The sequence below is a fragment of the Esox lucius genome, chromosome 14, assembly GCF_011004845.1.
Source record: "Esox lucius isolate fEsoLuc1 chromosome 14, fEsoLuc1.pri, whole genome shotgun sequence".
In the NCBI taxonomy this organism is placed as follows: Eukaryota; Metazoa; Chordata; class Actinopteri; order Esociformes; family Esocidae; genus Esox; species Esox lucius.
Genome location: NC_047582.1, coordinates 13,068,259 through 13,190,251, shown reverse-complemented (window position 1 = coordinate 13,190,251; position 121,993 = coordinate 13,068,259). Strand labels below are relative to the sequence as shown.

At 41.7% G+C, this 121,993-nt stretch overlaps 6 protein-coding genes and 1 long non-coding RNA gene across 15 annotated transcripts; 2 read left to right on the top strand and 5 right to left on the bottom strand.

Moving 5' to 3' along the window:
- The first annotated feature begins 5,057 nt into the window (after window positions 1-5,057).
- On the top strand, window positions 5,058-6,834 carry LOC105014875. Its single transcript, XR_828344.4, has 3 exons — window positions 5,058-5,189; window positions 5,371-5,413; window positions 6,305-6,834. It is a non-coding gene; the product is annotated as an uncharacterized LOC105014875 (long non-coding RNA).
- Window positions 6,835-23,365: 16,531 nt separating this feature from the next.
- prlhr2b (prolactin releasing hormone receptor 2b) lies at window positions 23,366-33,173 on the top strand. Of its 3 annotated transcripts, none has more exons than XR_004576787.1 (4): window positions 23,366-23,433; window positions 30,524-31,011; window positions 31,154-31,843; window positions 32,176-33,173. XR_004576787.1 is itself a non-coding variant. In XM_010877536.3 (3 exons), exons 2-3 carry the CDS (start codon window positions 30,560-30,562, stop codon window positions 31,788-31,790), a joined length of 1,089 nt encoding a protein of 362 aa, XP_010875838.2. In that variant the 5' UTR covers window positions 23,366-23,433; window positions 30,524-30,559; the 3' UTR covers window positions 31,791-33,173. The 3 variants fall into 3 exon arrangements, 1 of the variants encoding a protein (XP_010875838.2); XR_004576786.1 differs by having other exon boundaries at window positions 32,137-33,173; XM_010877536.3 differs by having other exon boundaries at window positions 31,154-33,173.
- Window positions 33,174-33,750: 577 nt separating this feature from the next.
- On the bottom strand, window positions 33,751-37,257 carry brf2 (BRF2 RNA polymerase III transcription initiation factor subunit). The gene is made up of 4 exons (XM_010877537.4): window positions 36,948-37,257; window positions 36,588-36,647; window positions 36,124-36,445; window positions 33,751-35,134 (listed from the first exon to the last, which is right to left on the bottom strand). Exons 1-4 carry the CDS (start codon window positions 37,102-37,104, stop codon window positions 34,327-34,329), a joined length of 1,347 nt encoding a protein of 448 aa, XP_010875839.1. The 5' UTR covers window positions 37,105-37,257; the 3' UTR covers window positions 33,751-34,326.
- A 2,065-nt stretch (window positions 37,258-39,322) lies between these two features.
- rab11fip1b (RAB11 family interacting protein 1 (class I) b) lies at window positions 39,323-56,027 on the bottom strand. Of its 2 annotated transcripts, XM_010877538.5 has the most exons (6): window positions 55,460-56,027; window positions 49,632-50,077; window positions 47,767-49,528; window positions 44,129-45,703; window positions 43,138-43,252; window positions 39,323-39,600 (listed from the first exon to the last, which is right to left on the bottom strand). In XM_010877538.5, the coding sequence occupies exons 1-6, from the start codon at window positions 55,807-55,809 to the stop codon at window positions 39,418-39,420; spliced, it is 4,431 nt and encodes a 1,476-aa protein (XP_010875840.4). In that variant the 5' UTR covers window positions 55,810-56,027; the 3' UTR covers window positions 39,323-39,417. The 2 variants fall into 2 exon arrangements, with proteins under 2 accessions (XP_010875840.4, XP_010875841.4); XM_010877539.5 differs by lacking the exon at window positions 44,129-45,703 and having other exon boundaries at window positions 55,460-55,809.
- A 4,616-nt stretch (window positions 56,028-60,643) lies between these two features.
- LOC105014917 (E3 ubiquitin-protein ligase NEURL3-like) lies at window positions 60,644-75,457 on the bottom strand. 2 transcript variants are annotated; one of them, XM_020053696.3, is made up of 4 exons: window positions 75,249-75,457; window positions 61,714-62,223; window positions 61,419-61,598; window positions 60,644-61,138 (listed from the first exon to the last, which is right to left on the bottom strand). In XM_020053696.3, the coding sequence occupies exons 2-4, from the start codon at window positions 62,156-62,158 to the stop codon at window positions 60,978-60,980; spliced, it is 786 nt and encodes a 261-aa protein (XP_019909255.3). In that variant the 5' UTR covers window positions 62,159-62,223; window positions 75,249-75,457; the 3' UTR covers window positions 60,644-60,977. The 2 variants fall into 2 exon arrangements, with proteins under 2 accessions (XP_019909255.3, XP_010875933.4); XM_010877631.5 differs by lacking the exon at window positions 75,249-75,457 and adding an exon at window positions 62,655-64,574.
- Window positions 74,497-88,516, bottom strand: gpat4 (glycerol-3-phosphate acyltransferase 4). Its single transcript, XM_010877540.3, has 14 exons — window positions 88,464-88,516; window positions 87,037-87,478; window positions 82,628-82,697; window positions 82,227-82,521; window positions 82,021-82,095; window positions 81,838-81,927; window positions 80,557-80,650; window positions 79,591-79,706; window positions 79,386-79,441; window positions 79,197-79,282; window positions 78,973-79,101; window positions 78,798-78,877; window positions 78,273-78,657; window positions 74,497-75,308 (listed from the first exon to the last, which is right to left on the bottom strand). The coding sequence occupies exons 2-13, from the start codon at window positions 87,199-87,201 to the stop codon at window positions 78,306-78,308; spliced, it is 1,608 nt and encodes a 535-aa protein (XP_010875842.2). The 5' UTR covers window positions 87,202-87,478; window positions 88,464-88,516; the 3' UTR covers window positions 74,497-75,308; window positions 78,273-78,305.
- Window positions 88,517-90,263: 1,747 nt separating this feature from the next.
- On the bottom strand, window positions 90,264-113,057 carry cabp1b (calcium binding protein 1b). 5 transcript variants are annotated; one of them, XM_034297120.1, is made up of 9 exons: window positions 104,910-105,181; window positions 101,732-101,890; window positions 101,548-101,553; window positions 100,919-100,949; window positions 100,409-100,552; window positions 99,839-99,948; window positions 99,475-99,549; window positions 96,005-96,077; window positions 90,264-92,044 (listed from the first exon to the last, which is right to left on the bottom strand). In XM_034297120.1, the coding sequence occupies exons 1-9, from the start codon at window positions 104,994-104,996 to the stop codon at window positions 92,019-92,021; spliced, it is 711 nt and encodes a 236-aa protein (XP_034153011.1). In that variant the 5' UTR covers window positions 104,997-105,181; the 3' UTR covers window positions 90,264-92,018. The 5 variants fall into 5 exon arrangements, with proteins under 5 accessions (XP_034153011.1, XP_019908576.2, XP_034153010.1 ...); XM_020053017.3 differs by lacking the exon at window positions 104,910-105,181 and adding an exon at window positions 104,424-104,899; XM_034297119.1 differs by lacking the exon at window positions 104,910-105,181 and having other exon boundaries at window positions 101,732-104,404.
- Window positions 113,058-121,993: the final 8,936 nt, after the last annotated feature.

Here is a 121,993-nt window from a genome sequence, read left to right as displayed (position 1 = left end):
GTAACATCACCTGACCCCAACTAGTGTTTATGGCACACTTAAGGTGATATAGCACACTGCAAATAATTATTGGCACAAACATTGACACTGAAGGTGTACAACTGTGGTTTACTCATCACGACAAACAAAGGTTTGGTAACACTACTAAAGGAAGGACCCTCGATGTGTACAAATAGCATATACAATAAAACCCCAAAGTTGATGTACCCTCAACTTTGTACTGCAAAGTGTGCTAATTGCACTCCACCTGTCTTCTTGAAGGCCAGAGTAGGCCTTGGTCGCAAGCCCAATTGGGGCTAGCTGATATGTGGTTAACAAGTACATGTAAAAGCATACTTCAATAGATTATCACCATAGCTAGCAACAAAACTTACAGTTTACCAAGCTAGGTAGTGTAATGGGTTTCAATAGCCAAGACAATGGAATGCTGTATTCTGCGGCCTTGGCCAAGCTTGCTGTCTTGCTCAGGGAATCCCCACTAACGTGGTGGTCAGATACCAAAATAATGACTTTACATACTCAAAAAGCATAGAACTTCTGACCAAAATAGATAATTTGGCCATACACTCTCAGTACAAAATGTACCCAGAATTTACAGATATATGATTCATGAATTTACTATAAACTGATCAGAGTGAGACCTACAGAACATCCACAAACCTCAAAACTCTGTTTCAGCACAACACTAGAGGGATAGAAATTGGGATACGGTGGATTTCAATGAACTGGTATCTGGGTAAACTTCCGTAAACCACAGACAACACATCAACACATCATAACTCACAGTAGGAACATCCATAATGGTGACTACCTTACGTAATGTAATGTAGCGATCAAATCCAAGTATTATTTTTAGGACCATTTTCACTCTCTGTGAGGCCATTTGGAAACAATTTCACACTGCTGCAGTTGCAACACTGCACAACATTTTGAATGAACAAGGCAAAGCCCCAAAAGTGGAATTATTTTGCTTTTATACTCTGACAAAACAGATATATTAGTTCAAGGTCGGAAAAGGAAAAACTCCCTAAGAAGGCCGAATTTTAGGAAGAAACCTAGAGAGGACCCAGGCTCAGAGGGGTGACCAGTCCTCTTCTGGCTGGGCCGGGTGAGATATTAAGAGTCCAATTGGAATAATTAATAAATGCATGTGGGCTAAATCCAGAGTCTATTTAAATTTAGACTAGGTTAGAAGTATGACCAGATGGATAAGGACAGGGACAGCAACGGGCCCCCCAAACCAGGTACTCCGCAGGTGTGGACCAGGACCTCATGTCCTCCTAAAGTTTAAAACGAGAGGAGACTGGGAAAATTCAGAATATGCATTCCTCATATCAACAACGATTTATAGTGGAGAAGGAGAACTTAGTGGGGAAGGAGAACTGACCCAATCCCCCAGCACTATAGTATAGCAGCGTAAGACCGTGGAACTGAGACAGGGGGGTCCGGCGATAATGTGGCCCTACCCAGGGGAGGCCCCAGAACAGGGCCCAACTGGCAGGAAGTCAATCCACCCACATTGCCAGGCATCAAACAAAGGGACACCCACCAACCGCAACCACCCTGAATGAGGGCCAAGTATTGCCAGCAGAGTACAGCCCAATTGCACAAGTGCGCAACAGAGAGACAACAACAAGCCAATGACACTTCCCCCGAAAGGCATTGGAGGGAGGGCATCACAGTGGCGACGAGAGCCCACCTGGCAAGACAGCAAGGGTGGACAGTATCAAGCCTTCTGGTCACCTTCACGCCCCTGGGCCAGGCTACACCTAATCATAATCCGTGCTGTAGAGATGAGTTTTTAGTAGACACTTGAAAGTTTGCACTGAGTTTGCATTTCTAACCTTAATTGGCAGATCATTCCACAGTAGTGGAGCTCCATTAGAAAAGGACCTGCTGGCTGTTTCCGGCTGTTTGTTTAGAAATTCTAGGTACAATTAAAAGGCCTGCATCTTGCGATCGTAGGTTCCGTGTAGGTATGTATGGCTGGATCATTTCAGTGAGGTAAGTAGGAGCATGTCAATGTATTGATTTATAGGTTAAGAGTAAAACCTTAAAATCAGCCCTAACCCTGATAGGGTTATCTGGTTTGTTCTTGGCATGAAGGAGTTTTAACTAGCATTTTTGGATACAGCGATGTACTGTGTTCACAGACAATGGTTTTCAGAAGTGTTCCTGAGCTCATGCAGTGATGTCCACTGCAAAATCGTGTCTGTTCTTAAAATGCAGTGCCGCCTGAGGGCCTGAAGATCACAGTTTGTTTTCAGCTTTGTCCCTTGCATACAGGGATTTCTCCAGATTATCTGAATCTTTTAACATTATTATGTACTGTAGATGATGAGATCCACAAACTCTGCAGTTTTATATTGAGAAATTGTATTCTTAAATTGTTGCACTATTTGCCTGCATAGTCTTTCACAGAGTGGTGAACCCCTCCCCATCCTCCCCATCCTCCCCATCCTCCCCATTCCCCAGGTTTAGTTTTTTAGCATAACACAACAATTCCAGTGTTTTGTTGCCTCTGTCAAAAGTGGGCAGATTTTTCTCAGTTTCAACATTTGATATGTTGTCTTTGTACTATTTTCTATTGAATATAGGGTTCAAATGATATGCACATCATTGCATTCTGTTTTTATTTTGTCAAGGGAGGAAGTGAGGGAGGACTCAAAACCAGAAAACAAACCATTGAGGTAGGGCACCATCCTAGTGGATGTTTCATGGGTATTGACTTTGGCAGCCGAAGTTTCAGAGGGTTTCCCCTCTCGTTCCCCATACTGTCTTAATCCCTCCTGGGCAGATATAAAGTAGAATGTTTTGATACAAAAAAATAAAACATTTCTCTTTGAAATGAAACCATCAAGTAAGCTAATAGATATTTTCGCGGCCTTTACCTCTGGGATCACCCGATCAACATACCTCCTGTTATTTATCAAAAATCAGTTTTAATCAGGTGACGGCGCCAAGTGTCTTTGGTAATTTCACACTTTCCCTGGGATCTTTTAATTTTAATTTTACATCTTTGGAGGGAACACCAAACACAGTTTACCAGGCACTGGAATGTAGCGTAAGGCGTAAATTGACCCACTGCAAGGTCAGTTAACTTCCCCCCTGGCTTATGACACGCGTCCTATGTCTAGAACGGTCCTATTGATCAATCATCTGACGGAGGAACTTTTTATGTTGCCACCCGGTATTTATAGTTGTGCTTATTTAGAAGCGGTTCACTCACTGAGCCTGAGGTACTGAGAGTCACCCCTATCGTACTTGCGCTGGCTTTATATAGCCTTTAGGTCTCCTTGTGGTCCATTTAAACTATTTTCTGGTTTTCTCCAAGGTATTGGGTGGGTATTTCCCAGCTATAACTCACAACTCGCAAAACAGTACCAAACACCCTCTCACCGACGATCGCGTCTACCCTTTTCTCTCAGTGGCCTGCAAGGGACCTGGACGGGAACTGATATTATCTCTAGGTCTAAGTTATGATTTATGGAGTATGCAGAATCTCATTGACTACTATCTCTAGTAAAAACAGGGCTGCGGCTCAGAGGCAGGGGAATTATGATCAAGCATTTGACAATCACACACCCACACAGAGACCAAGAGGGAAACTCTTACATGTTCCTACCTTTATTTAGTCAATAACTAGTACAGACAATGCTGGGTTCCGGGAGGGTCCAATAACCAAGAGTCAGATCAACTCTTCTCGAGTCTTTTCTCAAAAAGCAAAAAAGAACCATTATCTGACTCTCCAGGCCCTTTTATAAAGTTTTTTATTCATGAGGTTCATGAGGGAGGTACACATTTTACGTAACTATACATTGATTGGTTTACCATAATATCATATTTCAGTTCCCTCCCTTTGGGTATGAAGGATATACATATTATACAACATTGTTCAATGATTGGTTTATCATTATCACATGACCCCAGATATTACCACCCCTCCCATAGTCCTTATTTGGGGTCTATGTAGGCCCTCCCCATTTCTTCACAGAGTTGTTGAAAGTTTTCTGTTTTACTAGGGTCTTCGTTCGGTTCATAGACAAACACCACAGGGGAGGGGGGTAGTTGTACGTCATCCATCTCAGGACCTGGTGTAGATTAACACCAAGGGGGAGGGGGGTAGTTGTACGTCATCCCTCTCAGGTCCTGGTGTAGATTAACACCAAGGGGGGGAGGGGGGTAGATGTACGTCATCCCTCTCAGGTCCTGGTGTAGATTAACACCAAGGGGGAGGGGGGTAGTTGTATGTCATCCGTCTCAGGTCCTGGTGTAGATTAACACCAAGGGGGGAGGGGGGTAGTTGTATGTCATCCGTCTCAGGTCCTGGTGTAGATTAACACCACGGGGGAGGGGGGTATTTGTACATCATCTGTCTCAGGTCCTGGTGTAGATTAACACCAAGGGGGAGGGGGGTAGTTGTACGTCATCCCTCTCAGGTCCTGGTGTAGATTAACACCAAGGGGGAGGGGGGTATTTGTACGTCATCCCTCTCAGGTCCTGGTGTAGATTAACACCAAGGGGGGAGGGGGGTAGTTGTACGTCATCCGTCTCAGGTCCTGGTGTAGATTGATGATCCGTCCTCGGCTGCTGCTCCTGAATTCCTCAGCTCACCTTCTGTACTCTGCCCTTTTTCTCAACAATATAAAATACAATTCTATCACTGAATCCAGTACCATAGTGAAAAGCTTTAAACAATAACATTTGGTAATTATAGCTTTTGGGAATGAAACACTCCATGCCATGTTTTAGTTGTTTTTCCCATAGTCAGTAAAATGTTTAGTAGTTTATATAATACCATTACTGCTGAGGTATACTGAATAAATCAACACTATCTTGTCAACAGCTGTCACGTCCTGGCTGTGCCCCTAGCCATCTCTGCACTGGGCTGGGGGCCATAGTCAGGACGTGACAGAGATTGATGCCTCTAGGCATCTCTTCGGGTGTTTTTTGTTCTCCCTAATACACAGCAATGATGTACACCTGCCTCCAATTGGGGATCCTATTTAAGTTGCTGTGTTCATTCCTCTGCTGTTGGTTATTGGTTCTCCATGAGATGTTGTATGCCGTGCTGGTTCCTGTTAGCGTGTTTGTAGGTCAGTAAATCTGCCCTTTAGGGGCTTTTTGCCACCAAGCCTTGACAACAGCCTGTTTTCTTGTTAAAGAAACATTTTTGATATTCAAATGAGGTAGGTCTCTTGAAACACATTAACAAATGTTTTATTAGACAATGTAACACAGGAAGCTTTGCAAAGGACACGGTGTATATGTAATTCTGTATTTGAATGCAATGCCAGTACTCATGTAATTTTGCATGGCGGTTTTAGATGAAAGTGCCTGCTAAGTGCATCATTATTACATGTATTGTAGAATAGACCTTGTGGCAGTCTCAAGCACCAAGATACAGCAGGAGGTAGGATTTCTTCACGCCTTGCTGATCCATGAAAGGGACTGATTTCTTTACTATACACAATGCCCTCCATTGGTACCCAATGTACCCAATATAAATAAAAGGTGGTGACAAAGTGTAATTGCTGTTCATCAACTTAGACAAAATAAAATGACACAAAGTTGTTGACCTTCTCAAATCCGGCAAAAACATATCTACAGTACACACCTGAAATATCCATCTTTCATTATTAGGGCCATAATGAAGAAATGTAAAACAACTGAAGTTGTGATGAACCTGCCAGGAATTGAGACATATTTTTGTTTCTGGAAAATATATGCCCACTTTGAATTTGATGCCAGCAACACATTTCACTCAACACTGTGTAATGTTGAAAATCTTAAACTGGTGGACTATCACAACTAATGCACATGGCATCAGTGACTTGCACATCTGTCAAGGCACCATTAATGCTGAAAAGTACATACCGGTTTTGGAGCAACATATGCTGCCATCCAGACATCTTTTTCAGGGAAGGCCTTGCTTCTATCAGCACAACAAGGCCAAACCACATTCTGCATGTATTACAACACCATGTCTCTGTAGTAAGACTGGGTGCTAAACTGGCATGCCTGCAGTCCAGACCGGTCACCCATTGAAAACATTTAGCACATTGTGGAATGAAAAATACGACAAAGTAGACCCCAAACTGTTGAGCAGCTGAAACATGATGGTGGCATCAAAAAATTATTCCAATTCCAAAAAATAATCACATTTCTCAGTTTCAACATTTGATGTTGTCTTTACTCTTTTCAGTTAAATGTAAGGATAAATGATTTGCACATCATTGCGTTCTGTTTTTATTTGCATTTAAGTGTCCCAACCTTTTTGCAAATGGTTGTTGTACTTCCAAAGGCTGTGGGAACCTGGCCTGGATACATGAGAACATGGACCTTATCAAGTAACAGGAGATTGTAGGCTCAAACCGGTCTGCCTCTGCCAGCACTGGATCTTCCACCAGGACAACGATCCCAAGCACAATTTCACATCCACATGAAAATGGTTCGCTGACCTTAGAATCAAGCTTTTGCTTTTGTGGTCACCTGGTTCATAAGCAAGGACCAGGGACTATGAAGGATCTTGACAGTTTCTGTATGGAGGAAGGGTCTCAAATCCCTTTCTGTATGCTGTTTCAGCTCCTCAAGCATCATTGGAGATGATTCAGATATTTTCTTGACAAAGGGTCACAAAGTCCTAAATTCAAGGTTGCCAATAATTATGGGATGTTTTATTTATTTTTACAATTTTCTCTATGAAATGTTAGATTCACATAACTTGTGTATGATCAAGCAGATAAACAACACAGGCTTCTTAGTTTTCTAATGATCAATTATCCTATAAAAATTATAAACTTGAATTAGCGAACACAACTTGCCATTGGAACAAGAGTGATGGTTACTGATAAAGGGCCTCTCTAGGCCTATGTAGATATTCCATAAAAAAGTACCTGTTTCCAGCTACATTAAGTGTCTGCTCTGTATTTCTGATTAATATGATGTTTTAATAGACCAAACATTTCTTTTCTTTTGAAAACAAGGACATTTCTATATGACATCAAACATCTGAACAGGAGCGTATATGAAAACCTCTACCCTGCTCTTATTCAGTCCTACAGAACTTCCTTCTCCCTGCAGGAAATCAGCTCTTGTCCCTAATTGAGGATCATTAGTGATAGGGCTGTTTCTTAAGGGCGAGTGGTACGGAAAGTCACACAGCCTTCAAATGTATTCAAAATGTGCATTTTCATGCCAGATCAATACATAACATTACACATTCAAAAGACCAGAAAAGTGTCAAAAATAGTGGATTGAAAATGGAACTCACTGAAGTATCCTCCTTAGATTGAATTAAAATGGTATCTATCAGAAGGGCTACAACAAATATTACAACAAACTTAACTGGCTGTACTCTAATTTATTGAAAGAAGAAAGACTTCTCTTCTTGGGAATGAAGAATAATGTTCAAGATGGTAAAATAATGTCTCACAGGGAATTAACAATTGTGAATGGAAAAATATGCACCATACAAAAGTAAAATAAACTCACTTTAGCCCTACACTGAAAGAGGCACTTATGCAAACGACACGACCACCAATAAAAAATCAGCCATGCCAAAATGTGTAAAATGATTTAAAAAATGTTCCATTTTTATTTATAAGAGCCTATTGAGTGAACTTATTAAAAATTAAATAGTTTAATATCCTTGCACATTCTATCTTGATTTTAGGTATTTCAAAATGTTGATATAATAAAGTCTGCACGAACTACAATTCAAAGCACCAAAAGGTTTTTCTGGTATGCGTTCCTGGTCAAGTGGTATAAAACCACATGGGATATTTCAAAACATCTCAGTTTAATGTGTTTTAACACTGAATGATATTAGAGTTTCATATCATTTAAGTTGCTGGAATCTTAGATTTGTCACTTTTTTTTGTTGTTTCAAAGCACAAAATGTATATCATCTCATCTCAAGGTATGATATTATATTTAAAAAGATCGTTTTAGGGCGTTGCAGTCATTTGCAGTGGAATTCGGTTTTTTAACTGTTATAATTATATTCCAGTGTCTTGAACACCTACTCCGACAGACATTGATCTGCAGTTGAATGTGATTACTTACACCTGAGCTAAATTAGGATGGACATCTATGAGACAATCTGGGCAGGCAAAGATAATTGTTCGCCCATTTTCTTGACAGGTTAGTGACATTGGGGAAGAAGTTTAAAGACTGAGTGATGACACACGAAAGCAGGTTAAGGCAATTCCAGAAAAGATCAGAATAACAAGTTCTCTGCCCCTGTCTTCTCATAGATAATTAAGCAGTCACACGGCTGTCTTCACTTGTCTGCATATTCAGTGTACAGAAGCATAAAAGGACTATGATTAGGTTGATACCAGTGTATGATTATGGTAATAGAAATAGTGAGATCGGTGCAAATAAAATATTATATTTAACCCACCAATCAAAAATGTAGGATTACGCTCTGTTTCTCAATGGGATTCTTTGCAGCTGTGCATACAAATGCTATTCGTAATTGCATACCATTTTTCAATATTACTGTTCTCTCTCTCTCTCCTATTTGATAATTCTATGTTCAGAAATAAGTTCCTACAGTACCTGAACAATAGCTGGAATCAAACAAGGCATACAAAAGAACATGTGTGGGATAAAAAAGAATAAGATCAATCCAAAATAAAAGGATAACATACGTGTATGCCACACACTGGTAGGCCTGAGAGGATTAACTCACTAATTACTGTAGCCAGTTCAGCCAGGAAACCTGAGTAGTAATTGCACAGCAAGCCATCGGCTGACCTCAGATAACTCCTGTCACAAGGTTGGATTGCATACCTGTCCATTTTATTGTCAGGTTACTCAGTCTGATATGCTGATCTCATACTGGCATGCCGGGGCAGATCCACCCACCACCTCTGCCGCCACCTGTTTGGTTCTGTGTTTCCTTTGTGGGGGGATCCATACTGTGTACCTTGCTCATTCCCTATGGGGATTGTTATTAATAATATTACGGTGATGTTATTGTTTGTAGTATCGTATACATGATCATGTGATGGCAATGAGTAACCCCAGAAGAGCAGAACCTAATGCCAAGACATTGGTGTGCATTCATTCTCCAGTAACTGTTTAAACTAATACATGGTGTTTTCTGTCTCAACTGTTGTTCCTGTGAAGTTCTCAGTAATTATCCATAAAAACTATGAATCCAAAAATCATTGCCTGTCAAAAAGGTTAATACATAACAACTGAATAACCAAATGTCCTCGATGTGTCTTCAGGAAATACATGTCATGTGTAGTATTATTTAAGTATCAAACCCAAAACCAGAATAACTGTGACCATAATGTCTAATTTTATTAGTGCAGATAGAAGAGCTGTTAACTACAGCTGATTTTGCTAGTGAAGTTGACATCCCTCTATATGTCCTGCATGACATTTCCTGTGAAATAAGTGTTGTTTGGCAAATGCACTATCAGAGACATGAACTGATTACACAGTGTGATGAACCTATAGCTGAGTGGAATCCAGCCCTCTTTACAGAAAAACATGATACTATGGAGTCTACTGGATCTCACTGAAACCCTTGATGATGATAAATATCTGTCTGTGTTGAAATAATGAGCAGTTGTACTTCTCGCAAATCGTCACACTAGAGAAAGCGAGAGAGCGAGTGAGAGAAAAGAAGAATGATATATAGGCTTAATAACGGCCATATAACAATTATAAAATACTCAATGTGGAATTAAGCCAAATGTACATGAATAATTCAATAATTTGAATCATTGAGCCACTTGAATCTGAGATGAAATCTATTATACACAAAAAGCAACAAATTATGTTTGATTGTTCAGTGGACAGACCAGAGAGCTATGCGTTGATCAGCCACACTTTGTTCACAGCTGAGAGAGACAGAAAAATATGTAAAAACATAATTTGTCACATGCTTCGTAAAACACAAGTGTAGCCTAACAGTAACATCATTGGTTACGAGCCCTTCTACAACAACTGAAAGTCCAAAAATAAGAGAAAGAAACAGGAACACTGAATACAACAAAAAAAAAAGATAGGAATTGTAACATACAGAAAATGAACACTCAACTCTATGCAAAGGAGATGTTGCCCTGCGTGAGACAAATGTTGGTCACACCAGATACTGACTGGTATTTGGACCCCCCGGACCCTCCCAATACAGTGAAACTGCACATTTTAGAGTGGCCTTTTTTGTGGCCAGCCTAACATGTGCAAAAATCATGGTGTTTAATCAGCATCTTGATATGCCACACCTGTGAGATAGATGGATTATCTCTGCAAAGGAGAAGTGCTCACTAACACATATTAGGACAGATTTGTGAACAATATTTGAGAGAAATAGGCCTTTTATGTACATAGAGAAAGTATTAGATCTTTGAGTTCAGCTCATGATAAATGGGGGCAAAAATAAAAGTGTTGCATTTATAGTTTTGTTCAGTGTACAGTGGGGAGAACAAGTATTTGATACACTGCCGATTTTGCAGGTTTTCCCACTAACAAAGCATGTAGAATACTGTCATTTTTATCTGTCATTTTTATCATAGGTACTGTGAGTGATTGAATCTAAAACAAAAATCCAGAAAATCACATTGTATGAATTAAAAAAAAAAACATTTGCATTTTATTGCATGACATAAGTATTTGATACATTAGAAAAGCAGAACTTAATATTTTTGTTTGCAATTACAGAGATCATACATTTCCTGTAGTTCTTGACCAGGTTTGCACACACTGCAGCAGGGATTTTGGCCCACTCCTCCATACAGACCTACTCCAGATCCTTCAGGTTTCGGGGCTGTCGCTGGGCAATACAGACTTTCAGCTCTCTCCAAAGATTTCTATTGGGTTCAGGTCTGGAGACTGGCTAGGCCACTCCAGGATCTTGAGATGCTTCTTACTTAGGCACTGCTTGGTTGCCCTGGCTGTGTGTTTCGGGTCGTTGTCATGCTGGTAGACCCACCAACGACTCATCTTCAATGCTCTTACTGAGGGAAGGAGGTTGTTGGCCAAGATCTTGCGATACATGGCCCCATCCATCCTCCCCTCAATACGGTGCAGTCGTCCTGTCCCCTTTGCAGAAAAAGCATCCCCAAAGAATGATGTTTCCACCTCCATGCTTCACGGTTGGGATGGTGTTCTTGGGGTTGTACTCATCCTTCTTCTTCCTCCAAACACGGCGAGTGGAGTTTAGAACAAAAAGATAAATTTTTGTCTCATCAGACCACTTGACCTTCTCCCATTCCTCCTCTGGATCATCCAGATGGTCATTGGCTTCAGACGGGCCTGGACATGCGCTGGCCTGAGCAGGGGGACCTTGCGTGCGCTGCAGGATTTTAATCCATGACAGCGTAGTGTGTTACTAATGGTTTTGAGACTGTGGTCCCAGCTCTCTTCAGGTCATTGACCAGGTCCTGCCGTGTAGTACTGGGCTGATCTCTCACCTTCTTCATGATCATTGATGCCCCACGAGGTGAGATCTTGCATGGAGCCTCAGATTGACCGTCATCTTGAACTTCTTCCATTTTTTATAATTAATAATTGCGCCAACAGTTGTTGCCTTCTCACCAAGCTGCTTGCCTACAATTTTATCCCTGATGTCCTTACACAGCTCTCGGGTCTTGGCCATTGTGGAGAGGTTGGAGTCTGTTTGATTGAGTGTATGGACAGGTGTCTTTTATACATGTAACAAGTTCAAACAGGTGCAGTTAATACAGGTAATGAGTGGAGAACAGGAGGGCTTCTTAAATAAAAACTAACAGGTCTGTGAGAGCCGGAATTCTTACTAGTTGGTAGGTGATCAAATACTTATGTCAAGCAATAAAACGCGAATTTATTATTTAAAAATCATACAATGTGATTTTCTGGATTTTTGTTTTAGATTCCGTCTCTCACAGTTGAAGAGTACCTATGATAACAATTACAGACCTCTAAATGCTTTGTAAGTATGAAAACCTGCAAAATCGGCAGTGTATCAAATACTTGTTCTCCCCACTGTAAGTATTCAGTACTTTGTTGAAGCACCTTTGGCAGTGATTATAGCCTTGAGTCTTCTGTATGATGCTATATGCTTGGCAAATGTGTGTTTTGGGAGTTCTTCTTTTCGGATTCTCTCAAACTATATCAAGGTCACTCCAGAGTTGTTGGATTGGCTTCCAGTCCAGTCTCTGGCTGGCCCACCCAAGGACATTTACAGACTTTTCCCGAAGCAACTCCTTCACTGTCTTGGCTGTGCGGTTAGAGTCATTGTCTTGTTGGAACTTTACCCCAGTCTGAGGTCCTGGGCACTCTTGGTTTTCATCAAGGATTTGTCAACACTTTGCTCCATTAATATTTCCCTCGATCCAGACTAGTCTCTCAGTCCCTGCCAGGAAAACATCCCCACAGCATTATGCTGCCACCATCATACTTCACCATAGGGATGGCATTGGCCAGGTGATGAGCAGTGATTTCCAAAGAGTTCAATCTTTGTTTCATTAGACCGGAGAATCTTGGTTTTCATGGTCAGAGAGTCCATTTAAGAATGATGGAGACCACTATGTTCTTTGGGACCTTCAATGATGCAGATATTTTTCAGTATCCATCCCCATATATTTGGGTTGACAGAATCCTGTCACATAGCTCATATCATCCTGTCACATAATGTTGTGTTGTTAAAGTAAAGACAAAAACTACCTCAAGAAAATGTCAATGATCCTGGATTGTCTGTAGACTTCAGGTTCAGGAATTAGCTAGGCCTTCATCCAACCACTGTGTCCTGCAAACTGTCCTTGAAATGGTCAAATCAAGTTGACAAAGAGTAAATTGAATATTCAACTAAATAATTTCATTGGGAAGTTGTAGTTGGTCCTGTTCTGCATCATTTTCACGATTAATTATTGCATTGGTTTCATCGCCCATTCCTCCATCGGTTTCATCGCCCATTCCTCCATCGGTTTCATCGCCCATTCCTCCATCGGTTTCATCGCCCATTCCTCCATCGGTTTCATCGCCCATTCCTCCATCGGTTTCATCGCCCATTCCTCCATCGGTTTCATCGCCCATTCCTCCATCGGTTTCATCACCCATTCCTCCATCGGTTTCATCACCCATTCCTCCATCGGTTTCATCACCCATTCCTCCATCGGTTTCGTTATCCCTTCCACCATCGGTTTCATGATCTGGGTTTGCACTGACTTCAAAATCTGATCCATCTGCCTGAACTGATTTAGTAAAACCCAGCTGTTCATTCTCAGCCTCCTGAATGGCTTGGACATACTGGCTGGCTGACACGTCAACACTTAGGTAGTGATCCCCATATTGATCTGCAATGTGGCAAGAATGAATAGAGGCAAGCTGTCACGTAAACTAGTGGAGCGTGTGATGAAAGAATTGTTTCAATCCCCAGAGTTTTACATTTGTGAGGCTCTTTGAAGAGATTATGGTCTCCATAGTTTCTGTGTTGTGCCATCCTTTGCGGGTATGTACTCCACATCTCTCCCACAAACCTTGACAATTGTGTCCTATCTATTGTGTATTGGTGAGATATCCAATCTGCAACAATCTCCCGAGTGATTACCTAAATATTCCTCAAGTGGCAAACTGGTCAGCCATGGCAGCAAACTGGCAATTGCCTTCTGGAACTGGGTCAAGATGAATCCTCAGCTCTGAAGATTCAAATGACTCCAGTCTAACCTCATGTTTATATGGAGTTAAATAGTTGATTCTTTGAGATTGTTTTGAAATAGAAGACTTTGGGCAAGGATGTTCTTGCTTTCGTGATGCACTGGTCACGTCTGACACTGAGAACTATGTTTGTGTTGATGTAGGGCTATTGGGCATCTGGAATTCAACCTTGAAATTTGAAATCTGGATGTTTCTCTTCACAAATTTACCAGGTGATATGTCGATTTCAAACTCTGAGTTCTGCTTTTCACCCTGACTAAAACGTCATCATTAGTCTTGTAAACTGAATGTGAAAATTGCCTCTAGGTGCATATGGAATCATTCATTCCATACTGTACAATCCTTTGTGGCTTTAATTGCCTTTTTTAAAAGTTTATCTTTAAATTGGAGACGGCATTCGTCCTCTTTCTGGGATGACATTCAGGCCCTTGATTGGTGCACAGGTTTCTTCATCAACCTCGCCTGGAGAACAGGTTGACATATTAGAGATCCTGTTACTCTTCCTTCCATAATACAGCTGGAAAGGAGACACTCCTTTGGATCATCATTCATAATCCTGGAGTAAACAGGTCAATGCTTGACCCAGTTGACTCCTCCCTGCTGAAAGTTAACAAGGTCAAACATAATTTTTTCCTCAACAACTTGCGGGTTCACCCCACTCTACCCTGACTCTGGGTGCTATGGAGAACATTGGATTATTTTGACCTAAAGAGATTCCATCAGAATTTCAAGCGTACCTTTGAATCAGTTTCCTTGGTCATGCTCTTAGTAGATATCAGCAAGATGTTTGGCAGTCTCTGTGCTCTGTATCCCTTGTAATGGTCTCAGCCATACATATCGGCTAAACACATCAACTATGGTCAGGATGTACTACTCTGCCAAGCTTAACCATCCATTTTCCCCTGTCAAGAAGATCAATCTGATGGCGACCTTGAACCTATTTGACCTTTTGAGGTTTTGGAATGGGCATATTTCCAAATCATGCCTTATGGATTTGGTAGAGCCTGGAGTGGTCCACAGTTTTCTGCACTTTTTTTCACAAATTCCAAAGTAAAGTTCTCTCAGTTGTATATTCAGCTTTCTTGCACAAGCCCCTTTTGTACCATGAAGACTCATTTTTCACAATTGTTGTGATTGCAGACTTCTTAGCCACTAGTTTTAGCCATGTCATAGCCTGCTCATCTTCACTAAGAGAATGTATTATTAAACCTTCAATTCAACAAAGAACACAGACTGAGACCAAGGTCTTTTACAGCTGGGCCCTGCATATACAAGTTTACATATACAGGTTAGTTTAAATGATTAAAAACAGAGTACAGACAAAACAGGACAGGCAGTTAAGGTACAATTTTTAAAATATGTCAGATTTTTACAATTCTCTAATCACCATCCAGAGCGACTCTCCTCCCCGTTATCTCAATCCTCCCGCTCCAGTGCTTAGATGATCCTGTCAGTCCATTCGTGAGATAAACCTTGCATCGATGTCTTACCAGGGGCACTGTACATGAACTTCAACACCCCGTTATCTCAATCCTCACGCACCAGAACATGGATGAAATCGTCAGTCCTTTTGTGAGAATACCCTGCATCAGTGACTTAATTACAGCAACAGCCCAAGAAAATGCATTATCCATCGTCAGCAGATTGTTACATTTGCACAGAGGTTATTCCTCTGATAGTACAAGAACTTGCCTTACAGAAAAATAATTTAAGGCAAAACATAAAAAATGTGTTTAAAAAAAGACCACAATTATACCCTGATAGCACAAAAACGTGCATTACCCAAAGCAGAATAGAGGCCACAGTGAACAAGAGCATCTCGTTGGGTTCTTGATCTCTCTCCTATAGAGACATGGAATTCCCAGTGACTTTAAGAATGACATAACAGGTCTCCTCATTCATTGCATGATGTCCATGTCCCAAGCCAAAGACCCAAATGGTGTACCACAAGAGCATGATTTTCTGCATTGTTCTCGTTGTTACGACACCTGGTGTTATCACTGGAAGGGAGCGGAAGCAGCACGGTGACAGGAGCAGGGAAACTCCGAGAACCATTTTACGGGGAAGTGGGGACTCAAAGATACAGATAAAGGGTTACCATAGAGATTAACAACGAAAGTAGAAAAAATTGAATTCTATTCAATAAATTTTAATGTGAATATACAGCTCTGGAATAATTTTAAGACCACTGCACCGTTTTCTTTCCTTGCCAAAAAAGTCAAAAAGGAAGCTTTCTTTACAGCTAGGCTAGTCTAGTGAGATCCTGACTACTTCAGCGTTTTCACTGCAAGGGAGGGGGAGCAGCATGGTGACAGGAGCAGGCGGACTCCGGGACTCAACCATTTTACAGGGAAGGGGGTACTTAGATATTTGAACGGGTTTCCATAGAGATTAACAACAAAAGTAGAGAAATTATAATACTATTTAATAGATTTCTCAAATATTACTGTAAATCATCCATTTCCTGTTGCAAACAACTTTTAAAAACTATCCATGGGTTTAATTTACATTTTTGTAGAGTTTCTCTAGTTCAGTTTGATCATATGTCTTTAACTGTCTCTTGTATATGTACTTTATAGTGGCCTAGCACTAGTTGACTGAGAATTGCATCAATCGTGATCCTGTATAGAGACAATTTTTAATTTCTAGCGCTGGTAAAAGTATTGGCTAGTACTCAGACATTTTCTAGATTGTGAAGGTACAAGAGACAAAAAAGTTACACAGACAAAAAAAAAAAAAACTGGTCTGTGCCAATGGTTCTCACAATTCAATTAAAATGATTACAATAACTTTCTTAGTTAATCATTTTAAATCAATTGTGATCCTTTTAAATGTAACAACTGACTGTTGTTCAGAATGAAAGCAATAAAATATGTTTTTGGAGTTATGGTTAGGACTAATACATTTATTACCATCTACCATTCAGTATTTTATGTAAACTGCACAGGTGCTCCAGAGTCAATATTCCATGTGCATTCCAGCAGTTACATTTGTAAGTATATTTTTTGTAGCACACCGAAGAGTTTCTCAAGGCAGAAAATTGGCTGGTATAGAGAACAGTCTGACTTGGGTGATTATTTGACTATTTTTAGGGTTTTTCTCTGTCATTGCCTGGTCTAGAGGATGCTAGGGGCAATCAGTACCTTGAATGCATTTCATTCAAATGATGGGAGACACAAATGGTTTCATTTGGAGGTAAGTGCAACTGATACACTACCTACAGACCTACGTCTCTGGGAGTCCTAATTGCGGTTCTCAATAACAGGCGTCTTCTTTTTAATTTTCTTCTCAGTTGATGATGTAGCCTTGCCATCACAGGGCTGAAATTACATTGGAATAAAATAAATGTTACGGGCTTAATTTAATCTGTTCACACAGAATTAACTAAATGAACATAGATGATATTATGTATATGTAATAACAATTTAAAAATAGAGTATCAATCTGAAAGAACAAGGAGATTGGAAATGTAACTACATTTCACACAACATAGCAAGCATGCAGAAGCTGCTCAACAGCATGTACAGATGTGGTATCTAAATCTGCTATTTTTGATAAGAGGGATGATCAATTCCAGATACAGTATCTGTACAGATCCATTAGTTAATGTGTTAAAAGAGGCAAGAGATTCCTCTCTTTTCATATGATTCAATTCTCTTTGTTATTAAACCCCTTAAAAAAAAGGTGAATGTGCTAAATGTAAGTTGTTCTGAATTAGAGGGTCTTGTTGATGAAAAAAGTAACCATTTTATATAATATGAAAACCTTCCAGCATGTTCTGGTCACTGGTGGAGAGATGGTTTGGGTGATTAGATGTGTTGATTGTTGAATTAATGAATGAATTTACATATCGAGCCCCTGGTAACACGGGATTGACAGCATTCATCACAATGATCTATCTGCTTTCATTTTCCTGTTCTCTCGATCCTGTCACAAAGAAGAGTCACCAGTTTTTACAAACAAAATATTTCAGCAGCGTTCTTTCATTCTTTCTTTTGGTTGCCAGAATATACACATTTCTCAGAATATTCCAATGCTAACAGCAATTTGTCCAAAAAAAAAGGTCAAATACAGAAAACAGGTCTGGAAATAATTGGACACTGACACTAGGTGGATGATCGTAGGATCTGTTCCATGGTAAAGAAAAACCCCTTCAACACATCCAGCCAAGTGAAGATCACTCTCCAGGAGATAGGCATATCATTGTCCAAGTCTACCATAAAGAGAAGACTTCACGAGAGCAATACAGAGGGTTCAACAACAAGGTGCAAACCATTCATAAGACTCAACGGCCAGATTATACTGCTAAGAAACATCTAAAAAAGTCAGAACAGTTCTGGAACAGCATTCTTTGGACAGATGAAACTAAGATCAACCTCTACCAGAATTATGTGAAGAAAAAAGTGTGGAGAAGGCTTGGAACGGGCTCATGATCTGAAGCATACCACATCATCTGTAAAACACGGTGGAGGCAGTGTGATAGCATAGCCATGCATGGCTTTCAGTGGCCATGGGTCACAAGTGTTTATTGATGTGACAAAAGACAAAAGCAGCAGAATTAATTCTGAAGTGTTTAGGGATATATTGTCTGCTCAGATTCAGCCAAATTCAGTGAAGTTGACTGGATGGCGCTTCACTTTACAGATGGAGAATGACCCAAAATATCCTGCAAAAGCAACCCAGGAGTTTTTTTTAAGGCAAATAAGTGGAATATTCTGCAATGGCAGAGTCAATCACCTGATCCCAACCCAATCAAGCCTGCATTTCACTTGCTGAAGACAAAACCTAAGGCAGAAAGACCCACGAACAAACAACAACTGAAGACAGCTGCAGTAAAGACCTGGCAAGGCATCACAAAGGAGGAAACCCAATGTTTGGTGATGTCCATGTGTTCCAGACTTCAACCAGTCATTGTTTGCAAAGGATTCTCAAAAAGTATTAAAGTATTTAATTTGTCCAATTAAATAAGGGGACTGTGTATGAAAATGTTTGTAATTCCTAAATGTTTCATACAATATTTTTCTTCAACCCTTGAATTAAAGCTGAAAGTTTGCACTTAAATTGCATCTCCATTGTTTAATTTCAAATCCATTGTGCTGGTGTACAGAGCCAATTTATGACAATTGTGTCAGTGTCCAAATATTTCCGGACTTAGCAGTAGTCCAACTCTTAGTCCAATTTTACTTTCTTGAGATTAATGGAGAATACGGCCGATAGTAGAACCTCGGATTCAGGAGGAACAGGGTGGTTTTTCGGAACACTGGACCAGCTCTATAGCCTCTATAGCATCCTGTGGAGAGTGCTTTGGGAATATGGGATCCTGGGTCCTTTGCTAAGGGCTGTCAGGTCCCTGTACGACCGAAGCAGGAGCTTGGTCCGCATTGCCGGCAGTAAGTCAGACTTGTTCCCAGTGCATGTTGGACTCCGGCAGGGCTGCCCTTTGTCGCCGGTTCTGTTCGTAAGTCAGGTTTGGGGACCACATAATTTCGTCTCTGCTCTTTGCGGATGATGTTGTCGTGTTGGCCCCTTCAAGCCAGGACCTTCAGCATGCACTGGGATGGTTTGCAGCCGAGTGTGAAGCGGTGGGGATGAGAATCAGTACCTCCAAATCCGAGGCCATGGTCCTCAGTCGGAAAAGGGTGGCTTGCCCACTTCAGGTTGGTGGAGAGTGCCTGCCTCAAGTGGAGGAGTTTAAGTATCTAGGGGTCTTGTTCACGAGTAAGGGAAGGATGGAACAGGAGATTGACAGACGGATCGGTGCAGCTTCTGCGGTAATGCGGTCGATGTATCAGACTGTCGTGGTGAAGAAAGAGCTGAGCCGCAAGCTGGAGGAAGTGTCTGGGGAGAGGGAAGTCTGGGCATCTCTGCTTAGACTGCTGCCCCCGCGACCCAGCCCCGGATAAGCGGAAGAAAATGATGATAATGATGAGGATGATGATGAGATTAATGGAATCAGCTCCTGCAACAGCTAGTAAAAGCTTGCTTTCAGGTTGTCATTATTTGACCATTTCTTATCCACTGTTTATATTGGGAATGGGTTTATTATTAAACTATAGAAACAGCATTTCTATTTCATAAATTACATTAAGTAAATGAGTTACATTCCCCCGTATGGCATACCTGCCAACACTTCCCTGGTTTCTCTCGTTTTTTAACCCTATCTCCCGGACCCCTCACGGTTTGAAATTTCTCCCGGGAAACTCCCGTAATTTGCATGGCCCAAACTCCTTTATAAATAATCGGACCAATATATTTGTCTAATGTTGGCTAGATCTTGTCTGTAAAGTATCCCATTCGCACAATCCACACACCATACAATTTTCAACACGTTTGTCACCTCAACCTGGCAACCTATAACCCAGTTAGCTTCGCGGAAAGTTCAGACCCGAAAGCGAGCGATAACAATGGCAAGTGAAGGCGGTGTTCCCGCAAAGAAATTTTCCAGCAAAATATAGCTGTACATTTCAACAGTGTTGGACGCAACAATTTACATGCACCTTCGAGTCATATCGACAACCTCCACGCTTTTTGTAAGGTTTGTCGCATTGATTTTAATGTAGCGCACAGCGGTAAAAATGACATTACCCAGCAAAAACACAGCGGCACCATCGCGCAGAAGAGGCACACACACACAAATAAAAAATATAATAAATATGAATAAATGAAGTTGTGTTATCATTGATATTGCAATGTAAATAATACTTACATTAAAACAAGCCTCACGTTTCAAAACAGCAATTCACAACAAATCACTTTTGTATGGAATACATTCAACAATTTCAGTGGACACAATACAAAAAGTCAATACATTCTAAATTATTAAGTAGCTGCCAATTGGGGACAGATTCTTAAGGGGGTTATTTCTCTCACTATGTTTCAACCTCTCTAACTGCATTCAAATCAGGTCCAACCCACAACTCGGGAAAGGAGACATGAAAGTGTTGTATTTACCTGTTCTGTCCATTGTCCTCTGCTGTGTCTGTGAGAGATGCATAATGGTCAAACTGCTCTTCAGTGGTGTGGGTTGGGGAAGTCTGAATAGACACTGACCCAGTTAATTAGACCTTACTATGTAATCTAAACAAAACGCAGAAATCAAAACATCCTGATATAATGACCAACATGCTATCTGAGTCTCAGTTAAGAGAGCATTAGGCTGCTCATAAGTCTGTCTGCACTTCAGAGCCAGGCTCTCCAGCCAAAGGCCTCTGAACCGGTCTGGCCTCCCATTTATGGTCATTCTTATCATTTCCCCTTAAACATCCCGCTTCCATCCGTCACTGCAATTTGTCTTTATTTTACACACCAACTGAACAGATTGCACCAGGTATAGTAAAGAGGGGCTCTTGTTTTCACACAGTAAATGTGAGATCCAACCTGTATCTGTTGTGGACGTTTCTGTTTCTGTGTTTTTTTTGTTAATAAATGAATTAGGTAAAAGATGTTTATTAGGATAGACGGGTGTATAACCATAGTACCGATTACATGATGGTCAAGTAGAGAGAGTGCTACAGCATGCTCCTGTCCCAGAGAGGAAGAACATGAGGTGTTGTTGTGAACCATTTGTCAGGGTGGGGGGGGGGGGAAGACAGCTTGATGTGTTTTATTGCAGGATGGGGGGGGGGGGGGGCACAACATGGGTTAGGAATGGGTGGGGGTAGACAGCTATGCAGCATCTGACCACACAAGTCAGAGATTGGTCACTGTTCACCTTGTAAATATGATTCCATTCCTTGCAAGTTTTAATAAACTGTTACTGTGTAATAGAAATTGGCCTTGGTCCCACCCACCATTGATAGACTGGATGGACATTTGAATAGACATCACTTTATCCCATAGTGAAGTCTGACCAGTCTATTTAGATTGTATTTTACTGGAGAGGAAAACATTGGAGGCATGTTACAAATAATTAATTAATATTTGTGTACATAGTCTGTGTTTAGACTGTCTGAATTTAGAACCATGAAATGAATACCAATTAGCTGGAATCAAGTTAGGATTGGACTGCCTGTGCCACAGCCAAATTGCATGGAATCTCTTTGGCTGAGCCAGTAAGGAGTCCAATTCTCGTCTTGTTTTCTCATGAATTGTGTCTTTGACCAATCAGATCCACTCTGCAGAAAAAAGTATCTGGTGTTAAACGATCTGATGTGATTAGTAAAAATTTTAATTTGTACAAAAAAGATCAGAATCAAATTTCCTGTGTTAATGTAGCCAAGGACACATTTCAATACAGGTGAAAGCACTCTGGCCTGTGGACTATGGACTATAGCATGTGATGTTCTTTTAACAGGTTGATCAAATACAGTCATTGTGCACGTGCCTACATCCTGCTCAAATGTTTCCATGGCTGCATTTTTACTGTAAGGCCAATTCAGTTTTTCCCAATAATGAGTCTTTCGACCAATCTAATAGATATTCTGCCATCAGATATTTTTCAGGGCTGACCTGATTGGTCAATTACACCAGTATAATATAATCTAAATTGGCCTGCCTGTGTAAAGGCAGCCCTTTCCATCAAAGCATTGTAGTAACAGCATGAATTTGCCAGAGGCATTTTCCAACCAGCTGAACCTTTGGGACAGCTACACCACCCTGCACACTGACGCCTTCTCAAAGGGGGACCATGTGATGTCTAGGTAATGGGCTTAAAGAGATACATCCCCACCAATCAATTGGTTTCCATCATTCTCACCAAGTTAATTACCAGGATGCCCTTTTGTTCTGTCTGAGATTTATAAATGGATGGGATTCATTTTCTGGGCACTTTGTATGGAGTTCACCAAGTTAAACATTGTCAGTATGTGACAATGTTTAATAGAGGGGTATTTGCACAAAATTCAACAGAGGAGATTTAGACACACATTCAATTGAGGGGTTTTAGACACACATTCAACTGTGGGGTTTTAGACACACATTCAACTGATGGGTTTTAGACACACATTCAACTGAGGGGTTTTAGACACACATTCAACTGATGGGTTTTAGACACACATTCAACTGAGGGGTTTTAGACACACATTCAATTGAGGGGTTTTAGACACACATTCAACTGAGGGGTTTTAGACACACATTCAACTGAGGGGTTTTAGACACACATTCAACTGAGGGGTTTTAGACACACATTCAACTGATGGGTTTTAGACACACATTCAACTGAGGGGTTTTAGACACACATTCAACTGATGGGTTTTAGACACACATTCAACTGAGGGGTTTTAGACACACATTCAACTGAGGGGTTTTAGACACACATTCAACTGAGGGGTTTTAGACACACATTCAACAAAGGAGGTTTAGACACACATTCAACTAAAGAGGCTTAGACATATTCAACACAGTCAAGGAAACATATCATTGACATTTTGTAACTGTATCTACTGTATCTAAATACAGTCTGAATGGCCCTGTACCAGGGAATGATATTATACTGGGCATCTTGATTCTTTTCCTTTTATTGTTGATGCCTCTGCTGCTGGCTGACCGGAATAGAAATTGCAGTCAGTGAAATTTGTGTTGAAAACTCAATAGATGTTTATTCAGTATGCATTTTATAGTTTATGGTCAACCGATTACATTTGGACATGCTGAAATTCTAATAAAATGCGTAATAGAATCTGAAAATAAATTACGCCCTGCCTGGGAGATTTCTCTCTCCTTCTCTCGCGCATGCTCTCTCACTCGCTTTCTCTCTCTACATATCAGCAGCAGTGGCCCCACAACACACTGTATAATCACAGCTGTTCAGGACAGGAGTGGAGTGCACACCTGACAGAGGTATTTTTTTACTTCCCCTTTTCCTCATCATTACTTAAGGAAGCCCACCTTCCTTAAGGAATAATAATTGTTTCCTTGATTTTTGAAGAATTGTGGCTTTGATATTTACTTCTTAAACAAGGTAAGATTTAAGTTGACTTAAATTATTATGATTTAGTTATCCTTCTTAACTACTTGACCACATGTTTTTCTTAATCAATTGTTGATATTGTCAAAAACAGGAGTGAGATGTAATTAAACCCTGGTTTCTGGTTGAATAAGGCAAACAAATAGGGTTAACTCACTTGGTGGGAATTGTATCTTCAAACAGGAAGGCATGCTTGACTTCTCACTCTCACAAATCCACATCTGACACCAATGCAAGAAACGTCAGGAAAAGAACCGATCCCCTGACGTATGCAAGCCAAACATTACTACATTACTGTACGCCTCGCTCAGTAGGGCTAAACCACATGGTGGGAATTGTAATGTGGCTCATATTATAGCCTGAAATAGTCATCTGTGTATTTCTCTAGTTGTTGTGGTCATCATTATGGGAGCATGGATGTATCTTTCACAATTCCTCAGCACTTCCACCCTCTCCCACACCACCCCTGCCAAAACAACACACCCTTTCCTATAACGAATTTACACACAGTTTCCTTGATAATTGAGGAATAATGTTTTATCACAGATATGTGTGTGGTCAATAATTGAGCATAAGCTGGTAAGGTGATGTTCAACTACAATAGTTGTCATTAACCTTTACTTGTTGATATATATTTGGAACCAAAAAGCCATTGGCAAAATGTTAACTGTATTTTCCAAAATAGTATGCATTACGGTTGGTCACCAAGTTACAGTATTTGCAGTGGTCGGAAAATATGTACTAATTCACTTGCATGTTTTTATACATTTTCTAGATTGCATTAGAATCAGAACAAACACTCCAGAATAAAAAGTAACATTTCACAACATGCATATGTACAAAATAATATATATAAAATCCAATTTGACACCTTATATAGTTAACCAAATTATCTTGTAAGACCTAGCAGATTGAGACTGTTCATCGATTTAATTTCTGCTTCCTGTGAGGTCATATATCTCACTGTGGATTTGTGGTGATGTACAGTGGATATAAAAAGTCTACACATCCCTGTTAAAATGCCAGGTTCTTGTGATGTAAAAGAATGAGACAAAGATAAATCATGTCAGAACTTTTTCCACCTTTAATGTGACCTATAACGTGAACCATTCAATTGAAAAACAAACTGAAATAAAAAACTCACAATAACTTGGTTGCATAAGTGTGCACATCCTTAAACTAAGGACCTTTTGATTTTATTACAGCACAATGTCTTTTTGGGTAGGAGTCTAGGATGGCACATCTTGACGTGGCAATATTTGCCCACTCTGCTTTTCAAAAGTGCTCCAAATCTGTCAGATTGCGAGGATATCTCCCTGGGCACAGCCCTCTTCAGATCACCCAACAAAAATTTGATTCAGGTCTGGGCTCTGGCTGGACCATTCCAAAATGTTAATCTTCTTCTGGTGAATCCATGCTTTTTTGGATTTGGATGTGTTCTTCTGGTCATCGTTGTGCTGAAAGGTGAACTTCATCTTCAGCTTTCTAACGGACGCCTGAAGCTTTTGTGCCAAAATTCCCTGGTATTTGTAACTGTTCATAATTCCCTCCACCCTGACTAAGGCCCCGGTTCCAGCTGAAGAAAAACAGCCCCAGTGCTTTCAACAATGAGATCCCTCTGATGTTTTAGAAGCTCTCTGTGGACCATGGCTTTTGTTCTTAGATGCAACTAAGAAAATGTCTACTAGAACAGCTGAACTTTATTTGTGATCAATCAGAGTCACTTTCAATAATGGCAGGTGTGTAATGCCTTCTATTTAACATGAGTTTGAATGTGATTGGTTAATTCAGGACGCTGCCAAATCCCCAGTTATAAGAGGGTATGCACACTTACTCACCAGGTTATTGAAAGGTTTTTATTTATTTATTTTCCCCCTCAAAGATTTCAATTTGTTTCTCAATTGAATTGTTCACATTATAGGTCACATTAAAAGTGGAAAAAGTTCTGACATGATTTATCTTTGACTCATTCCTTAACATCACAAAAACCTGGCATTTTAGCAGGGGTGTGTAGACTTTTTATATCCACTGTATGTACGTAGCTTTAGCACAAAGAATCATATTAATCTTTGTAAAACTTGGTGTCCTTTGGCTAGCACTATTGGTTTATAGCTTTTAGAAATAATGGTATACACTCTGTACTTTCTCAAGTGATCTGTCCAGTAAGATATAGTCCTACACCCTGAACATTTTCCTATTGAATGTGCCTGACTACATTCCCAAGCTACTGGATGAAGTGTGAAGATTACGCTATCATATTAAATGCATCTACTATTCACTTCAGTGTTTTTTTTTTTGACCAAAGGTAAATGTTCCACCTCATATTGGAGCGCACACAGGAAATATAAACTATTTAATTCCATCAAATCTCAAAAGCAGTAATAAAGGCTCTGTTAATTACTCAGATACCTAGGTCACAGCATACTAAATGAAACCACTATAGAAATGAATACAAACACATAACTACCAACTTAGTGCAAAAAAATAATATCAAAACATCCTATTTTGGTTCTCAGTTTCAAGTTTCTATCACAGCTTATATGGTAGGTAGCTTGCATGGGAACATATCATTCAGATATAATTTTTTTTATGAAGTAATAGTTTCGGAATTCATCCAAGCATATGGAACATTGACAGTTTCCAGACAGTGCCCTAAAGACACAGAACAATGTGGCCTTTTGCATTCGTCAAACGTCAATGTGAAACTATCAAAAGATACAGAATTATAGGAAATAAATAAATTACTATTTCATCAAACCATTTCATTCAAAAAATCAAATGGAAAATATAAACATTCTGTTTATTGTTTCATCACCTCTATCACAACTTGATTAGAAAAACATTCACAGTACTGTATACAAAGGCTGGTCTCCTTGTGCTTTTGTAGACGTTCCATGTGCAAGCAGAAGGAAGGAATAACATGTGCTTTAGATGAATAACCATTACTGTTCTGGTGCTATACCATTCAAAATAAAACCTGGCCCTGAACTGCAATGCAGGCTGAATCTCATCACGACACAGTATTTTAACTGAAACAACGAAATGGGACAAATTCTCTACATCACACTTTGAAACAAATGGTGACATTGTCAGGCAAATTATTGCACAACATCATAGTTAAGCTGGCATCTTTAGGTGCAAATGGTGCATGTCTACCAGTTCAGGGCTGGTCCCTGGTTAAGCCCAAGGATACCAATATCCATGCATGCACAATATCATGCATTATATTTTTACATTAGTTGTGTATAATGTTTTGTATGTTTAACTAAAGCTAACCATCCGCAAAACCAGTTTCACGTCATCTTTTTTTCAATGCTGTACAGCTGGCATGTGGAATAGATTAATAGTGCCACTTGAGTTATTTTTGTCAAGTCATTTGGCAAATGAGCAGCAACTGAAGTGTGGAAAACTATTTAATTTAATCACTACAGATATAGTCTAATGTAAGTGTACTGTGGCAAGCCCTGAAGTAGACTTATGTTCTGACTCATTAATTCAATGTTGATACAGTGTTAATCCATCTATTGATCTATCAATTGGTAGTGTCTGTGTTCAGGGGTGACTACCCAGGGATCAACTGAAAACGTCATTAATAATGGCCAACTTAATTGTCTGGAGCAAATCGCAACCAATAAATCCAGTCATTAAACCATTGAAAAGGTTACATTCGTTACCAATCATGTTGACATTTTCTTATAAGGGGATATACAACAGACATCTGTCAGGTGTCTTTGGGGCATCGATAAAGCTTGTTTTGGAGCCTGGGACTTTCATAATTTAATCTTATTTCTAAGGTCAAAAAATGCTAAAAGTCCACTTCCTTTAACAGTACCTTCGGTTAAATGAACACTGAAAACATGCTATTTAAATGTAATGAGGAAAAAAGGGGAATTTTTCAATTATGTAAATGTGCACATTTGTATAATTTTGAGGATCTGTCCATTATGGAAATTTGTTTGGAAAAAAACCTTTTAGGATGCTTTTATAATGTTAAATTGAAGAGCCAGCGTGAAGTCGATGTTGTCACCTGCATTGGACCGACATTGTGCCAATCTGGACATTCTGTATTTGATGGGAAATTATGGTCTTAATTCAGACCAAGTGAGGGATTCTTCAGTCAGATTTGGCCTGTCCACACTGGTCCACACAGGGATAATGCCTTAGGGGCTAACTTGAAGCCGATGATCAAAAGCCAATTAGCCCAATTTGGGAAGTCTCCATGGGGATAATATTTGTGGACATATTTGCTGGTACTGAATGTGATGAAGATGAGAACTAGTAGACCATAAACTATAAAATGCATACTAGCTAGTTTAAGGACGTTGTGTTTTAGAATGTAGACAAGGCTTTCAGATTTAAAGGAGGAGATAAGTAACGGAGGATATTTTAATGATAACGGCATACCTTTAATACCAAAACATTGAAACAAAGCTGAACCTAGTGGCAAAGTATTCTAGAATTAGAATGTCATTAATACACCTTCCAGTAACAGGGTACTTGTTTTGATTCGATTGATAAATGTCAGGAAGCTAGACTTGTGTTGGGAAACAACATAGCTACTGTAACTTGTTCTAGGCTAGCTTGCCTAGGTAAAACAAAATATATTGCTGAACCTAATTGATTCTTGGCTTAACTCAGAATGTTGATGTACCGTTCACAGATTAGCTACAACACTTTGGTAAAGACTGGACATCTTGAAACTTTGAAAACCCGCCATCTCTTTGGCAATGCAGCTTGATTGTCGTAGCAAGTCCCTGTCCACGTTGAAAAAGCCGGCCCCTCCACATTTAATTCAGTGCAAACTGTAGTCATGTGTCTAAACCCCTCACTCTCCCTAGAATGGAGGGGCCGTTCTCCTTGCTGTTCCATAGGCAAGTTCCTGTAGTTGATGTGAGCTTCAGCTGGAAACCAGCAGAGCGTGTGGGTGGCATTGAAGAACGTGGGAAGGTTGAGACCATGTAGCCTGCAACACTCTGTATAAGTTGCAGGGAGTTGATGGCACTGGCAGGAAGCCCGATCAACACCGAGTAGCATCTCTTCCGATGCGAAGTAAGACTGCATTTAGAAAGAGAGGGGCAACTGGGCCTCATCTGCATAGTAATGATAGGAGAGGCCATGTGAGGACTTAGAGCCAAGTACAAAAAAGAGGAGCAGTGTATAGAGAAGAGGAGAGGACCTGGAACCAAGCCCTGGGGAACACAAGTAATGAGAAGTTAAGGAGCAGACACAGATCCTCTCCATGTCACCAGGTTGGAGCAGCCCAAAGGAATGCTCATATATTAGCATGGTGATGCAAATAAATGTATATTAAACCCCAAAATATAATTGGCATATAATAAAATGGGCATGCCCAACAGTCAGGTGACATGCTTCTGGTCTATTTCCACTCTCTGGGAATGATATGCTTATGAAATACCGGATCCAGTTGATGCTGCCATTTCTTAGAGACTTTCTTATTGAAACTTAGGGATTCAATACATACCAAGGTTTTAAAATCAGCTAGCTTCAGTTTCCATCTTTATTGATACAACACTGAACCATTAATATATGGTATGAAGTTTAAACTCACAAAACAAACACAGGACATAGCATGTGCTAAATGTTAGGCGTCTAATGTTAAAAAGGGGGTCTGATTTCTTATGTTGTTAACTGAATTAACCTTGCTGAAAAGGAGTGAAGAGTGATATTGATTACTTTTTGTAGGTAGCAAAGCGTTTTTGTAGGATAGTGCCCCCTCAAATTGTTTAAAAAAAAGAAAAATAACAACTTTGTGACAGATTAATGAACCACTGGTCTAACTGGTGCAGCAGGGCTAGACACACTGGAAGTCAAAAAACACAACCTTATTCCCAGTCATTACACATGAATGTGCAAATTATCTGGTGGAACTGGATCTGTCAAACTTGGCCTTCATTAGCCAATAACATAGTTGTTTGCAATAAACTGGTTCGATTGATATTGGTTTAACTAGCTTTGTTTAACTTCATTGTGATAAAAAAATAACACAAACGAGAAACCCAGTAAGTAGCTTACAACACCAAATGGGATGTTTCTTCAATTAGCTATGTAGCTACCGCAGAAGCAATTAAGATGGTTGGCTTTAGTAGTGTTAACATTACCCAATGTCAGAAATATCGAGTTACTCCTCATAGTACTTTGACTTGCTCAAATTAACAGATGACAAAGATTTTACTTGATAAGGTCACTCCCACTAATAAGGGCAATTTTAAATGTTATGCGATGTTCACAAAATCCAGGAAGGAGGTTATTAAACACCATTTGGATTTGCCATCTCAGCACCAGATGTAGCCGCCACCTTCTCAACCCCTCTACCCCCTGCGGTTGTATACACAAAAATAGTAAAATGTTGAGAGAGAAAAATTAATTTGGACACTTGGTGAAGGCTAATGGACTAAACGCCTTGGAATACAACTACGTCTCGTGGCTATGTACACATCAAACAGAAAAATTTTAAGATAACCTTTATTCAGACTACACAGACTTAAAGGCGTTGAATTGAAGAAGAAAAAAAATCTCTTTCCCAAAGAAATACACCACTCATTATTCATTCAAAAGGCAATGGGAATTATGCAAATGTGTTAGAATACCTTCTGGAGTTGAAATTGTATGTTCACTCAACTGAAACACAATTCAGTTTAAGAATGTACAGTATGTTTGCAGAGATGTCATAATGTCGAGCAAACTCACAATCATATTGCAGCAGGTTGCCTTACATTGAATCTACATATTATTTTAATCCAATGTATTGATGCATAGAAGGAAATAGGAACACACAGAAAGGAGAACGCCATATGTTGTTCAGGTTGGCATTGTTATGGATCTACATTAATTTAACAAATCATTTATTGGTGTGAAATATATTAAAACATTAATTTCCAAATACATTGGCATTTTGTTGTTGGCATTGTTAGTCACTAAAACGTTCCCAACCCCTGTGATCAGATTGTTCCTGAGTACAGGGCTAAGAGGAGTTACAGGATGGACGGCAGTGGTAGTGGATGTACTGGAGGTCTGCTGCCCTCTGCAGGCGAGGTCACAACTGAAGCGCACTCAGTCTTCGAGGTGGCCGTCCAGAAAGGCTCGGCCAACCACAGTTCCCTGTTCGCAGACGTGGCTCTGCTGCAGAGCTTCAAGCCACTCATCATCCCCTGCTACGCCCTGGTGGTGGTGGTGGGGGTGTTTGGCAACTACCTGCTGCTCTACGTCATCTGCCGCAACCGCAAGATGCACAACGTCACCAACTTCTTCATAGGGAACCTGGCCTTCTCGGACATGCTGATGTGTGCGACCTGCGTGCCTTTCACCCTGGCCTACGCCTTCAACCCCCGCGGCTGGGTGTTTGGGAGGTTCATGTGTTACCTGGTGTTCTTGATCCAGCCAGTCACAGTCTACGTGTCTGTGTTCACCCTCACAGCCATCGCTGTTGACAGGTTAGGGGGCCGAGTCATTCTGATGATTTTTGAGAAATGCTCGGGGGGTTTGTTCCTTGAAGCGTACTGTTTTAACGGTTGTGATTTTCTTTCTTTTCCAAAACTCAATTAATGAACTAATAGTCCGTCCCGTCCCCACCAGGTACTACGCCACCGTTCATCCTCTGAAGAAACGTACCTCCGTGTCCACCTGTGCCTACGTCCTGTCGGGCATCTGGCTGCTCTCCTGTGGCCTGGTGGCTCCGGCCGTGGCCCACACGTATCACGTGGAGTTCAGGGACGAGGGCCTCACCATCTGCGAGGAGTTCTGGCTGGGCCAGGAGAAGATGAGGTTGGTGTACGCCTACAGCACCCTGCTGGTCACCTACGTCCTGCCCCTTTCCGCCGTCTGCGTCTCCTACCTCTGCATCTCCGTGAAGCTGCGGAACTGCGTGGCGCCGGGGCATCGGACCCGCGACCAGGCCGAGGCCCAGCGGGCCCGGAAGAGAAAGATCTTCCGCCTGGTGGCGCTGGTAGTGGCGGCGTTTGCAGTGTGCTGGCTGCCCATCCATGTGTTCAACGTCCTACGCGACATTGACATCCGCCTCATCAACAAGCGCCACTTCCTGCTCATTCAGCTTCTCTGCCATCTGTGCGCCATGAGTTCCTCATGCTGCAACCCCTTCCTTTATGCCTGGCTCCACGACCGCTTTCGCGCAGAGCTGCGCAAGATGTTCGCCTGCCAGCGTCGCATCGGCATACCCGCCAACCACTGCGTCATGGCCAGTGTGGTACTGTGACTGTGCGCCGGGACGAGGACACAGAAGAACCTCATCGTTAACGAATGAGTCAGGTGAATATAAATTGGGTGATTGACTGTAGAGAATAGATCATTGAGCAAATTACATGAGAAGCAGAAGATAAATGGAGTATGAGAGCAGTGTGTATATCTGTGAGAGGAGGAAATGGGGGAGGCAGAACGAACACCAAACAGTTAGATACAGACACAGTTATTCATATAGTCAGTGTAGAATTTGGACCCACAAAACACTGTCGATGTTCATGTCAGTGGCTTCGTGGTAATTCCATGTAATTTAAGAAATCATCAAAGCCCGTTTCCTGAGTGATCATCTGCCATTCATCCAGAGGAACAGATGTCTGCTGATGGGCTGTATTCACTGACAGGCAGCCCTAGAGTGGGGAGCATTGCTGGTACAGGGAGGGAGAAGCATCAGTCAGACACGCCCGGAGCCTCTTCATCGGGTAGCTCCACCGTACCATCCCCTTCCTCCGGGCCGTGGAGCACTACAGTGGAGTAGCGCCCACACGGGCTTTGTTTCCACAGCGATAAGCCACGCTCAGCGCCTTCAAGACCGCCACACCGTCTGTAGTAGGCGGTTCAGCCAACCTGCGAGACACGCTGCGTCCTCTCAGACCTCTGCATGCCATCACACTCGCCCACATTCCAGTAAACCCGGGTCGGTGGAACAAAGGAGTGCTCTGTGTCCACTCAGTTTCTCAGTGCTATGCTAATCAATGCAATTCCCTGGACTGGTATTTGGCAGTGGATGACAGAACGGTGAATATACATGCTTAATAAAACCATAGGTGGGTTTTGTTGCCCGGTGGTAAAGGCCCTTTTGATTGTAGTCTTCTCTTACCCTGCTTTGTTTCTGTGGAACATTACCATCCCTGCATTAGTGATGGCATTTGCTTTCATTTGGAAGTGTGCTGAGCTGTTGATTCTAGTTGCTTTTTAAAAACCTCACCACTTTCAATAAATGTTGCTAAATGTCATTGGACTGGTTTTGGGGAAAAAATCTTAAGAATTAGTCAAAGACGAAAGAAACATCTCAATGGAGATTCTAACTTTGTTGGAGTTCATTCCCTTTGTAATAAATAGTGATTGTGGACCTTGGTCATGCATTGTCTGTTCTTAAGTGATTATATGTACAACTCTGAATAAAGAAATGCTTGGCCAGTTTTTGATTGATTGCCTGTTGGAAAAGCTAATAAGCATAACGTATAAAAACAAATGTAATTAAAGACATTACTAAACAGCTCCACCAAACAATATTTACACAGTACTAAAAACTAAACATTTATTGTAAACAGTGAGCAGTGACTGTTCACAAATCCCATCTGAGGTTGCTGTGGTTACCTAGGGTTGCTATGGGGTGGTTACATACTAGGGATTTTACATGAACAAGTCATCCATCACACAACTCCAATAAACATGTAGAGGGCAAATAACACACTAGAGGAAACAGTCAAGAATAATTTGTTGAGGCCTAGGCTATGTCCCCAGACCAGGCGTACTGCCGCAGAACGGCCATCTTGCCCAATGCACTTTCAGCAAAACTATCTTTCCTCACATACCTCTCAAATAAAACACAAAATGCCAATTAAACTATCCCAATGAACACACTTTGAATAAACAAAAATAAATATATAACAGTTTCAATAAAACAGTAAGTACAACTCTGGATAAAAAAATATACTGTGTGACTTCTAGAAAAACGATGCTTTTTAAATACAAAGAATTAACTAAATGTTCATTCAGCGGGATCACCAAACAAGCTTTCTGGAATGATGAACTGGGTTCAGCCCACTGTCAGTTATAATTAGCATACTTCATTAGACAAAAAGATAATTTACAGTGAACTACAAAACGAAGTAATTTGGGCAACTGAACAGAAAAACAAAGCCAGCCTCCACTGGTGTGGTTGCATGTATCCAGTTCAACGCTGAAACACAAAATGCTTTGTTTTCTTGTGCCACATTTATTGAATTGGTAGATTATTAAAGCAGAAGATAAATCCAATAAAACTACTTCAAAACACCATGAAACAAATATACAGTGATGATAGACAATGATTTGTCCCCTTTCAGATTTTCTCTATTCTTTGTAGCTACTAAACATTTTCAGAACCAAACTTGTTATAAACCCGTATTTTCAGCTGTAATTTCATCCCCTACCAATTTCCCAACGTCCAGTTTGCAATTATTTCCTTGCCTCGTTGCGACAACTCCACAGCAGGTAAGGGACAGTCAAACACAAACAATATACAAAAACAGAGAAAATACAAAAACAGAGAAAATCTAAAAGGAGACATTTTTCAAGGCAATGTAAGCTTGACCAAAACGGTGTCAATAAGTAGAACAAAAACTATTGGTAATGCTTACCTTAGAGGATCCAAGAGATTTTTCAATATTTATATAAATTCACTGTGTTGTCAAAATGAGGTAACAAGTAGATAAAACTAGTTCAAACTAGTTGCATATCAGTAAAGTGCATAACAATCCCAGTACGTAATTGCTGGTGATGCCCTCCTCTCAGAACTCCTCCTCAGAGGAGGATAGCGCCTCCTTAGCCTCAGCATAGTCCCTCATCTCCTGAGGAGTACGGATGTAGCTGTCAATTTCACTGTCTGAGATCTCCTCATCGCCGGTCACCTCCTTAACCGGGAGCTGCACCCTCCTAATCTTTGCATGTGTCACTGATGGAGGTTCAAACAAACTCCTCTTGCTCGGCGTGGAGACTTGGCCGGACCCAGCGCGGGACAACCCCCCCATCACAACAGTGCATGTCAGGTCAACATCTTGTTGTGGTTGCTGGGCACTCTCTGCATCTGGCTGGGAAGCGGTAGCATCCAGGCTGGGCGCATCGTCGCGAGGCCCAGGTTGGGTGTCCTCTAAGCTGGGTGGGAGTTCAGATTCAGAGGCCAGGGCAGCTTCATGGCTCTTCAGAGCCTTCCTCAGGAGGGTGAGTCTATAGTTCAGGATGTCATCCACCATCTGGACCACAGTCTGGGGTGTCATCTCAGACCCCCTCAACCAGGGCAGCTCCTGGCCCAGCTTACACAAAACCTCTTTTAGCTCTGTTACCCGCTTCGGCGCTATGGAGGACTTGGCCACCTTGGCCATCTGGCAGAACCTGGCCAGTGTGTATTTCAGCCGGGTCTGGGTGGGCTTCAACGACTGCCAGGCTAAGTAAATGGAGGCTGTGAGGATGGGAACGGGCTGGCGACCGGTGACTAGCCAGGCATCCGCCGCTAGCTCCAACAAGACAGCGGCTCGCTTAGTCAAATCCTTGGAGGACTCGGATAACTCTTCATGAACATGCTGAGGACTTAGTTTGTATCTAAAAGAAGAGCAGAGAAAATAAAACAATAATACATCTACAACTTTGTTACCAAAAAGTTGGTACACTGTGTAAAATACAAATAAAAACAGAATGCAATAATGGGCAAATCATTTGTTCCTATATTTTATTGAAAATATTACAAAGACTACATATCAAATGCTAAAATTAAGAAATTAGTTTTTGGAAAAATACATGCCCATTTTGAATTTGATGCCAGCAACACGTTAAAAAAAAAGTTGGGACAGGGGCATGTTTACCACTGTGTTGCATCACCTATTATTTTAACAATACTCCGGATGCGTTTGGGAACTGAGGAGAGCAATTGCTGTAGTTTTGAAAGTGAAATGTTTTCCCATTCCTGCTTAATATAGGATTACAGCTGCTCAACAGTCCGGGGTTTCCTTTGTCAGATTTTTCATTTCATAATACGCCACATGTTTTCAATGGATGACAGGTCTGGACTGCAGGCAGGTCAGTTTAGCACCTTTTACTACGGAGCCATGCTGTTGTAACACATGCAGAATGTGGTTTGGCATTGTCTTACAGAAATAAGCAAGGCCTTCCCTGAAAAAGACGTTGTCTGGATGGCAAAATATGTTGCTCCAAACCTGTATATACTATTGTTCAGCATTAATGGTACTTTCACAGATGTGCAGGCCAGCCATACCATGTGCACTAATGCACCCCTATACCATCCCAGATGCTGGCTTTTGAACGGTGGGTGGATAACAAGCCAGATGGTCCCTCTCCCCTTTAGACTGAAGGACACGCCGTCCATGATTCTCGATAATTTCAGACCACAGTTTTCCACTTGACCTCAGGCCATTTTAAATAAATTGGGCCCAGTAAAGGCAGTGGCGTTTCTGGATCTTGTTTATATATGTATACATCTTTGCATGGTTGAGTATTAACTTGCATTTGTGGATGCTGCAATGTACTGTGTGCACAGACAATTATACAGTTCGACAGATTAATAACACACTTACGCCTGACAGTGAGTTTCCAGTAGGTCAATGACACTGGTGGGTGGAGCCTCAATCTTGAGGGCCTTCACCATCTCCTGGTAAACCACACCCATCAGCTTGGGGTTCGCCTCCAGGAGACAAGTCATGGTTCCCATGGTGATTGGCCAGCTGTGTTGCCGGCAGGTGGCCAATATGCAACATCCCGCCAGAACCTCCTTCTTCTGTAGGCTGACCCGGATGAAGCTAGGATGCTCATAGGCCTGCTTGAAATAGTTCTCAGCTGTCTCCTCCATGACAAAGGAGAGCCTGAGAATACGACAGAGCGCACGGACCCGGTGTATGCCTGTTTGGAAGAAGGGATGGGGTACTGTCAATCATACTAATAAAAGACAGTGTTTTGTGATTCGTACACCGCACATTGTGTCAGTGCTCCAACAGAAAGTTTAACCAAACAGGTGGAGAAGTCAGTTCTCCACATTTCCTACCTTTGATTTGATTTCGGCATGGCTGCTTGTTCACCTCTGTGCTGTTGCTGTATCTGACATCTACAGGAACAGGTCAAGCAGACAAAGTCAGTATTCAGATACATCTCTCTGATGTAGTGCAGCAAGAATGCTGAATGGCCTTACAGAAGACTGCAGGAACATTAAAAAATATATATTATTTAGTGGACCGTTCCAAATATAACGCACCCCAGAACAAAAGCGTGGCCTATGTCTCCAATACCACTCGCTTTCAAGCTTTCAAGAATTTCATGGCTTACTTACCGAGTTATGATAATTCTACTTACATACTACGCAAAAAGCCACAATGACAACGTAACCGTAACAAGTTTAGCTAGCTACCTGTGCCTTGTAGCTCTTCACTTCTGGTAGTGGTGAGTAGACCTTCAGATACCACAGCACCACAATCAGCACATACAAGTTGTGGCTGTGAATAATGTTCATCGTCCACTATGTCCAGCGAGCCACATTCTGGACACTTCAAACCGACGGCAGCCATCTTAGTATAATTTCAGTACAGAAAAAGAGAGTAAAAAGTAGCGGTTATCGCTCATGTGCTATGACAACGAGAAAAGAACGTTTCTTATTGTGAGCACAGCTTTTCAGATCCGTCTAGAAAAAAGGCTGTTTTAGTTTAGTTCCGCTACAGCAAACTGCAACGTTCCACTTCGAACATCATTATATTATGGTACGTAACCAGTAAAATCGTTGGATTAATTAAAACAGAAACTTTATTTAAAGTGCTTTATGACAAGTTATTAATACAAACTTTACAGATAAGAAATGACAGAGAAAAAGCGTGTGTGTGCACTTGTGTAACCATTTTGTATATTGATAAAACACATTGTCAGAACATACATGTTCTGACTTATAATCTCTAGTGGACAGATGTAATTAGGCATCTGACACAATTCCATAAGTGAAATTTAAGTTACCCAAGATTAACTTTCTCCCACCTACAGTAATTAATCTCATGACCACAGGCAGACCAAAACACAGACATATCCTGATGCTACCTATGCATAGATAACTAAATATGCCCTTTAGTAGCTGGTGGTAAAGAAAGTTTAAAAACAATAACATTATCTGAATTCCAATAAGTTTCTTAACATTACAAATCTTGTCAGGGACACTACTTATTGATTTGTCTTTGAAACATTAATAGTGTCTCTTGCCAGGGGCACTATTGAGTGTATTAATCAAAAAGCATATTCCTACTAAAATCTGATTAATCTTATGGTTTATCTGGAGTTTAATTATTTTAATTATCAACATCTTGTAATCTGTTAATCAATAGTTTGCTCTTCAAAGTGCTTCAACATAAAGGTTACAATATAGGAAAAGGGACATCTCAGTATATACTGTATATGTAGAATATATACTGAGTATCAAGAAATAACATACACATTGTGTGTCCATTCAGTGGACATCACGTATCTGTACAGATAAACCATAATACAAGGTGAGCCTTCATTGACAAGTACAACTCAAAACAATGTGATTGTAATGCTTGTCATAAGCCTATGACCCCTTCTTACAGCTTTGTCCATCTGACATGAAGTGTTACCAAATATGGGAAATCGGTGTGCCACCGGTCTGTCAGAGATGTAATTATATTTTAGTATTTATTACTTTTCAATTAATTCTTCAGTGTCATTGCGCTAGATTCAAACTATGCATAAAACATTCATTCAACAACATTCATTGAGCATACAAAAACAAATCATACTGTGAAAAATGTAAAGCCCAACTGTGAAAAATGTAAAGCCCATTTTGTATACATGCATTTATACACCATGTTGAGTGGTTGTTAAAGAGACCATTATACAGAGTTTCTTCCACAATAAAAATGTCAAACAATCAAATAGTCAACAATCAAATGTAACGAACAATTAAATGTGCATCAGCTCAGATAAAGCCAGTGCTTGCTACGATATACATGGATGAATTAACATTTCTTTTTGAGGCAGCAATAGGCGTAATACATTGGCATTGTGGAAGATAAACATTTTAGGAAAGCCCTGCTCTGACCGATTAGGAACAGGAAGGAGTTATTGACTGAAATAGTATGAGTTGTAATCCCCCAAAAACCTAGCAGCAAAACTGGAGAAGTATTTCTTTGTGTTATTCCCCCATTCATTTCTTCCATAGGGGATTTTTAGATCCAAATTTGAATAAGGTCTGTGTTGCTTGTAGACTTACACCGCCACTAGGTTTTGAGAACTGTAAATATCTACAGGACAAGGTGACTTTTATCAATATTAGCTAAAAATAATGTTTTGTAGAGTTAGGTAAAGCAAATATGTTGAAAAATCTCACCTTGTGCTAAAAAGACTTACTCAGCTATCATAATGCAGAGACGGAGCAGGCTTAAATGAAACACAGGCATTAAATTGGGCAATTAAGAAATAAACATTTTGGTGAAATGTAAAGAGAAGCAGTATCACATTTAGCTGCTAGGGTTTATGGGAATTATGACAGCCAACTGTGTTTCTGTGTTTGTTTCTCGCTCTCTTGCTCTCGCTCTCATATATTTTATGTATAAAATTAAGAGACCACTGCACCTTTTGCTTTCTTTTTCAAAAAAGTTGAAAAGGAAGGTTTTGAGTGAGGAACAACCAATTTGCATTCAATTTGCAGTGGTGTCTTAATTATAACACTTCGGCTCCTCACTCAAAACCTTCCTTTTCAACTTTTTTGGAAAGGAAAGAAAAAGGTGCAGTTGTCTTTACATTTTTTCCAGAGCTGTATATATATTTATACACATATTTATACACACACACACATATTTAGATGTCTCATTTGTGTGAGTTCATGACATCAGGATACTGGGATGCTCCTCAATGATGCGCACCAGTAGATTGTCGATGTATTGCTCCAGCTCCTTGATCTTGTTGTCCCTGTTGGAGAGCTGCTCCTGCTGCTTCACCACCAGAGAGATTAGCTCCTCCTGAGTTAGCTGGGAGTACGGACCTTTGACCCCTGTGTCTTTTAACTAGAAGAAAAGGAAGGGAATGAAGATGGCATTATCAGCCAGCACCATATATTTCAGAAGATCGGTCATAGAATATGCTGTGCATTACCCATAAAGCAAGGTTTGAACTATCAACTTGGGGAAAACATTACATAATAAAAGTGTAACTTTTACCACTGTATGACGGACATACAGTAGGAAACAACATATACTAATACTTGACTGACACAGATTGAGTGTAACACTTGCAAAAATAATGTGTTCCCGCTTTTGTTTGTTCACATAAGCAGAAAAATTCAATGATCATAAAAGATACTGTTATCCCGAAAATTATTGAGTGCAAGGAGTCGTGAAGGCTTATGTTATTGCCAGAGACCCAGAGAGTAGCTTGTGAACTGTGTAAACTCCAACGGCTTTGTGAGAACGGTCTGAGCCCAGACGTCTCATATCCCAACACGATAAGCCAGAGAAGGAATGTGTTTACAAGGTTTTTAGAGCAGATACAGTGATCTGTGGGAATTCTTTACAGGGAGCATTTTGGTGTGAGGTCTTGTTACAGCTGTGTGGGTTTGTATGCCACCATGCAACGTGTACACTGCTTGACATGACCGCCTTCTCGACCTGGTAGTGTTATAACAGGTGGACCACTTACAGTATCCATTCACAATCACTCTGTTATGAGAAAAAGTTGGTTTGATGTGAATGTTAACGTGTTTTCCAACATGCCCAAAGAGCCAGGTATTGTTGTTTTGGAGGGAGGCCAGACGGAGGTGCTGATGGTGAGCTACTCAATCCACTGCTAAATGGAGCAGGCTTCTGAAGGCTCCTTAAATAACAATCCCTCATATCTCTTTCTTAGTAATGGTATTCCAAAAGGTTGGGTTCTTGGCCCTCTTCTTTTCTCTCTATACACCAAGTCTCTTGGCTTTCATATCCTCACATTTTCTTTCCTATCACTGCTATGGAAATGACACTCAGCTTTTTTCTCCTTTCCTTCTTCTGACACCCAGGTGACAACACACATGCCTACCTGACATCTCCTCTTGGATGTCGGCCCACCACCTCAAACTTTGACCAGACTAAGCTGCTCTTCTTTCACAAAGAAGACCAGTCCGCTCCAACGCATGACTATCAAGGTTGAAAAATGCTGGTTCCTCATCCCAGAGTGTAAAGAACCTTGGTGTGACCCTCGACAACATGCTGCCAATCTTTGCTACCATCAAGGCAGTGACTGGCTCCTGCAGGTGGATGCTCTACCACATTCGTAGAGTACAACCGTACCTCACTCAGGAAGCAGCACAGGTATCTCTCCAGGCACTTGTCATATCCCGTCTGAATTACTACAACTCAGTCTTGGCGGGGCTCCTGGCGTGTGCAACCAAACCCCAGGAACCCATTGAGAATGCAGCGGTGCGTCTGGTCTTCAACCTTCCCAGGTTCTCCCATGTCACCCCGCTTCTTTGTTCACCACACTGGTCGTAGAGAACTTAAAATAGTTCCACTGCCGTTTGTTCATTTTTCCCGTTTTCTGTTAATTATGTGCACGGTCTTCTTTCATGCGCTGACCTTTGCCTGAAAACTAATTCATTGATTGGATGCACTTCCTACTAAACTGTGTGGTTGTTTCACCAAGCCCTTTTAAAATGTACGCTCTGGCTAAGAGCATCTGCTAAACGATTACAATGTAAAATGTCATAGAGGGCCTGAGATGGATAATAGGGGCAGGATGATGGCCTAGATATTTGGTTGCCTTTTGGTACGTGGCCTCCAAACAGTAGGACTGTCTAGTAGAGGAAGGCAACTGTCTAAATTATCCTTTATGATTTAATGGGATTTTCAGATTCAAAGATTAGGGCTTTTATTGAGGTTTTTGGTTAGAATGAAGGTTAGGCATTGAGGGTTAGTTTTAAGTTAGTGTTGGGGTTAAGGTATGTTTTAGGGTACAGTGTTTTTTTTAGTGGGAGTACATTTGGTACCAAAAAGGTCCTCCAGACTATAGTAATACACACATTGGCCCTCATTTATCATTCTTGCGTAGAAACGGGCGTATATGTTGGCATAAGATTTTGCTTACACTCCTCTCACCGCCTGATTTATGAAGCTGTGCGTACCTTTAAAATCCAGGTGTACGCAATACCTGCCCTTGATAAATGCCGCGGCTGAAAACGATCGTCATTAGAAAAACACGCCCCTCTATATTCAAGTCTCCGCTTCCCCCACGCCCTCATTTTACGCCATAGACACACGGAAGACGGCAAAAAAGAGAAACTTCTCTGACTTGGAGATTGAGACGATCATCAGGGAGGTAGAAAGAAATAAAATTGTTTCATTTGGCAGTTTAAAAAGCGGAATAAAAGATGATGATGTGATGTGGAGTATTCATTCATTAACATTAATAATTGCATGACAATTTGTAATATTCGTCTTATTATTTCATGATATTTATTATTAATGACGTTTATTGTTATTTAGAAGAAGAATGTCATTATTATTATTTCTATTATTATTTAAAAGAAGAAGAATGTCATTTTTCTTATTTTGTCAGTCTGAATTATATTTTGGTCATTAAAAGCCTTTTTAAAAAACCTAGTCCATGCGCAACTGCCGGGCCTAACCCTGAAAGCGCACAGGCTCGCATCTGAAGGAATACATATAAATCAAATGCTTTGGTAAAGTCACACAAATTAAACCTTGAAGTCCATTTTGCACAAAAATAAACACTGAAGTTTGTAATTATGTTAAATTTTTTTTTACAGTGGGTCATAATATATCATATCTTTTAGTTTGTCAGTGCGTTAGGATTTTTTTTTCTGCGCATTTCCGCACTAACTCAAAACGTGCGTACACCACCTCCTGAGCTGGCGTAGGATTTGAGAGTGCCGTACGCCAACGTCCATATTGATAAATCTCAAAGTCACTGTGGTTTTGGGTGTACGCCAGGTGTACGCTGGAAATCTGGTGTACGCACTTTTGATAAATGAGGGCCATTGTGTCTGTCTGGTTGTGTGTTTGAGTCTTTTGTGTCCGTGTGGTTGTGTGTTTGAGTCTTTTGTGTCTGTGTGATTGTGTGTTTGAGTCTTTGTGGCTGTGTGTGTGCAAGCGTAAAGATGTGCGTGCGTTCACGCATGCAGAATGGAAATATATTGTTCTGATGTTTTATTAAAACCAACTGTGATTGCATCAAGGAACTTGTTGGTTAAATTGAAAAAGCAGAACATTTGCATGTGGTGCCTGAGGGCTGGATTCAAACATATCCTGGTAACTTAATGACATACTGTTATGACACTATCAATGAGAGCCCTGGCTGTGCATATTACAGGACATGAGGGCAAGTATGTACGTGCACACTTTCCCTCATGCTCTCCCACATTAACTCACATACATTTTCCCAACAGATGGCAGACAATAGATTATTCAGTTCACATAAACCTCCTGCCTATAGCAGATCCATGTAGACAGGTGACAGGGGAGAGAGAATATGTAGGTAGCTCTTTCATCTGTTCGACACAATGGCATTTCTGTAGTGCTCATGGTAAAGATTTATTATACTTAACATACTTTTATCTTCTCTTGAAGGCCACCAAGGATTCCAGTACTTTTCCCAGCCTGCGCCTCCTGGTTGTTGGAGATCAGCTGGTTTTCCACAGAGTTCAAGGGCTTTACTGGATGTGGCCTGAATATATATAAGGGAGAGACAGACAGTGAGGGGTAGTCATTCCTGAAGTGTTGTGTTATTAGAGAGGAGGCAGCAGGTGGCTATGGGAGATATCCACAGAATGGGCTTTTCTCACAAAGCAGGTCTCATTATTAACTGTCTATCAGCAGAAACAGGGCAAAATGATTTGCTCAACCTTGTTAGTAAAGACATGACAAGCAATCCGAGTGAGGTGGTTCTTCCCTCTCAATTCATTCCAATCATGTGACAAGCTCATCTGAACTCTTCTTTCCCTCCCAGATGAGGGAGGACCCTAGAGGAGCCAGAGAGCACACAATGGCACTTTCTAAGCTCCACTGAGCTTCTGCAGAGAATAACTTGAAAACCGCAGTAAACGCTACAAAGGCTTCCATTTCTATAGACATGATTAAAACTAGACCCAGGAATAAAGCTAAATGAAAGTGTAATTGAACAACGTGCAGAGTAAAATTACATTCACAGTATTTATATATTCTCATTGAATACTTAATTTAGTGAAGGGGAGATACGTTCCACTGGCTTTATGTTTAAATCCTTGGGAATTATTGTATTTTAAATAATATAATAGTTATTATAGTAGATACACCTACGTCCTACACACATTTCTAAAGAATTGATAAAACAACTTGGTTATTATTTAGTAACTCATTTCAGAAAGTTCATGAACACTTTTGAGGAAATAGGTTTTCCAAATGTTCCCTTGAGCAATTCATTCTAAAAGCGATTCACAAGGTTTAGTAAATCTAAGTACCATACACCTACTAAACTGTGGTACATTCTACAGGACACAGGAGATGTTTTGTGGACAGCACAGAGTTGCTACACGCTATGGGATAAGGTTGAGATCTCTCTCACCTGTGTGTGCTTGAGGCAGTCTTTGCCACTATCCCTCCTGCCTCTTGCAGAGGCCCAGTTTGTAGCAGGGTCCCCTGGCCAGAGACAGATGTTGTCTGAGGAGGGCTGTTTGTCCTGGCCTCTGATGCCTTTTGGGGCTCAGAGTGGGCCGGGGAAGAGATGACGGGTGAGGGGGCTGGTGATGGGGCACTTGGAGCCGGGGCAACGATAACACATGGGTGTGCCACACCCACACCGCGATTCTGCGTTTTTACCAAGATACCAGAGGAAAGCTCGCTAGAAGTGGAAGCCCTGGTGCTTCGTGGTTTTACACTGCTCTTTTCTTCAGTACCTTCCTGTCTGGAGGCGAATGCTTTCTTCACTGGCGGCAAGGGAGCACGGACCTGCTTTGCCGATGTGCTTTTGGCAGGACTTGAGCCGTCTTCAGCTGGCACAACCTCTGGTGTTGGAACCTCCACCATGTCCCCAACAACATTCGGCTGCAATGGACCTGGATCTGCACAGACTGAGGGACAATCCCGATTACTGACAGACTCCAGGCTCTCCTGGCTCTTACCAGCCTGTTCTCCACCACGTCCAGGAGATCGTTCCATCCTGCAGTCTTCCGCAAAGGGATTATTTGCATCAAACTCAACTGAACAGTCATGTTCCTCAATGTTTGTATGCTTTTCTATGTCAGCTTTTGGGGCCGTCTTCCCTGGAAGGTTCCTGGGCCTCGAAGGAGCTGGACCTTTATTGTGTTTGGCCATCATCAATCCCCAAGTGGCGGATGGCATGGGTTCCTCTGCTTGGTTCCCACCGTGGGTAGAGCTTTGGCCTCCGCTGGTGTGTTTTTCCGTTGTATCTGTTGAAGATGATCTCAGTGGTGTCACCATGGGTACCACACACTGGGAGACCTTGGATACTGAGGCTTCTACTCTTTCCTCATGTCCAAGACTTGCTGTGGTCATACTCTGGTTGATCTGGGTCTGGCTTGGGGTCTGGCTCCGTCTGTCGGGAGGCAGTGGAGCCGGATGCCGAACTCTCCTGATACCGAAATCTTCCTTACTAACACTCTTCGTAAGGTGCTGGTCATCTCTGCTTCCCACCAAGGGTGTGGGAGAATTAGGTCTTGGAGGAGGAGGTTTTGTCAGCTTTGGTTGAGTGTGGGTAGGAGGGACAGAATGACAGTTGTCCTGATGAGCCCAGCCCTTACTGTCTGGCGTTGGTGCAGCAGGACCCTTGTCCTGTCTGACACCAGAATGGTCCTGACCAATAACACTTTGCTGGTCATCCATCCTTCCCAACTGGGACGTAGAAAAGTGACGTCTTGGTGGAGGTGGCGGTTTCATTGGTTTCGTTTTGGATTGGTTAGGTGAGGCAGAATGGCAGTTGGCCTCACTATCCCAGTTGTCGTTAAGGGCCAAGCGTTGGTTGTTGGTTGGCATGGGGGCGTTGTCTTTCTTCTTTACGAGGTCAGTAGACAGGTCCTGGGCCCCTCTGCTTTCTCCACTGCCTCTGGGGTATTCCATAGATGAGGACAACGAGAAGTAGTTGGAAGACGCACAAGGCAGGGGAGGGCTCCCCAATGAAGGTCTGGAACAGTAGGGTTAGGGAGGGGACGGTGCAATGAGAAACAAATCTGCAGTTTACAGCTGTGTAAGGGGATTCCTTCACAGTTTTGAACTTTGCTGGTGACAATGTCTTTCTAACACATTTTTAAAAAACCAAAATGATAATGTTGAGGAATATATACTACTGACATCCTTCAGTGTGTTAAATCTTTTACTTTCTCATCAAAATGTCTTGTTGGAATCCACACACACACACACACACATTTCAGTTAGCAGAGGGATAAACGACACAATGAAAAATGGGTTACATCCTAACAAAGTTGTTACTGGAGTGGGACTCATTCACCAGACAGGACAAAAGGGAAAAGGGTGGTATTATTTTATTAGGATTTTATGAGAGCAATACTATGGTTAGTTAAGATAGTAAGGTTAGTTAAAGATGCATTCCAATATTTCGGGCCACCAGTGGCGCAGACGAGTAAAAACGGGTCTCTGAAAATTGTGTATGCCAATATGTGCTCCAGGTTATCAAAACCAGTAACTTTCAAAACTGGAATTTCACTGCTAACTGAGGTACAATAGGGATTCTACTGTATAAATTATGAACATATAAACAACATATTACACATACCACAATAGGAGGTTGACCTTTTTTTTGTTATTCGCAATAGTCCCAGGAATGCATCTTTGAACAAATTTAAGCACAAAAGGGTTATACACACAGATTAAATAAATAAAAACATGAATGAGATGTGACAAAATAAAGGAGACATACATTTGAAATAAAACATCTATAAACCATCTTTGTAGCCTGTGAACCATTGCCCATTCACATTACAGAAACGGTGCAGCTTCACTGTTATTAATCATCTTGTTCCTGTAATCCTGTTGGGTTTTCTTTTCTCAGCCTTAATCAATATGAACAGTACAGTAGAATCTCATGAATCATTCAACCTCAACGCCCTAGTTACGGACTTTAGCAATCAGGGGCTCCCAGGTGGCGCAGCAATTTAAGGTTCATGCTGACAACCACCAGTTCTAGGTTCAAGGCATGGCTGTGCTGCTAGCTAACGAGTGGCTGGAGCGCCACATAGGCAATGCAAACTAGCCAGCAGATTTGGATGTGACAAAATTGATGAAGGGATAAAAAAGGGAGTATAAAAATTGAGCAATCAACTAATGGTACGTGTGAAGCCTTTTATATGACATCTGCAAAATCTTTAAAGAAGGTACGACTGATGGAAGGAACAGCCAATCTCAGGGAAATTAAAAGAAATATGATACAAAGACACTGACGCGCTCAAATAGACACGTTTACATAGACATCACTGCAACTTTAATGACGGTTTTAGATGACGTTAATGCATTGCACCTTAATGAGATGTGCATGTTCGAGCAGCGTCAAGTACCACAGGCAAACAGATAAAACTACTAACTTGCACACCAAATGGCCATAACTCGAAGACACTGAGATCTGACTGTCGAATCTCTGACTTGCCACTTAAATGAACAATTTCTGCAGAACACTACCCAGTATCAAGGTCTTTGAAAAGGCGACAGGTCCTCTGCTCAGATCTGTGCCACAGTCGCACAGCTCTAATAAAACCATCCAATTAAATTCAGCTGAGCTTCCAGAAGCAGCTACAATAACAGAGCCACCTCCACAAATTGGGCTTGTTGCCTTTTCTGATTAATGGGCAGTATAACAGTCTGTGTCAGACAAGTTGGCAGGTTTTCCTCATTAATCAGACTTGGCAACCCTGCTCTGACAGCAAAGAAGAAAGAGAATGTTAGCACCGTTTACATAGTTGTGTTAGAAGATGAATGGATGGTCTGAATGTCAGCTGTGTGAGGAAACGAGAGAGGGGCTACTGTAGAAGGCGTGTGTGGATGACACAAGACTAACTGTTACTCTGGAGGCTGACTTGTTTCCTGCTGCCTTTTAGATGAAATAAATACCTTACCAGCCTATTGGCAAACAAGAGGGACTGAATTCTGACACCAGTGATGTCATTTGTACGGACACAGACAGTGATGGTGTGTGTGTGTGTGTGTGTGTGTGTCTGGTTTGGGTGTGGAACTGACCTTGGTTTGACTGCTGATACTTTATTGGTTCGGCAGCTGATGGGACCAATAGGAGAGGTAGTAGGCGTCTCCTCAAACGGGTTATTTGAAATGGTGTCACCAAATGGAGAAGGGGAGACTTCCTCAAATGGATTATTGCTCAGTGTGGCCGTTGTCTCGCTTTTCTGCTCCATCTGTTTCTCAACTTCCTCCAACCGTACCTCTCCCTTAATCTGTGCATTTCTCTTTTCCTCCTCTTCTCGCATCCTCTCGTCCTGTCTCCTAAACTCTTCCTCCACCCTAAACCTCTCTTTTGTCTCCATCAACGCCCTTCTCTGCTCCTCATCTCTCCTTTTCTCCTCTTTGTTTTCTTCATCAAGATTTTTTCTCTCTTCCAACCTCTTTTCCTCCTCTTTCCTCCTCTGCTCTTCTTCCATTCTCCTCACCTCCTCCCTCCTTAGCCTTTCCTCGTCCCTGATCTTCCTCTCCTCTTCCAACTTTCTCAGCCCATCTGCTTCTCCTCTCTTAATTTGCTCCTCTTCCTTGGTTCTTTTTACCTCCATTTCCTTCCTCACTCTCTCTTCCTCCTCAGCCTTTTTCACTCTTTCTTCCTCCTCAGCCTTCCTCACTCTTTCTTCCTCCTCAGCCTTCCTCACTCTTTCTTCCTCCTCAGCCTTCCTCACTCTCTCTTCCTCCTCAGCCTTCCTCACTCTCTCTTCCTCCTCAGCCTTCCTCACTCTCTCTTCCTCCTCAGCCTTCCTCACTCTCTCTTCCTCCTCAGCCTTCCTCACTCTCTCTTCCTCCTCCCTAATCTTTTTCTCTTCATTCCTTAGCCTATCCTTCTCTCTCTTCCTCTCTTCTTCCTTTTCTCTATTCAATCGTTCTTCCTCCTTTCTTCCCCTCTCCTCTTCCTCCTGCATCTTCCTATGCTCTTCCTCCCTTCTTAGCAAATCCTTTTCTTCTTCTTTACGTATTCTTTCATTCTCCTCCCTAATCCTTTCCTCTTTCTCCCTCTGCAGTCTTTCCTCCTCCCCCCTAATGTTCCTCTCCTCCTCCTCCTCCCTTCTCAATCTATCCTCCCTTTTCATTCTTTCATGCTCCTCTCTCCTCATCTGCTCCTCTTCTTCCCTCCTTTCCTGTTCCTCTATTTCCCTCCTTTTTTCCTCTAAACTCCTCCTTTCCTGATCTTCCTTCCTAAGCCTCTCCTCTTCTTCCTCTTGTCTTCTCATCCTTTCTTTTTCCTCCATCATTTTCCTTTCCTCCACAAGCCTAATCTTTTCCTCCTCCACCTTCTTTCTCTTCTCCTGTTCCTCCTTTCTTATGCTCTCCTCCAACTTAATCCGCATCCTCTCTTCCTCCTTTAGCCTTCTCTCTTCCTCCTCAAACCTCAATCTTTCCTCCTCCTGGCTAGCCCTCTTTTTCTCTTGTTCCTCTTTCCTCATCCTCTCCTCCTCCAATGAATTCCTCTCCAGCTCTCCCTTTCTCCTCCTCTCCTCATCCATCCAAACAGTCTCCTCATCATATTGTTCCACTGCCCTGCTGTCAGGGCTGTGCAGGTCTTCCATGGAGTCATGTCCAGAGCTGGCCAGGCTAAAGGTTGAGCCGGTTCCTGAGCTTCGGGGCCGCGGTTCCTCTGTGTACACATGACTGCCATTGATGCACAGGTTACTCGGCTCAACTGGGGCAGGAATCTTAGTGCGCCCAAGGGATAAGGAGCCCTGAGAAGCCTTGCTGTCTGAGCTTTCTGTGCGCTTCTGAGTCAGAAACTTGAACTTCTTTTTCCCTGTAGAGAAAGAAAAAAAACTGTTTAAAGTCGGCTCCACAAACACATTGAGTCTCATAAGAGTTTTCCAATAGACGTTGCTTTAAGGACAGCCTGCGATCACCTTCAGAGGAGTCTATATTGAGGCCTGAGGAGTGGCTGTCAGTCAGGGAGGTGTTCTTCTCTGGCAGAGGGCCCAGTACAGACATAGACTGAGACAGTCCCTGGCGCTGCAGGTTAGATTTCGGAGAGAACAGTGACTTCAGCTTGTTTTTCTTCTTCTTCTTGTCTTTTTCTGCACCATCCTCTCCTTGCACATCTCCTTCCCCATCACTCTCCGTCAGAACCTGGTTGAAGGACGGCACAACGGCAGATGCAGAGTCGGACAGACCCTCCTTCTTCTTTCCTCGCACCTTGTCCTTGAACTTGCCCAGACGGGAGCGCGGCTTGTCTGTAGCAGAGAGGTCAAACATGCTGGCTGTCATGTTATTCTTCATGAACTGGATGTCAACCAACACCTCTCCTCTGTCTTTGTCTTGCTTGCCTGTCTTATCAAGCAGCGTGTACCATCTGTTGAGAGAAACTCTGTATTATTTATCAAATAATTTCATACAATTGCGCTGGTATAAAAAAATCTTATCTGAGGTATGTCTGAAAATAATATATGAAAGGCAGTATAAAAGAATGTGTTTGCGGAGCTATTCCAGGATTGGTGGCCATTAGAATTTATTTTTGATTGAGCTCAGAAATGCGTGTACATGTTAACATTTCACAAATATGTTATATTTCGCCCTTTTACATTGCAACCCAGTCCTGATGGTTCCAAGACCTTATCATAAACAAGTGAATTAGTAATGACGGCTGCTCTTATCATGACCAAGTCAGGGCGGCGGTTGCTCTTTTTCCTGTCAATGTTCAGAGCTTGTCCATAGAAATACTAATCAGTATAGCTCTCTTTAAAATGGCCGAAGGGTGGAATAAACAACAGAAATGACTGATGATGCTTTGAGTGCTTTGGAGAGTTGGTGTTTGGTCGTTATGATTCATAATAATGGTCTCCACCAGGAACACAGTGTTTTTCTATTTTTATCATTGGAATTCTAGGGCACTTTTAAATTGTTATAATCAATCAGTTGTGTCAATCACATTTATTTTATACAGCCCATTTTACATCAGCAGTTGACACGAAGTGCTTACACAGTTACCCAGCCTAAAAACTGAAAGAGCAAGCAATAAGATGTTGAAGCACAGAGAAGAATTCCCTAGGAAATTTTGTGCAGTAGACATTGTAATGCTTTCTAACGGAGCCTAGTACATGTTCAGCGTTTCCTGTGAATGTGGTCTGTTAATGTGAGAACTTTGAATATAGAGTTCTGTTACTACAACACTAAACCTCTGCAAGAAAAACATGATTTATAAAAAAATATATATATATGTTTACCAATGTTCAGGCTATACATGAAACATGTTATAGGTGTCAATTAAAATGAATTGGGGTTCATATTTAAATAATGACTATACAAATCCAAATGCACTTGTTAGTTTTATATAAATGGCTACAGGAAATGTTGTTCCCTACAAATGATACACCGCCCCCCTTGCCCAATCCGTATAGTTTTATAAAGCCAGGACCTTTACGACAAGACACGTAATTCACCCAAATCCCAGGGCTGTCTAAGATAGTATGTTGTTTGACAAGACTCAAATCCCTGATCATGTGTACCAAATAAAGAGTTGATCTGTGTAATTTCTTTCCTCTTATGTAGAATTCAGTGTTATTCACAAAATTCTAAATGACTGAAAATGTATAATGCAGGGAATTCCTTCCATTAGAGGAGAGGTACTAATGTACCACATTTCATGATTTTAAGTCAAACTTTGAGTTTGTCAAAGTCGGGCCAGTGGTGTCGGAGATATCACGTGACTTACATGCACATAGTCCCCACACTCCTTGTTGGGAACAATAATCAGAATACCATGAAATTATCCTCCTATTTCTTCAAGAAATCAATAATGCATACTAGCGTGGTTTTCAGTTACTTTACACCTGGATTAACCTTTAAGTGCCTCACCAGGTGCCTTTTAAGACCATGTTCACAGGAGTCTTCTTGAGTACCCCAGGGGCCCTAGTATTCTTGGTTGGAACCACTGGTATAACACATCAAATAAGACAGGGCCATTTAACTGACTTTAAGTATTCTACATGTCAATGTTATGTCTTAAAGAAGGTAGCCAGTTACATGTCAGCTGCAACAGTCAAAACAAACACAAATGTATGGTTTTGAACTGAACAATGAAGAGCTGAGTCAGCAGACAAAGTCTCATTCCAGGGAAAGCTGAGTCTTGAGGTCTACTGGTTCTCTCCACTTTGTCCTGAAAAAACAACCCAGCAGAGGTCTGGAAGGAAGTGAATAAGCTGGACAGGAAGAGTGTCGGCCAAAGGTCTCAGATTCGCAAGGTTAGTGTTTGTGTGTCCTTTGAGGTAAAAAAAAATAAATTAAATGAACAATATACAGATATACATAATGCTGTGACGGCAGCTTCTTATCTTTAGAGTAGCACTCTAGGTGATTACAAACAGAAAGGCTATAAAGAGGAACTGGCTCCTCACAGAATGACAAATAGGTTGAGGTTGAGAAAGCGAGAGCCTCCTCTCTCGGTTACTGCAGCGTTGTTCTTGACAGGACATCATGGAGAATAGTACAGGACAGCAAAGGGAGTAGGGTGGGCCTCATTTCATTACTCACAGAACAGAGAAATGCATTTGGGGATAACACAACAACCAAAAACACAGCGTCCCTCAGCTTCATGGAGTCAATAATGGTCAAAGTACATACTTGATGTACGCTGTGTCTGGCCGTCCTTAAGAACAGTTAAGAAAGCTTTGAAAATTGTTCCATGCATTACATCACCTCTTAACAGACAAACTGTGGGACGTGAAGGAGGTCACATTCACACACAAAAACACACCCCTCAGTTCTCTGCATGTCTAAGCATGTGTTGAAGTGTGCATTTACAAAGACGTTGTGTAACATCTCTCTACTTTATGACAGAAGACACAGAGGCTAAAAATACTGATCCAGCCTGCTACATTAGGCAGCTTTACACACCCTGCTTTGGTGCTCCTGAATGACTAACAACACCCTACGGACTCATAACTGCATTCCACTCCTCCCTACCAGCCTGTGGAATACAGAGCCTGCATTCCAGAGTAAGACGTGGACATTTAATTGACATCACACGACAAATGAGTTAATCGCTCTTTGTGTAACGACGTAGAGTTGTTTGGGAAGTTTCGAAGTGGACAGGACAAACGCTGTGTGTGTGTGTGTGTGTGTGTTCGCCGATGCCTCATCATAACACAGCTATTTGCAGACCAGAGTGAACAACACCACTGTAGGGAAGGGCCGGGCGCCACAGAAGAACAGAAGTAACTTCAAAGAGCATCAGTAAACAGGAAGTTACAACATGAACAGTTAAATGCTATGGCATTAACTGGGTGAGTGAAGGGAGCAGACCAAGAGCTGGGTAGAAGAGTCAATGAAAGGGTCATTGGAAAAGGGCCATCTGAACCCAGCAGTCTCACATCCCAGTGTGAAGCCCTCCACGTACACCACCACTGCTCCGGGCAGGATGCACTAATGGAAAGAGATGGAACACTGTGTGAGTCAGCATTTAGGCTGTTATTATTATAATGACTCTTTCAGCACATACACTTCCTGTGCAACCCTGAAAGGCTGATAGAGCACTGTTCTGACACAAGCCTTTTTAACTGCAATACGCACCGGAGCCTCTCGCTTTCGACACACACACACAAACAGACACACACACACACACACACACACACACACACATTTACTGAGAGACTTAACAGCAACCCACATCTTCATTGAATACAAAATGTAGATATTTTATGTTCTGGATTAATGTTACAGATAAAATCTTTTTTAAATTTAGTCACTTTCATTTGTGTTTTATGAAAAGGCCAGGGATGACCCTGGCCTTCTGGGACCCATTAGTGAGACTTGGTGCACCCGGTAAGCTTAGTGTTGTGGAGCCCCACCTACAGTGTGTGGTCTGTGTACAGGCTGAGGCAACAGAGCCGTGCCCTTGACCACCATTCAGGAGGAGGTCATCCATTAGCGCTGCTACAAACTAACCGGCGAAAAACAATTCAAAGAACAAATGTATTGCTTTAATATCCCATGTTGCTTTTATACATCACATCGATTACCCCCCCCTTCTGAGACATAGTGGGCAGGTACTAGTGAGATTTGGCAGTGGGGCTGTTTAAACAGTAACACAGGGTTATCGGTCAGGCATGATATGGTCTGCTTGGGGCTGGTACACCACGTTCAAGTCCCTGCCCCCGGAGGGGGTGGGGGGGGGGGGGGGGGGCACAGCACAGGAACAATTGTGGGCTTGTTTGTCAACTATGAGAATTCTGGAATGTGAGGCTAAATCTTGACTTGTCCTCTGCAGGTCAGGTACATCACGGTCAACAATGAGGAAGTGGAGGGGAATACACAGCATAAACACTGCCTCAGAATGTGTATGTGTGTTTGTGTGTGTGTGTGTACATTGTCTTGTTTTTGAATAGATTTCCGACTGTACAATGATAATCCGCAGGGATAATACAAAGGTATATGAGCCAGGTTGTATGAGTTCCCATGGAAATCCTCTGACCAGACATAGAAACACTATTTGGATAAGGATATGAGGAAGGCATATGAAAGAATTCAGGTCTGAGAAAATCTGTTCTATTGAAGTTTGGCATTTGTGCAAAAGGTCAACGATAACAAAGGTGTCAAATGAGCAGATCACTGCCAGACAGGGGAAAGGACTATCAGCTCGGGACATCCTCAGCCTTCCTGCATCCAGACGATTCCCACTTACAGCACGAAGTATGAAACCAATTATTATCAAGGGAAGTTGTACCTTACATACAGTATGGCATGAGAGTTCTGGTCCTGTACACAAAGATAGGAAATCAGGATGGACTCCTTTTATAGGTCATCAGAAAGATCAACATGCATTAACCACATTACATATTCATGAATACAGCATGACGAAGAAGGTCTCTCCTTACACATCACAAGACACAGTAAGAACTACTCACAACAAGGATGTGAAGGGAAACTGTAACAGTTTGACCGAAGACCAGCAGAAAAATAAATGGCTTCTTATTGTGCAGTTTTTCTATTATTAATAATGCTAGACTATATCAGGGACAGGCTGTACCAGCAATGTCTTTCCAGTCATCACTGGCACTGACCAAAGAGCCATGCCGAGGGAGGTCATCCTGGGGCACGAGTCCTGCAAACCGATGGTTAGGACAGACGGCCAGTAATCAGACCAGTTAGCTCCTTTACAGATAAAACGGAGAGAACACTGCAAAGAACTAAGTCACGGGAGTAAGAGAATCTGTGAGGTATTGGTAAAGGTTATAATGGAGCGCATGCTGCAATGTTATGAGCCAGCTAAATCAGCTGACTGCCCGGATTGCCAAAACAAAGTGTCACTCAGTTGGCGGTGAACTTAAATGGGGGGCTATAAAAGCTATTGTATTTCATTTCATGTTGCTGTACCTCAGCTAAGTGGGCTAGCTAACCAGTACATATATGGAATAACACAGGAGGATTAATAGTCTGCTCTTGTGTTACATTGTTGTTATAAATTCATTAAGATAATGCTGTTGCATGTTGGGTGATTATTAGTGAAATAAGGAACATCTCTCTTCTTGTATGTATTAGAGCCCATACTGAAGGCCAATAAGAATCTTGAAATTGGAGTACTCCCCTTGATGCCTTGAATAGGCTGCTATGCTACTAAAATTAGGCCTAGGCATTCATTTATAAAATAATATAAGGTACTGACTCTAAAGGTGGTTGGTAAACCTGTAAATAGAAGGCTATGGCTGTGATTATTACTGGACAAAGACGCAGCACTCACTCAGTCTTATTGCGGGATTTAAGCTCGCTGAGCTCCCACAGGTTGATGTCTGCTCGTCCAAGCAGCTTGTCAGGTCCCATGAGAGCCCGGTGCATTACGTTCACATGCAAAGTACAGTTGTCCGTGTTACCGTTGTGGAACAGCGGCAGCTCGAATGTGGCCTCCTCTTTCCACACCGGTGCCACGCTCTTCTCTGCCACTGATGTAGAAAACTTATCCTTGGCCACTTGCATGATGGCGTACGCATCGTTAGTGCCATTTTTCCCCTTTATCCGAAGGCTTCGTGCCTGAAGCACCGTTACCTGTACACTGGTTGGATACCACTGTTGGCTCTGGTCTGACAGCGACATACTTGACACCTGAGGTTTTGGCCGGGGAAAAAACGAGTAATACCGTCTGAAGAAGTTTTGGTTTGTTGAAAAGAAGTATGTAAGTTATTGTAGAGCGCAATAACAACTTTTACCTCCGGACAGTTAAGGAAACAGCTGAGTGGGCGTGGTATGTTGTAGTTGACGTAGGTCAGACTCCTGCAGCACAGGCCATTTGAGGAGCCAAGGCACTCCCCCCAGATTAGTGAAACCAGTAAGGAAGTGGCGAAACTAAGTAACTCCCTCAGGAATCTGTCCACGTTATATGTACAGGTGCTGGTCATAAAATTAGAATATCATCAAAAAGTTGATTTATTTGAGTAATTCCATTCAAAAAGTGAAACTTGTATATTATATTCATTCATTACACACAGACTGATATATTTCAAATGTTTATTTCTTTTAATTGTGATGATTATAACTAACAACTAATAAAAATCCCAAATTCAGTATCTCAGAAAATTTGAATATTACTTAAGACCAATACAAAAAAAGTATTTTTAGAAATGTTTGCCAACTGAAAAGTATGAACATGAAAAGTATGAGGATGTACAGCACTCAATACTTAGTTGGGGCTCCTTTTGCCTGAATTACTGCAGCAATGCGGCCTGGCATGGAGTCGATCAGTCTGTGGCACTGCTCAGGTGTTATGAGAGCCCAGGTTGCTCTGATAGTGGCCTTCAGCTCTTCTGTATTGTTGGGTGTGGCGTATTCACAATACCCCATAGATTTTCTATAGGGTTATGGTCAGGCGAGTTTGCCTGACCATAAACCAGGTACTGGTAGCTTTGGCACTGTGTGCAGGTGCCAAGTCCTGTTGGAAAATGAAATCTGCATCTCCATAAAGTTGGTCAGCAGCAGAAAGCATGAAGTTCTCTAAAACTTCCTGGTAGACGGCTGTGTTGACCTTGGACCTCAGAAAACACAGTGGACAAACCCCAGCAGATGACATGGCACCCCAAACCATCACTGACTGTGGAAACTTTACACTGGCTTTCAAGCAACGTGGATTCTGTGCCTCTCCTCTCTTCCTCCAGACTCTGGGACCTTGATTTCCAAAGGAAATGCAAAATGTACTCAGCAGCAGTCCAGTCCTTTTTGTCTTTAGCCCAGGCGAGATGCTTCTGTCTTGCTCAAGAGTGGCTTGACACAAGGAATGCGACAGCTGAAACCCATGTCTTGCATACGTCTGTGCGTGGTGGTTCTTGAAGCACTGACTCCAGCTGCAGTCTACTCTTTGTGAATCTCCCCCACATTTTTGAATGAGTTTTGTTTCCCAATCCTCTCCAGGGTGCGGTTATCCCTATTGCTTATACACTTTATTCTACCACATCTTTTCCTTCCCTTCGCCTCTCTATTAATGTGCTTGGACACAGAGCTCTGTGAACAGCCAGCCTCTTCAGCTATGACCTTTTGTGTCTTGCCCTCCTTGTGCAAAGTGTCAATGGTTGTCTTTTGGACAGCTGTCAAGTCAGCAGTCTTCCCCATGATTGTGTTGCCTACAGAACTAGACTGAGAAACCATTTAAAGGCCTTTGCAGGTGTTTTGGGTTAATTAGCTGATTAGAGTGTGACACCAGGTGTCTTCAATATTGAACCTTTTCACAATATTCTAATTTTCTGAGATACTGAATTTGGGGTTTTCATTAGTTGCCAGTTATAATCATCACAATTAAAAGAAATAAACACTTGAAATATATCAGTCTGTGTGGAATGAATGTAAATATTATACAAGTTTCACTTTTTGAATGGAATTACTGAAATAAATCAACTTTTTGATGATATTCCAATTTTATGACCAGCACCTGTAGGTATCTTTAATTCAATTGAAGAAAGTTATGACACATTGGAGTAAAATATTTTGTATATATACATATTTATATCCATATGTTTTGAAAATGTCTTACCAGATTTTGGATATACCTTCAGAATGACACATACCATTGTTTATTCATTAAGAACTCATTGAACTAATATAGCTCAACTCAGTTGTCAGAGCAATCCCCTTTAATCTCTCTTTTGGTTTATAGAATTTGATATTGACCTTTGGTCAAGTGAGAAAAGGAATGAAACTTACGTGTCATTATTTCCAAGCTTGTCATTCGCATGGAATAAATTCATCCTGGCAATGAGAGTGATCTCTTTGATGCTTTAAGAAGCCAGTTTAAAAGTGACAGCCACAGGTGACATGTCTGGACTGGAGAAGTTTAATTTTGTTTGTCGGAAAAGGACTGAATGAAGCAAATACACACAATTCTTTTTTGAATTCTTGAGCTATTTCAGTGCAGTAATAGGAGTATATTGCCAGTGATCTCCTGGAAACCCATTGGCCAGTTATGCATAACTCATTCTGTATTAAAATATAGATTGTTCTAAACTGCTCGCAGATTACATAACAATTTGATGAGAGCCTAATTAAATTCATAGCATGGTTACACATTGTGTTTTATCAAAGCAAGACTGTACATACACACTTATGGGTAAATTAAGTCAGGCCACAAATGTGTTAAGGTTTCCCCCTATTGCACAAAAACTGTAATACACCAACTTCTCTTCAACAGAACTGTCTTTGGTTTGATGCAAGTAGCACTGAATTATAAAGTTACATGTTATTTTGAGGAGTGGTCGTCCTAGTGTGGACTCTGGTGTCTGTTATCTTGAGGAGTGGTTGTCGTAGTGTGGACTCTGGTGTCTGTTATCTTGAGGAGTGGTTGTCGTAGTGTGGACTCTGGTGTCTGTTATCTTGAGGGGTGGTCATCTTAGTGTGGACTCTGGTGTCTGTTATCTTGAGGGGTGGTCATCCTAGTGTGGACTCTGGTGTCTGTTATCTTGAGGAGTGGTCGTCTTAGTGTGGACTCTGGTGTCTGTTATCTTGAGGAGTGGTCGTCCTAGTGTGGACTCTGGTGTCTGTTATCTTGAGGAGTGGTTGTCGTAGTGTGGACTCTGGTATCTGTTATCTTGAGGAGTGGTTGTTGTAGTGTGGACTCTGGTGTCTGTTATCTTGAGGGGTGGTCGTCTTAGTGTGGACTCTGGTGTCTGTTATCTTGAGGGGTGGTCATCTTAGTGTGGACTCTGGTGTCTGTTATCTTGAGGAGTGGTTGTCGTAGTGTGGACTCTGGTGTCTGTTATCTTGAGGGGTGGTCATCTTAGTGTGGACTCTGGTGTCTGTTATCTTGAGGAGTGGTTGTCCTCAAGATAACAGACACCAGAAGTGACCCTTTTGATCAGGCTCAGCTCAAGTCCCTACAGGTGTATGTCTCCTGGTGTCTTTGAGGTCCCTCTCTGAACCCGACAGCTTCATGACCTTTGGAGTCAATGGCAGAGGGTTGCACATTTATCCAGCTTCTTGGATCTCCGAATGGTGTGTATTAACATTAACTTTAGACTTAGTATACTCAACAGTGGTCTAAAGTTTGATCTATATAAATCAACAATAAGTTCACTTCTACAGTCTTCCAACAGCCCCTGAAATGTCCCTAAATCTATTTAACAAAAGAGCGCCAAAAGCTTTTGCCTATCCTAGCACCCCAATAGTGGAACCAGTTTCCTGCTGAAGCTATGACAGCAAGTCTTTTTCCATTTTCTAAAAACCTTTTAAACCTCCCTTTTTACAGACTATCAAATATAACTCTAAATCCCTCTTACTGACAAAGTATTTTCTTAAACTGTAAAAAAAAAAAGAGAGAATTGTTCATTATTCTACCTCGTAGACAAAACTGTGGACAAAATTTGAAAATGCACTCAGGCAGCGGGAATGATTGTCCATCTTTGTTGCTTAATAAGGATGTAGTTGGAATAAACCATACATGGATCCAGTTGGGATTGGATTTTCTCTCTTTAATGCTTCATAGGCTGTTGTTTTAACAGACTATGCATGGATCGTATTTATACACCTCCAGATTTGATTATTAATGATTTCATAACAAGTGGGACATTCATAACACACTTTTTCACAACCATGGGCTGATGTTGATTCAGAGGTTGTAGCATTAGAGGATATCTTTGACTTGCACCCACCTTGTGGAAGTTAGCTGAATTACAGCAACAACACAGTCAAACAATATACAGTAGCCATTTACAAAAGCTGTACAAATATTTGTTTTCTACAGATATTCAATCAGTTCTTTTTCCCTCAACAACAGACATTTTGTGAACTGTGTAGAATTTTAGCAACCAGGAAATGAAAGGATTTTGCTTGCCGCTATCTACCATTGCTTGTTTGAGCAGAGATGATTGTGTAGTGCAGGGGTATTCAAATCTGGCTCTTGAAGCCAGTTCCACCCCATTTTTTCATTGCAACCCTCTTATCAGGGACTTATTCAGACTTAAGACACCAGGTGGGACCAATTAATGATGCGGTAGAACAGAAAACCAGCAAGCTCCGGCCCTCGTATGGTAAGATTTGAATACCCCTGTAGTGACACCTGTGGAAGAGAATGGAGTGCAGGTAATCAATAGAAAATCGATATTTTAAACATTCCTCATATGTTATATTTTTCTCACATCAACTCGGTACATAATCAACTTAGTTTTTGTCATAAAAATGTAGGCAACACCCTTATCAAATTGAAATAAACACAACTTCAGTATGAGTATATGAATCTAATTGTCTGCTTATCAATCTACCAAAAATGTCATATCTCACCCTGTATCCAAATTTGCCCCAGTCTTTGTCTTATCTAATAGAAAGCCTGGGAACTGTTATTGAGGTACCAAAATATTGAGACCCTATATTTTCATTAGATAAACAATTTCCTTTATTTCCCAAGGCCCATTCATTTATAAAAAATAAATAAAAATGGTCATATTTTTGCCAGAACTTTATTTACATATGTATTTCATGCTTATTTATGAACAAATAAACACAATTAATACAAGGAAAGTTATTCATCAAGTAGTTTAAGCTTAAGCCTCTTGAACGGTAAAGAACAATATTGATATACTGTCAAGTAACCAGAAAAGAAAGATTATTCAAACTGGATATTTTCTGTGTTCATCGCTCAGTGTTTCTCAGCCACTCAGCCACTATTGGAGGAGATAGCAATAGCTGCCCCTCATGAACTTGTAACAAGTAACAGAATATACAGTACAAAATAGAAACATCAGAACATATTTTATATTAAACGTATGTACAGATTAAGCGTATGTTCGTCAACGTCCAGTCGGCCTTATTACGTGACGACACAGCGGACAGTTTCTGAACACGCGTTTGAACGGAATTACGCAGCTAGCGCACAGGCAGCGGTGGAAGCAGGGAAGGACTTCTGTAGCTCTTGCAGATAGACATACTACACATTGTTCAGAGTCTTGTTCTGCAAAGGAAAATAAATAATATTGTTAGCAACCAAAGGCAAAGGTTGGCACGAGCACTATGCCTACATCAGGACAATTCTAAAACATGATAACAATGAAAATCGGTTGGATAGCATTCTGTTTAAAATCCATACCTTGTGTATTCTGTTCATAGGACGATTTAAATAATCAAATTGAACTGCGTAACCTACACTTGTCGACCTATTAACTTTATTGTAAAAATTCCCTTTCCAAATCATGTTTTGACATCAATAATGCATTTGGTTAGTGATTACTAACCCGCAAAAGTGTCTGCCTCTGTGGAGGTGATACAGTCAGTAGAGAGCCTATAGTCCAGAGAGTTGCGACACGGACGACCCTTGTCAACACACATGCAGCTGTCTCCATGAGAAGCAGGCGGTGGGGGAGGAACAGGACAGCTCCTCTGGATATGGCGCAGAGAGGCTTTTTTTTCTGATCCTGGAAAGGGGAAGAATAACAGGACTGATCAGTCGATTAGTTATTGTGATACAATCTCAAAATGGAAGATTGTACAAGCTAGTTTATCACACAAGAAATTCACCAAATGCCATACCCAATAGGAGCACAGCTCTCGTCTGCCCGTAGACATCTATCATGGCCCAGAGAGGGCGTCTCACATCCACCCCATTCAGGAGCCTGTACCTCACACCATTTGGCCCCTCACACACCAGCACCCCTCGGTGGGTGACCCAGAAGATGAGCTCTGCCCCTAGCATGGTAAAACCAGGGGGCAGAATGGATGCCCAGAACCCATCGGTGTCGGTAAGGTCAGGGATAGCCAAGGCGGGGGGGAAGAAGGGCTCGGACATGGAGGGATCTCTGGATGTGAAGCCCAACCGTAGAGCTCCTTGCCAGTGTTGGTCACATTGTTCCACCCGTAGATGGATCTTTTCCTGGACCCTGATGGGACGATTGCTGAAGGCCAAGCCATTCTGGAAGGTTTTCCTGTCCCTCTCCACATGCCTGCCCTCTATACTCATACTCAACCCGCTTCCCATGGACCCATTGTGGAAGGACAGGGGCCCTAGACACTGACACCCACATAGGTGGGGAGAATTGAATTCTAAAGGGAGAGAGGAATATTATGTTAAATGTTGGTTTGTAATGTTCAAGATAGCTGACATTACCTATTGTCAGGAACATAGCTTAAAAAAACACAAGCAGTTTAATGCTGATTTTACCAGCTATTGATTGACATTTTTGTGCAGTACTTTCTTTTTGCACACTAAGGACTAGAGAAAGTGGCAGAAAGAAAATAACGAAATCAAAACATTTTAGCTTGCAACAAATCTCTTTTAAAAGCAGCTTTTGCACTCAAAACCTTAGAAACCCCTGATGTAAAGGTCACAGGTTATTTGATATATTATAATTTTTTTATAACACACAAATGTTCAATAATTTCTACATTTATATTTAATATCTTCATATCTATTCATATCTGTCTTGTTTCTCTTGAGGAACTTATCAGAATGTGATGATATTAAAATGTATTACCAATGCTCCTTTTCCAATGCTCCTTTTCCTGTCCTGACTGCTTCTGCCCCATTGAGATGTCAGACTGTCAGAATTATGTAGAGTGGAAGCAGTGATGTTGGCTCTCCTTATTGTGACACAGTATGCAGTTGTGTTTTGATAAAGACTATTTAAAGTTTGTGGAAAGGGGGGAGTGGCCTCAAGACACAACCATTACTTATCCACACCTCCCACCAACAACTCACACCAGGTGTTGTTTGTGTTATCTTGGTAAATGTACTTTATCCTTTAACCAACCGCTGTTATTAAAAGTGTTCAGTTGTGATCGATGTGTTATATGGCCATTCCAATATAATGAAAAATATAATTACAACAAGGTATAATCAAAAGAAAAGATTTAGCCAAGCATTGGGTATAGTACAGTTGTGTAGTCAACAGTTTTACAGTTTGGTGGTGGCTTGATGTGCTGAGTATAGTCCTGTTAGAGTCTGTGGGGCAGAAGGCTGTTTTCTGAGTACAACAGCCAGAGGAAAGAAACTGTTCAGGTAGTGGTCTTTTCTGATCCTCTGTGTCTGGTTGTTGCAGACCCAAATCAGATAGGGATGGAAGTGGTGTGAATAGAAGTGGCATAATTCACTAGTGTGCCTTCTTGATTGGTGGGATGTCGTCTTTCGACCTCTGGTTGTGGGGAGGCGTTTCCCAAAGTCAAACACCACTTCAGCTGTTTTGCTTGTGTTCCATGTTCCATCCAGCTGGTTAGGCTCTCCACTGTAGATGGACTCATTGCCATCAGTGAGTAGACTCACCACAGTGGTGTCATCTGCATACTTGAGTAGACTGACAAATGCACTGTTGTTTATCATTTATCATTCCTCAGCCTCTATCACCATTCAGAGATGTGGAGGATTGTTTTGTGCTGAGAAACTCAACCAGCTCCTGGTGGAATTAACAGGTCTCTCTGCCTCTACCACTCAGGCCATTCTTGTCGCTAGTCTGACAAAAAGAAAACGTCATACTTTTTCATTCTTTATGCATGCTGGGCCATCTGAATATTTGCAGAGAGTCTATTTAATGCGGGGGCCCCTAAATATTTGCTGAAAGGGTTCAGCCTTGCTGACCATATGAACTGTGAAAACAATCTGCCCATTGCTCCATAATGGGAGCACACACTTCTCACGTGTCCACATGCTTCCTGGCTAGGGGTCCCTTTGAAACTTCTTGGACAGAGGCCCATGATGATGTAATTATGTCAGTGTGATGTTCCATGCACTCATATAGCCTACATTAACACACTCATTAATGTTATTTTGAATCTTTCTTTGTCATACATACTCTAATATTACCCAAGACCTTCATAAACACAACTAAATGATTTATATTTTTTCTGATACATGAAACAGGAACTTTCAGGACTGAGTCATAACATGACAAAGAATGGCATACTGGATTTCTTTTATCTGCAATATACAGCACAATACTCTTTATAATATTTATCATAATAAGAGGTGTGAGATATTGTGATATTACAGAGTTGTTAATAAATGGTTGTCAAACATTACTTTCTCTTTCGAATTTACTCACAATGACAACATGCCACACCTATTTTTCATTATTATGTTCCTGAGAATGAGATTGTGTCTCAAAGAAAGGATACATATTGGCAAAAAAATCTCTAAAAATATAGACAGACCAAAGGAGTTTTAGAATTGCATTTACCCCTGGCTAAGACTGACCATGAGGTAGCTCAGCCTGTTTTCACACAGGAGTTTATTAACTTTGGGCCTATGTTTATAATGCTTGGTTATGCATTCACACTCGTAGGGTTGTTTGTGATTAAACGCCTCTTTGGGTTAAACGACTCCCAACGGTAAATCTCCACAAAACCACCAAATGACACCACATTATATTTCCACATATTCCTTGGTTGCCGCTATTCTTCATCTACACCAATCACCCAGAAAATTATGACCACCTGCCTAATATTGTGTAGGTCCCCCTTTTGACACCAAAACAGCCCTGATCAGTCAAGGCTTGGACTCCACTAGACCTCTGAAGGTGTGCCGTGGTATCTGGCACTAAGATGTTAGCACCAATTCCTTTAAGTCCTGTTAATTGTGAGGTGGAGCCTCCATGGATCGGACTTGTTTGTCCGATCTCACATGCCCATTGTAGGCTCTTTCGGCAGTGGACAAGGTCAGTATGGGCACCCTGACTGGTCTGCAGCTACCCAGCACCATACGCAACAAACTGCGATGCGCTGTGTTCTGACACCTTTCTATCAGTACCAGCATTAACTTTGGCAGCAATTTGAGCTTTAGTAGCTTGTCTGTTGGATTGGACCACACGGGCCAGCCACCGCTCCCCACGTGAATCAGTGAGCCTTGGCCGGCCATGACCCGGTTCACTGCTTTTCCTTCCTTGGACCACTTTTGATAGGTACTGACCACTGCAGACCAGGAACACCCCACAAAGGCTGCTGTTTTGGAGATGCTCTGACCCAATCATCTAGCCATCACAATTTGCCCCTTGTCAAATTCGCCCACATACTTAAGCTTGCCCATTATTCCTGCTTTTAACACTTCAACTTGCTGCCTAATATATCCCACCCACTGACAGGTGCCATGATAACGAGATTATCAGTGTTATTCACTTCACCTGCCAGTGGTCATGATTTTATGGATGATCATTGTAGAAGTCAGTGTTGTTGAATCAACTCAACTAAGCAAGTAATTATTTATGAGCACATTACTGAAACAAAATAAAAAGGAAGTACATTTCAAGGATTCAAAAAAGTTTTTTCCCTCAAGTTCCCTGCAAATTGGGCCTTTTCACAGTGCTTTTAGCAAAAGTGTGTTCATCTCATCTTCATCCGCTTATCTGGTATCGGGTCGCGGGGGCAGCAGCTCCAGCAGGGGACCCCAAACTTCCCTTTCCTGAGCCACATTTGCCAGCTCTGACTGGGGGATCCCTAGGTGTTCCCAGGCTAGTGTCGAAATATAATCTCTCCACCTAGTCCTGGGCCTACCCCAAGGTCTCCTCCCAGTTGGACGTGCCCAGAACACCTCCCTAGAGAGATGTCCTGGGGGCATCCTTACCAGATACCCGAACCACCTCAACTGGCTCCTTTTGATGCAAAGGAGCAGCGGCTCTACTCCGAGTTCCTCACGGATTACTGAGCTTCTCACCTTATCTCTAAGGGAGAAGCCAGCCACCCTTCTGAGAAAACACATTTCTGCTGCTTGTACTCGCGATCTAGTTATTTCGGTAATGACCCAGCCTTCATGACCATAGGTGAGGGTAGGAACGAAAATTGACCGGGATATCGAGAGCTTTGCCTTCCAGCTCAGCTCTCTTTTCGTCACAACTGTGCGGTAAAGCGAATGCAATACCGCGCCCGCTGCTCCGATTTTCCAGCTCCATTGTCCCCTCACTCGCGAACAAGACCCCGAGATATTTGAATTCCTTTATTTGGGGTAACGCCTCATTCCCTACCCGGAGGAGGCACTCCATCGGTTTCCTGCACTCGCCTGCGAACCGGTCCAGTGAGTGCTGAAGGTCACAGACCGATGATGCCATCAGGACCACATCATCCGCAAAAAGCAGTGATGAGATCCCCAGTTCACCAAAATGCAACCCCTCCCCAACCCGACTACGCCTCGATATCCTGTCCATGAAAGTTACAAACAGGATTGGTGACAAAGCTCAGCCCTGGCGGAGGCCAAAACCCTCATATGGCAGCGCACCCGACCCCAGCGGTTCCTCCCATGAGTTGTGGGCCCATAGGATGGAGAGGGGGGTGCCACGTTGCTTTTTCGGGCTATGCCAGCCCGCCCTCCTTGGCTTCCTCTGGGCAGGGTAATTCCTCCTCTTCCTCGTTTGTGCAAAAGTGTGTCTATGTTAAATGTTGCTAATGCTGCTGTTATTTTATAGAAATGATGAAAAGGTCAAAATTATGTACTCTGTTTATGTTTGCAGTGAGTTTCTGTTCTGAGTTTATGTTTACAGATTGCTTACTGGCAAACCGGTAGCTCTTATCAGCTCATGCAAACACGTGTACCACAGAGCAATCAACATAATGAAAATGAACTTGACAGATAACGTGGTCGATTTTCTTTATATTCCAAAAGTACTTAAACAGGTGAGGATAATTTAAGTCATGCATTGATTAGATACAATGGCGCAGAAAAGTATTTAGTCAGTCACCAATTGTGCAAGTTCTCCCACTTAAAAAGATGATAGAGGCCTGTAATTTTCATCATAGGTACACTTCAACTACGAGAGACAAAATGAGAGAAAAAAATCCAGAAAACCACATTGTAGGATTTTTAATTAATTAATTGGTAAATTCCTTGGTAAAATAAGTATTTGGTCACCTACAAACAAGCAAGATTTCTGGCTCTCACAGACCTGTAACATCTTATTTAAGAGGCTCCTCTGTCCTCCACTCGTTACCTGTATTAATGGCACCTATTTGAACTTGTTATCAGTATAAAAGACACCTGTCCACAACCTCAAACAGTCACACTCCAATCTCCACTATGACCAAGACCAAAGAGATGTCAAAGGACACCAGAAATAAAATTGTAGACCTGCACCAGGCTGGGAAGACTGAATCTGCAATAGGTAAGCAGCTTGGTGTGAAGAAATCAACTGTGGGAGCAATTATATGAAAATGGAAGACATACAAGACCACTGATAATCTCCCTCGATACGGGGCTCCACGCAAGATCTCACCCCATGGGTTCAAAATTATCAAATCCTGTAGTGCCAGACGTGTCCCCCTGCTTAAGCCAGTACATGTCCAGGCCCGTCTGAGGATTGCTGGAGAGCATTTGGATGGTCCAGAAGAGGATTGCGAGAATGTCATATGGTCAGATGAAACAAAAATAGAACTTTTTGGTAAAAACTCAACTCGTCGTGTTTGGAGGAGAAAGAATGCTGAGTTAAATCCAAAGAACACCATACCTACTGTGAAGCATGGGGTAAAAATTATGGAGGAAAATAAGTATTTGGTCAATAACAAAAGTTCATCTCAATACTTTGTTATACACCCTTTGTTTGCAATTACAGAGATCATATGTTTCCTGTAGTTCTTGACCAGATTTGCACACACTGCAGCAGAGATTTTGGCCTACTCCTCCATACAGACCTTCTCCACATCCTTCAGGTTTCGGGGCTGATGCTGGACAATACAGACTTTCAGCTCCCTCCAAAGATTTCTATTGGGTTCAGGTCTGGAGACTGGCTAGGCCACTCCAGGACCTTGAGATCCTTCTTACGGAGCCACTCCTTAGTTGCCCTGGCTGTGTGTTTCGGGTCGTTGTCATGCTGGAAGACCCAGCCACGACTCATCTTCAATGCTCTTACTGAGGGAAGGAGGTTGTTGGCCAAGATCTCGCGATACATGGCCCCATCCATCCTCCCCTCAATACGGTGCAGTCGTCCTGTCCCCTTTGCATAAAAAGCATCCCCAAAGAATGATGTTTCCAAAAAGAGTTTAGACCAAAAAGCTCTTTTTGTCTCATCAGACCAGATGACCTTATCCCATTCCCCCTCTGGATCATCCAGATGGTCATTGGCAAACTTCAGACAGGCCTTGACATGCGCTGGCTTGAGCAGGGGTACCTTATGTGCGCTGTAGGATTACTGTTACTAATGGTTTTCTTTGAGACTGTGGTCCCAGCTCTCTTCAGGTCATTGACCAGGTTCCTGCCGTGTAGTACTGGGCTGATCCCTCACCTTCCTCATGATCATTGATGCCCCACGAGGTGAGATCTTGCATGGAGCCCCAGACCGAGGGAGATTGACCGTCATCTTGAACTTCTTCCATTTTCTAATAATTGCGCCAACAGTTGTTGCCTTCTCACCAAGCTGCTTGCCTATTGTCCTGTAACCCATCCCAGCCTTGTGCAGGTCTCCAATTTTATCCCTGATGTCTTTACACAGCTCTTTGGTCTTGGCCATTGTGAAGAGGTTGGAGTCTGATTGAGCATGTGGACAGGTGTCTTTTATACAGGTAACGAGTTCAAACAGGTGCAGTTAATACAGGTAATGAGATGAGAACAGGAGGGCTTCTTAAAGAAAAACTAACAGGTCTGTGAGAGCCGGAATTCTTACTGGTTGGTAGGTAATCAAATACTTATGTCATGCAATAAAATGCAAATTAATTATTTAAAAATCATAGATTCCGTCTCTCACAGTTGAAGAGTACCTATGATAAAAATGACAGACCTCTACATGCTTTGTAAGTAGGAAAACCTGCAAAATCAGCAGTGTATCAAATACTTGTTCTCCCCATTGTATGTTGAAACAGTATATTCAGACTTTTTAGCAACACGAGTGATAATGAACATTTCCAAATCAGATTGTAAACCACCTTATCCGGAGGATAAGAAGTCATATATGGCTTGTAAAATGCTGGCAATTCTATCATAAGGGCTACTAAAACTCCAACACATTACCTGTGAGCATGTGTGGTCTCAGACTTGGCTCTACTCTGGCCAACTCCACTGTAAAGCCAAACCGCATGGCATAACAAGAGAGCTTAGTAAATAAAAATATAGAACATGTTTAAATTATTAAAAAAACATTAAATGGGTTTATATAACATGATTGATAACAGTACTTCATGACATGCTCTCTATAACTAGATAGTAAAACATGTTGAATGTAATCATTTACATAATTTTGAATTTGGATAAATAACAGATAATAATGACACTACACGAAAGATGGCGCTTATTTCTCTCTTTCAATATGTATTTCTTTCTCCTTCAATACGGGTCCTTCATGCTGGGACAGAGGGATCTGTTTAGACCGGCTACTGCATGCTGTTGCACACTAGTTTTGTGCATTGTGGGCACAATGGTTATTTTGAATATTGATTTTATTCTCTAATGTTACCCAATATTTTAATAAACACAACAAAATTATTGTATTCATGATTGCATAAGAAATGTATTAATTAGACCTTTTCTGTTTGATTCAAATGTACCTCTTACGGGTTATTCTTTATTGGCTACAATGTGTACTACTAACCAACTTTATCCTTGGAAATACAGCTCCTGAGAAAATTAAGAGACCACTACACCTTTTTCTTTCCTTTCCAAAAAAGTTGAAAAGATACGTTTTGAGTGAGGAACAGAAGCATTCAATATGCAGTGGTCTCTTAATTGTACACATTCTGTTCCTCACTCAAAACCTTCCTTTACCAACTTTTTTGGAAAGGAAAGAAAAAGGTGCTGTGGTCTCTTTATTCTTTCCAGAGCTGTAGTTCTGTTGGATAGAAACTAGTTTGTTGCATTTCCCACAGAAACTGTTGTTGAAGTTGTGGTCAGCTGTACAATACTTTTTTCATTAATTAAGCAAATTTCTCTTAAACTATGGTCTATCTGCTAGAAACTCATGGAGTATATAGATACAGATATACACACATATACTGCTCAAATAAATTAAGGGAACACGTAATGATCACAGTTTAACACCAAGTCACTTAAAATTCAGGGATATCAATCTGTCCAGTTAGGAAGCATAAGCGATGGTGAATCAATGTCACCTGTTTTGGGGCAAATGAAAGTGACAACAGGTGCACTGGAGAGGCAACAGCAAGACAACCCCCAAAAAGGGAATGGTTTTTCAGGTGGTGGCCACTGACAATTGTTCTCTCCTTATCCTTTCTGACCATTCTTCTCTTGTTTTGTGTTTCGCTAGTATCCTTGTCACTACTGACAGCATGAGGCGGTACCTGCACGCCATTCAGGTTGCACAGGCAGTCCAGCTCCTCCAGGATGGTACATCCATACATGTCATTACAAGAAGGTTTGCTGTGCCTCCCAGTACAGTCTCAAGAGCATGGAGGAGATGCCAGGAGACCGGCGGTTCTACGAGGAGAGTTGCACAGGGCCGGAAAAGGGCATCAGCCCAGCAGCAGAACCGGTCTCTGCACCTTTGTGTGGAGGAACAGGAGGAGTCTGAATCTTACAAAATGACCTCAAGTGAGCTACAGGAGTGCATGTCTCTAACCAAGATGTCAGAAATAGAAGCCATGAGGGTGGCATGAGGGCCTGATGTCCTCTAGTGGGACCTGTGCTCACAGCCCAGCACCATGCAGCCTGATTGGCATTCACCAGAATTTGCAGGTCCGCCATTGGCTCTCCGTTCACTTCACAGATGAGAGCAGGTTCATATTGAGCACATGTGACAGAGGTGAAAGTCTGGAGATGCAGTGGTGAATGTTATGCTGCCTGCAACATCATCCAGAATGACCGGTTTGGCGGTGAATCAGTGATGATATGGGGCCTTACACACTACTGAGTCACAGAGTTGCATCAGTTGGAACAGCCTGTGATTTCAATTGTTTACTTTGATTTACACTATTCAGTATACTATACTATTTATCAGAATAAATATATAGTAAATGTATATAATTAGCAAAAATGACCAAAAAAAAGGCAAAGATGACTTTAAAACAGACCCAATTGCTTAATTGCTATAAAGGCTGAATCTGTCAGGTTTGCCAGCAATGAAAGGGCCTGGGCTGGGAGCAACCAAAGCCTGACCCTCGCAGCCCGGTGCCACGCTGGAGGGTAGGCAGGACACCAGGCTTAGGGCTGTAATACATCCTGTTCGTCTTTACAAACAACAGAAAACAACAAAAGGTGAGCAACCAGCCGAGACCTACGTGAAAAACTGCCACACCAACAATGAACCACAACTCAAATGACCAAAGGGGCAACTAAAATAGAAGTCCCAACCAGAGACGACACTGGGCAGCTGCCTCAAACTGGGGACCAATAAAACTGATGTGTGTCCTATTTTAAATTATATTTTCATCCTCTGCCTTTTTGCTTAGCTATAAAACATTTTGTTTTAATGAAGACTGATTACACTGTAGTTAATGAATGATTACAATTACTTTCTCTTTCAGATTTAGTCAGTGTCTAAAATCAACAACTACCAAATGCCGATAGGCAATAAAACGTGATTTCCTAGAAACCGAGATGGCTTCTGTTCTAGAAAATCTGGCTTTGCAGCATGGCCTAACAAAATTTTTTCTGGGCAGCTAGTTTCCTTTGGGTATCAATCAGCACTCACGTATGTGCAAACATTATTTTTGGAGTGAATTTGTCACACTATATCCCTGATGTGGATCCTATGAATAAAGGTTATGATGTATTCAAGTGTAAATTAAGTGATGCTAATGACTTAAATTAACATCCATTGGTTTACCTACTACTGGTAGCCTTGCAACCCTGAGAACTGAGTGAAGGAGGATGCAGAGCCCCTGCACAAGGAAGGGAGATTTTAGAGTTTGAACTAAAGATGGCACCTACATATTTAGTGAGGTATTAAAGCTGATGTGATGTGAATAGTTTTTCCCAGACCATGATAGACAACATACTTTAAGTAATGCGTTGACTAGCTTGCATTGTCTAATACATGTGATTTGTTCCTGAGATTCTGCAGCGGCAATGAAAGAAATCTAAAATACACATACAGTGGAGCAAAAAAGTATTTAGTCAGCCACCAATTGTGCAAGTTCTCCCACTTAAAAAGATGATAGAGGCCTGTAATTTTCATCATAGGTACACTTCAACCAGAAAATCACATTGTAGGATTTTTTATGAATTTATTGGTAAACTCCTCGGTAAAATAAGTATTTGGTCACCTACAAACAAGCAAGATTTCTGGCTGTCACAGACCTGTAACTTCTTCTTTAAGAGGCTCCTCTGTCCTCCACTCGTTACCTGTATTAATGGCACCTGTTTGAACTTATCAGTATAAAAGACACCTGTCCACAACCTCAAACAGTCACACTGTCCACAACCTCAAACTGAATCTGCAATAGGTAAGCAGCTGTGTGTGAAGAAATCAACTGTGGGAGCAATTATATGAAAATGGAAGACATACAAGACCACTGATAATTTCCCTCGATACGGGGCTCCACGCAAGATCTCACCCCATGGGTTCAAAATTATCACAAGAACGGTGAGCAAAAATCCCAGAACCACAAGGGGGGAACTAGTGAATGACCTGCAGAGAGCTGGGACCAAAGTACCAAAGGCTACCATCAGTAACACACTACACCACCAGGGACTCAAATCCTGCAGTGCCAGACGTGTCCCCCTGCTTAAGCCAGTACATGTCCAGGCCCGTCTGAGGTTTGCTAGAGAGCATTTGGATGGTCCAGAAGAGGATTGGGAGAATGTCATATGGTCAGTTGAAACCAAAATAGAACTTTTTGGTAAAAACTCAACTCGTCGTGTTTGGAGGAGAAAGAATGCTGAGTTGCATCCAAAGAACACCATACCTACTGTGAAGCATGGGGGTGGAAACATCATGCTTTGGGGCTATTTTTCTGCAAAGGGACCAGGATGACTGATCCGTGTAAAGGAAAGAATGAATGGGGCCATGTATTGTGAGACTGAGTGAAAACCTCCTTCCATCAGCAAGGGCATTGAAGATGAAACGTGGCTGGGTCTTTCAGCATGACAATGATCCCAAACACACAGCCCAGGCAACGAAGGAGTGGCTTCGTAAGAAGCATTTCAAGGTCCTGGAGTGGCCTAGCCAGTCACCAGATCTCAACCCCATAGAAAATCTTTGGAGAGAGTTGAAAGTCTGTGTTGACCAGCGACAGCCCCAAAACATCACTGCTCCAGAGATCTGCATGGAGGAATGGGCCAAAATACCAGCAACAGTGTGTGAAAACCTCATGAAGACTTACAGAAAACATTTGACCTCTGTCATTGCCAACAAAGGGTATATAAAAAAGTATTGAGAAGAACTTGTTATTGACCAAATACTTATTTTCCACCATAATTTACCAATAAATTCATAAAAAATCCTACAATGTGATTTTCTAGATTTTTTTTTCTCTTATTTTGTCTCTCATAGTTGAATTGTACCTATGATGAAAATTACAGGCTTCTCTCATCTTTTTAAGTGGGAGAACTTGCACAATTGGTGGCTGACTAAATACATTTTTGACCCACTGTACAGCTCAAGGTCGTTGTGCACTGAGAAACAGCTGATTCTGCTTTTTTGCTTAGCTATAAAACATTTTGTTTTAATGAAAACTGATTACACTGTAGTTAATGAATGATTACAATTACTTTCTCTTTCAGATTTAGTCAGTGTCTAAAATCAACAACTACCAAATGCCAATAGGCAATGAAACGTGATTTCCTAGAAACCGAGATGGCTTCTGTTCTAGAAGATCAGTGTGGCTTTGCAGCATGGCCTGACAACTTTTTGTCTACACTAACTTTAATAAATAACCAAGTGGGGGAGGAAGCAGAATGCCCATGCACAATGATGAGATTTTACGTTTTTAACTAGTAATGGCCTCTGCACAATGATAAGATTTTACGTTTTTAACTAGTAATGGCCTCTGCACAATGATGAGATTTTACGTTTTTAACTAGTAATGGCCTCTGCACATTTGGATTATCCATTTGGATAATTGCATCTGTTAAGTAATAAAAATGTACAAAAGTAAGACCGATTTCAACAACAGAGAACCAAATTAGTTGGCCGTGATGCCTCATGAAGGATGGTAAACAAACTACTTCATCATGTGATTGAACCGCACCCACAGTTGTTTTGTAAAGTGTCATAATTGTTTTCTCAAAATACTGTAACAATGTTTGCCTTATTATTGGAATCTACCAGACTACGTTTTCATTTAGCCCTGGCAGGTACATTCAATTATTACAGATCAAAAGAAAATCTAATTGTGTGTGTATGTGTGTATCTTGTCACCGATCTGCTTCAACTCCAACCAACTCCACTGTCAAGTCAAACCACATAGCGTAGCAATTACAAAGGCCAAACCCCTCAATTTAACCTTCAGTTTAAAATATAAATAGAATACATTTTAATGACTAATAAAGCACATTGAATACGTTTTGACAGAATAAATAAGTCTTCCATGTCTTCCATGTCATACTCTCTATGCAGTATTGACTTATTATCTGGGACTTCAGCCTGCTCTTGCACTGTAGTTTTCCTCTCCAAAACTGATCCCTTGTCCCTTGCATTCCTTTAGAAGGAATTGTGTCAATATTTTGTTTTTAAAGCCTTTTACAGAAACCTATTCAGATTGTAACATGTTCTACTAAATGGGAGATTCTATTCATGACAATGTTATGAATTGGTTTAATAAATAACAGATAATAAATACACTACCCGAAAGACACTATTGGTGTTCAATATGTATAAATATATAGTAGTGGTTAAAATAACAAATACACAGAAGATATTCCAATATTGAAGATAAATATTGCAATATGGTATTAACATAGTTAAAATGCATCAAATGTCATGCACAGTGTAACACCAACTCACAATGTATTTGGCTTGCTGCTGCACACTACCTTTTCCCAGAGCATTTCACTGAGATTCAAATGACTTTCCTTTCAGTCTCCTTGTCTAGCGTTTATACTACCAACACGTCCTTTTGTGTAGTGCCTCACGAGAACGACTGCAGGTACACTTACACCTATTAAAAGGTGCTACACATGGCAGTTTAATTTTTGCATTGTAATTTAACAAACTGTTCAGCGATAGATCTGCATTTATAACATACTGATTGTGTTTCACTATATGACATACCCAGCAATGTTGTGACTGGCTGTTATTTTTGCCTGTTGATTTCTCCCCTCCAGCATGGCACTGCTGTCAGAAAGGAAATGCTGCTTTGATTTTGTGCCAGGCGCAAGTGACCAATGTACAAAGTACAAAGAATTTGGGATGCTGCGTAAAATGCAAATAAAAACGGAATGCAAAGATGTGCAAATCATGTATCCCTATGTTTAATTGAAAATAGTAAAAGACAACATATCAAATTCTGAAACTGAGAAATGTTGTGGTCTTTGGAAAAATACATTTTGAATTTGATGCCAGCAACATGTTTCAAAAAAGTTGGGACAAGGGCAGGTTTACCACTGTGTTCCATCACCATTTCTTTTAACAACACTCTGTAAGCGTTTGGGAACTGAGGAGAGTTTTGAAAGTGAAATGTTTTCCCATTCTTGCTTCATATAGGATTGTAGCTGCTCAACAAGTTGTATTTTTCGTTTCATAATACGCCAAATAATTTCATTGGGGGACAGGTCTGGACTGCAGGCATGCCAGTTTAGCCCCTGGACTCATTTACTACGGAGCAATGCTGTTGTGATATGTGCAGAATGTGGTTTGGCATTGTCTTGCTGAAATAACCCTTCCCTGAAAAAGACGTTGTCTGGAAGGCAGCATACGTGGCTCCAAAACTTGTATATATTGTTCTGCATTAATGGTGCCTTCACAGATGTGCAATTCACCCATGCCATGGGCACTAAAGCACCCTCATACCATCACGGATGCTGGCTTTTAAACTGTGTGCTGGTAACAAGCCAAATGGTCCCTCTCCTCTTTAGTCCGGAGGATGCCCTGTCCATGATTCCCAAAAATAATTAAAAATTTTGATTTTCCATTTCGCCTCAATCTTAAATGAGCTCTGGCCCAGAGAAGGCAGCAGCAGTCCTGGATCTTGTTTATATATGGTTTCTTCTTTGCATGGTGGAGATTTAACTTGCATTTGTGGATGCAGTGACGTACTGTGTTCACAGACAACGGTTTTCAGTAGTGTTTCTGAGCCTGTGCAGCGATGTCCACTATATAATCATATCTGTTTTTTATTGCAGTGCCATCTGAGGGCCTGAAGATCACAGCCATCCAAAATTGGTTTTCCACCTTGTCTCTTGCATCCAGAGATTTCTCCAGATTCTCTGAATCTTTTAATGATATTATGTACCGTAGATGATGAGATCTGCAAACAATTTTACATTGAGAAATGTTATTCTTAAATTGTTGCACTACTTGCCCACACCCCTCCCCATCCTCACTTCTGACAGACTCATCCTCTCTAGAATGATCTTTTAATACCCAAGCATGTTATTGACCTGTTGCCAATTGATCTAATTAGTTGTGTGATGTTCCACCAGGTTTAGGTTTTAGCATTACACAACCTTTCCAGTCTTTTGTTGCCCCTGTCCTAACTTTTTTTTTTAAATGTGTTGCTGGCACCAAATTCAGTGGGCATTTATTTTTCAGGAAATAATGAAATCTATTTTTTCTATTTTCTATTGATTGTAAGGTTTTAATGATTTGCACATCATTGCATTCTTTTATTATCTACATTTTAGGCAGCATCCCAACTTTTTTGGAAGTTATTTGCTACAAATCTATATAGTTTGCTAAATGTATGTTTAGTAACACAGAGAATCATGTTACCATCTAAATCGCTGTGGAATATACACTCACCTAAAGCATTATTAGGAACACCATACTAATATTGTGTTTGACCCCCTTTCGCCTTCAGAACTGCCTTAATTCTACGTGGCATTGATTCAACAAGGTGCTGAAACTATTCTTTAGAGATGTTGGCCCATATTGATAGGATAGCATCTTGCAGTTGATGGAGATTTGTGGGATGCACATCCAGGGCACGAAGCTCCCGTTCCACCACATCCCAAAGATGCTCTATTAGGTTGATCTGGTGACTGTGGGGGCCATTTCAGTACAGTGAACTCATTGTCATGTTCAAGAAACCAATATGAAATGATTCGAGCTTTGTGACATGGTGCATAATCCTGCTGGAAGTAGCCATCAGAGGATGGGTACATGGTGGTCATAAAGGGATGGACATGGTCAGAAACGATGCCCAATTGGCACTAAGGGGCCTAAAGTGTGCCAAGAAAACATCCACCACACCATTACACTACCACCACCAGCCTGCACAGTGGTAACAAGGCATGATGGATCCATGTTCTCATTCTGTTTATGCCAAATTCTGACTCTACCATCTGAATGTCTCAACAGAAATCGAGATTCATCAGACCAGGCAACATTCTTCCAGTCTTCAACTGTCCAATTTTGGTGAGCAAATTGTAGCCTCTTTTTCCTATTTGTAGTGGAGATGAGTGGTACCCGGTGGGGTCTTATGCTGTTGTAGCCCATCCGCCTCAAGGTTGTGCGTGTTGTGGCTTCACAAATGCTTTGCTGCATACCTCGGTTGTAACGAGTGGTTATTTCAGTCAAAGTTGCTCTTCTATCAGCTTGAATCAGTCGGCCCATTCTCCTCTGACCTCTAGCATCAACAAGGCATTTTCGTCCACAGGAATGCCGCATACTGGATGTTTTTCCCTTTTCACACCATTCTTTGTAAACCCTAGAAATGGTTGTGCGTGAAAATCCCAGTAACTGAGCAGATTGTGAAATACTCAGACCGGCCCGTCTGGCACCAACAACCATGCCACGCTCAAAATTGCTTAAATCACCTTTCTTTCCCATTCTGACATTCAGTTTGGAGTTCAGGAGATTGTCTTGACCAGGACCACACCCCTAAATGCATTGAAGCAACTGCCATGTGATTGGTTGATTAGATAATTGCATTAATGAGAAATTGAACAGGTGTTCCTAATAATCCTTTAGGTGAGTGTATATTCCCATGACATTTTTTTTTCTTACCCCCGTTGAAAATTGGGGAAAAAAACTGAAAGTAAAAGGTCAGCCTGTGTAATATGGAACCAGAGCTTGTTTTGAATTAAACATAATGCAAGCATTTTGTAATTCAACTATCTTTTACATGTACTGCACCTTTAACCTGGTGAGAATGAACCCCCCCTCGCATTAAGTCTCCGGTCTGAGTGGGCAGTGTTCCTGTGGTCTGGCTTCACTTGGTCCTCCTAGTCTATCTCCTTCCTCCTTTTTCTCCTTCTCTTCGGTCGGCGGTCGCAATGTATAATTTCCCTGTAGTCTCAGACAGCAGTCTTCCCGTAGTCTGAGAGAGTCTAATGGTTGCTCTTCACCTTGGCGGTCAAGACGGCCCGTCTCCTCGTCTTCCTCTGGCCTGAGAGTGGAGAATTCCAGAGGTCGGTCTTCAGCCTGGTCCTCCTGGTCCCCAACCAGCACCTTGCTGTACAGCTTCTGCTGCTCCTCTCTGAACGTATCCTTCACCTTCCCTCGCTTCAGTCCTCCATCCCTTAGAACAGGCAGTAAAACAGACAGACAGGGAGCCATGGTTTTTTCTCAACTCCTTGCACATGGAAACGTGTGTGAATGTACACACGCCAATCAACCTACAGCTCGGGACTTTGCTACAGAACGTGTCAAATGTCTCACCAGAGCAGGTCCACCAAGCCTCCCTGCCTGGCGATGGCTGCTTTGACTCTGTTGGCGAACTGCACCGCGTCCTCTCCCTCCTGCGAACACACAGCCACATCAGAGAGCCCAGTCAAGGGTTGGCACACAGTGGGCCAACTCGAACGTCAGGCCACAAGTCGGGGGTGGGCCTCACCTCTCGGTTGACCGGCGGCAGGTACCAGACGCTGCAGACGATGGCCCAGCTGCTCATCATCCTCAGCAGGTAGCTGACCATCCCAAACTTACCGCTGTTCCAGAAGGCGTCGCCAAACCGCGGGTCGTACTGTAACAGGCACAAAGCAGGTCAACGCCAGGTGGGTGGGTGGGGGGGGGTGTAGTACTGAATGACGGGGCGGTGGGAAGAGAGGGAGAGGCTACCTTAATGGCCACGGGGTAGACAGTACAGCCGATCTCAAAGCTGCCCTTCTTGAACATCATCACAGAGGTATTGTTGATGCAGGTGCCTAAGTGGGAAACACACGGCATGGAGCGTCAGTCGTCATGACAGCCTTCATTAGCTGCCTGTGCACATCTCCATCACAGAATAAGGGCGTTTTCCATACAGACCTTCTGGGAAGATGAGGATGGGGTGGTTAGTTTTGTCAGCTACGTGGTTGCTAAGCCTGGGAAAATAACTCTGTGTAAATAACTCTTTTCAATACATAACACATTTGTTCAGTAATTGACTTATTGCTTTTTAATGGACTTAAGACAATGGTCAAGAGACTGATGAACAACGGTTGTTTTTGTCAATTTGCAGTTGCAGTATTACATTTTGGCCACAAGGTGTCGGTCTTTGACTTCCGATCTCTCAAACCAGATGTGGGGGCTGGATTTGACCATGGCTCTCTGGACAACCCCAATTAGACCACCATGGACCTGACCAACCTGTGAGATGAAGTGAAGACTGGGTGATAATCTTGAATATCTTGGCAAAAATCTAGTGCCCAAATGCCCAACACATTATGTATGCTATATATATATATTCTCGAGATGTGGAATAACCTGTGAAATTGTCTAATACATTTCAGACCCAATTAATAGGAAATATATTATTACCCCCAAAGGTTTTATCTTGTCTGGCAGTCATACGCTATGGTCTACAGCTCAGTATTTCATAATGACATCCCTAATATAACATTTTCAGAAGGGGTGTGTGTTTTTGTAAAAACACATCTCTTTCTATAATTCTTCTTTGTCTTTAGTTATTTCGTGCCCCTTCATTTATTTCAAATACTCTATCGCTTACGCATGAACAGAAATAATGAAAATTCCGTCCTTCACACAACATAAGCCTAACCATTGTGCCTTGGTATGAAAAAACATATCACATATCTCTAGTACAAACATCATAAAACAGGATACTGGAACATTAGTCTTCAGTCACTTGCAGTAGACCTATGCAAATTCCCTTTAACACACTCAAATCAGACAAGGATGCAAACCGGCACAGGAGACATATGAAAAACCTTGTTGTCCTTAACAGAATGTCCTTAACTGAATGTCCTTAACTGAATGCAATGCATAGCAAATGGGACTTCCATAAGATATTTACAATACATCTAAGAGCCACAGACTATGATGTAACCCTGGATCTGCTGGCCAATTGACACCTCATATACAATGCAGCTGGATCCGGATCTGATCTCGGGTTACCACATTCGGCTATATCCGGGAAGACCTCTAATACAGGCAGCTTTAAACACACACACAGTGTTTACATACTAGGAGGGCTTACCATAGAATAGCAGCCATCATTGGCCAGGATGATGACGTCAATGGGAGTTGTGTGATTGGCCACACAGATTCCTCCATTCTTTGGTTTGTTTTCACTGTAAGACAAGCAAAAAACATCAACAAGAGACAGCTCATGCTATACATTACCTTGAGTTGTGTGAAGGCCCATGGTGTCAGAAACCACAATAACCCAGAATTAACTTCTAACTACAACCTGGATGAGTCAGTGAACCAATAACAGCAAAGCTGCACCCATGAGGCACACCTTTCTCAAACTAATTCCAGCAGTTAGAGGACAATACATGGATTAAATAACATGCATAATGCTGAGACAGTCACTGGAACTTGTTAACAAAGAACTGGATCCATTTCCTCATGTAGACATAATACAGAACATCTCTATGCCACTTCCAGTGATTACATCATCCACCTGGGGCTTTACCGCCGGTAGCAAACTCTCCGGTCAATATAACGTGTCTCTTTACAGCCTGTCAGTTTTAATCTGTCAACGACATAGGAATTACGACCCTTTTTAAACACGGGGCAAAATTAATTGAATAAATTAACATCATCTTAAATAAAGTTGTCATTTTAGTATTTTGATGCAAATCCTTTGCATTTAATGTCAGCCTAAAGTCAACCCATAGGTATCACCAAATGCTGGCCATCTTCCCTGGAGACACTCAACATCAGTCCCTGTTTGTTGTAGGAGATTCCTTCACTCTTGACTTCAGCAAGTGAAACACATGCTCAGTTGGATTCAGGTTGGGTGATTATCTTTGAAAAACTCTGCGAGGTAAAGTGCCACCCAATAGGTTTTGAGCATATAAGACTGTACACTTGAGAATTCATCCAGCTGCTGCCGTCAGCTGTCACATCCGGTCAATATAACGTGTCTCAGAACATTCCACAATAGAAAATACAACAACTTTCTCACAAATAAGAAAACAAAGACAGGTACAATTATCGATTCAGTACTGAAGTGTTTTTGAGGAAATGTGAGCTTGCTGTGCAACATATGTGAAGCCCATGCTGTATCTAGAATGGATGAAATCTGGCAACATCTGTCATGATGGGCCTTCAAACACAACTCATGTACTGTTAATCTGACCGGATATTAAGTTGGGCAAAACCACCATTCCTGCTAAACTTCCTAGCAACCCTAATGGAAATGATATAGTCTGAGTTCAGTGCACGCTCTCCTGGTCATTCAGTTCAGTCTGCGTGTGCCTGTGCTGGGTTCTGGCCGCCAGTCACGGAGTGCCTGGTGGGTTTATGGTACCTGTTGTGGTAGGTGATGATGGCTGTGAGGGCTCGGACACAGATTCGATAACACATCATATGAATCTTCTCACTGAGGTACGTCCTCAACCTGAGGAAGTGAGCACACAGACATATGCCTCCATATTCACTCCAACAGAATGTTCTTGTAGAGACTGTACATTTATCTGTTCTCTGAACGTACCGGCCGCTCGGTAGGAAACCCACTATGGTAGTCAAGACAACGAGAAGACCAATGCCAGTAGCTGCCAGAGTAATCCTGTAGAAAACAAGCAGAACTTCAGGCAGTCCAACAGAAACTCTAGAAAAGAGGTCTTTCATGCTAAGTAACCATCATTTTCAGAAAGGTCATTTGCAGACTTGACCCCCTCGTGATCCCTGACCTCTGACCTGAGCGGCAGCAGGAAGCTGTAGCGAATCAACAGACCCAGTCCCCAGAGCACGCTGAGCCGCAGGCTGATGTGGCGGAAGTTGTAGTTGCTGCGGGTCAGCAGGTTCCACGACTCGAGCTCCTCAGCGGAGAACCGCTTGGTCACCTCGTCGTCCACAATGCTCTCCACACCTCGCCGGCAGAAAGACATGATGTCTGCCATCTCAAACTCAGGTTCAGAGCTCAGTGTTGTGCTGCTGGACCGGAGCTCCTGGATCTCCTGCTCCAGGGTGGACATCTCTTTAGCTATGATCCCTGACACACACACACACACACAGAGAGAAAGAGAGGACAGGAGACAGCGTTAATGTCACAACACAGACGTTACCAGTTCCATACAGAAGAGACTGAAAGGTCATACCATTGCTGTAGGGTTTGTACAGATGCTGATTCTTCTCCTTTGCGCCTCTCTCCATCCGCAAAGTAGCCCACTAAAAAGGATCATACATTATTCATACAAACTTTCAAGCACAAATTTAACCCAAAGGGTATTTTTTACCCTCATTCTAAAGCAGATGACATTTACATTCACAACCTTTAGATTCATAATTATTATAATTTGAGGAGAAGCAATTATGACTCTGTGCCATGATATCATCATTCATTAGCCTGAAGTTGCGTCACATGTAGTCTTGGGGGACAGCATGTGTGTCTTGCACACGATTAGGTTGGCCTACCAAGACTACATCCCCTAGAACAAATGTCAGGCAGTCAGAGTAGAGTAAGCGGCTCCATGGGGAAAAGGAGCACAACAGCTATTTTAGACACAGCCATAATTACAACCGGCAGCCTGATCCCCTTAGAGCCATGAACCCTGGAGAGAAGGCAGTATCTGGGGGACCAGCAGATTCCCTGAGGGAGGGACAATAGTGAAGACAGCCTTAAACCATCACAGAACTTTCACTTGTCAACCTACATAATTACAGTAGATCTGGTTGAAGTTGGCCGACTCCACTATTTGCGGCTCCCTTAATGTAAGCAGGGCAACACACAGGGCCTCACTCACCATGTTACATAACAACAGACCACATGGCCCAGAGCCGCATGCCTCTTAACGCTACTGTATATGTCCTTCAACCATTTCCTACACACATCCAGTGGCTGCACAACGTCTCATTCATTATCCATTTTCAATTAACCTCAAGCCTTTGTTTGAATGGAAGGAATATAATCAGATTGTACTGTAGATATAAAATCCCAACTGGAATGTGAATTAAGCACTTCCAGCCAGAAGAATTGTGACATGGCCATGACAGAGACAACAGGTCGGTGTCAAATGTAGGAAGGAAGCAAAGACCACATAGGACATTTTACAAATGGAAACAATAGTGGTGATCTTTTATACTTGTTCATTTTAATAGTGAACAAAGAAAATCTTATTAAAAATACTTAAGGACCACAGAACAATTATGTCTATAATGCAATGCATTCTTAGTGCAGTTGACCCCTCCACATTAAGAAAGACCCACTCTAAAGAGACCTGTCTTTCTGAGACCAGATCACACTGAGGTCAAATATTTTTTAATTAAGTTACTGCAAGTCTATTCAAACATAGCCATGTAAAAGTTCACACGTAAATTGGTGATATAGTGTAGAACAGACAGGGCTCCAACCATGATCGTTTAGTAAGCTTTTGACTTGGCTGTGGGAGTAAATATTTATTAACAGGGCAGTCTGTAAGTATTTGGAGAGTGTCATGTTTTGTTGCTTTTGCTTCTATACTTCAGCACATCAGATTCAAAATGAAACAATGAATAAGGAGGACAGTGCAGCCTGTCAGTTTTCATTTGGGAGTATTAACATCAATAATCTGTCAATGAAGTAGGAAGTACAACTCTTTTTAAACACGGAGCAAAAGTAACTGAATAAATTAACATCATTTTAAATAAAGTTGTCATTTTAGTATTTGGATGCAAATCCTTTGCATTTAATGTCAGCCTAAAGACAACCCATAGGTTGTTTTTTTGGTCCCATTGTGGCCGGCTTTACTAACTTTTATATTTCAACAAAAACTATACATTTGTAAACAGTCACATGCAGTATCCTCATTATTGATGTAAGTGGAGTGTTCCTGTAGTGTCTTTGAAATACAGCAAACACAAAATTCTGCATTGTGAGTGCTGTACAGTAGGCCTTACTGCATTTCTTTAGGACATTACAGTTACTGTTTGAGTAGAATATGTCTAGTAGCTGTGTTATAAAGAGTTTGTAATTTAGCTAATGTTTTCCTTAAGTGGTGAAATAACAAAAACTGAATTACGTCCATTTACACTCAGTTGCCCATTATGTACATCCATCTATAACTGGTCATGGATTTCACAAGATATCTGCAACGTTCCTCAGGGATGTTGGTCCATGATGCTGAGATGACGGCGACACAGTTACAGCAGAGTGGGCAACAGTACATTCATGCTGCAAACAGCCCATACCATATCATCCCAAAGATGCTTTATTTGGCTGTGAACTTTAAATGGTACTCAAGCAAATGAACTAGCTGTCATGTTCCAGCAAACATTCTGAGTGCTTTGGGTCACAGCACACAGGACATGGCATTGTGCTGCTGAAAATGCCCACATGACAAAAGGTAACCCGGCGCCATGAAGTAATCATACACCTGCACTACAAGCCATGGATTTAAATACTGCACTGTACGTTATATTAGCCTGCCCAATTCTTGCCATTCTCCTTTGCTTGCATCAACAATTTGTTTTCATCCACAGAACTGCCGTTTACCGGAGGACATTTTCTTTGTCGCAGCATCATCAAGACAGGCTGTTGTGTAAGAACATATATTTAAAAAGAGGACAGCTGTTTCTGAGATACCTGCACGCCTGGAGAACCTGAACGCCTGGAAAAGACCCATTTTGCATTAGTTACAGTGGGTATAGAAAAGAATCACCCCCCTTTAAAAGAATCACATTTGTTGCTTTGCAGCCTGAAATGAAAACGGACAAAACATTTTTTTGTTTTATTCAGCTGTATTTACAACTTATAACATCCAAGTGAAAGATATAATACCAACTTGTCAGAATTTTTTAAAGAATCACTGAGTTGGAAAAAGAATCACCCCCCTCCTAAAAATGACTTGTAAACTCAACCAGGTGTAGTTAATCACCTTCTCAATAGCACAAAGCCAATTGACTTTCAACTGTGATCAGATGTGGTCATTTTGATTAGCTCAGCATGAAACAAGCTTTTCCTGAAGCATTTCAGTCCTTGGTAGTACAACTGAAGAAAACAATCAATAGGTGGCAAGGCATTGTCAAAAGATCTCCGAGATAAAGTTGTGGACAGGCACAAGTCTGGAGATGGATACAAAAAAAATTCAAAGGCTTTATCAGTGCCTAAAAGCACAGTGAAGTCTATTATTAAGAAGTGGAAGGTCATTTGGTACAACACAGAACCTTCCTGGGTCAGGATATAATATAATTATATAATAATAAATATAATAAATGTAAATATATATATTTGACCTCAACGGCAAACGATATGAAAATCCAATAAAGCTCACCGTCCAAATAATACCATTCCTACAGTAAAGCATGGAGGTGGTAATATCATGTTATGGGGTTGTTTCTCTGCAGCAGGTACTTGAACACTTGTCAGGATTGAAGGAAAAATGGATGGGGCAAAATACGGTCAAATTCTTGAGGAAAATCTGCTGTTCTCTGCCAGAAAGTTGTCAATGGGAAGAAGATTTACCTTCCAACATGACAATGACCCAAAGCACACAGCAAAACTGACCACACAGTGGTTGAAGGAGAAAAAGGTGAATGTCCTTGCATGGCCTAGTCAGAGCCCAGACTTAAACCCCATTGAAAATCTGTGGAATGACTTGAAGACAGCAGTCCACAAACGGTCACCATCAAATTTAACTGAACTTGAGCAGTTCTGCAAAGAAGAGTGGTCAAATATTGCAACGTCTAGATGTGTAAAGTTAGTAGAGACATATCCCAACAGACTAAAGGCTGTAATTAAAGCAAAAGGTGGTTCAATAAAATACTGACACAAGGGGGTGATCCTTTTTTCAACTCAGGGATTGTTTTTTTAATTTTTTTTTATTTTTTTCTAACATGTTGGTGTTATATCTTTCACTTGGATGTTATAAGTTGCACTGAGTAAATACAGCTGAATGAAACAAAAACTGTGTCTGTCTTCATTTCAGGCTGCAAAGCAACAAAATGTGATTATTTTAAAGGGGGGTGATTCTTTTCTATACCCACTGTATTTAGCAAGTCGCAGCCATGTCAATCACTGTCTGTAGGAGTGATACATTCTCATGAACAAAAGGGGTGAACCTAATAAACTGGTTACTGATTGCAAAATATTAGTGTACCGTCAAGAATCTCTGGGCACAGGACAGGATATCACCGTTTTGGAATAAAGAGTGAAACAGCAACAACCCAACTGAGGTTAGCCAGTGTTGCTCAATAACTCGATTATGTTGCATATCAAAATGTTTCGAATCAAACATTCCTTCCTTTAATATGTTACACATAACAAAGTACTTACTGGATACTATATCTAAAATGTATTACACCTCTTAATTATGCTTTGAGTAAAACGTCCTGAGATGATGACCGAAATGCAATTGACACTGCGTGGGTGCCACCCAATTATAGGCAGGTGGCACAAACAAAAAAAGTTGGAGTCAATCAGGTCTCCAGATTTATGGTAACAAAAATATTTGTTTTTGTTGAGGTTTAGGTCCGCTATCAAAGTAACTTTGTCTTTCTCGGAGCAGGCACTGACAATGTGGCTTGAACTCACCTCAAAGATCTTTAGAAGACTATTCATGTACAGTTTGCGGATCCCGAAGGACACACCAAGAATGGCTGGAACAATGATGAAGACTAGCAACGAGGTGAACCACACAGTAAAGGAGATGCCGAGCGCCATGCACAGCAGGTTATCAAAGGGGAGGAGCCAGCCCATGTTGGAAACAGGTGAGGTCAGGGCTGGGGTGTAGTGGAGGTGAATGAGGAGATGGCAGGGAAGATGGTGGGCTGAAGAACAGAAGTCCAGGAACGGAACAATAAATAGTCTTCTTCTCTAGTCCATGTATAGCCTCAGCTTCTGAAGCCTGCGTTGAAACAAGGCCTTCATGGGCACATCAAGCCAAAAGCAGCTCAATACAGTGTCTGTGAGAGCAGACTGTCCACATCATTTTGACCATTGTGTAGGATCCAGAGCATGAAAAAGTTGTTCCATCCTTGAAAAGAAAAAGAAACAGTAGGAACTTGCTATTTAACATATTAAAGAATGGTTACATATACTGACATTTAATTACAATATTAACTGTTTGCTACTGTGTTTTTAGTTAGTATTGTTACACTAGCTAAAACACTACCATGTGACCTTGGATATCAACAAATATTTTAAAAATATATTGTTTTTCAGTTAGTCGCACTGAAATGAATACATACATAAATTGAACAGGCCCAGTGATTCCACCATGGTTAGGAAAGAAATTGAATTACTTTAACTAATTTAACGAATACATGATAACTTGAAGAACATGGGGAATAGTTTTAACAAGATTGTTGACATCGATGGTTTAAATCCCCGGATGGTTATAAAACCACAGGGACATGCCGGCTTTTTTGACAGGAGACGTGTTTTGCCTAGCCCGGATACCTTCGAGTAGGTTTTTGTTTCCTCACCACCTAGCTATGTATAGATACATAACCAAGAATGTCATCAACAAGTAAATATAACTAATATTGGTCTGAAACAATTCCGCTTAATTGCAAATGAGGCTAGCTGTAGCCGGTAGTAGCTAGATGCAGAACACAGAAAGCTAGTAGTAGTAGCTAGCTAGGGTTCAAAATAACATAATTGGTTAGTAGTTGCAGCTTTTTAGATAAATAAATATTGAAATATATAACGTTACACAGACGATACCGTAAAGCAAATACCGTTATTTTACTGCAGTAAAAACCTAGCTTGCTAAATTGTCTAGCTAGTTAGTTAATGGGGTTAATACACATCTACACCGCCGTATTAACGTGTTAGCTAAATTATAAGTACCGTTAAAGAGCTTAAGATAGCTAGCTAGTTACGTTACACAGTAGCTAACAGGACCAAATATATCCGTAATAAAACCACGTTGACTTAACAAACAATGAACGTTAGCTATAACTATATTATGTAAAAAATAAGTAAAACATGAAAACAGGCAGACTTAGTTTACTCACATATTTTCAATTTGGGCGAGCTCCAACAAGTAACCAGATACGTTATAGAAAAGATGAGAAATGAATCTCATTGGTCTTTGAAGGGAGAGTGGTCGACCAATTGTATTCAGGTTGTCATGCTGCATCACGCAGTTGTTGAGTCAATTGTCACAAAACCAGGATATAAGTCAATAAACTGCACATTTTCTGCAGCATCACTAATATCACGATAAGAAGCAATGCGACAATACTACATAGATCAGATCTTTGATAATGTTTATAATGTTTTGCTTCTTGTTCATGTAACACATTCTAATGACATATTTACAACCTGGTAACTGAACGTTAATTTGTTACGAATGATGTCTCCAATCCCCCGAAAAGTATCTCTGAATAAAACCATAGACTCCGTCAGAAAATGAATGACTGTGTTCAATCTTCCCTGTCTCTTCCCGCTTTCTACTTCTATGAATTAAGGCGATTTTAATTGTACGTCATTGTCTTACATTTTCTTATTTTAAAACTTATTTCAATAAATATACAAAAAAATAACTGAAAGGTTGTTTACTGCCACCTAGAGTGTGTAGTTTAAACATGTACAAATCCAAGGTTGACTATTTACTGCCACCTGCAGGAATTGTTATTGACACGTTTTATAAATTATTTCATTCCTCTTGATGAGCTGGATGTCCCCCGTGTTTGGAATGTTAGTATGCTGTATTCTATAGAGGATTATTTTGCCCACTATGTCATGTAGGTTGGTATTGTGGAGTAACTACAGTGTTGTTAATCTAAATCCAAGACTGGTTTCCTTTCATACAGCCAACTCAATGTGGCCCTTACCAGCACACAGAAGCTACTGTAACATGTGCAAGAGACCTACAATATGCAGTCCAACAGGTCCTCACCTAGCAAGTTATTTATGTCTGTGTAGGTAGTGACTGGAGATCGTGATACATTATCCAAAACTAATAACTGTTTAATTTATGTATCTACTTATCGGGCATACAAGTCTATGTGGTTAAATATGTCCTGGAAATGTATTACTTGCCTGTGGAAACTTACAGATTATGTGTGGGGTACTGAGATTGGTAAATAAAGTAAATGTTTACTCATACACTTATTTACACTAACAAATATGTTTTTTGCAATCAGCAATTTAACAAATTAAGATGTGGTTGATGTTCTGACTGTCAACCTGGGATGCGCCTTGCTTGGATTTGTGAATGGTATTATCATATATAAACATTCTATTATATATGTAAATCAATTTATAATTATAAGCAATAACGTATATATGTTGTCAGATACTTCTTCCTAGAAGAGAAATTTGTATTTGTACACTGTATTCTAAACCTAATTTGTTGAACTAAGCTAACGATGTCCCCCTCCAAATCATGTGTTGCTAGGCAACCCCCCAGCTCTCATCTTGGGATGGTTGATTGCTTTTCCATGCTAAAGCCAGTGGAGGAGATGAGACACCAAACATCAACACATTTTAAATGAAATCTCTGGACTGTTATTTAGACCCATTTCTTTATCAGTATATCAGTAGTATGCTTCTTGGCACTTATTAGCCCATATTCATGTATGCAGTTTATATAGCAATGAGACTTGCAGTGCCTATAGAAAGTCTACACCCAAAAACTAATACCAAAATATCCCTCTGCAAGCCCTTGGGTTTTCTTTCACATTTTGTCTCAGTGCCTCAGCATTGAATGCATTTTTGTTCCCATTTTTTAACAGAAACAATAACCTTCACACAAATTCTGTAGCATGCATGCAAATATGCAGAAAAAAATCCAGACATTATCATATTCCTCATATTGGACTGAGCTATTTATTTGTTTGATGCTCCACCAGGTAGTACGCCAGAAACACAAGAAAGAATCCCTTGCACCTGGGATGAAAGTCACTGCCTAGAACCGCTGACAGGATGTTATCCCTAGACTCTCTACTAATCAAAATATGTCATTATTTTGTGTAATTTAATGAATTTTGGACAACACACATCCATATTGTTAATGTAGTAAAAGTCAAAAGAGCTGATTACTTTCTGAAGACCACTACTTCCAGTTCAGTCTGATACTGTCACTGTCGGTTGTGATTATAGAGGTCACACATACATGTAGACACAGTGTACAATTCCAATGAGACTGTTTATTGTCATCTACTCTGCTACTCGTTATTTCAGTATTTGGCATGCATAGAATCACACAAGACAAGTCACAAATAACATCATTGGGGCCTCATTCTTACCAGTACAGAAGTACACGAATCATTTACACACAGACACAATTATGTTGATCATCACAATAAATTAAAGCATGAGTAGGCAACTAGATCTATTTATGGGCCGATTGTTATTCAAGCCTTTAAAAAAAATTACAAATTATAATAATTGTACAAAAATATGTCTAGGCTGCATATTGACCACAACTAAACCCCGAAAATGTATGCAAAAATAACAGTAATTGTACACCTTGATTACATAGAGACACAACCACATGCCTCTTGTTTTATTTCTGCCAATACTAAAATTGCGCCAATGAACAAAAATACCACAAAAAAAGTTAATCATTATTATTTCTTTACAAAAAAACTTCGGTGGCCCTGGGGCAATCCTGTTGCTGATTGCTGGAGTTACAGTGTTTATTGTGCACATTGTTACATTTTAAGTGAAGCATGCATTTTCAAAATTCAAGCAAAAACATGTGTAAATTAAAACACTGGGCAGAAGTAAACAGTTGAATTAGGATTGCTACCTCTTTCCCCGGAACTCAGATGTTCAAAGCTTGTGTCGTGTACCTCGATATGTGTTTGATAGTTATAGAAATCTAGAGAAGTGCATCAGTGCAAATATTACATGTCATTTAAGATAGAGACAGTTGGACAGAATATAGGTTTGACACTACAGTAGCTTTAGACATGGAATATTACCAAAAAGAAGAAAATGTAGGTGCGCAAAAGTGCACACACATACACACACACATATACACAAACAGTACATATTTTGACAGCAGGTACATTTAAAATGAATATTGCATTATTATTATTATTGAGTCCAAAGTCCCAGAGGGGAAATAGTCCTTTAAGCTAGTTGTCTGAGACACTGCCAGAAGTAAGAAAGTGCTAAAAAGGTCAATATCTTTACTTCCTTTTGCTACAGCTTTAACCAACCATGGCAATGGGTCAAACATAAGTGGCTCAAACATAACATTGATAATTAGCCCCTGTAAATCCAGTAATGTCATTTTCTAAAAAATTTACAGTATAAAAGAGTGGGAGGCTGGCTGTTGTTCTATTGACCCGAATGTTAGTTGTTTCTGTTGTTCACTGTTAGAGACAGCAGCACATGGCATCATGATCCCTGATATTGTTCCCTCAGCTTCTGTGCTTGTCTTGGGATGTGGCAGTAGCAGACCAGGGTTGATATGTTGTTTGCTCTTTCTGTTGTTCAGAAGTCCAAGGCAAGGAGGTCCGTTGGTAAGAGCTTTGCCGTCTCTGCCTTCTCTTCCTCTCCTGCCAGGACAGGTGCCAGTCAGTATCATCACCTGACGGTGCTTAACGTGTCACTCAGCGAGACATCATACGCACAAACTCTGAGGGGCGAGAGAGAGATAGAACATGATTCACTGTGTATCAATGTGTCTGTAGGGAGTGCATTGTACTGACAGGTCATAGTGCCTGTGTGCTGCTGTCAACCAATAGAAATAAATATTCATTTTCAGAGCAAATGCCTATGTATTCTAAATGAGCACTGGGGATCATAAATACTAATTTAGTGTGTGAGATGTAGTGGCAAAGCAGAACGTACAAATGGTTCTAGTAAGAATTGCAGCACATCGCTATTTTTATCCCGCTGGCAGTATGCTTTCCTTTACTCTTGGTAATCTATGAGGTGATATAATCCTTTGTGGTGGGGATAATCTTACAGACAGCCTGACTACCTCAAATTTAGCATGGTGCCGAGTATCAGCCTGACTCAAACTGTGTGTGTGGGGGGGGTGGGGATGAGCATGAGGAAGCCTGTAAATCGTGGATGTGCTGGGATATGTCAGAGGATTGGCCATGTGTACTGTATGTGCGTGCGTGCGTGCGTGCGTGTGTGAGTTGGTTTTCATGGAATATGGGGTTCATTTGACGGTTTAGAAAGCAATGGTCTGCACTGTTATTCGTACTTTCTTTATTGACCACACTGGTTAGTTAGTATGGGAATTCTGAACCGTGGGGGGGATTAGTCAGGTGCACTCATTTCACTGGGTGTATACAGCTCAACATCTGGTTTACATTAGCATTAAACTGATTAACATTAAATAGAGCAATCAACCAACAGGTGGCCTAGTAACGGTGGTCGAGTAGCCCAAGCGACAGAACCCAGGACATACATATGAACCCTCTGCCCTCTGACCCCCACCATCCATGTCTGGCCAACGCTGTTCTACTGTTCTTACTCTACAATAACAATAAAATACAAACGTGGAACTGTCCCACAATTCAACCACAATTTAAATGTTATTTTTGGAGTGGATTTAGATCCAACTTCATCAATATCTGTAGCCTGTCAAACACGAGCCGAAGCTTCCTGAATCTTCTGCGCACGTGGTGATCACATTTAAGGGTATGAGCCGCTAGACAAAATACACAGGTACTGTAGGCGGGTTTAACTACAATTGTTTACAGCATCTGCTCTAAAATGAGTTTACTGTAGACTATTACTCATATCGAAAAATATATCCCAGTAAATGTTATTTTTGTTGGAGGGTGGGCTGGTATGTAAAGGGAGAAAGACAAGATAGGCACACTCAGAACAGTGGGCCTTGCCGTTGTGAGGGGGATGTGTGGTCTGGACTCAGGAGCTCAGACCACTACACCACACTGACACCCCGTTAATTTAAAATAATATTTTGCTTTTTAAACATGTTAGACCTCATTTCCTATTTACTTATGTTGAAACATCATCAAGCCAGTAGTTTTACTTAAGTTCCCCTATTTGTACTATTATTTGGTTATTTCAAGTTTCGCATAAAAGCCCTTTACTGCAGTGATGGAACACAGCCCATAACGTGTTCTAAACCCTCTCCACATAACATTCTAAAGACAAAAAATTGCTTTTGAAAAAATGAGATGCAGTCAAAGAAAAGCGACAACAGTTACTTCAGCCATGGAGCATGTTTTTGAAGCGTGTCATCTCTTGCTTATCTACTCAGGCCGCATGGCTACATAAACTGAATACGGATTAAATGGTGCAGCACTAGAAAGTGGCATCAACATTGCATTAGCTCTGAGAACCTGGCTTTGTGGTGTACAGTACATGGTTGCACAAGACTAGGAATGTGAGGATTTAGAAATGAGTTCCGGGACAAGGACAAAGCAGGACGTTTCACTGATACACACGTATCATACAGTAAATAGCAAAGAGGTTTTGTATTGGCAGGACTTAATATAACTCAAAAAAGCATTTATTTGGCTGTGTTCAGTGACAGCAGTATGGTTTGGGCATGCAACTAGAAAACAAAATACATCTCCAGAATGTAACTTTCACCATAACTACTGTCTGGGTGTGGCTTCAACACTACAGATAATTGGAACATTAGGTCTAACATTCATAAAAATACCATACCATACCATACCATCTTCTTCCGCTTATCCGGGGCCGGGTCGCGGGGGCAGCAGTCTAAGCAGGGATGCCCAGACTTCCCTCTCCCCAGACACTTCCTCCAGCTCTTCCGGGGGGACACCGAGGCGTTCCCAGGCCACCCGGGAGACATAGTCCCTCCAGCGTGTCCTAGGTCTTCCCCGGGGTCTCCTCCCGGTGGGACGGGACCGGAACACCTTCCCAGGAAGGCGTTCCGGAGGCATCCGAAAAAGATGCCCAAGCCACCTCAGCTGACCCCTCTCGATGTGGAGGAGCAGCGGCTCTACTCTGAGCTCCTCCCGGGTGACCGAGCTTCTCACCCTATCTCTAAGGGATCGCCCGGCCACCCTGCGGAGAAAGCTCATTTCGGCCGCCTGTATCCGGGATCTTGTCCTTTCGGTCATGACCCAAAGCTCATGACCATAGGTGAGAGTAGGAACGTAGATTGACTGGTAAATCGAGAGCTTCGCCTTGCGGCTCAGCTCTTTCTTCACCACGACAGACCGATACATCGACTGCATTACTGCAGAAGCTGCACCGATCCGTCTGTCAATCTCCCGTTCCATCCTTCCCTCACTCGTGAACAAGACCCCTAGATACTTAAACTCCTCCACTTGAGGCAGGCACTCTCCACCAACCTGAAGTGGGCAAGCCACCCTTTTCCGACTGAGGACCATGGCCTCGGATTTGGAGGTACTGATTTTCATCCCCACCGCTTCACACTCGGCTGCAAACCGTCCCAGTGCATGCTGAAGGTCCTGGTTAGAAGGGGCCAACACGACAACATCATCTGCAAAGAGCAGAGACGAAATTGTGTGGTCTCCAAACCTGACACCCTCCGACCCCTGGCTGCGCCTAGAAATTCTGTCCATAAAAATTACGAACAGAACCGGTGACAAAGGGCAGCCCTGCCGGAGTCCAACATGCACTGGGAACAAGTCTGACTTACTGCCGGCAATGCGGACCAAGCTCCTGCTTCGGTTGTACAGGGACCTGACAGCCCTTAGCAAAGGACCCAGGACCCCATATTCCCCAAGCACCCTCCACAAGATGCCGCGAGGGACACAGTCGAATGCCTTCTCCAAATCCACAAAACACATGTGGATTGGTTGGGCAAACTCCCATGAACCCTCCAACACCCTGTAGAGGGTATAGAGCTGGTCCAGTGTTCCACGGCCCGGACGAAAACCACACTGTTCCTCCTGAATCCGAGGTTCTACTATCGGCCGTATTCTCCTCTCCAGAACCCTGGCATAGACTTTCCCGGGGAGGCTGAGAAGTGTGATCCCCCTATAGTTGGAACACACCCTCCGGTCCCCCTTCTTAAAAAGAGGGACCACCACCCCGGTCTGCCATCCCAGAGGCATTGTCTCCGACCGCCATGCGATGTTGCACAGGCGTGTCAACCAAGACAGCCCCACAACATCCAGAGACTTGAGGTACTCAGGGCGGATCTCATGAGATGAGATCATAAAAATACATTCATCTATAATCTCTGTGAAATGTAATTATCCTACAAGTGTAACGAGGACGCGCGTGGAGGACGCGCGCCACCCCTCCCGACGTGGTGTTCGGCGCACGTCATCGCCGGCCTTCTAGCCACGCCGCTCCTCCTCCCACGGCACTGTCATGTCTTGTTATTGCACACACTTGGTGTCCATTCCCTCATTAGGTTGCCTATATAAGTTCCTGTGTTTTCGGCTGTCTTTGTGTGGTATTGTTCTATGTTTGGTGTTACTATTGTGAAGCTGTTGCACGTTTATTTTGCGCCTGTGCGCGCTTGTTCTTTACGCGTGCCATTTTTCAAATAAGATAGGAAACAGATGGTGAAACTACCTCCCTGCGTTTGGCTCCTTATTTCGACACACGCACCTCAACAACACCTGTGACAACAAGGAAGTGTCTGAGAACCCACTTAACTCACCTTCAAAGTCTACGTGGCCATCTCCATTCAGGTCAATGTCCCGTAGGATGTCCTCTAGGTCTCTGTGACCAACCTAGCAGACATAACAGAGGCACAACTATAATCAGATATTCACGCAGGGTGACAAGACCAAACATATGTTGACACACGGTGACAGGATCAGACATAAGTTGACACACAGTGACAGGATCAGACATATGTTGACATACAGTGACGGGATCAGACATATGTTGACATACAGTGACAGGATCAGACATATGTTGACATACAGTGACGGGATCAGACATATGTTGACATACAGTGACAGGATCAGACATATGTTGACACACAGTGACAGGATCAGACATATGTTGAAATACAGTGACGGGATCAGACATATGTTGACATACAGTGACAGGATCAGACATATGTTGATATACAGTGACAGGATCAGACATATGTTGACACACAGTGACAGCACCAGACATATGTTAACATACAGTGACAGGACCAGACCTATGTTGACATACAGTGACAGGACCAGACCTATGTTGACACACAGTGACAGGATCAGACATATGTTGACATACAGTGACAGGATCAGACATATGTTGACATACAGTGACAGGATCAGACATATGTTGACATACAGTGACAGGATCAGACATATGTTGACATACAGATCATACCAATAAATCATTAAAGTCTTGCATTCAAAACAAATGTTTTCATTTGGTTTGTAAACATTTTTCATCAGAAGATGATTCAACCACAAAATACTTGGTGAAATACAACGAGTACATTAATTGAGTCATCAAAACATAAAATTGCAATTCTTTCAGTTATGTCATTGTAACAATCAGTGAGTCCAAGACCAAACAATGTGTTTCAAAATGACTCTTAGAAGTGCTCAAGGTAATCAATTAATTTCATTGTTTTCACATTAGGCAAAACCCTAACTATATATTACCCATCACAACTGACAGAAAATAAATTCCATAATTTCTATCCCATAATCAAGTGTGATCAGTGTAGACATCTTCTACAATCATTGATGAAAAAAAGTAACTTTTACTGCAACATGTTTTTTTTTGTCTAATCAATTGTAACAAATACTATCAAAAATTTAAAAAATGACTATATTTAGTAAACACAACACAAATCTGCGTCAATTCTGTCTTCGGCATTTGGGCATGATATCTTGTCCACGTCACAATGAATATCTAAATTTTTCATGCACTGCAGGAAAAATATTTTGGCATGGGGAATCCAAACGTGACATTGGTCACTATAGTGATGTATTGACATGGCTTACCCAAGAGCTGTAGGAGCTCATGGGGACGGCAGTCATAGGACTTCCACCTCCATAATGAAAAGAATATTATGGGGTAGGTCAAGGTCAGGAATCAGGCATTGATTCAGCTCTGAATGGTGGTACCTAACATTATCACACACAATTTCATTGAGCCAGCATTATAAGACCCGAGAAGTGGCTTATGTCCTACCACTCCATCTTCAGATTAGGCTGCACACATGAATATGTTTCCCCCACGTTGTCCAGGCACATGGACAGTTGCTCATTGGCCAATGATATTGTGCCGACAGTTAAAAATGTTAGCTTGATAAATGCCTGCTTTATCAACAAAGAAGTTCTTGTGATGGTTCACAGCAGTTCAGTTTGTTGTTTAGAGCCTGTCCAGCCTCTCTGATTTACTCCTTGGCCTTGCTGTCTATCCTGCTCAATGTTGAAATTATCAAAAGTTATGCGTGTACTATGTAGGAACATAATGTCTAAGAAGATGTTTTTCTGTATTCAGTTAATGTCAGATGAGTTGTGAAAAAAGGGCTTTGCTAATGAACTGTTGCTTTTTTTGTACTAAGAGTGGCGCAATATTACCACATACTTGTCTGAACAGCACAAAAGCATCTGAATAGGGCTTAAAGTGCAGTCTCTCATCTTTAATCTGAGGGTAATTACATCCAAATTGGAAAAAGGGTTTCGGAATTACAGCTCTTTATTATGTAGCCCTTTTTTTTTGGTCTTTCAAGAGACCAAAAGTAATTGGACAATTAACTCAAAAGCTGTTTCATGGACCGGTGTGGGCTGTTATTTCTTTTTTATATCTTCATCAATAAAGCTGGTAAATGGTCTGGAGTTGATTCCAGATGTGGCATTCACATTTGGAAGTTGTTGCTACGAACCCACAACATGCGGTCAAAGGAGCTCTCAATGATATGAAACAGGCCATCCTTAGGCTGCAAAACAAAAGTTCCATCAGAGAGATAGCAGGAACGAGTGTCCAAATCAACAGTTTGCTACATTCTGAGAAAAAAGAACGCACTGGTGAACTCTGCAACACAAAAAGGTCTGGATGTCCACGGAAGACAACAGTGGTGGATGATCATAGGATCCTCTCCATGGTAATGAAAAAAAAAACTCACAACATCCAGCCAAGTAAAGAACTCTCTCCAGGAGATAGGCATATCATTATCCAAGTCTACCATAAACAGAAGACTTCACAAGAGCAAATACAGAGGGTTCACCACAAGGTGGAAACCATTCATAAGCCTCAAGAATAGAAGGGCCAGATTAGACTTGCCAAGAAACATTTAAAAAAGCCAGCCATGTAACCAAACTGCACCAGAATGATGGGAAGAAAAAAGTATGGAAAAGGCATGGAACAGCTCATGATCTGAAGCACACCACATCATCTGTAAAACATGGTGAAGGCAGTGCGATAGCATAGCCATGCATGGCTTCCAATGGCACTGGGTCACTAGTGTTTATTGATGATGTGACAGAAGACAGATGCAGCCGGACAAATTCTGAAGTGTATAGGGATATATTGTCTGCTCAGATTCAGCCAAATTCAGCAAAAAATATTGGACGGCCACTTCACTTTACAGATGAACAATGACCCAAAACAAACTGGGAAAGCCACCCAGGGATTTTTTTAAGGCAAAGAAGTGGAATATTCTGCAATGGCCGGGTCAATCACCTGATCTCAGTCTGATTGAGCATGCATTTCACTTGCTGAAGACATAAAATAAGGGACAAAAAACCCCACAAACAAACAACAACTGAAGACAGCCGCAATAAAGGCCTGGCAAAGCATCATAAAGGAGGAAACCCAGTGTTTGGTGATGTCTATGTGTTCCAGACATTAAGAAGACATTGCCTGTAAAAAAGATTCTCGAAAAAAGTATTTACTTCAATTGCATCTCGGTTGTTTCATTTGAAATCCATTGTGGTGGCACACAGAGCCAGAATTATGTAAATTGTGTCAGTGTCCAAATATTTCTGTAAATTTTTTTATTTATCATACATCATTCTGGAGCTCCTCTTATGGGTTATAGTTTCAGAAATGTATTTGTCACCGTTGTCCCTAGTGATAGTTTTTCAGGTCTGTTATGGTGACCAGCTGAGAGAGGCCTCAGCAGGTTGAGTGATAGATGGAGAAACTCACAATGAGAAGGCCTACCGTACTTACCGTTTGACCAAGAAGTTTCTTCATTGCTTCTCTGAGTTCAGATGTGCTGATCTGGCCATCACCATTAGTGTCAAACTGAAAGAGAAGAATATAACACAATCATTATTAATAAACATGTTAGTCAGGCAGTGTTGCAGGTCTGCCCTACCAAATCACCAGTTTCATCACTCTTACTGTATATTACCACTGTGGTACCCTTACAGATAGGTCCTCTCATTTAATAAACTTTCCTTTAGCTTAAATCTTTCTAAATTTCTAGTGTTCCATTTTGTATTTGCTCGTCCTTATTTCTATTTCCCCTCCCTTTCACTGTTAGCACCACTCTCAGTGTCCTGTTTCTGTCTCACCCATGCCTTGGCCTCACCTCTTTAAAAGCATCCCTCAACTCCTTGACCCCAATCATATCTGCTGTTTCAGCCAGAAGCTTTGGCCCCATCAGCTCCACAAAGTCCTCGAAGTCAACATGTCCTCCCACTGTTTGAAATAAGAGGACAGATATTTCCAGTGTGTACATGGACATAATAGACAAGCAGCCTTGAAATAACCGAAGCAGCCTTGAAATAAGAGCAAAACACCAGCCTGGCACGATTCATGCAACTCGCTGATCCACAGTGTCATATTCAGTCATTACATATCTAAGTGGCCAGTGGGTATTTATAGAAGGGATGTGATTTGATCTTCTTTTCCGGGTTAATTGTTCAAGAGATCTATGTCAGAGGTATTGAGACTTGAGTGTTCAGAGACCCCGAGTGTAACGCTGTGTGACAGGGTCTTTCAGAGTGTGTTAATGAAATGGAAGAGGAGGGGAGAGAGACCATGAATTAGAGAGGGAGCCAGTGAGGAAGGACCTTATAAGGGCAACTCACAGGACTTTTAGGTTCACATAATGCTTCCCCTCATAGACACATGATGTCCCATGGGCACGGTTACTCACAGTTCATGTTGATCTGCTGACTCAGCTCTATCAGCTCCATCTCAGTAGGCATGTATCCCATTGTCCTCATGCAGTTCCCCAGGTCTTTACAGCCAATGAAGCCGTCTTTGTCTTTGTCAAACTCTTTGAAGGCCTCGCGCAACTCTAGAGAGGGAACGTGCACACACGGTGAAAAGGTCAGTTACGCTCCTCAACCACGTTTGTAATCATGCGGTCAGTGTTGGTTTAACTGCCGTAATGAGTGGGGTTAATAACGAATGGGATTGGGGGGGGGGTGTAAGAGGTCTGCTCCAAACACTGTCCACTCCCAAGGCTGAATCATTATTTTTGGTGGTAACGCAAACGTCAATGGAATGGCCCTTAAAGCCACTCAACATGAATGTGAAAGTTTACCAAGGACCGACAGACCCTTTGTTCACATGGATCTAAAGGGCAAACTGATCTGGTTCATTCAATATACCAGGAAATCTCTGAAATTCTTACAGTATGTTCCTGTAAATAGAGACTCACCGTCCATTTCCTCTGGTCGGAGCTCTCTGTCCTGTAAAGAATCATGGGACAGGGTTAGGAACCAACAACGGATGTTCTACAGCAATCTTACAGTCGTGATAAAATTCAGCTCTTACCCCACCCCTGGTCTCATTTCTATTGGCACATCGTGTAACGATAAACCCAAATGTGCATCTACTTAAGCAAAAAGGCTCATGCGGCTTCTGTGGGTTGACTTTGAGGGGGATGTAGATGTTACTTTAGTTCTCCGTCAATTTTAAAGAATGGCCTTTGAAGCAGTCTGACCCAGTCGGCACCCCCGCATCCCTTAACAGCCGCCCAGAATGAAGCACATGGTAAGGACAGGCCATGAGTGGCGACCCAGGAGAGGTCCATGCACATCCTTAACCACTAGGTCTTGCCATTGACCGAGGGTTCTGAGTGAGACAGATGAAGACAGACAGCCCTGACATTGCTCCACACAAATGTTCGTTGAATGTCCTCAAAACCAGCTCTACCAGAATCAGAATCACTCCAGTGGCAATGAGAGCCCATCCACACACAGTCAAACACACAAACACACAGTACACTAGTCTTCGCACAATCTGACACCTATTCTGCGGTTACTGCAAATATTTGGAGTCTATTACCTTCTTCTTTGAATCCATAATGAGTTGAGTGTTTTTGGCCAGTGTGGGTGAAAAGGAAACAGACAAAAGGAGAGATTGTCTGTGTGCCTCTGTGAACACGCTTGTTTTATGATGTGTCGCTTCGTTACCGTCAGTGTTTTTCTCGGCATGCACAATGTGTCTGTTTGTGTCCGGACTTACGTACAGCCTGCCGGCTCTCAGCGAAGCCCTTGCGTAGAAAGATGCAGGCAGGGCCGAGAACGTTGTGCATGTTGCCTCCGTTCTGAGCCATGGCCATTAGGGGCTGCAGACCTCCAGCCCCCTCCTCGCAGGACTGTACAGCCCTGTAGTTCTTCTTCTGGTCCTGGGGGCCACAGATTTCCAAAGCGAGGGGGGCAGGAGGTGAGGGGCGCAGGGTCAGAGACAGGGATACAGTGTGACTCAGCATGTGGGCGGAGAACACGGAGTCAGTCAACAACGCTAGCTGAGAGAGGGGAGCAGGTGGAGGCAGAGCGGCTGAGCACATGTCAGTCAGAATGGTCAGGACGGCCATTGGGCTTGTCAGAGTGTCAGTCATGTGAAAGGCACACAGTCGGGGGTTGGGTTGACTGAACGCGACAATGAACGTCAACCATCCATCAAACATGCTCTTTGTACAGCTGAGGACACTTATTTCACTCTGCACATTGCCAGAGTTTGATGATCAAAGAGACACTTAAGCAAACTAAGACAATTAGCCCAACGCCAGACAGAGAATACAGAAAGATCCAACAAATATTCTACCATTTCAATTCTGACAGAGGCACAGTGTCATATGGTACAACGGTCCCTGAACCAGCTACAATGGTCATTGGTTACTTTAAAAAGGTTTTCAAACTCACGGTCGATTTCCCCTTTAAATACAGGGTTTTATTCATGACAGGAAAGCCATTCAAATTTAAGAGATGGATGGCATATTCATTCTTGTTCCAACTGGCCTTTGTCTCAATAATGGAAGGAATCAAATCCATCCAGCCATTATAATTATAAGGACCAATTAGTCTGTGTGGTTCATTAAAAATGAGGGGAACATCAGCCACTATTAGAAACCTTTCAAAATAATCTGCACCAAGGAAAATAAGGGCCAAAGTTCCCGCAGTCTGATGACAGTGGAATCAACGGCCAGAAAAACACTGATCAAAGACTTGAATGCCGACCGACTTAAGACCAAAGACAGAACACCAAGACAGAACACCAAGTGTTCAACGTAAGAACGGCATGTCTGGACAGAGATGATGTATCTTCTATATCTATATGACAAGCCTGTCTCTTCCCCTCCATTGCTCATTTTCGTAGCCTTTCTGTCCGCAGCCAGAGAGTGCTACATGTCCCTGCCCAGTACCTTGGGGTTTAAATTAAAATAGCGAATCCCTCTGGCCAGAGAAAGGACTCATATACATGCCCAGGCAACAACACACACGTAAACACACACACACACACACACACAGACACACAACACATTTGCCCTCCAATGTTCACAACCTTCACAGTTTATCTGATGCAGTGGCCTTCCCAGTGCCAGCTCCTGCTCTGCTACACTGCACCCGACCAAACTGCCCACTGGGTAATCTGAGCCAGTGATGCATGAAGTTGGCCCAATGCGGATTGTCTGAAGGTCAAGTTTGCCGCCGAAATCCCCACTAACGTGAAGGCATGTTAGATTGTTGTTCAATTGAAATGGCGGATAAAGCAATATTCTGACGTGAGAAGTAGCCAAGCGTCGACCTCCGTAGTTGCCAGATGGCCTCAACAGTTGCTTGTCTCATGACGTTGAACACGTACAGCTGCTCAAGGGGAAGGAGGTACCTGACATATGGTGAACCAACGCCGCCACTCATGAAACCCTCTCTTTATTTTGCATTCGTCTTTGAATTAGAAACCTGAGGAGCTGTGCCTGTCATTTTCTGATCCTTACGTTTAATCCCTGAGTTCGGTTAACTCTGAGGATGTAGGCATGCCGTTCTGTCAGGTAATGTTGCTCTGAAACCAACCGCAGAATAAATCCAATGTCTCCAGGTGGTGTACTATGTATAGACCCATGAACATCAACCGGTTGGAAAGAACAACCTGCAGACATTAGGTGCTTGTTAGATCCGGTTACGTAAGACCCGCCATGATCCTTCAGGCAGGGTCCAACAGGATAGCGCCACCTGTTGGTTTGTCTGTGCCACTGAAACCCCTCCAAAGCAGTGAAGTTGCGCTGCTGGCTTAGAGCTATGTCCTTTTACACATGTGGTCGACTGTGATATGCTTGTACTCATTGACACCACTCATCCAAGCTGACAGGTTCAAGGACAATACTAGACACTGTATGCTAGCTGAGTGACGGCTGAGAATCATTGGCTACGCCGAGGACTCCAGCACAGTAATTCAAGCACCCCTGACACAGAGTAAGAGGATAACCGTTTAACATCTGACTATTCCTATGACAAACATGCGTTGAAACGCACTCAACACAGTCCTTATGCGGGGTAGAGTTCACGTAGTCTGTAAGATGTAAGATGTTACTGCTGCAGTCCTTTGCACAAACGATGTACATCGACAGTCCTGCATGCCAGCCTGGACTATTGTAGTCAGGTTCAGCGGTGAGGAGACACTGAGTCCTTTCTCCTCTTATACACACATCTAGTAAAGGTGAGAGAACTGCTTCTTGGACCAGAAGACAGAAGTACATAAAGCAGTGTTGCTCCAAGACCAAGTCCAACACTGCCGTTTCACAACCCCACGGTCAAAAGGTCCAGTTATGTCCTGTGTGGTTCGACAACCTCCAGTCAAGTCAAGGATAGTAATACACACATGCGTCACAAACGGGCGCGGGTTCGGGCAATCCAGCCAGAACCCAGCACGGAAAACCTTACCTTCTTGGAGAGGTGAGATTTGACCGAGTTCCCCATGGAATAGTCCCTCTCGGTAGGTGGCGTGTCTGGGTTAGTGTGCCTGTGTGGGGTGTGCGCACGAGTTTGCGTTTGTGTTTGCATGTGTGTCGACACATGCAAAAAAGAGGGTCGACGGGAAAAGGGGGTTCAGGGGGGGTCGCAAACAACGACAGGGGAATATGGGGAGAGCAACACAAAGGGAGAGAGGGAGAGAGAGAGAGGTCACGGAGGAGTAACACAGGACCGACCAGGAGGAGCACCAGGAGGAGAGTGAGAGGGGAGGTCAACTCAAACGAGGAGCACCGGGAGGAGAGTGAAAGGGGAGGCCAACTCAGACGGAGTGAAGCGAAGAAACCCAACAAAGACCCGATCAGAGACACAGAGACATCAGAGGAGAGGAGGCACGCGTCTTGGTGAGATACGAGGGCTCAAAGCAGAAAATGCAAGATTGCTTATTCATTCGCTCACCGTACTCTCTCTCCCCCAGTCCCTCTCTTTTTCTCCCTCCCTCTGCCGTCTCACTCCCTCACTGTTGCACAGTGAGTTTAAAACCATCTCTGTGGAGAGAAAGTGGCAAAGAAGCTCATTCGGACAAGCATATTACCTTCCCCCGAGCAAGACACTGGAGACAGTAATCCAAACACGCACGCACACACACTCAATTAAACACAAACACGGACTCAGGGCTGTGGAGCTAAAAATGTAACATGCTTTCTCTCTTTCCCCCCTCTCTCATCCCTCTCTTTCCCCTCTCTCTCATCCCTCTCTCATCCCTCTCTTTCCCCATCTCTCATCCCTCTCTTTCCCCTCTCTTTCCCCACTCTCATCCCTCTCTTTCCCCTCTCTCTCATCCCTCTCTTTCCCCCCTCTCTCATCCCTCTCCTTCCCCTCTCTCTTTCCTCCCTTCCCCCTCTATTTTTCCCTTTTTATTTCTTGTCTCACAACCCCCCTCCCCTCCACATATCACTCCCTCCCCTCCCTCTCCGACATGCTCCAACATAGAAGACTGTGCTCATAACAACGTCATCTTAAGCTAGAAGGGACAGTGTTGAGATCAAAGCTGAAGCGTCACAAAATATGCAAGAATTGAGCCAAAAAGGTGTGTGGATGGTAGACCCTACAAACACACACACACACACACACCACGAATCCCCTAAGAAAAGCTTGGAAGTCTACGCATATAAGCACCGAACGCCACAGGGATGCTGATCCCTTCAATCAACTGCCGTGGCTGCCAGTGGTCACGTCATCCACGACAGCATTTCCTGTTTGCCTTTGTCTGATGTTTCCCATAGTTACGCACTCCAAGGTGCTTCCTCCTGTGTAGCCCATTCATTATGCTGTCTCTGTTTCTACGGCTGATGATACATCCAGCCTCTCACCGGAGGCTCATTGTGAACATCAGAACACATCACAAATCAGAACCGGGAGCCGTCGGCTCTTATAATGTTGACCCACTGTGTGCGCAGGCTCAACACGCACACGCACATTTTCCTCAACCTAAATAAAGGTGCTCATTTCGATACACAGTCATACTCACCGTATGCACGGTCCTTATATACACACAGACATACAAACATCTCCCCATAGTATTCTAGTAGCAAGTCACATGAGTACTATGTCAGCTCACAGAACAATCCATGCAGAAGTGTTTCCACACGCATACACACACTGTCAGCGTGCACACACAAACAGGACGCATACACACACATACTAACTAAAGACATATATACACACACGCACACACAAACTGCATATATATATACACACAGAAACTAAACACGTACATATACATACTGTACACACTAACTAGCATCTGTAGACACACTAACTGAATGCAAGCAGACACATTTTCACATAAACTGACACAGGAGAGAGTCGGCTAATTCCAGGAGGTGGTGTTATATTAATAATTGCGTTAGGAGTTTTATGAAGATTTGAGGTCAACGATAATCCCATTTGATCCATCGTCATCTAGTGAGCTAAATGAGCTTGGAGAGGAGGGGGAGGTTGATTCCACCATGCCCAGTCTTTTCTCACCGCTTGTATGTACAGTCCTGTGATCCACGGACCAGTTGTTATCACTGCTTTTGCCAAAGGCTGTACTTACAGTCCTGTATGAGGCCTCATTCTGTAACACCCATGTAATGACAAAGACATTAGTCCTGAAGTCAATTTCTTTGACATATTATTACAGTGTATTAAAATGTACAGTTGTGCTCAAAAGTTTGCATACCCTTGGAGAATTGGTCATATATGTACCATTTGTAAAGAAAACAAGAGTGAGCAGGCGAAACACGTCTTTTCTTTCTTATGGGATTCACATTCAACTGTAGGTCATAACAGAATAGAACAATAATAAAACAAAAATGAATTGACCCCTGTTCAAAAGTCTGCATACCCTTAATTCTTAATACTGTGTATAGCCCCCTTTAGCATCAATGACAGCGTGAAGTCTTTTGTAACAGTTGTCCCGAATTCTTGCAAGTGGTATAGTTGCCCAATCGTCTTGGCAAAATGCCTCCAGGTCATGCAACGTTTTTGGTCGTCTTGCATGAACCGTACGTTTGAGATCTCCCCAGAGTGGCTCGATGATATTAAGGTCAGGAGACTGTGATGGCCATTCCAGAACCTTATTTTTCTGCTGTAACCACTTGAGGGTCAACTTAGCCTTGTGCTTAGGGTCATTGTCGTGCTGGAAAGTCCAAGAGCGTCCCATACGCAGCTTTCGTGTAGAAGAATGCAAATTGTCTGCCAGTATTTTCTGATAACATCCTTTCCAGAGCAGCTTGTATTTCTCCTGAGGTTACCTGTGGGGTTTTCTTTGTATGCCAAACAATTCTTCAGGGAGTTTTGCCTGAAATCTTTCTTGGTCTACCTGACCTTGGATTGGTATCAAAAGATCCCCAAATGACTGGCATTTGGAAGACTTTGGATATCTTTTTATATCCTTTTTTATCTTTATAAAGTTCCAATACTTTGTTACGTAGGTCTTTTGACAGTACTTTTCTGCTCCCCATGGCTCAGCATCTAGCCTGCTCAGTGCATCCACGTGAGAGCTAACAAACCCATTGACTATTTATACACAGACACAAATTGCAATTTAAAAGCCACATGTGTGGGAAATTCACCTTTAATTGTCATTTTCACCTGTGTGTGTCACCTTGTGTGTCTCTAACAAGCCCAAACATTCAAGGGTATGTAAACTTTTGATCAGGGTCATTTGAGTGATTTCTGTTATCATTATGATTTAAAAAGGAGCCAAACAACTATGTGAAAATAAATGGCTTCATATGATCACTATCCTTAAATAATAGACAGTTTTTTGCATGATCAGTCATATTTTCAAAATCAATGCCAAAATGTCACAATTTCTGCCAGGGTATGCAAACTTATGAGCACAACTGTATCTGTACAGTAGTTTAATCTGGATTATTGGGGGAAAGATAACAGAGAGCAGCAGAGCCTGAGAAAAAACTAGTCAATTTGGGATGTTGACCTTGTAGCATGTTTTCTGCTTCACAGCTCTGAGTGACAATCACCAGAGGATTAAATCAGTGACCTGTAAAACCCTCCCCAGATGGAGCTTCATGGTGACAGGTTAACTCCCCAGGAGAAACATGAGTAAGCCCTCTTTTTTAATTCAAGTCTGAATAATTGATCAGGTTGAATATGTGATAATGTTATGACAATGATAGTTATCTTTCACTGGAGAGCGTTTTAGCAATTGCTAGGGATAAGTGACAAGCGCATGAAAAAAATCGCACTATTCTCCTCTATTTAAAGGAAAAACAGAGGGGGAGTAATTCGCCGTCAACATTTCAAATATCATACGACAAATACAACCCTGGATAATATCACTCCTCTGTTTCTCTTCTGCCGGCCATCTGGTCTAACCTCTGTGTCCTGTTTCACTCTCTCTATTCTCTGCCTGTCTCCCGGTCTCAATGACTTCCTCTCTCAGGCTCCGTGGACCGCCTCAGGTTTCCATGAATATTCATCATTAACACAGAAACACACCTAAGCACACGTGCAGGCCCGGACACATGGACACACATCAACACCCACACACTCCGATCCTTCAAATTTCAATGAACAGAGAGAATATCCAGCTGCTATACAAGCATTCCTTAATGGACTATAGAATAACCGTCCGTGGCTATGAATAGTCACCGGGCTACAAACATGTTGAAGACAGAATGACGTGGGTGATAGGACAACACTTCAACCATGGCAGCCTATACACACCTCCTTCCTCTGTCCATAAACACCCAGTTAGTTCATTTGTTTCTGTAGGCGTTGCGTCATCCGTTCTTTCCCTCCGTTTCCTCTGCCCCCCCCCCACTTCCCCTTTCAGACCTCATCAAGGTCAGTGTGACCTTGACAGGAAGGGGAGGGAGCGAAGCGAAATAAGGAATGGAATGAGGCTGACAAAGGAGAGAGTAAGAGAGAGATGGGGGGGGGCACAGAGGGGGAGAGGATAAGAAGAGAACGGAAGAGTGACAAGAGAAAGTCGGGAGGAGGGAGGTGAACCAACACCAGGAAGAGACAGAGAGGAAGAGGACGCTTCAGCTGTAAGGTGCTCTGAAAACATGGGGAGATGGGAAGGAAAGATAAGAGTCCTGTGTTTTTATTACATAAGCCAGGTCTGTTAGCACACCGTGCTAGCTTGGACCCTCCCTCCTATTTATCCAATTCCTTCACTCTTTAAATCCCTGTCACTTCTCTGGCTGCTCACAGGCACTGGTTTTGCCAACCGTGGGATTGGCAAGACCATTACCAGCACACACAAACACACACACACACAGACACGACACACACACATGACACACCCAAAGGCTTTTACCAATGAGTATAATTTGTTGAGTAAACTGGAAAAGGACCTGTTACGAAACACTGGTGTCAACGCAAATTAGCCACTTTCAATAAACTTGATATGCTGTGCTTTTTAACTCCAGCTATACAGTTCTAGAACTCCCTGACACACAGTGAATCTTCCAGACTCCCTGACTGTCACCGATGCGTTAACAGTCACCTCCACCTGGGGGCGACACCTCAGAGGTGATGATGCCTCAGTGAGAAACAATCCCCTGTGCATCTCCTTTTGTCAGAACATGTCACTTTAGGGCGAAATAAAACACTCAAAAGCAGTGAACGGTGTGAATAGAAATAGACTGGAATTTAACCAAACGCTTGCTGAGAAACCAGACAAAAGATCACCGTGGAAAATCCAAGGCAGGACATAGAACCCTGCTGTTCTGTCCTTGATCACAGTGCTGCTGTAACCTGAACTGGTGTAGAAAATGGACAGAGATGGAGAATGTATCCTACATACATGAACTATTGTAGGACTACATTGACCACCAGACTGCACAGTAAACCACGGATTCATTGAAAGAAAATCGAAGTGGTTATGTTTGTGACTAGTTTCCCTTGAACTGCAAGCATGTCTGTAACAATGCTCTTTATCCTAACTGGCAAACAAGAGATATTGTATTCATTGCTTGGTTTTCCTTTATTCATAGGAATTATTTATCAACAAACACTCTGTTGTCATGCCCCCTTCCCACAATGCCCCCCACACATCTCACATTCCTCAGAAATCCTTTGGATGAAAATAAAAGCATGGCATGGGTATGGAGACTTCAGTAAGGACGTTCATATATGCAGGAATCAATGCTTTAGTAACCAATTGGAGAACTGGCTTTGTCAGGTAGCCCATTATCCAAAGGATTTGAAAATGTTCACCACCACACAAAAAGCTGCTCTCCTCCACTCTCTTATAATCAGGTCTTGGAAGCGCTATATTTAGCTCCCATTGGCAGAGGATGGGTTCTGTAGGGATGGTATGCAGAACTCGATGTTATATAAGAAAATATCAAATATAGGTATTATGACTCCACGTAAAACAAGTGTGCTATGAAGTTAGCTGGCACTTCCCATCACTACCTAACGGAGTATCAGACCCAAAGACTGAAACATGCAAATGCCCCTTGGTGCACTGGGAAATACAGGCACACACCTGGGCGTCAGACAAGCACAACTGCACACTTCTGCTCCATTAAAAAGTCCCATTTTACTGCCAGGCACGTGACGATTGGACCGATTCTGTCATTAGCGGACCTTCTATACTCCCATTTCATGAGTCTGATTTGGGTTCCGCTGTGACTGATTTAGTGAAGTTATTTCTGGAACACATGAACACATGGGAATTGTATTCTCCTTCTGATCTTCTCACTCAGCACTGAGATGAACAAACAGAGCCACGGGAAGACAAAATCCTTGTCTACTGATAGAGCCCAACAGATGCACTGGGTGAAGCAGACAGATTGCAGGGATGGAGACAAAGAGCCCTCATCTCTCCCTCTGCCCTAAAGTCTAGCGCAGAATATACTGATTTTATATCCCCAAATAGTGTTTCAATGTCCCTAACAGCGTGTCTAACAACTATCCAATGTCATGCTGTGTGTGTGTGTGTGTGTGTTTGTGTGTGTGTGTTTGTGCTGCACAATTTGGTAAGTTGATCCACCAGCCATTGCTTCGGTGACAGATGTGATTACAGTGTCCTTATTCATATCGCCCTGGGTGATTGTTTCCATCAAACCAATGACCAGATACACAGAGAAGTTTGGACTGAAAATGCTCATCCATTTTTGATATGCTCAGCAGTGGCAAACGGGTGTCCGGTTACATTTGGCATTCGTGCCTGCTTTACCTGTCCCTCACCTTTGACCTGACCAGACCAACCATGAATTCCCATTTTGTCTCTATAGGTTTGTATCACTCGGGTCTGATATCTTACAAGGTTATTTACAATATCTTCAAATGACTTGTTTAAAATACATTAGGGTATTGGAATCTTTGGTAGAATTTGGAGACAAGGTGTGTAGAGAACGAGAGTTGGATAAAATACTATTTTGTCATGATTATGACAGCTAAGTATTATCCCTACATGTTTCGGACAAAAGGTTCACGCTTCATTTGTGTTATGAATTATTGTTAGCTGTTTTCCTTTCAAAAAAAGCGTACTCCTTTTATTGTAATATAAGAATGCTGCTGAATCCAATGCAGTAGAGAAACAATGTTATAAATGTTAATATTTTTGCATTATGTTAGAGACAGTCCTTCTCAGTGTGTTACATACTGTCTTTCTCATTATGTTAAAGCCAGTTTTACACAAAAGTGTAGCCTATAAATGTAGTTTAAAATTACCTTTACATTAAAACAATATTGGCTACATAAAAGGGAACGAAAAGGGCACTTTTACTGTGCAGAACGTGTGTAAATGTTGGCTATTCATACAAACATACAAAAGGTTAGAACAACCCTATCTATCTGGAACAAGAGTTCTACCTGAAAACCGCGAAAGAAACCCTTTTTACTGCAGTGACCACAACAAATCCTCAGTCTAAGCTACTTGTTGAACCATGCTGACTTAGATTGTTTCATTGTTTCGAGAGTAGCCAAATCAATGCGTTGTAGCTCTTCAAACATCCGGCTACCTACCTGCCCGAAGACAGATTTCACTATCGGGTGAAGATTGGAGTCGTGTTCTGATGGTACTGTACTCAGTCTTTTGGAAGTGCGGCTGGTAACCGGACCAGGCACAGGGGTGGACGTTGCGGGTGGATCAGAGTTTAAACTCGTGGAGGATCCAGTATTTGTTCTGTCCTTTGATTCAAAAAAGTACGCAGTATCGTCGGATTGTTTTGTATAGGATGGAGTTGGTGACGGTCTACCGCCCGGACGTGTGTTGCCGTGGTGATGAGCCGGCGGCAGGTCACCTCTGGAGGAGTTGTGGTGATGATGGTGGTGGTGGTGGTGTGGGTGTCTGGACGCCTTACTGCGGTCTTTCTCACTCCGATCCATCCGCTCCTGACTGCTGCCGTCATTGTAGTGGCTGCTTTGATGGTGGGAATGTCCACGTTTATCACCTCCACTTCTATCTGTCCGGCCACCCGCATGTCTCGGTTGACAAAGAGGTCTGCGCGCGCTTGCCTCGCAATCGTCCGTCCAACACGTCTCGTCAGGTACCACGCCAACCCCATCGTGTTGATGATGGTGACTGCGGTGGCTGCGTGACCCATGATGCTCAGAATTTGCGGACCTGCGACTCACCGGCACCACCGAAGATCTAAGCAGAGATGTGGTAGATTCGCTTTTGGGAAGAGAGGAGCTCATTGCCGTAATAAATGATTACCGTGTGCCGATAAGAATACTATAGTTGGAGGTCGTTTGAAGAGTTGCCCCCCTAGGTGCAGGTGCTGAGCATTTAGCCGGTGTGTCAGGACAGCCTTTTGAAACCCCTCTACTAGCTTCGCGCATCTCTGTAACCTAGGCTACAATGCAAACTACTGTAGGAACACCAACGCACGCTTTCACTGCAATTATAAAGTTCTGAATGCCACCTGCTCGCTCAAATGTAGGGTGGTTGAATCTGGTCCACGCTGAAGGGACGAACCAGTCTCTTCTACAAAGCTACACGCGCAGAAAGCATCAGTGCAGTTTGTGTGCCTTCGGAGAGGGATTTATAGTTGCACAGACCTTGTGCAAAGTTCGTTAGGTCCCGCGTCACTACAGATTATAACGAAGCGTAAAAGAGCGGTTACAGCTGTATTATCATCAGAATTAGTCACTGCGTTAATAATTCTCCTTGAAAAAAGAAAAAAGCGCGCGCGGGGGGGGGGGCGGTGAGCATCACATGACGTGAGCTTAGATAAAATGTTAGACTTCTATGACATTTTAGCTGTACGGTTTTGTTGTACTGACTTAACATTGGCGAATCGTTGTTCAGTTGTTAATTGGTTTACCAAAGTGGGACTGAATAGTAAACCTTCCTATACCTTTTCATGGGGGAAGTGAAGATAATTGCCAGCATAATATTCTTAAAGTCTCAACCTTTTCAATAAGTCATATTTCAGGGAATTAACTGTATCTTCTCATTTCTCCCATATTCTTTAAGAAATCTCTCTGATCACTGTTGGGAGTGTCCATTATAGGTCTAACACAATTGAAAGTTGTTTACCTGCTTGGAATTCGAACCAAAGTCCAGGACTGTCCATTTGAACCATATCCGACATTCCATACATCCTGCCATAACCCAGCCTACTCAAAACATTTTCGAAATTATCAATCTGGTGAAACCATTTTGTTCAACGGCCTCAAAAGCCAATATTTTAATCAGCAATGTCTAAATAACCTTACGACTCATTTGGGCAGTCGGCTCTTCTTTCTCTCAAGTGCTCCCATTCACCCTTTTCTCAAGCTGCTGTAAACAGATGCTCTCAACTCCGTACGTCACCTTCTACCCAAATCTCCATAATTTCCTCATTGTTAAATCTCATGTAAAATAACGAAGATACTCACTTTTATGAAGGATTTATAAACTATTTATAATGGTTGCATCATTGGTTGAAATGTTGTGATTGTTTGTGCTTCCTGAAAATAAGAATGATATGGCCTTTATAATTCAATCAATGCGTTGGCTGTAAACTTCTATGAACTGTTTTTGCAGCTTGCAGCTTTTAAATGCGACCTTGGTGTAAATTCATTTTTAACATAATCCCTATGTGTTTTTCAAATGTATTTTACTTAAGAAAAAAAAGGAAACAATTGGAAATTGCTGTACATTTGTCACCTTAACTATTTAGTGAGAAACCAGATGTTAACATTTATTCATTTAACCCTTTATCCAAATGGTAAAGGAAAATTGTTTTAACCATCAATACCAGTTCATCAGATATGAAACAAATAACCTATTTTTCTTTATAATTGCATCATTACATGAAGATGGACAAGTGACGGAGGTGATAATAAAAGCGTGGCCAGTTAGCTTCAGTAAAACATGACAGTCTTGCAGTCCCATCTGCCTGCCCGTGGACTTGATTCTCTGAGCAGATGTCATGGGATTCAGGGCAGAAGAAGTACATATGTGAATGATTTTCATACAGTATCTATGACCCGTTGGTCACACAACCACTACTTCATAACTGTGCTCAATGCTGAGAAGTAGACCCCCACCCCCCCACCCCAATCCTACGCCCCCGTCTCTTGGGAGTTTGTGTTCCCTGACATCTGTGTCTCTGTTTCCCCTGCTCCAGGGATTGGCAGCAGAACGTCTCGCTTCAGCTATCTTTTCATCTATTTTCCATCCCCAGTGCTCATTGCCGTTTCTCATTACGTTTTATCCATTTAGCAGATGCTTTTATTTAGAGTGACTTACGTGCAGTTCTCTCCCTGTCTGTAGTTTCTGAAATGCCTAATGTCGTCACACTCTCACCTTCCCTTGTCGTTATGTTTTTTACGTGTGCTGTTTTTTTGGCGAACAATCTTCCTAAATGTTGACATGTTCCTTTTATATGTATGCAGGCCTAATATGTATCTTGTAGGTATTAAATGTAATAAGAACATACAATATTCACATACAGCAATTTGAATCAAATCTGCTTCCTCCCCCATCTCTTTCTTTTTCTTCTCTCTTTAGAAACCCCTGGATCTGGCAGTAAGGGACATGAGCCTGAGGCTGCAATATGGCCCATTTACAGTCCACACAAAAACCAAACAACCTGGAACCGTCTCCAGTGCTGTTAACAACAGAAAAAAGAATCTGTGTAAGTTTGTTCTGAACAGCAGCAACAACATTATGAGGTGATGTAAAGCAGTGACTCCAAACCCAACAAGTCGTCATGACAGGTGAAATTCGAAACAATGTTTAATGCATAATACTGCTGGACTACAACGTGACAGTCACTCTTACACGCTAACTCTCCTTTCTCACACCCTTATGATCAGTTTACAGCAACGCCTGCATATTTGTATGTGTCAATTATGTACAAGGGAGTTTCTCTCTGTACAATCACCTCTTTAAAATTAAGTAGACATAATACATCTCTTTAATATTAAGTAGACATACTGCATCTCTTTAAAATTAAGTAGACATAATACATCTCTTTAATATTAAGTAGACATAATGCATCTCTTTAATATTATGTAGACATAATACATCTCTTTGACAGACATGACATTCAAAAGAACAATGTCTCCTATAAAATCCCTGTATCAGACTAGAAGGACAGCCTGGGATATATTCCCACTTGATCAGTCAACTCAAAATAGTGTCTTAACTATTTCTAAATATTACATAGATTACATTACTCTAAGATTAATTTACCTAGCATAGTCTGTGATACATCATACCTACAGTGGATATAAAAAGTCTACACACCCCTGTTAAAATGCCAGGTTTTTGTGATGTTAAAGAATGAGACAAAGATAAATCATGTCAGAACTTTTTCCACTTTTAATGTGACCTATAATGTGAACAATTCAATTGAGAAACAAACTGAAATCTTCGAGGGGGAAAAATAAAAAACCTTTCAATATCCTGGTTGCATAAGTGTGCACACCCTCTTATAACTGGGGATGTGGCTGTGTTCAGAATTAACCAATCACATTCAAACTCATGTTAAATAGTCATTAGACACCTGCCATCATTGAAAGTGACTGATCACAAATAAAGTTCACCTGTTCTAGTAGACATTTTCATAGTTGCATCCCAGAGCAAAAGCCATGGTCCGCAGAGAGCTTCCAAAGCATCAGAGGGATCTCATTGTTGAAAGATATCAGTCAGGAGAAGTGTACAAAAGAATTTCCAAAGCATTAGATATACTATGGAACACAGTGAAGACAGTCATCATCAAGTGGAGAAAATATGGCACAACAGAGACTTTACCAAGAACTGGACGTCCCTCCAAAATTTAGAAAGAAAACTGGTCAGGGAGGCTTCCAAGAGGCCTACAGCTACATTAAAGGAACTGCAGGAATTTCTGGCAAGTACTGGCTGTGTGCTACATGTGACAACAATCTCCCATATTCCACATATGAATGGGCTATGGGGTAGGGTGGCCAGAAGAAGATTAATGTTTTGGAATGGCCCAGCCAGAGCCCAGACCTGAATCCAATTGATCATCTGTGGGGTGATCTGAAGAGGGCTGTGCACAGGAGATGTCCTCGCAATCTGACAGATTTGGAGCGCTTTAGCAAAGAAGAGTGGGCAAATACTGCCACGTCAAGATGTGCCATGCTAATAGACTCCTCCCCCAAAATACTTTGTGCTGTAATAAAATCAAAAGGTGCTTCAACAAAGTATTAGTTTAAGGGTATGCACACTTATGCAACCAGGTTGTTGTGTTCTTTTTCCCCCTCAAAGATTTCAGTTTGTTTTTCAATTGAATTGTCCACGTTATAGGTTACATTAAAGGTGGAAAAAGTTCTGACATGATTTATCTTTATCTCATTTTTTTACATCACAAGAACCTGGCATTTTCACAGGGGTGTGTAGACGTTTTATATCCACTGTATGTTTAAAGTCTAAAACATCTGTGGACACAGTGCTTCCCATTTTTGCTCCATGTTTTATCCTTTTGGGCTACTGGTCTGGAGTATTTAGAATGCTATCAGATGTCCTTTCCCTCATGTCTCTTCCTATCTGTCTGTCCGTCTGTCTCTTATCTGGAACCACATCTTGCAACCCCATTATGTCAGTCCCCTGGCATAGTTTGGTATCACTTAAAAATTCATTTGTTACTTTAATAATTAACCACACAGCAGCTTTTGCTGTACAAAGTGAGGACAGACAGTGAATGAACGTCCACAATGCGCATGCAGTATACTCAGCTTCTCAGCAGGTGTAGTGTCAATTCGAATTAAAGCCAGTCAATTCAGAATGTACAATAAAATATAGGGAATGCATTTTGAAATAAACATTTACTTTTTAGTTTTGGAAGTCACTGAAAAGAAGTGCAAGTGAGTAATGCTCTTTGCGGTTCAGATTAGTGTAGAAATTGTATATACTGCTTGGATAGTTCCATCTAACCCATTGGCCTAATCCTATTCATCAAATACATTTTTTCTTGAGTTGAAGAAATGGATTCAACATACAATTACATTCATGTCAACAAGCTAATCATTTAGATGTATACTGCAAGAGTTATGTTGAATTGGGCTTGCATGTCACTGCAACTAAATATACATTTTAAAAGGTGATGCACCTTCTGCTTGAATAGTTCCATCTGTGTCACAGACTAGTGTGATTTTTAATCCAGTTTATCAGTTTGCCTAAATTTGATTGGCAAGTACATCTCAATCAAAATCACCTTATATTTGATATACAAAAATTCACTAATCTAATCATTCATACAAATTATGTACTTTGATTATTTAAAATTAATCTAAACATGAAAACTTGAGTAATGTATTGTCAATTTTGAGTTTAATGCTGCGTTTAATTGGAATATTAATTGAATATAACGTTGAAAATGTGAAGTATTTTCAAAGGTACAAATAATGTTGAAATGTAGACTTAAACTTATGTACACTTAAAAAATGTAAAATACAACTTTTATTTGATTATTTTTTGCAAATCCAGTGCAGTTCTAAAGAATGTTATGTCATGTAATGAAGTATTGAAAGAGCCAGTTTGTGCCCAATTCATAAGCTCGTTAGCCTTATTTGAAGTTAAATATGACATAGAACACATTCTCATATTGTTAGCAACAACCTGGGAGCCATTAGCGTTATCTGATTAATTAGGTGGTGCTCATTATACATATGTCAGTATAATTTACTTAGAATAGAAGGTTTTCATTGCTACTGTAGAAAATAATTATTTGTAGTTAACAATAAACCAGGTGGTTTGAGACCTGAATGCTGATTGGCTGAAAAGTGTATCCTTTTACTGTTCTATTTTCATGTGTAACTGGTTAAAAATAGCAGAAAGGCACCTCTGGGATTTGTGGTATATGGCAAAAATAAAAAACTAAGGGCTGTTTCCAGGCACTTTGTGTTGCATCATGCCTAAGAACAGCTCTAAGCCATGGTATATTGGCCCTATGCCACATCTCCTCATGTCCTTTTGCCATAATGAATTATTACATTTACTTTTATTTGAATTATTTTCAGTTCAGTCTTTTAGTAATATGTCTCACGCTGTATTCTGTATTCTGTACTCTGTTTCTCAATGGAGACATGTTTTCATCTTTCCCTTTCTTCCCAGGAGTGACTCAGTTGGATGAATATTCTTTCTGAACTGAATATCCATCTCAGTGGACTCTAAAGCAATGCTTCCCAGCATCTCATTACAAAAATTACAGAAGTGCATGCAAAAACCAAAGAGTAAATACATTTTTTGGTGTTGAGGAAAGTGCCATAATATCCCTGATTCAAGGAATAAGTGAATGAGACTGAAAACTGACTACAAAAGGCAGGATGCAGTGAAAGTAGAAAGAGAAGGGTTTTTTCTGGAGATTTGGAATGACCCAAATTAATGGCATAATAACTAGAGGCCTAGGTGCTATTTTGAGACTATTGTTTCCCTGCTAAAACACATACGCCTACTTCCTTTCTGGATGTTCTTCATTTCAATTAAGCAATCTGTAGATAAATGTTGTAGTTATCTTCAGATTAAAATGATATAATAGATGCTGATTCAGGGTATAATGGTACGAACCCTATACTCAGCTGCAAAGAAGTGTCATATGTAGGGAAAATCTACAGTTAAATGTTAAAAGGAATTCAACTATGCACATTATACATACTAAGTGAAATAAGAATGAACAAATTACAGAATCATAACATTCTCAAATATATAACCAAGTTCCACCTCCCTTGAAGGACAGTATTGAAGCAATAGAGAGCAACATTTGAAATGGCACCTAAATTGTGCCTTTGGAAATTATTCTGGTTTTTCAACGTTATGTTGTGTTCTGGACACTTAAAAAAAAAATATATATATATATATTTATGGAAGTATTCATACAATTTAATCAGTGGTGCGTATAAGTGACTTTGGCAGCAATCACAGCTTTGAGTGTTCTCGGGTATGCCTCTACCAGCTTTGCAAACCTCAGTGGCATTCACAAACTTGAGTGACGGAATCTAAAACAAAAATCCAGAAAATCCCATTGTATGATTTTTATGTAATTAATTAGCATTTTATTGCTTGACAATTATTTGATACATCAGAAAAGCAGAACTTAATATTTGGTACAGAAACCTTTGTTGTGCAATTACAGAGATCATATGTTTCCTGTAGTTCTTGACCAGGTTTGGACACACTTCAGCAGGGATTTTGGCCCACTCCTCCATACAGACCTTCTCCCGATCCTTCAGGTTTTGGGGCTGTCTCTGGGCAATACAGACTTTCAGCTCCCTAATGTGATTTTCTATTGGGTTCAGGTCTGGAGATTGGCTAGGCCACTCCAGGACCTTGAGATGCTACTTACGGGGCCACTCCTTAGTTGCCCTGGCTGTGTGTTTCGGGTCATGCTGGAAGACCCAGCCACGACCCATCTTCAATGCTCCTACTGAGGGAAGGAGGTTGTTGGCCAAGATCTCACGATACATGGCCCCATCCATCATCCCCTCAATACGGTGCAGTCGTCCTGTCCCCTTTGCAGAAAAGCATCCCCAAAGAATGATGTTTCCACCTCCATGCTTCACGGTTGGAATGGTTTTCTTGGGGTAGTACTCATCCTTCTTCTTCCTCCAAACACGGCGAGTGGAGTTTAGACCAAAAAGCTAAATTTAAAAGCTAAAATTAAATCTCATCAGACCACATGACCTTCTCCCATTCCTCCTCTGGATCATCCAGATGGTCATTGGCAAACTTCAGACGGGCCTGGACATGCGCTGGCTTGAGTGGGGGGAACTTGCATGCGCTGCAAGATTTTAATCCATGACGGTGTAGTGTGTTACTAATGGTTCTCTTTGAGACTGTGGTCTTAGTTCTCTTCAGGTCATTGACCAGGTCCTGCCGTGTAGTTCTCGGCTGATCCCTTACCTTCCTCATGATCATTGATGCCCCATGAGGTGAGATCTTGCATGGAGACCCAGACCAAGGGAGAGTTCATCTTGAACTTCTTCCATTTTCTAAAAAATGCACCAACAGTTGTTGCCTTCTCACCAAGCTGCTTGCTTATTGTCCTGTAGCCCATCCCAGCCTTGTGCAGATCTACAATTTTATCCCTGATGTCCTTACACAGCTCTCTGGTCTTGTCCATTGTGGAGAGGTTGGAGTCTGTCTGATTGAATGTGTGGACAGGTGTCTTTTATACAGGTAACAAGTTCAAACAGGTGCAGTTAATACAGGTAATGAGTGGAGAACAGGAGGGCTTCTTAAAGAAAAACTAACAGGTCTGTGAGAGCCGGAATTCTTACTGGTTGGTAGGTGATCAAATACTTATGTCATGCAATAAAATGCCAATTAATTATTTAAAAATCATACAATGTGATTTTATGGATTTTTTTTAGATTCCTTCTCATAGTTGAAGTGTACCTATGATGAAAATTACAGACCTCTACATGCTTTGTAGGAAAACCTGCAAAATCAGCAGTGTATCAAATATTTATTCTCCCCACTGTACTTGTTCTCCCCACTGTATGTCACATCACAAATTAAGGTTAAGGTTAGGTATGGCAGTACTGGGGTTACTTTTAGGGTTAGGAAAAGAAACTGTACAACCAACTCAACATGTTATTGGGAATGCACAGGCACAAGTCATCATCAACTTAAATCTCAAACAGAGCTTAAGCGTAACATCCCTGGTTTAGCTAAATAACTACCTGAAAACAGAGCTGTGATTTAAGAATAGGACCCAGATTAAGGGTTAAGGTTAGGGTTAAAACTAAGATTAGGTTAAAAAGGGGGAGGGGGTTGTTAAAGGTGCTTTCAAGATCAGAGTAATAATAAAAAACCATACAACATTTTCATTTATAAATCATATAACCTGTGCATCGATATTCCAAAGATCCAAAAGGAAATGTATCACACTTAGGTCACATAATATGTTATTATGCTACTAATATCATAGGGGATTCAAATCGATATGCACACTAATATAGATTATCTACAATGAATAGGAATAATTCCTGAAATAAAAAATACCCCATAAGTATTATTTCTTCCAGTCTAGATACATTTCTAAGTATGGCCACTAGATGGAGACCTCTCGATTCTGTTTTGTTTTAAAATGTTCATTTAGTCCTAAAGGATTGATAGTATTCAACTTCCATTTCCTTTCTGCTTGTTGGAGTTGAATTTTGGACTATTTTATATTGCTCTGTACGTCCATGAATATAATATTTTTCAATTTTATAATCTTTAAAATGTATGTAAATGGTGTTTATTCTGTCCTCCTTCGTAATGCGGTATAAATGCTGTTTTATTGAACTACGGCTATCTTATCCTATTCGTCCAATGTAAAGTTTATGAGAAAGTCAACATTGAACAGCATAAACCTCATTGTAGGAGCTGAAGTAAACAGGAATATATATTTCCCTTAACTTTGAAGCAAGGTAAGACCCAAGGTCAGCCTGCCACATACGTGGAATTGGTGGCAAACAAACAGACATCTCATTGCATCGCCTTTTCTGGTTGGGACTGTTGGTACTAGCAGGAGTGGACTGCCTAGTGCCCTAGTCCAACCACAAAACATTTACCAGTGAGACCCCTTCAAACACATTTAAGGCTAAAACAAGTTATTATGGGTAGCTGG

What these genes read in the sequence shown, in the direction of transcription:
- prlhr2b (XM_010877536.3), top strand. Translation starts at nt 30,560, where the DNA reads ATGGACGGCAGTGGTAGTGGATGTACTGGAGGTCTGCTGCCCTCTGCA. An exon ending in ACAGCCATCGCTGTTGACAG is followed by an intron (nt 31,012 to 31,153) that starts GTTAGGGGGCCG and finishes CGTCCCCACCAG; the next exon opens with GTACTACGCCACCGTTCATC.
- brf2 (XM_010877537.4), bottom strand. Translation starts at nt 37,104, where the DNA reads ATGGCTGCCGTCGGTTTGAAGTGTCCAGAATGTGGCTCGCTGGACATA. An exon ending in ATGCCGAAATCAAATCAAAG is followed by an intron (nt 36,446 to 36,587) that starts GTAGGAAATGTG and finishes TCTTCCAAACAG; the next exon opens with GCATACACCGGGTCCGTGCG. An exon ending in CTGGAAACTCACTGTCAGGC is followed by an intron (nt 35,135 to 36,123) that starts GTAAGTGTGTTA and finishes CTCTTCTTTTAG; the next exon opens with ATACAAACTAAGTCCTCAGC.
- rab11fip1b (XM_010877538.5), bottom strand. Translation starts at nt 55,809, where the DNA reads ATGTCGCTGTCAGACCAGAGCCAACAGTGGTATCCAACCAGTGTACAG. An exon ending in GTATCAGCAGTCAAACCAAG is followed by an intron (nt 45,704 to 47,766) that starts GTCAGTTCCACA and finishes CTACTGTTCCAG; the next exon opens with ACCTTCATTGGGGAGCCCTC. An exon ending in ACTGCCTCAAGCACACACAG is followed by an intron (nt 43,253 to 44,128) that starts GTGAGAGAGATC and finishes ATATATATTCAG; the next exon opens with GCCACATCCAGTAAAGCCCT.
- LOC105014917 (XM_010877631.5), bottom strand. Translation starts at nt 62,706, where the DNA reads ATGGGGCAGAAGCAGTCAGGACAGGAAAAGGAGCATTGGAAAAGGAGC. An exon ending in GCATTGGAAAAGGAGCATTG is followed by an intron (nt 62,224 to 62,654) that starts GTAATACATTTT and finishes CTCTCCCTTTAG; the next exon opens with AATTCAATTCTCCCCACCTA. An exon ending in GAGAGCTGTGCTCCTATTGG is followed by an intron (nt 61,599 to 61,713) that starts GTATGGCATTTG and finishes TCCCCTTTCCAG; the next exon opens with GATCAGAAAAAAAAGCCTCT.
- gpat4 (XM_010877540.3), bottom strand. Translation starts at nt 87,201, where the DNA reads ATGGGCTGGCTCCTCCCCTTTGATAACCTGCTGTGCATGGCGCTCGGC. An exon ending in ATGATGGCTGCTATTCTATG is followed by an intron (nt 79,707 to 80,556) that starts GTAAGCCCTCCT and finishes TTCATCTCACAG; the next exon opens with GTTGGTCAGGTCCATGGTGG. An exon ending in CGACACCTTGTGGCCAAAAT is followed by an intron (nt 79,442 to 79,590) that starts GTAATACTGCAA and finishes TTATTTTCCCAG; the next exon opens with GCTTAGCAACCACGTAGCTG.
- cabp1b (XM_010877542.4), bottom strand. Translation starts at nt 112,622, where the DNA reads ATGAGCTCCTCTCTTCCCAAAAGCGAATCTACCACATCTCTGCTTAGA. An exon ending in TGAGGGATGCTTTTAAAGAG is followed by an intron (nt 99,550 to 99,838) that starts GTGAGGCCAAGG and finishes CTTCTCTTTCAG; the next exon opens with TTTGACACTAATGGTGATGG. An exon ending in AGAAACTTCTTGGTCAAACG is followed by an intron (nt 96,078 to 99,474) that starts GTAAGTACGGTA and finishes TATGTCTGCTAG; the next exon opens with GTTGGTCACAGAGACCTAGA.